General features: G+C 42.9%; 4 protein-coding genes across 14 annotated transcripts; 3 read left to right on the plus strand and 1 right to left on the minus strand.

Annotated features, from left to right (window-relative positions):
* Window positions 1-871: 871 nt before the first annotated feature.
* acap3a (ArfGAP with coiled-coil, ankyrin repeat and PH domains 3a) lies at window positions 872-96,828 on the plus strand. Of its 4 annotated transcripts, XM_041945463.1 has the most exons (25): window positions 872-986; window positions 30,208-30,265; window positions 35,481-35,600; window positions 36,237-36,290; window positions 45,590-45,648; window positions 46,017-46,200; window positions 47,942-47,986; window positions 48,115-48,210; window positions 48,713-48,787; window positions 51,251-51,262; window positions 55,653-55,765; window positions 56,872-56,923; window positions 57,360-57,460; window positions 58,167-58,278; window positions 58,894-59,102; window positions 85,300-85,369; window positions 85,867-85,961; window positions 86,067-86,284; window positions 87,546-87,635; window positions 87,880-87,969; window positions 88,154-88,380; window positions 89,764-89,873; window positions 90,241-90,351; window positions 90,454-90,515; window positions 95,865-96,828. In XM_041945463.1, exons 1-25 carry the CDS (start codon window positions 940-942, stop codon window positions 95,969-95,971), a joined length of 2,517 nt encoding a protein of 838 aa, XP_041801397.1. In that variant the 5' UTR covers window positions 872-939; the 3' UTR covers window positions 95,972-96,828. The 4 variants fall into 4 exon arrangements, with proteins under 4 accessions (XP_041801397.1, XP_041801395.1, XP_041801396.1 ...); XM_041945461.1 differs by having other exon boundaries at window positions 90,241-90,515; XM_041945462.1 differs by having other exon boundaries at window positions 87,549-87,635; window positions 90,241-90,515.
* A 560-nt stretch (window positions 96,829-97,388) lies between these two features.
* On the plus strand, window positions 97,389-110,020 carry hipk1a (homeodomain interacting protein kinase 1a). 4 transcript variants are annotated; one of them, XM_041946225.1, is made up of 17 exons: window positions 97,389-97,837; window positions 98,088-98,888; window positions 99,657-100,030; window positions 100,144-100,267; window positions 102,032-102,151; window positions 102,235-102,321; window positions 102,476-102,657; window positions 102,769-102,919; window positions 103,494-103,698; window positions 103,917-104,035; window positions 104,377-104,514; window positions 106,227-106,378; window positions 106,540-106,692; window positions 107,405-107,575; window positions 107,664-107,902; window positions 107,991-108,121; window positions 108,309-110,020. In XM_041946225.1, exons 2-17 carry the CDS (start codon window positions 98,157-98,159, stop codon window positions 108,720-108,722), a joined length of 3,492 nt encoding a protein of 1,163 aa, XP_041802159.1. In that variant the 5' UTR covers window positions 97,389-97,837; window positions 98,088-98,156; the 3' UTR covers window positions 108,723-110,020. The 4 variants fall into 4 exon arrangements, with proteins under 4 accessions (XP_041802159.1, XP_041802158.1, XP_041802161.1 ...); XM_041946224.1 differs by having other exon boundaries at window positions 97,389-97,699; XM_041946227.1 differs by having other exon boundaries at window positions 97,389-97,699; window positions 107,664-107,857.
* A 718-nt stretch (window positions 110,021-110,738) lies between these two features.
* sdf4 (stromal cell derived factor 4) lies at window positions 110,739-117,821 on the minus strand. 4 transcript variants are annotated; one of them, XM_041946611.1, is made up of 7 exons: window positions 117,650-117,821; window positions 116,348-116,660; window positions 114,352-114,488; window positions 114,105-114,218; window positions 113,855-114,013; window positions 112,368-112,543; window positions 110,739-112,191 (listed from the first exon to the last, which is right to left on the minus strand). In XM_041946611.1, the coding sequence occupies exons 2-7, from the start codon at window positions 116,656-116,658 to the stop codon at window positions 112,015-112,017; spliced, it is 1,074 nt and encodes a 357-aa protein (XP_041802545.1). In that variant the 5' UTR covers window positions 116,659-116,660; window positions 117,650-117,821; the 3' UTR covers window positions 110,739-112,014. The 4 variants fall into 4 exon arrangements, with proteins under 4 accessions (XP_041802545.1, XP_041802544.1, XP_041802543.1 ...); XM_041946610.1 differs by having other exon boundaries at window positions 116,348-116,664; XM_041946609.1 differs by having other exon boundaries at window positions 117,524-117,662.
* Window positions 117,822-119,237: 1,416 nt separating this feature from the next.
* c1qtnf12 (C1q and TNF related 12) lies at window positions 119,238-136,835 on the plus strand. Of its 2 annotated transcripts, none has more exons than XM_041946082.1 (8): window positions 119,238-120,292; window positions 129,669-129,773; window positions 129,928-130,039; window positions 130,228-130,412; window positions 131,753-131,861; window positions 132,858-132,951; window positions 134,847-134,925; window positions 135,008-136,835. In XM_041946082.1, the coding sequence occupies exons 1-8, from the start codon at window positions 120,113-120,115 to the stop codon at window positions 135,104-135,106; spliced, it is 963 nt and encodes a 320-aa protein (XP_041802016.1). In that variant the 5' UTR covers window positions 119,238-120,112; the 3' UTR covers window positions 135,107-136,835. The 2 variants fall into 2 exon arrangements, with proteins under 2 accessions (XP_041802016.1, XP_041802017.1); XM_041946083.1 differs by having other exon boundaries at window positions 119,238-120,274.
* Window positions 136,836-144,179: the final 7,344 nt, after the last annotated feature.

The raw sequence follows: 144,179 nt of genomic DNA on the forward strand, positions 1-144,179 counted from the left end.
TTTAATTTGATTTATTTTGTCCCGTCTTGCGTTTTCTTCCATCATTTATTTTAGTATTGTGCACAGATTTTAAATACATATTTAAACTAGTCACATTGTACTGTACTGTCCGAAACCTAAAGAAAAAGATTAATATTTTTTTTACATTCAAAGCATATTTTTGTATTGTGTAATTTTTCGAAACTAACATCTGAATTATTCATCGCATCAAAAACTCAGCTGAACTACTGGTCTCTCGGGCAGTACACACATCCTTATTACAAAGCTGATAGAAAAGTAAAATCACTGCGTTGGACAGCTTGAAACAATTGTGTTTCAGTGACACAATATGTGTAATATTCCATAATATGTAAAATACTACAATATCATAGGCCAATCTATATAATGAGAACTTTTACTTTTGGTAATTTTAGTACATCTTGACATTTTAATGATTTTTGGACTTATTTGTAAGTACATTTTTAATGCATGGCTTTGACTTGTAGCAGCTTATTTATACATTGTGGCTACTTTTATGTAAGTAAAAGATTTTAGTACTTCTCCCTTCTCTCGCTGTTTATGTAAATGTAGTGGAGTTATGGTAAAGGTTTTATTTGTAAATACTTCAAAGTAACTACAAACAATAGGTGTCGAATAACTGTAGTGGAGTAAAACGTACTTTTCGCCGTTGAGCGTCTCCCACTAAAAGAAGCTGAATATGCCACACGTCGGTACGTTAGACGTGGCATCTTAAAAGTCCGAGCCTGGCAGGAAGCACCTGAAGGCAGCAGAGGGTTCAGTACTGAGTGAGGCGGATTCGGAGCCTCAGAGCGGGACTGAGGACCGCTGCAGGAGCCGCGCACGGAGGCAGGCTTTCGGTATCGGATATTAGCATTTCTGCTTTACTCGGGACATGAAATCCGTATTTTAAAGGCGTTGAAAACTTTATTCCAGCCCAAGATGACGGTGGATTTTGAAGAATGTATTAAGGATTCACCCCGGTTTAGGTAAGAACACGAAACTCCGAACTGCGCTGAACTGTTGAACGCCTCAATTCTCATACAGCATTTCTGCTGTTTTCGGGTTAATTCTCATTATTTACCGCAGGATTTGAATGAATGCATGCCCATGTGTCTTCTCTGTTACGATGCTTGTTGGACTAAATTGCGACACGTTGTACTAACGTCGCGGTAGGATTAATACCTGGATCCGATCAGTGCGGTCTGGATCACAGAAACAGTCAGATTTATGGTTATTTTTACAGCTTCCACGTCAGTCATGTGTTGCGGTTGGCACGATGATGAGCATTGAGCTGTCACATGGGAGCTGCTGAGATGAAAGTCTCATCTGCTGGTCCTCACGTTGTCAGAGTCTTTCACTGCTTCCCTCCGCGTGTTGCCACAGTTTGGATTGTATCTGCATCCATCTGACATTTCAGGTGATGTTCAGGAGATCATTATAATAAGATGCCAAAGCCTTGATCCAGAGGAGGTGAAGCCACCGGATGGAGGTGATTATAAGAGAATTCCTCACAGCATAAATGCCCAAAGGATGCGGATTCTTTCATTATTCATTCATCAGTTAATCGTCTGCTGTAAAAAATATAATGTCAGAAAAAGTGAATAAATCCCCCCCACAGTTCCCTACAGATGAGGGTGATGTCTTCAAATGTGTATTTGTCTGACCAACAATGAAATCATCTGTAGATTAATTGATTATGAATGAAATAATTTGTTATGTTAGTTGCAGCCCTAAAAACAAAACGATGCTACGATTCAACAGAAAATCAATAGATGATCATAAGGGCAGCAACTAAAGATTACTTTCATCATTGATAAAAAATGCCTGTTATTTTCTTGATTAATCATTTTGGTCTAGGAAATGTGAGAAAATGGTGAAAAATGGCCGTCACCATTTCCTCAGATCAAAGGTGACCTGTTCAAATGTAGCCAGGACACCAGAATGCTCTCTTTTCTTTAACATTAGATGCAGAAAAGCAAAAGCTGGAACCAATGAATTTCTGAGATTTTTGCTTTAAAGAAAAGAGAAACGATGAAAACAGTTGCTGATTAGTTTTCTGTTGGTGGACTAAAAGTCAGCAGATTGAGGCATAGATAGATATACTTTATTTATCCCAAGCTGGGAAATTGCAGAATTGCATCAGCTCTTGTTACAGCAGTGTCACTGATCATTGGATCAGAGGAAACTGAAGGTTTCCCCACACAGCCGGAGCCAAAGCCCCTGACCACCGTCCACCAAAGGTTACATAAATAAGGCAGGAATTTTCTACTAAACCTGGTCCTCTGCCCCCAAAGAGTCAAGAGCCTCCCAGGCAGGGAGGGGAGAGTCAGAGGGGGGATCTTTCACACTTACAGCACCGGTGGAAGATCCTTTACTGAGGTAAAAGCACAGTGTGAGAATTTAACAAGCAAAAGTCCTGCATAAGCTGAACATTTGAATGGGAAAAAAAAGTGAAAAAATGATAAAATCGCTTTAAATCAAATGTTTTTATAAATTGTTTGTATAAATAGTGAAACAGTATTATTTTCTCTTCTACAATCATAAATGAAACAATAATAGTTGAAGATTTGTCCATTTTTATAGACGCCTGTGTCTTTTTTCTAGCACTTTGGGTTCCTGGTAGCTTTATGCTTTGTTGAATCGACGGACTGATATGTCAGACTTAAAGCTGAGTTTGTCCCACATGTGCTGCGAGAACAGTTTAAAATGTGCAAAGACAAAAACAGATGCACAAAAAGTCTGCAAGAATTAGGCAACATGAACCCGGAGTGCAGAGGGAGTCTGGGACTGATTCTGTTATCATGTATGACATTATGAGATGTGATGATACCGATGCATCAGTGTGTGAGCAGCATTTGTAGCTAGTTTTAATTATGTTATATACAATCAGTAAATTTAGTCCCAATCTAGGCATCAGGCAAAGGATCACAAGATAACTCTGAGGGGTCATGTGATGCTACATTTGTCTTCATATTTTGGACTTTTCTTTAATCTTTGCTTTGATGGAAATACTAACCACTCATATAGTATGTCTGAAAGGTAACAAGTAGTTTAGTAGTTTTATTAAAGGGGTCACAAGCTTTTTTAGCTTTAATCTTAAACACTTAATTGTTTTCTACAAGATCATCATATGTCTTTATGTACAATCTTGATCTGAAAAGTAACTGCAGCTGTCAAACAGATGTAGACGAGTAAAAAACACAAATACGTTCCCCAAAACAGCGACTAAAGCCAAGAGTTCGAGTAAATATGCTTTGTCGCTTTCCAACACTGCACTTGCGTTTGCTCTCACAGATGAAATCTCTGCTCCCAAATCAAAGACTTCCAGACTTGGCAACAGCACCTTAATGACTGCCATCTGGGCTGGAGAGCGGCACATCTCAGGAAGCGCTGAGTGAAGGGTATTCGCGCTAGCCGCCTCCTTCCTCGTTTCATATGCTAAGCAGCGAGACGGGCTGCATGCTAAAGAGCCACCTACCCCTTTATTCCCAGCTCTGAGGCGCCTTTTTTTTTCCATGAATGGCTGGAGAAAGTTATCTCTTATCTGGCCGGAGCTGCGAGATGTGGAATGAAAATATGCCTCCTCTTCGTACACTGCACAGATGCGGCCCGAGAGGATCAAACACCCACTCCTACATCCTCCACAGCTCAGTCACTGCGAGCCTCCCTTCAGTTTTCACATCTGCTGCCTGGGATGTTTAAAGGAGACGCCGAAAGAGACAAAGTAAACGCATGTCCTCGCAGCCACTGAAGCCTGTAACAGCGCCTTCAGAGAGCGTTCAGACGGCTCCTTTGTGGAGCTAAAAGCAGCGCAGTGTAGTGTTACGTAACAATCCTGGAGGTGGATGACTGGAAGGAAGCAACAGGCCCAGAGTAGAGGCAAATCCAGGCTTTTCACTGTGAGGACTGGCACGATTGGCTCCGCTTCCTGCACATGCTGTAACATCATGCAGGAAGTCACTTCTGCACAGGTCTCTCTCCCACGTCCCGGCTTCCCTGCTTCAGCTTGAAGCAACGTAGCAGGATCTTCTTCTCTCCTTTAAAATCTGCTGTTTAAGCACTTCTCAGCAGCGTGATGAATCAGGGCCCGGAGATCTCCTGAACAAACTGTGTTCTGTGTTGTGTCTCTATGGATACTCGGACAGATGCGAGGTTGCGACCGGTGACGCTCTCCACATCTGGTTTTGAGGAAGCGGCCTGTAACGATTACGCGGCCACAGCGGCTCGCGTGTTTGTGTTTGCGCCGGCAAAACACAACGTTTGAGCTGTTTTCTCCCCACTGACATGTTAATTTGAGGTCACACTCACATACGGTCGGAGGACGATAACGAGGGGGCTCACTCACGTGGAAACTGGCTGTAGTTCATTTCAAGTGTACATTTTTAAAAAGGCTGAGCTGAGATACACGTCTCCGGTTTTACTGGATTATTCGGATTTGTTGGTGGATCATTATTAGCTTACCTGCCATCAAAACATGCCTTTAAAGGTTTGTTGTTCTATTTCCAACAACACTGATACAACAAGGTGTATTACCTGCAGCGTAGTACTAACTGTGAGCAGGTCTTAGTGAGTCAGGAGTTGTCTGGACCTCTGATTTCTCTCAGAGACTCAAAAGACTTTTTGGAGTCTTGTACATTTATACTATATATTAAAGAGTTTCTCCCAACTCTGCCACTAGCTGCCTTTAGCCTCAGGTCTTCAGGGTGTTTTCTGATTACAGCCCCTGACCCACTATGACTGCCTCTTAATGCTGAGCTGCAGAGGGTATTTCATTCACGCCCTCTTTGCTTTCTGGTGGGATTTTTAGCGCCCTTGTCGGTCTGTTCGTGTGTCCTAACAGTCCTACAGCAGAATATGACTATTGTCCAGGGAGCTTCTTGCTTCCGCTGAGAGACAGACTCTTTTCTCTGTGTCTGAATGGCCTGGGGCAGAGAGCCACGATGATCCTTCCTCCCTTCCCATGTGAACAGCCGGGGGCGGAGAGCTGAGGCGAGGCCGCCTTCACGGTGACGGGTTTGTCATGGAGTCACATAGCAGGGCGGAGAGTCCCGGCAGGCGGGGAATCCAAGGCCAATGACCTGTGGCGCTCGCCGCTCCAGTGTCCCTGTGAGAGAAGGACTGGACGGATGGATTTGTGACACGAAGTCAGATGACTGGCTGACGGGGGTGTATGTCGAATTCCAGGAGACGCCTGCTATGAAGGAATGCAGAGCATCTGGTGTAATGTCTCGCTTTGTGAGAGATGAATTAACTGCAGCTGCTCAGTAGAAGCTTAAGGAAATAATAACACATTAAGTTAGTGAGTTGATCAGTCCATTAATGATGTATTTAGAGCAAGAATGCACACAGACTGAATACTAGAATATGATACATGTATGCAGTCACATATAAACTCAAACTGATATTCAGTCCATGGTGCTATGATCCACTTTCACCTTATTACAGCAGAGAAAAACTCTTCACAGGTAGAAAAACAAATGTTTAACAACTCATTTTGTTGGTTTTGAATTAAAATTACTTTAATTGATTAGCCAATCAGCAGAAATTTTATCAACACCTTGTCTTGGTAATTGACTGAAGCAAAAACATGTCAAACATTACCTGTTTCCAGCTTCTGAATTGTGAGGATTTTCTGCTTTTCTCTGTTTATTATCAGTGTAAACTAAATATCTTTGGGTTTTGGACTGTTGGTCATGATGTCACCTTTGCAACTGTGATGAAGTGCGATTGTATTTTTTTATGTCTTAGTGCAATTGTTTGTCAAAACGATGCATTGATTAGCCAATCATTAATCAGCTTTGAAATGGATCAGTAGCTGCAGCCTTAAAAACAATAAGACTGTTTCATTCTGCTGAAAGTTCATAGATGATAAGACAAAAGGCTGCAACTAAAGATTATTTTCATTATTAATACAAAGGTGATTTACTTAATAGTTTAGGTAAATAAAAGATAGTGAAAAATGGGCATCACAATGTCCTAAACCCAATGTTGACCTCCTCACTGTCTTGTTTTGTCCAACCAACCTGCCATAAATCTTAAAATATCCAGTTTATCATCACATAAGACAAATAAATACAGCAGATCTTTACAACTGAGAAGCTGGAATCAATTACAAATAAGCTCCAAAAGCTCTAAAAATGGCCTCGGAATCAATCATTTAAGCAACATAATTGTGAGAAACATCAACACTGCATGTTTTTCATCATAGTCTGATTCCACCCGAAGTCAGTCGGTGATAGTCCTGAATTATCGCTCGCTCCTTATTGTGCAAGTGAACTGGAAAGTACCGGACTCATTTTGCCTGTGGATTCATTTTTTCGTATTTCAAAATGCACTCTCGCCATCTGTTTCCTTCTCTGTGGGGAAGGAATTTATAGTGGGATTACATTAGCTGACTTCATATTTAATACACTTTGACTGAGAGGACCTTGTTGCCAAGGAGGACCTCGTGTTGGAGTCCGCTCCTGCTCATAAACAACTACAAAGACCTACTATAAGTTCATAATGGTACCCGTACCATCTGAAGCGAGCCCTTAATGCTCGGAGTCATGTTGAATTCCGGTTCTTCTCCCCGGTTTGCAATTGTGACAGACCCGTTCTGGGAGGTTGGAGGATGTTTCGTGAAGATCTGCATCTCCAGCTGCACAGAGCTGGAAGGGATTTCTACCAACCGCGTGGTCTTGTTGCTTCTGCTCCATTTCAGACTGACCTCCTTCCATCCTGAATCTGTGTCAGTGGCCCTTCTGTTCAGCCAAAAGTGCTCCTCCCAAGACTGTGACTTTGGCCAGCTAAGGGTGGGGGGACTCCCCATTATTGTGACTGAAAAAAAAAACACTTTGCTGATAGCGAGCTGGTCTCCATCGCATCCATCTCCTTGTGCAGCAGCCGCCGCTGCTGAGATCTTAATCATTTATAGACATGTTTTGTTGCATATTTGTCTGAGCCACAAACAATGTTACCCATAAAGCCTGTGTCCTGTTTGCCATCGATTTAATGACCTCTGCTTGTGATTTGCGCATTAGACGCATTAAACTCATGCTCTACTGCCACCTCCCCCGCCCTTGTGAGTTTATTCTGCTATTTTAATTTTCATCCGCGTGCTTGATTTAATGATGAGAAAGCTCAGTGGCGCAGGCCTGTGGGCATTTCCACCATCCCGTTAAGGGCATCAGCGAGCTCTGCGCTCAACAACTCCAGGTAATGAAAGTGACGGAGATTAAAGCAGCAGTGTGTAGTTTGATGGCTGCTGCGTCTTAATCAGGGATTGGCCCACATTCGCCTGCTCAAATCCCTGGACGGCAAGGTGTCACACCTGGAGGCTTAACGTCCAATTGGTGTCATCCTGGTGCGAAGGACTGCAAACAGATCTAATGATACGTGGGGCAATATGATTTCTTAATCACGGCGTTGTTGCCCTCCTACGGAGACGGCTCAGCGCCATTAGCTGAAAAGGCTTTCATCTTTGCCAGTTGGAGCCTCGGAGCTCGCCGGGCTCCAAAGCATGTAGGGCAGCTGCTGGAGGGTCGCTGCACATAGAAGATCATTACAGAGCGTTCGAAGGAATATAGACTCAGCTGCAAGTTTATTAGCTACACCTGGTTCATATGAATGCAGGATAACACAACAGCGCTGCAATGAATCCTCCCTTCATGAAAGCTCAGTTTTTGTTGGAAATGGTGTCGATTGCTGCATTCGTTTTAGCTAGGTGTCCTTAATAATGTGCAATAGTGCACCGTGCAAGGCCTTCAGGTGGATTTAGATCACAGTATCTCCTGCTCAGCGTATGATAAGGTGTGCAGGTGATTATTATCCCCTCCAGATTTTCACATGCTAGCTGCCTTCACTCAGATGGCTCAGGGTCATTTTCATAATCAGTGCTGGGTGTAGAGCCACACTACTGGGATTTTTCACATCTATTAAATGTGGCACATTGCATTGTGGGATTGGGATATGGACTCTCTCAATTGTTGGAATTCATGAGGGAACTATATATTGCATAAATATCACACTCAGATTTGGGAAACTCAAATAAAATGAGGGTAAATAGAGTCTGCTTTATAGTAAATGAGGAGTGATGTTGCAGCCTTTACTGTATTTGGGAAACCAATCAATTAAGGGTATCCAACAAATTAAGCATCACCACATCTTTCTACCTGTTGATTGTACCTGTTGATTCTACCTGTCGGGAAGTAAATTTCCAAAGTGAAGTATTTTTGGATGTATACATGGCAGAGCAGGTTCGTGTCACCCATGAGGCCACTGATCATTCTAGTTATTTCATACAGCGATGCAGAAATATATGATCGATATCCAGGAAGCTAATTGATGATTTGTGTAAAAGGAGATTAATCCCTGGTGAAATGCTTTGGGATGCAGAGATGATGTCATCCCTGAGCCTTTTGTGTTGAGGGACGGGGGTTCGCCACATGAGCCCTGGCTGCCCCTCTCATTTCATTTTAATGAATAGCAAGACGTTTCACACACTGCTCACACAAAGAGCATTGAAAAGCAGGGTGCTGCATGCCGAACACTGTGCTAATCTGCTTCTGTCGGACATCCCGAGGGATGACAAAGACCTCGACCAGTCAGCGGACAACCGGCGAGAGTGTGAACGGTTTACTAAGTGCGATGAAATCTAATAGCCGGAGCTCATGGCCGCTGCTGTGCTCAGTTCCTCTTGTCTCTCTTTCAAATCAGCCATCCGGTGTTGCCACAGGTTGCGCATGCTGGGCCGCAGACATTGAATCAGCGCTATGGCAACATCCTGAGCCCTAAATGATGGATGAGTTATAGTAAATTGGCATTAGTATTCCTATCACAACCCATGCCGAGTGAGACCAGCAATGACTAATGCGAGGCAGGGGATTTCAAAAACAAGAGCTGGGCCAGCGAGCGCAGCATCTCACACACCAAGCAGATTTTTAACGCTGATAATCCAAGCCTTTGGTTTTACTTCACAGTGTGCAGGGTGGACGAAATCGCTCACAACTCGGCATTTGTTTTCCCAAGCAGATTGGATTATGGTAATGGAGACCGAACATCTGATCTCAATTCTGTATGGCTGTTGATATCAGATGTCTCATACTGGTTGGAAGAGAAATCTACTTTCCCCTTTATATGTGAGAGAAGGGCTCCAATTTGCCCGGAGATGGGCCTGATCATGTGTTTTGTCAAAGAAACATCTGTAAACATTTTGTGTACCGTAGCATAGCTATCGACAGGTTGCTGGATCATATGCACACCTTCAACCCTTCCTGACCCTGCAGGGACGGAATTAAAGCCTCAGCTGCAACGTGACTCTGGGGAGGGCTGCCGCCGTTTATGCTTTGTGAAATGAACTATAATTCTGAGTTAATATAAATAGTCTGACTAATGTTCCTGGTGGATTACCCGTACTGTCAGATGTTCTGCAGGAAAGGCTCACATAATACACCAGGACAGCAGTGCAGCTCCCTTCCTCCACACTCTAATCAGCAATTATTTATTGCTTTTGCGTCACGTTTATGCTCATTCGCTTTCTGTTGGAGAGTTAGATAGTAAGACTGATCTGTCCGTTGAGTATGAAGCTACAGCTGGTTATCTTAGCTTAGCACAAAGAGTGGAAATGGAAGGAAGTTTCTAGCCTGGCTAAATCCAAAGCTACGAGCCAAACAAGATGTAGCATGTTACTGAGCTTTCGAGCTGCTGCTAGGTGAGTACCTTTGGACAGAGCCAAGCTAGCTTTTTCCAGTGTTTATGCTAAGCTAAGCTAAGTGTCTGTGTGTTCAGACAGAACACAAAGTGAATTTTAGTGGCAGCTGGAATAAACAATTACAAAGCCAATGGAAAGACTCCAGTGCTGGAGATCAATGGCATCCCATCATGATCAGAAAATGTGTCTGGGGCAAACACTGGATTTTTGTTTGTATAACTATCGCTTAACAAATGACAAACTAAATTGAGCGATGACTACAGCGGAGCACGTCTTCCCAGGCTCACTACTCAGTTCGAGACCTACGAAAAATACGACGTGCTAAGATCCAGATCAACGGGGCAGCTAATGCTACATTGCGAACAACAAATCCGTGTTGAAATCGGCAGGACGAGAGCTAGTTAGCTGTTAGCTGTTAGCTGCTAGCACCAGATGGGCAGCACAGTGAGTTTTCGGTTGATGGAGCTAACAGCTAATGGAGCTAGCAGTGCTGAGAGTTTTCGTACAGAGGAACGTAAAGCAGAACGGTTACTGTAAATAACTGTACTGAAGTGATTCAGCTGGAAGTAAAAGTACTTTGGATGCTAATACTTTTAACTCTAGATGATACGTAAGATAAGTTGAGGTGGTTAAAACTGGTTTTGGGATGTTTCCAGTCCTGGACCTGGTTAGATACGAAGAGTCCTACGTACGAGCTCAAAGTGTTCAACTTGAGTGGGAATTTTCCACTCGTCCTGCGACTCTGTGAGTCGGCTTCATAAACATACAGGCAGGAAAACTGAGAGAGACCGGTGGGAAGAACAGAAACAGTTTCTGGTTTTGTTTTTCAGAGGCAGAACTGAATGTGAACACATGGTCTGCTGCGAGCTAGCTCACAGCTGATGCCTGTGCATTTGGTAAAGTGCCTGTTTTGGGGTGACTCGACAAGCACAAACGGTCCAGTAGTCAAATTTGAACTTTATATTTAACAGATTTGAGTGGTATCGATGTTCTCATCTAACTCTCTGCCAGAAAGCGAATAAGCGGATTTTCCAAAAACGTTGAACTGTTGCTTCGACTGCTTTGAGAGTCTGGATTGTTTAAAATGTGTCCTTGCTCAACAGTGCGTGACCTAGAAACATGACACAGAGGTTCAAGCTTTAGGTTTTGAAAATCAGATTAATCTGTATCAGGTTTCCTCATTAGGAGTGCAGCGTGTTTAGCCTGGACCGACCTCTTCGTACATTCAATGCGCTAATTGGAAAATACCCAATTTCCTCAGCGCAGAACGGCTGCATCCCTCCTATCTCGTGGCCCATCTCTCAGCTGTGTTTTTAGACTGTGCCGGAGGAGATTTTCTGTTTTTTAAAAGCCTGCCCTCCAGTCAAAGACAGCATGTGAGGAACTTCCTCTCAGCGGGACGGTGACTGGGCTTGGCTCTTTGGTCGTGACTCTGCGTCATTTGTCAGCAGACACGATGACCTGCATTCGGTCTCGACGCCGTTCTTGAAAAATAAAATAAGCTTGGCACACGGTTGGATCTGTGTGTGACAGGACGAAAAGAACAGAGAGTTATGACTAACAGATTTCAGTGTTTTATGTCGTGTGCCTGAAGCGACTCCCCCTGATGACCAGGCAGCTTGGAAAGTCGTGATCTCGGGGGAGGAAAGTGGCTGGGTCGGTTCCAGGTGTGTCAACATCAGCCCGTGCTGCATGTACAGGAAGTGGAATAAAGTTATTGATAGAAGTGGGGAGTTCAACCATGCAGCGGTGCGGACTATACGTCCGGTACGAAGCCGTTAAATCGCTGGACTCCTCAGGCACTTCGTCCCAGCTCAGTTTTGAAATGCTGAATCACACGTGTACAAGCATCTGTTTTTGATTTGCTCCATCCCTCTCGCTGCCTGCCTCATACTCTCCCTTTCCCTTCCCCTTTTCCGTCCTCCCTGCCTTCCTCTGTGTGCGGGGGCAGGCTTCTGGTCGTGGCTGGGCCAGAACCGGGTCTAGGGACAGGCCAGGAAATGCGTCAGTGCGTTCAGATATTGCAAACAGGTTAAGAGTAAAGGGCAGAGCCCCGGGGAGACGATGGGCGTGAGGAGGTTGCTGACTCCCCCGTTACGACACCCAGCCCTGAGTCACAACATAAATCTCTTAAACACCCTTAAACAACTTCCAGTGTTAATAAAGCACAAATGACTTCCCGCCCCTGCACACAAGAAGATTATTTACAAAGAGACTTCTTTATACCACAACTTTAAAAAATGTTCTATAAGAGACAACGTATGTTTAGAGGTTTTTAGGTTGTGGATGGACAAATATTTTTAGTGCTGAAATTACCTTTCAATTCAATTTAAAGTCAACTGCTTTAATAACAAATTCATCATTTGGGTTCATTTTTCAAGCGATGTTCCAAAGTATTTGATGGGTCCAGGTTCCTGGATGTGAGAATTTGCTGCTCAATCATAGTAAATTCAATATTTTTGGGTTTTGGACTGTTGATCAGGCAAAACAGGACATTACATGGTGTATGATTGGGAGGGGCATTTTCTGCTGCTGTCTACAGACCAAACTTTGAATCAATTACATGAAAAAACACCATCATTTTAATCGACAAGGCAAATAATCACTAGTTGCAGCCCTGTTGTTGGGTGTTGTGATGCTCCATTCATCAGCTTTGGATCTGGGGAACTGTGATGGACGTTTTTCACTTTTTTCTCACTCAACACCAATTAGTCCACATTTTTGACTATTTTCTACTTCTCTTTCTTTAATATAATTTTTAACTGCATATCTTTGTGTTTCGGACTGTTGGTCGGACCAGACAAATGAAACTAACGTTTAGCTGCAGCCTCTGCTTGTCTGCATTTACTAAACAGGCAGATCAGACTGAATTTCACATTCCTCTTCACTCATTGTTTTCTCACTGTTGTTGATGTTTGTTGTGTTTCTCCCTGGAGAACATGGTTTGGTGAAGAGACCAATGAGCCGCGACTCGACTTCATTTTTTCTCTCAAAGCTGTATAATTCTGCTGTTTTCTCTCCTCGCTCTGATTCTGGCAGAACTGCGGCAGCTGCGATTCTCCGGAGAGTCGTTCTCAGTGCTGCGTTTCAGCATTGTTAGCTGAGGACGGGCAGCTAGCCCATGCTTCACTCCGCTGCGCTCTGTCACATCCAGAGTCGGTGTTTTTTCTGCTTTTGTCCTGTTGGATGTCTCTCGCACGGTTTTGTGGGTTTCACTCAGGAAAGCTGGCAGAGAACTATTGTTTTCATGACTTCTCTCCACATTTAACGCTCCCATCTCAGGTTGAGCAACAAAAACTTTGGGTCCCTGTTTTCCCAGCATCCTCCGTGGCTTTGTCTCCTCATTGTGCTTCCGTGCTGATAGTGTCAGGGTCCGGGTAGTTCTCTGCTGGTTGACACCGGATCAACATCCAGGTCCATGGACTGATGGGAAGGGGTCGTAGGTTATGGAGCGGAGCCAGGGAGTGACATCAGCGGCATGTTGCTGACCTCAGACCAGAGGAAACACCTGGGGGAAACCCAGAAGGAAGTGACAGGATCTGTCACCTCTCCTGTTGATGTATGAACAAGCACCAGCTCCACATGCTAATAGAAACCATGACTCTGCTGTGTCACTTTTTGGATCAAATGTAAAACAGAGCAGACTTGCAGTTGAAGTTCTCATGTTTCGAACAAACGCTGCTCAGAACGAAAGGGAAATCGGGCTAATTCACGTGGAAGCTGTCTGTCGCTCGAGCCGCTGTTCCCGCGAGCACCATCTCTCCAGCTTTCAGACAGGAAAGAGCTGAATGCTTCACACGTCTGGTATGCCTTTCTAGTGCAAGCCAAGCTGCATGTTTAGCCCACAAAAATGCCGGGAAGACTCCCAGCTCAGCCTCACCACCGCCGGACACATCACGCTTGTGTGGGGATTTTCACTGAGGGAGCTCAGCTATTTCACTAAAATGTCAGGGTGTTACACTACAGGACTGGCACTCTATTCTGCGCCGCTTTTCGCCCCAGCAGCCTGGTGAGCTGCCCAGAAAAAGGCTGCGAGAAGCGCCGCCGTCTGTAAGCTTTATTGTCTTCCTCCCTTCAATGGAACATTGTCCAGGCCAGTTCTCACAGCCTCCTCTGGATCCTCTGTGTGTGTGTTCCTTCTTACGTCTCCCTCGTCCCGAATATCTTCTTTGACATTTTTGTGTGTTGCCGTCATCTCGGACCACCCTGAGTTAATATAAACCTGCCGAGACCTCTCATGTCCTGACCTTCCTCTGGCCCGTCAGCCCTTCTCCCGTTTACCCCCACTGATCAACAGCGCCCCTACCTCCACCCACTCTACAATGCTGTTGTGACGTCGGACACATCCTCTTGCATCCTTTGTAAAATAAACACCCGATTTGAGACTGTCCACTCACGCCTGTTTGCCTCGTGGTGGTGCACAGGAAGCCCCCGCAGACTCATTCAGTTCTTAACAGAGGAGTGGTGTAAAAGCTACTGAAAGGGTTAATCTGTGTCACATTTCCTCTACATGACCGTCTTTGTTGGCTCAGCGTCTGAAGTGCCATTTCCCCGTGGGCTGTGGTGGCCTAATTGTGCACCCCCCCCCCCCCCCCCACCATAGCTGATGGGGGGATGGATGGAGGTGGCACTGCATTATGTATGGCGACGACACCCAGCTGGTTTGTCAGAAAGCCTAATTGCATCCGATATTAAAGACCTTCTCCATGTCATGTGCCAAATGTGACAATACAGGAAACTGAAAGAAGAAATGATCTGTCCTCCATCCAAAGACCTACACGAGGGCTTTAGGGTCATTAAATCAGCATTGTTTATATTAGCCTCGCTAGCAGCAAGGCTGCTTAGCCTCGCTAGCAGCAAGGCTAAGCAAACTTGGTCCGCCGAATTGGTCCAGATAAAGTATGTCAATGACTATTGGATGCAAAATTTGTACAGACTTTCATGGTCTCCAGCAGAGCTGCAAAAATAAGTTGATTAATCAATTAGTCGACCAAAAAAGAAAATTGATGGCAACTATTCTGCTAATCGATTAATCGCTTCAGTCATTCATTTAAGCAAAAATGTCAAACATTTGCTGGTTCCAGCTTCTTAAATGTAATAATTTGCTGCTTTTCTTTGTTATTTATGACAGTAAATAAAGAGTCTTTGGGTTTTGGACTGTTGGTTGGACGAAAGAGAAACTTTAGACGTCACTTTGTCACAGGTTCCCCAGAGGATGAATTTGAATAACTTGACTTTTCATGCAGCTCCATCATCAGGTCAAAGTTTCAATTAGTCCAAGATTTACAGTTTATGACCACAAACCTGCAGAACTAACAACATTCCCATCAGACTCACAGCTGTTCACTGTTTTGTGCTTTTCTGCAAATGTTAGCATCTTAACATGCTAAGCTGTTGAACATAATAAACATTACACCTTGTAGCAGTAAGGTGTCCTGTTAGAATTATATGCTCACTTTAACAATGCTAACATGCTGATGTTTAGCATATTAGCCTTGTTATTGTGAGTATGTTACCATGGTAATGCTAGCTTTTAGCTCAAAGCACTGCTGTGTCTAACATGTCATATAGGATTGATGATTCCCATTCTGACGACATGTAGGCGGGTGTTTGATTACAAAGTTGGTCTATTAGTGTTAGAATACTTTGCAGTGACCACGTTATGCCACATCCTCCAGATTTAGGTAGCACAGTATTTTCAAATTTAATATGAAATCAGCATCTTTTCTCCTTAGATAAGTATTTTTTTCATTTTTATCACTTCTTAAAGCTTTTTTCCAGTCACTATAATGCTTAATTTGCTTAATTCGCTCAACTTTTCGCAGCATTATTCTGAAAAACAAACTCAATTATGCCTGAAAATAACGTGACTTCTGGCTGTGTGACATGGAGAATTTAAGTGATATTTGAAACAAGAAGTTATTTCCATTATTGATTAATTACCTGATGTGTTTCAAATATGTTGAATTTACAAAAATATGAAACCTAAAGCAGCAACCGACTCCTCACATCGACAGAGCTTTAACCTGCAAGAATTTGCACTTGATAAATGCCTTAGATCTTCATTTACTGTCAGAAATAATATCAGTTAATCCTCGTTGTTTATTGAGTAATTGAATCGTCCACTAATTGGTTCAGTACTTTAAATGTTAAGCAGCTTCCAGGTTCTCAGTCTGAGCAACCCACCGTAGCTCGAGAAGAGCAGAAAGATACTGTGGTATGTTTAAAAAAACAATAATTTGAATGTGATGTTTGGTCAGGTCTAGTTACAGACTGTTGCATCACACCAGCAGCGGTTTTTCCTCACTGATGTTTTAGCCATTAAAGACGCGAGAGTGAAAGCAGGATTGTTGTTTCTTCCTGTTGCTCGTATCAAAGTGGGAGTTGTTGTTTATGGGATTTCCAGAATGACTTCACCGCTGACCCACAACAACCCAAGGTCACGCAGGACCTGCTGGCCACATTCCCATTCATTGTCCCTTTTTTCAGCTGCATTCCAGCTCAGCTTCCAAGAACTGCGCTGTCAGCAGGAAGTTCAACACATGGCTGCTTCCAAGTTCACTGTAAATACTGTATGCTGAAATCGATGGGTGTGTTTATGAAAACCCAATCTGCCTCATCCTCTCTGAGTTTATTGTTGCATTATACACAGTAGATTTAGCTCTTTGTCTGGACTGAGTGTCATCCGTCACTGCTAACTGATCTCTATAATCTCCTGTGCTGTGGTTGTAGTGTTCAGTACAGACTGGGGATGTATTAGCAGCTAATAGAGTCCCAACCACAAAGCTCCAGAGGCTTTTGGAGGCATAAATGGTGTGTGGAAAACTGCTAAACGAACAAACCACATTAAATCTATCCTTCAAGACAGAATTTAATTCACAGTTTTAGGAAATAGCATCTACTGTCTACTGTCTGATGCCAGATTCTTCTGACTTGTTAACAGAGTTCATAACGGTTACAGAGTCCATGGTGAAAGTTAGAAAATGTGTACATACTGCCTATGGAATAGCTGAGCGTGCTCCCAATAAAGTTTCAACTCTTTGTAGAGATTTGTTTTTAAAATAGCGCTGGCCATCATTGATTAATGTGATGATTATTTATGTCAGGCATGTCAAACTCATTCCATAAAGGGCCGTGTGGCTGCAGGTTTTCATTCCAACCAAGGAGGAGCACACCTGGCTGGAATCAATTAATCAGCTGATCTCAGTCTTCAGGCCTGGTGTGCTCCTCCTTGGTTGAAATGAAAACCTGCAGCCACACGGCCCTTTATGGAATGAGTTTGACATGCCTGATTTATGTGTCAGGATATATGATTTACAATGATGTAAGACAGAAGCTGAAACCAGAGAAAAATGGTCATTTTTCATAACAGTGATCAGAACTGTTCTTTTGTAATGTATTGTGGATATACAAATAATCATTTCAGCATTGTTTTTGAAAATCAATCTGGGATGGGTGGCACTGGTTCAACTTAATATGACGAAATAAAACATTTTATATATTCACACATTAAAAAACATTATGTAATCAAACAGATGTTCACTGCATTGAACTGCTTCGTAATGTTAACGTTGTAAATGGTCATGCAATACTGCAGGTTTTAGCATTGAATTATGTATTGTGCATTAGTTAGGGACTATTTTTAGTTGGGGATTAATGCACATTTGGTGTATGAGTAAGTATTTACAGCAGCAGGATGGTGAATGCTGGATACACAGACAAGTGGCAGTAAGAAATATATAGAATTATCACCTTTTCTTGAAAATGTTGCATTAAATTAAACTTTCATATAAAGCTGCATAAAATGTTTTACATCCCTTTTAATCATGCAGTTCGGTTTGCATTGCAGAATAGCCGAAGAGGCTGTGAAAAGATGTTTCCTGCAAAGGTGACGGGAACATCAATAATCTGTTGTGTGATGATGTCTGATGTTTTTTTTCCCTCGATAAAAGATGTGAAGTTGCTTTTAGACACTTTGTGTTTGTCTTCAGTACTGAAATCCATCCAGCTGTCTGACTGCAGAATGAAAGGCGATATTGTGCAGAAGACGTCTGTTCCACAGCTGACCCGCAGTTAAAGCTTTGAAATATTAGTGGAAAGGCTGACACAGGAAAGAAAACCCTCGCACACCCACCTCTGATGCAGCAGAAGAGAAACCTTCTGCCATGACATTACGGGCATTCGGCTTTAGGATTGTGGCGTTTCAGGCTCGTGCTTTCTCTTTCATATTTTTGACGCAAGCAGAAATAGTTCTGCTTCAAAACTCAGCTAATAACTCTGGCTTTACTTATGTGCCCTTAAATCAATCTGTCTGCTAGAAGCTAAAATTAGATAATCCAGATGTTCTGCCATTTGTCTGATGCACAAATCCCCGAGCCAGACGAGTTATAAATGGAAACAGTGTCATTTTCGTTATTTTAGACGTTAAAGAAAATCTCAGCGGATGACTTCAATGAGAGGAAAGCAGCGGTGCTTGTCACACTTGCATATTTTGCACTTGAAATGGCCTTTTATCATCGACTGATATCTTTAAACTCATGATAGGATGTTTGCTTTGTTCCAAATCATGTGGATCTCTTGGCCTTGCAGTAGATGGCTGCGTCTTCTTGCCGTCTTGGTGGATCTGCTGATCTGAGTTTGAACAGGCTGCATTTCAAAAAGAGCGTGAAAGGCCACTTCAGCTGCTGTTGCTGGTCAGCAGCAGCTTGTCTCTCATCTCTGTGGCTGTGCAGCAAGCAGGGGGGAGATAGTTTTTATCTTTTGGCAGGCTAACCCGCTTCGTGTCTGCGTGTACCTCTGTGCTGCCTGAGCCTGGAGTGTGATCAGACGGGCTTGTTCCCCGGGGGGCAGGGTCACTCTCACGGGGTCGCCGCGGGGTCAGGAGTCAGGATTTGGCAGCCAGTATCTACTGTATGTGTGCATGAGCGAGTGAGGTGTGAAAGAGCTGCTGGTACATTAACTTTTGGCGAGGAATGGGATGCACTGGTTTGTGAGCGATTACATCATCTGAATAGCTTTTTAGCCACGTTAGCGGCTGTTGGTTGGTCAGCAGACTGAAATATCTCAACAACTATTAAATGGATGAACATGAGCCTCAGCTGTACTTTGTGTTCGCTTGTTAGCAAATGTTAGCACCCTAGCATGCTAAACTAAGATGGTGCACATGATGAACATTACCCCTGCTTAACAGCTATATGTTAGTATTATCATTGTTAGCATGTTAGCATGCTAATATTACCATATAGCTCAAAACAGAGAAACAAAAAAACAACACTGATTTTGTAACTTTCAAAAAGAGCCTTGCCTTCTGTGTCCCCCTGTTTCCAGTCTTTATGCTAAGCTAAGCTAGCCTCCTGGCAGTGGTTGTCTCATATGTAGCGGACAGATATGAGAGTGTCATCGCTCTACTCGTGTAAACTTCAGCACGAAAGCGAATACAGGTATTTCCCAAAATGCTATCCAACGACTAGCTTCACAGAGCTGCTTGCAGGACTGTAGTGTTAGCCTTGTTCTGTTTTCTGTCATTAAGAGTTAAATAGTTCAGCATTTTGGGAAATAGACTTTGAGAAAACTTTCTGTCTGTATGATAAATATGTAATTCCAGCCAGCAGCTGGTTAGCTTAGCTTAAAATAAAGACTGCAAATTGAAGCTAGCCTGACTGTTCAAAGTAATAAACTCGCCTACTAGCATCTCGAAGGCTAACTAATTATTACTAGTTACTAGTTATGTCTTTTTTGTTTATTTTAAGGAATAAACTAGCTTTAGATGTGCTGATTGGTGGATTTTGTTATCTTCAGACAGAACCTGGCTAGCCCGTATACAGTCTTTAAGCTAAGCTAAGCTAACCAGCTGCTAGTTGTTTCTTTACATTGAATGGAGAGATATGAAAGTGGTATCAATCCACTCATTTTACTCTTGGCAAGAAAGCTCATGAGTGTGTTTTCCAAAATGTCAACTCTTGTGTTGAAATAAAAGCCTGAATCAGGCTTTTTCCTTCCGTCTGCGAGCAGCCCTGGCAGGAGTTTTGCAGGACTAAGCTTGGCTGCAGAAGTCTTGTTTGATTTGAATGTTTCTGCTGAAGAATGTCTCTCTGTTCTCTTCGTGTGCACATTTAGAAGATGGGATTCGTCTGCTCAGATTAAGCGGGAATGTTATCCCCAGCTCAGGGACTGCCTGCCTGGCTGAAAATATGCACACATGTTGTTCAAGGTCCAGCAAGACACTGACTGCCTGATACAGGAGGAGGGTTTGCAACAGCAGAGAGAATATTTGATGAAAGCTTTGAAAGCTCTTCTTTCTGTGTGACAAACATTTTGAAAAGTCAGATGTGTTGCAGTCTTTTCTTAAAGGGGCATTCAACCAATTATACACATGAAGATCAGTTTCCTCATTACGAGCTGTATAATGTCTTCTGAGGCTTTTCCGAGAGATTTCTACAGTCTGAGAAAATTACCCCAATGACATCGTAGTGATGTCATCAGGGCTATCTCGACCTTAACAGAAAGCCGGTATCACAAACTGAGGGTATGGAGATGTGGACGATGGGAGAATGGGAGTCTAATGAAAAATCCTGTTGAGCTGCATTATGGGAAATGCAGAATCAATAATTTTTGGATCATGCTACAGCTGCATCACTTTGACCATTTAAATCTGTTTGTTGTTGCTCCCTCAACTTTTCAGAAGTCAAGAGCTAAATTGCATGAGTACCCCTTTTAAAGTTGTGTAATTTATTGGTGGGAAAATTTGACTTTAATTTCAAACAACTGATTTACAGTCAATATACAGCTCCTATCCTCTGCCACACATGTGACACAGCGTCGGCTCATGCAGGACCTCACAGCCCCTTTATATAAATAATACAAGTGTTGTTTTAACCAGGGTTTATATTTGTTTGCCAATATATTAGACTAATATTGGACCTTTATTATATATAAGATGTTGTCAAGGCATGCAGTTGCTCTTCTGATATGATTGAGGGTCTTCTTTGACCACAGCAGTCAGTAAAACCAGCAGTAAAATTTATTGTCTTTTTTTTTTTTTTTTGTTGACTTTTTCTTTTCGCTTGGTTTTGCTGGACAGTTAAAGTGTCCAGTTTAGACCTAAGTGTCATTTCAAAGTAGAAAGCTACAGGGGAGACACTGAGCATTTGTAATTTCTGGCATAGGAACAGTTATATGTATATAAAGATATTTAACACTGGCATTAATCACTCAGTCCTTTTGGTGTTGGCCTTCAACATCACTCATTAGTTAAGCCTTTAGTTTAAACACTTGAAATATGTATTTCAAGAACTGCTTCTGTTTGTGGCTTCGCTGCATAAAACAAACACCAAATGTGTTTTTGACTTTGTTTTTTTTGTGTGTTTTTGGGATGATTTCAAGCCCTCGGGCTGCTCCTTCCCTCGGGATTTATGTGCTGCGGTCTGCGGCGCGCACTGAAGCACCACACGGCCAACCCATGAGCATGCAGGAGGGAGAGCTGGCAGGGGTGTGGCAGCGGCCTGCGGAGGGGGAGGAGGTGTTAGAGAGCAGACAGGCAAAAGTTCACCCACAGCGGGCGGACTGGTCATCTAAGGTGGAGCGCTCAACCCGCCGCCAGACTAGATATCTCCTCCAGTTAGAAAAAACATGGGGAGTGTTGATGTTGGAGAGGCTGCGTGCAGTCAGGAGAGACGAATATCTCTTCTCAGACGGACTCAAGTTCCCCCTTTTCCTGCAGTAAGACTCCTCTACCTCCTCTCCCCCCGGCCTTTCGGTCTCCTTTTCTATTTTTCCCCTCCTTTTCTTTCCAGTCCAGACAACTCTCCGGATGAGAGATGTTCTCATGGCGCCATGTTGAGGACTGACACTTTGCTGACTTCACTGTCATTATGTAAAATGTGGTCCAAACACTTTACAGACTGGGGAGTTGTTGGTCACGTGGGCTGCCTATAGGCATTATGGGTGCACTTGGTTCACCTGTGACGACCGTCCTCTCCCTCTGAGATGACGGCGACAGAATGATAGACGACCACCCTGCATCAGTTTTATCCGAACCCAGTGATGAGTCCTGTATCGCAAAGCTCTGCCTCTCTCTGGGGCTAATTATCTGAGATTATTATTTTTCTCATTAAAGGAAACAGTTTGTTCTGTAATAATGTGATTATCAGCTGCAGTAATGGAATAAAATACGTTGAAATGCAGATATTATCATCATTCATTGTGTACTTCAATGGAAAAACTGTCCCTCTGTCAGCCTGGAACACCTAAGTTACTCTGTTCTACTATGTCTTTACTGCTCTGTGGCACTCACTTGGCACTTTGTTTTGTCCCAGTCAGGATCTTGTAGGAATAATGACTCCCTTTTTTTTCAGTGATCTGATCATCAGTAGTCGGGCTGCTCACAAGTTTTGATTTGACACCATCAAGTTGACACAAGCTAGCACAAGTTAGCAATGCTGACACCAGAAATCCTGAATTAATCCCAAACATATGTGATTGTCTAACCTCGCTTTAATACCATCCAGTGCAAACATCGACTCTGAGTCTGCAGCTTTATTATTCAGTTTCCTGTTACATGGTAACAAAGACCAAAGACTGAACCAGTGAAATGCACGAGTGACTAAAATGCTTGAAAATTGTCGGCTGCAAAAATGAAGCGTGCTCTGCATCTATTTTGGGACACCTCATCTAATCCGATTTGCATTTCAGTGGCTCCTCGTCGCATGCAACAACAAAACTGTGCAGAATTATTTTCATTGAGTTAATTTAAACTGCATCATTCTATTTTATGCCTTTGTGGTTGACAGCAGATCCAGTATGTCTGAGCCTCATATGAGTGTAGTTACGTTGGGTGTTTTTATAACTTTTCATGCTGTTCTGCTCGTGGTCTTCCTGATCCTCCGTCTTTGTCTCTGATTTACGAGACCTTTCGTTGTTGTGAGCGAGGGTACACGTATGCCCTTCTGCTAAAATAGACCCAGTGTGTTGTTTGAGGGCTTTTCTACGTGGACGAGCGCGGTCAGGTGGCAGTTAGGCCAGTCACTGTGGATTTAGTCACTGCCTCAGTAAGGGCCCTCAGGGCAGCGTGGGGTTTGGCTTTCATCCTGACAGATTTAGATGGCACAGCATCGGGCACACGCTCTAGTGTTCAGAGAATCAGTGAAGTAAAGCAGATTTTAGTTTTGTCTGGTTTAATGGTGAAAGGATTCTGCTTTTTTATCCCTCCAAATTTGATTTGTGGGTTCTGTTTTTGCTGTTTTATTCATGACTGCCTCATGTACCACACGATTAATGCTTTTGATGACAAAAGCAGCGGGTCTGTTCTCTTACGCATGTGAAGTAGAGCCTCAACTAATGATTATCTTCATTTTTCATTAATTTGACTGTTGGTCAGACAAAACAAGACATTTTAAGGCTTCACCACTGGCTTCAGTCACTTGTGATGGGTGTTTTTCATTGCTTGATGACCTTCTGTAGACCAAATGATTAATCAGTTAAACTAGATAATCTAGATAATAATCTATTGTAAAATAGTACTGGAAAATACCTATTATTAGTTAGGTTCAATCATTTTTTGCAGTTCTGGACATTATTATTATTACCAATGACAAAAGTAGCAGGTCTGTTCATTTCTGTTTTGTTTTTTTTATAGGATGAATGCAAGGAATGATTATTGTCTTCAGTCAATTCCTTTTTTTTTGCATTTACTTGTCAACATGTGTAAAAAAAAATGGTGTAAAAGCTCATCACAAATTCCCGACATCTTCAAATTTATTTTCTTTATTCAACCAGCTTCATAATTGAGAAGCTAGAACGTTAAATAAATGACTTGAAATGATTAATCACTCATCAATGTTGCAGTGGATTAATTTTCTGCAGATGATTTATTGATTCAACACTCGTGTGAAACCGTGTGAGGGCGTAGCTTCGACGGTCTCGTCCTCTCCTGAACTCAACGGCAGACAGCGTCTTTACAGACTCGGCGGAGGTCAGACACACGAGGCCCCTGTGAGGAAATAGTTTGGTGGGAGTGTTGGTGGTCTCTTGTATTGAGTCCACTGAATGAGTGGGTGGGCTGGGAGGGTCGTCTGTCTGCCAGGGTGGATGAATGTTGCCGTAGAAACGGGGCTCGGTGAATGGCTGCCACTCAGCTGTTTGGCTATACACAAGTATTTGGCACAGTAGGCAATCAGAAAGGGGGGATGGTGAGCACGAACCTCCACATGTAGATGAGCAAGCAGGCCTTGATATGAATACTGGCATAACTGATGCGAGCACCTGTCCTGAGACATACATGTTAACTCTGTGATGGATACCACACATCCAGTACATGCATCTAAATGTACGCTTTCAGCGACGGCTTAATGCTCGGGCCTCCAGCACGTTGTAATCGAAGCATAAATGAGTTGCCGCAGCAGACATGTCACTTCTGAGAAGCCATTAGTGCAGAAGTGCGCTGTTGAAGAGAGTTTGAGGTTAATGCAGCGACAGCAGTGCACTCGATATAGTCTGGTGCAGAAATGTGAAGAGTGTTTACAGTGCGGCTGAGCTCTCTCAGAACAGAAAGCAGGCCTGTTTAAGTATGAGGAACACATCTAAGCTTTCAAGTGGAAATGAAATCCTGGGCTTATGGAACAATAGTCAGGGCTTTGAACACATGTTGGCGAGGGTATTACTGGAGACATTTGAACTCCTTCTGCACCTTGAATGCATTAGGATTGGGTTTCAACGGATTATGGGGCATTGTATTTCTTAAATTATTAGGATGATGATGTAAATATGACGGCAACTGGATGAGTGCAAGTTTTTCTGGAGGTCACAAGATCTAGGTTAAGGATGGCAAAATGGGCTGTTTACATTCTGAATGTGTACCAGTTGTCGACTATCTGCTAAGCCCCACCCACCTTAGTTACTGTTGCTATGCATGCCAAGCTTTATGTAGTTTACAGTGATAATGTTGGCACATTTACCACTTGAAATTCTTAGTTTTTGAACTATAATTAGCTATAATTAGCTAACAAATTTAGCTAAACATAGCATCATGATACTTGAAAATGCTGGTGACATTTTCCAGTTTCCAGCTAACTCGTTTTAAAACAGGAATCCTGTATAATCTTAAATATGCACTTGATGCCTACATGAATGATGTCAGTGCTAAAAGACTGAAGCTAAAGCTAACAGGTGTCAGACCAAAAAGTCAGCTAATGGTCCACACAGAAGCAATAAAGAGAAGCAGCATTCCTGTATTGTAGCGTAGAGCTAGTGTGTCCTCTAAGCATGATAAGGAAAAATGTGAGCTCAGACTGTTGAGCTAGTTTGCTTGCTAAACTTTCCCAAATCCAATATAGAGCAAGACATAGCTGCTAACATTAGCTTAAACTCACATGTGGCTTCCAGGCTTCCACAAGGTAGGGAAATACTACTGCGCACAGTGGATGTGCTAGTTGTTAGCAGGAATTTTGTTGAACACATAAGGTCACCCCACAAGCTAATGTGGTGAGTTAATGATACACTTTTTCCTTGAAAATAATGTTGCAATAGGTAAGCTAGTTAGCCGGATATGCTAAAGATTGCACAGTTTTTAATCTTACGCTTTTGCCGTTCAGGGAAGAGTTGGCACACAGGTAAGAAATATTTGAGTGATCAGCTGCTGCTCTGAAAATCAACTGGGTAGGATTGTTTTTGAGTGCTTGGCATTGCATTGTTAGTGATGCCTCCTTGACCCTTCATTATTTCATGTAGAGGTCTGGAGGAGGAGGAGGAGGTGGGGAGGAGAGGTGGCCAGGGCGGGGGTCTGTAGGAGCCATGCAGCTAAGAATAGCCCGAGCTTCTGCTCAACGTAGCTGAAGGGAATAAGCTCAGGGATCCCACCCTCCTCTGATCAGCCATTCATCCCTGCAATCCAGTCTCAATTAGGACACCAAAGCAATCAATATTATAACAAAATGCTGCCATTTCTCTAGACAGGAAGTGGCTTTGTCACAATGGGGCCCTCAGACAGACAGGGCCGCCCCGTCTCCAACCCCTTGGTTCCCCCTCCTCCGCACCACCTCCTGTGCCCTCTCTAGCCCCCACACACTCTGCTCAAACCTTCTGTGGCAGGTTTTGAATTAAGATCTACAGGCGAGATGAAAGAGATTAAAGATGCTGAAGAGCGTAGGAAAGAGCAAACAGCAGATTGGTATCAAACAGTGTGCTGATTGCTGAGGATCACTTGAAGCTAGCATGTAGTCTGCTCTACAGCTGTTCTCATTTGTATGCTGGCAGAGAGACGAGAGCACGCTGACACTGCTGCATCACTCATTGGCTAATTCGCTCTCTTCAGCGGGCCTGCATCTGTAGGTTCAGTCAGTCCGCCCCAGCTGGCGGTTTGTTTGGGGGGTTCACGGCTGTATTTTAGGGGTCACTACCTGGACCCAGTGTTGGCTCTCTCCCCAACATCCCACCTGCTCGTTCTCCATCCAGGCCACCAGGCTGCTCTGCCACAATTCACCCTCCTAAAACACAACCCTTTGGGGCATCTGTGGCCAGCTGCATCCGGTTCACACGCAGCAGATTACTCAACTACTGTACTGTACAAATATGAAGTACTTATATTGTACTTGACTATTTCCATTTCATGCTACTTTATATTTGTACTCCACCACATATTGGAGACTCATTTCGCCAGTACGTTTATTTGACAGCTTTAGTTACTGGTTATTTTACAGGTTAAGACTTACACGAACTTACACATTACACATGCATCTTACACATTCATGCATCAGTAATTATGTTTACACAGGGGCCATAGTATGTACTTTTACTGAAGTAACACTTTCCCTGCAGGACTCACACTGAAAGTGGTATTGCTACTTTTACTTAAGTAAAGTATCCGAGTACCACTGTTTACTGGAATAGTGGAAATGTTTTCTCTTAGATAATGCTTGTTGAAGTTATAGTTCACGCACCACAAAAAAATGCCAACATGGACAAAATGTTGTTTTACCTTACAGCATTCTGAAAGGCTTTAACACAGCGTCGTGTGAAACTATTTAAGACGTGTGGCGGCTCCTGAATTAAATAGAAACAGAAGTGTTCTGCCACTCTGGACCAATAAACAGCACCTCAGCCGTTCCCCTGGACGCCCCGTCAGCATGTCACCAGCCAGAAACCACCGGAGCTGCAGCTTACTCAGCACAGTCTCAGCGTTTATTATGTTTTTTCACATAAATGATCCCAGACTAATCCTGCACACTAACAGGTGCATGCAACTTCAATCTGCCTTTACAAGTTATAAACGAAGAGTCAATCAGTGACTGGCTGTGCATTTAATAGTCTCCTGACGAGGTCATAATGGTGCGATGATGGTCATCTCTTGTCACAGTAACCATGTTGTGAGTCAAGTTATTGTCTACTTCACTCCCCGTGGTGTGAACAAGGGTCAACTCACAAGCACATCGGGGACCTCTGCGGCCCACTTAGGAGATGGTTGCCGTGGCTACAGGCCCCGGGCGCCATGTGCATCCATTATGGGAGGCATGTGCAGTGAGACATGGCAGTGGGGGTTACAGCCTGGAGGTAGTTTAGTGGGAGCAGCTGTCCCATGAGATAGAGTCCGCACATCTGGAACTGCTAGCTGGGCTGTCACTGTGTTGAGCCTTGCTGGTTCAGTTGCATTTGGAGGAGCGCTGTGCAGGACAAGAATGGCCGAAACCCAGTGACATCCCCACTGTTGAACTTTTTTTTGCCCTTATTTAAGCCTTAATGTAATTTAGATGAGTGAGTTACATAAAACTTCATCTCTCGCACAGTTGTCATGAACGGGGAAATTGCCTACAGAGACCAAAATCTTTTGTTGTAGCAGGCTGTGAACATGTTTACATCTATATACTGCCTCACTTTTGGAGCCATTCAATGAACTGCCGTTTTTGGTACTTCCCTGTTGGCTTTATTTTAGTCCTTACTAACTACAAACTACAACTATATCTACAAGCCTCCGCCTTTTCTGATCCCAGCTGCTCTGCTAAAAATTTTCTTGCAGTGGCTTGAAACCACAGGATTTTGATCTTTCACCAAAACCTCTGAATACACCAACTGAAAGAATTTTTCAACAAAAAGTGAAGACAGTTAAATGTTAGCTGTGATTAATTACCCATTTAAAGTGTGTCAGATGATACGCTTTTGAACATGGCTGGCAGTAAGGCAGCAAACTGTGATTGATTTATAGTTAAAACTTGCAAAGCCACCAGCATGTTCCATTAAAAAAAGATTTTATTTCTAAATATACACAATTGAACACTGAGCATAATTTAATTGCAAGTTCTACAGTAGATGCTGTCATGGAGGAAACTTTATCAGGTCAAAAGTGCTGCAGATAACGCTCCGGTTGATCTTTAGAAAATATTTTGCAATCCTTTGGAAGCTTTTTGCTTATTTAACTGGGCCATTTATGAACTGTATTTGGCATTTAAAAATAAAATATCAAAACACTGTTTCCAGATCAGTCTGAATGCTGCTGAAAGGCGTGAGGAGAAATGAGCCTCCTGAAAAGCGAGAGCCTGCTAAGCTCTGCATTATCACATAAACAGGGCAGTTTCAAAAATGACATCAGCAATGAAAACAGCTTTGCTCACAGCAAGATTAACCCCGGGTGTGGTTGGCTGAAGGCTCTGCAGTCCGAGATCAGTTGAGGTTACAATAACACACGTCCACATGTGGAATAATATGGTATTGATTATTTTGGTAATGTATGTTTCCATTCTGAATGTGTCGGAGCTTTTGACAGATATTTCCTCTCTGGAGTATTTTCTCCTTCTAAAAAAGAGATGGCGAGAGTAAAAAGCAGTGGGGGTGGAGAGGAGGATGAGTGCACGTGCCGTCCTTCGCCCCCTGAGCTCGCTGCAGCCCGGCCAGGCAGGCTAATCCACCCAAGGCCGGAGAGAAGATGAGCCAGAGATGCAAGTTTTATATCCTGCCAGCCATGGCCGATATGTGCCACGGACACTCTCATCATGGAGCAGCTGTGTGTGTGGCGCTGCGATTCGCTGATATCAAATGGAAAAGTAGTCTACAGACGGGAGCTGCCAGCACACATCTTCTGAAGTGCTTCTGTCAGCGAAAACTATGACGAAAAATGTTTGCTGATGACCTATTTTTAAGATGAATAGACTAAAGCTAAATAAAGTAGCCACTGAAAAAGGAGGACTGGATCATCAAAGTCAGCAGCATTCATCCTCTGGGGACCATGTAGAAAATTTCATGGCGATTTGTCCAACAGACATTTCGGTCGGGACCGGAGTGGTGAACCCTTCATCCCTCGAGCCACAACTCAGGGAGGGATGCAGAGCCGTGACTATATGAAGAGGCTGGCTTTAAATCATATTTATACTCTTTTTATTACAAGGAGGAGGACCTTAAAATCAGTTCTGAATGTTACAGGAAGCCAGTGCAGAGCAGCTAAACACGGACTAATGTCCTCTCTTCTCTTGGTTGTTAATAGTCGAGCTGCAGAGCTTTGAATGAGCTGAAGTCTCTCAGTGTTTTTTTTTTTGGGGGGGAGGCTACTAATTTAGCTCTGTGTTTAAGCTTCTACTTGAAGCTTAGATCTGAGTGTACCCCAAGACTTGTAACCTCAGATTTTATCCAGGGAGTTAGTTTCCCCAGATTATTAAACAGCATATCTTTGTTTGTTTGAGGGCTGAGTAGCAGGATGTCAGTTTTGTCCTCGTTTAACTTTAAGGAATTATTGTGCAACCATTGACTTATCGCCAAAAGGCAGTGATTAATGGAGTCTATAGCTGCAGCAGCATTTGGTTCAGCACAGATGTACAATTGTGTGTCATCTGTGTAACTATGGAAACACACATTGCGCTTTCTAATGATGTCACCAAGCGGCAGCATGTATAGTTAGAACAGTAATGGACCAAGGCAGCTCCCTGCAACCCCAGAACAGATGTCATGTTTCTCCGACACACAATCTCCAAGACTTCAAGACGTCAGACTTTCTCCCTTTCATGTATGTTTGACACCAGTTTAACAGTCAGAAAGACCAACCAACTGTTCAAGACCGTTGAAATATAGATCCCTTCTCCTTATTGCATCAGTGTGGCGAGGCAGCTGTGAGCCTCTGGGTGTAAATCACACCTCTCTCATTGGTGCGGTTGGGTGTGGCGTTGGTGGTGGTGGTGTTGACAGTGGGAAGGTGGATTGGGGTTTGGGACGAACCAGACAGACATGTTCGCCTCACTGCGCAGAGGTCTTGTCTGTCGCTTTGTTTTGACAGAGCAGAACTGCTCCCGGGACGGCGTCTCGCTCACTTAAAGCACACCCAAAGTCTCGCCTGTTGCCGCTCGAACATGTCTGCGTTTGGCTCGGCGAAACTCCATCTGTCACTCACAGATTTATGGGGAGTCATCGAGCTTTCGGAGAGAGCGTGGGAAATCACTCGCAGATTGCGTGACGGCTGTTTTCCAACCAGATAAATGATCTTAATGGAATTTCTCTCAGTCGTTACCACACGTGCACTCACAGCTTCTCTCACTTTTGTTTTTCAGGGCAAATATCGATGAGGTGGAGACAGAGGTTGTGGAGATCGAGGCAAAACTAGATAAGGTAAGACATTTGATATTGTCTTTATCTGTCAGAACGGGTTTGGCTGTCTTCAGGGGCAATATATTAATAGTACACTGCTCTCTGTGGGATGAAACTTTCAGGAATGCTGCTCTTCTCACTACACCCTCATCATTGATATCAAAGCTCATGTTTGTATAACCTCTCCAAGGCCACATGGTGCAAACGGAGGGCAGCTTATAATCAAACTGTCAAGTCAGCTGCGTTTTCTTATGCCTTTTATTTAGTAGGTTTTCCCCTTTTGTTCCTCCTGTGAAGAACTTTGTAACTTCTGTTTTGAAAAGTGCTATGAAAATAAACTAAAAGCCCGTATCAGGTAAGGTAATGTAACATCTTTATATCTTTTTGGCAAAGCAAAACAGCTTTGCCATTAATATTCAGCCGTGCCGACTCACACTGCTGGTACATGATTGCCTTCTTTGCTCCACACAGCCGTGGTTGAGATCAGGCCAAGTGGCATCTGCTTTTCTGTCTGCTGAATTTCAATCAAATGGAAAGCATGTCCCTCAGCTGCAACTCTGTGCCAGTCTACTTTAAAGTGCACCTGAAGGCAACACGCCGGCTGTGACATCACAAATGAAAGCCTAAAGAGCAGAGCAGAGTTATGTTTTAGCCGTTATGGTTTTGCATGAAGATGTGACCCCTTTCATGAGGGAGAACTAGAGTTGTGCTTTTAAACATTTTAACACACACGACAACCTGTTCAGTGATTTGGGTGTTAATTTTGTACACGCTGTCTGTTTATTACAGCCATTCGTGATGTAGAATGGACCCAACTTCTGACGAAACTATGCTTTGAGCAACGCTTCGAAACCAGTCGATGGAAACGCACCTAATTTGCATCTTTTTTTTTTCTTTTTTTTCTTTTGCTTGACCATTAGATGGAAACACAGCAACTGTGATGAACACATTCACACATTTCTGGGGATTTTAAAAATTTCATGCACGCAAGTGTGCAAATGTTAACGTCGAGGATCATGCGGAAATGTGACTGGCAGCTAAAGTGTATTAGTGCCATGTCTTCTGGTGTATAAGACGTTACATGTAAGATGTATGATGAGTATAAAAAATATGATGCATACTTAGAAATTAAATTCATAATAGTGTATGGAGTCCTTAAAATTAGCAATACCTTGACTACATTAAAATGGTGCTTGCATAAATGCAGTAATAACTATCATATTCCAATTAAAAAAATGGCATTTTGCATGAGGAATACTTTTATTTTTGATACTTTTAAGTAGATTTTTATGCTAATACTTGTTCATTTTTCCTTTACTTTTAATGAAGTACCGGTATTTTCATGCTGTCCTATTACTGCTTTTACTGGATCTCTCTTGATTTCACCACTGCGCCATATCTTGTTGCAGCAGACATTAGCCACTGCTTGCCCATTATACTCGGCTGCTCACTTCCAGCATTATGATGCTCTGCAGTGCCTAATCCCACCGTGCTAACATCGCTAGCCTCAGCTGATGGCACTCTGCATAATGGACAGCGTAACGTCTCTCAGTCCTGTTGAACAGTTCAGCTGAGAATCACTGAAACGTGATGTGGCAACAGTGCCAAGATTGGGACTCACTGAAAACATTAAACTGCATCACATAGGCTTTCAAAGCATCCAGTTGCCTTGTAATGAGGCAGCCAGATGCTTTCCCTGCAGTACTCACCGGTCCATCTGCTCCTCTTGACATTGAAATGTGGTATGTGTCCATGGGAGCCAGGATTAGTCAGTTCTGCTTTTACTGCCATGAGTGTGGGAAACCTCCACTACAGTTCATATGTGTGGCTGTAAATTGTATTTATATTTACAGTATTTAATATTCCATCGTCTAGCCATTATCTTCCAGTACTTTCATGATAGTGCCCTTTTTATATCCATGAGACAACTAAAGACAGACACTTCCTTACTCATCAGCATCTGAATTTGGTAACATCTGTAGTTCTGGGATCAATTAATACTTTCTCTGTTCTATGCATGAGTGATTCTAATCTAATGCAGTTGCAGAGTGTAATATTAGATCATGAAAAGGGAGAAATCAAAAAAAGAAGCCATTCAGTCATTCACGTTTCAGTTGATTTTCAGATCTTGATTGATCAATGCTCTATCATCTAAAAATAATTTCCTCCAGTGCACTCAAGGGCAGCTGCAGCCCGAATATCCATTTTTAGTATTATTTCTTTATTTGCCTTTTTTTCTTCCAGTGTTAACCTTGATCATTTTTAGCCACACTTCATGACGTGGCTCTTTCTGACTGTCCTTCTGTCCTCTTTGGTCCAGAAATATCTCAACTGCTATTGGATGTATCACCAACATATTTGTTTTTTCGTGAAATGTCGTGACAGTCAGTCAGACAGGACGAACTGCAGTAACTTGAGCGATCCCTTGACTTTTTATCTAGCGCCATCATCAGGTGAAATTTCGTCCAGTGTTTAACTTTGGTGCTAATTAGCAAATGTTAACATGCTAACTTGCAAAATTAAAATGGTGAACATGGTGAAATTTTTTTTTGAACATGCTAACTATTACACCTGCTATCATTAGCCCTTCCATTAGCATTAGCATTGTCATCATGAGCATGTTAACATGATTAAGTTAGCATTTAGCTCAAAGCATCATGCTAGCATGTTTGTAAACTCTCTTTTCACAATTTACTTTCTAACTGGCTGTTGTTCAATGGACACACACAAATGTACAGTACATTACAGTAAGTGTTTTGGAGCAAGAAGAGACAGTCAAGCCTATTTTTCTTTGTTTTCCCACCTTTTTATCAATATTAACAAACTGGAGGGGATTTATATTTCAGTGCCTAGCAGTGATCCTAACTCCACAGAGCTCCTTCTGGGGGTTAAGGTGATAGTTTTGACATTTTGCGAAACACTTTGGGAAACAATTCTCTTTCTCACTGAAATTTAGAGGAGAGGATTGACACCACTCTCATGTCTCGACGTGAAATATGAAGCTAGAGCTAGGAGATGGTTAGCATAGCCTAGCATAAAGAGCAGAAGCAGCGGGAAACTAGCTAGCATGCTCCTCATAATACCACAAATAGTATTTTTTTGCATTTTGGTTTGTGTATGAATTGAACAAACAAGATATAACATGTTAACTATTTTTTCTTACATTTTGGACAGTCAAGCTACCTGTTTCCACTTATTTACTGTCTTTATGCTACGCTAAACAAATGTGTTTTGACTGTCGTTTCATATTTACTTTTCAAACATGAGATCAGTAGCAATCTTCTCATTTAACTCAAGAAAACAAATGCATTTCCCCAAATGTCTATTCCTTTAAACTTAATGAAGAAAGTGCTCAGTCTTATGTCTGGTTAGCAGCTGGGAGGAAGTGGGACTGGGAGAAGAAATGGTGCTGGAAAACTGAAAACCTGGCGTTGGAACACAGACTGAAAAACAAGAAGAAATTAATTTGGCTCACATGAAAGTAGAAACCAAACAATGTGAGCTTCATGGCAGATGTCATAAATTTTGCTGACAGCCGCAGAGAAAATGTGTATTGTAGTGCATTCGCAGTATGTGGTCGAGATACAAGTCATACACTAAAACAAACGCACTGAATCATCAGTGTCTGTTAGCAATTCTGCCGTCCTGGATAGCATTAAGCATCTGTAGCTTTTTCATGTGCGTCGGGTGGCATGCTGATGACATATGGACCCCTCCTGAGAATGCACCCACTACTGTCTGTTACCGCAGGTCCTAACAGCACAACAAACATGCGACTGTATGACAGACATCCTGGTCGGTGTGTGGTGATGTGCTGAAACCGGGGCGAAAATAGTTTTGATCTGGAAGCAAAACTTCGGGTGTTGTGGCTCAGCATATGATGTTGAGTCATAAAAGTTGCCGTCCTCAAGTGCTTATTGTGCCTCAGTGATGATCACATGGAGCCACTGGTTGAGCAGGTTTCGCCAGGCCTCGTCACGTAGTCATGATTTCAAATTCCCACATGCAACCCTAACCCCCTAACTGAAGTCTGTAAAGATCTATAAATGTAAAGATTTTCAGACTATAGGTACTGTGTGTGTGTGTGTGTGTGTGTGTGTGTGTGTGTGTGTGTGTATACTGTATATATTCACATTTCATATATCTTATTCACTGTTCAAATCAAATCAAATCAAACTTTATTTATATAGCACTTTTCATCCATTTAAAATGCAACACAAAGTGCTTCACAAGATAAAAGAATACAACAACAGAGAGAATAAAAGCATAATATGACAGACAATATCCCACTTCCAGATATACACACAAACACTCACAAAACACACACACACACACACACACATACACACACACACACACACACACACACAGTGCTGAGACATGGCAGGGCACTGAGGAACCATGTGAGGAAACACCTATGGGAGCCATCGACACTGGGAAGCGCCACAGCCTGCGGCCACCAGGAGCGCCGCCACAGAGACCACCCAGACGCCGATGGACAGGGGCAGACTCCGCAGTTAATGCAGAGCCACCAAAGTCCCTCGGGCACAGGCGGCCTCCATGACATGTTCAAATATATTTTCTGTAAATGTTGTCTCTATACAAGTTCTACTCAAGCATGTAAAAAGTGTTGATACTTTTTTCAATACCATGTGTTTAAAACGATCTCTTACAAGTATATATCTGTAGTGTAGAAAGTACCTGAAGCTATAAAGAACAGGTCTACAAAGGGGAAGAAAATGGTCCTTAGCCTGTTGCTGTTAATGTGTTGGTATGTGTTCAGACTTTATCTGTGCCAGCACTGTGTGCAGGTTGTGAATAAAAAAGAAAAAATAATCAAATTTTGTTTGCCTTGAACTTTTTTCCTTTTTCTGTTGTATTGAAAAAAGTACCAAGTGTTGTTGTTTTTTTGTTTTTTTTTTAATACTAGTATTGTATTGAAGCATATAATTCTGGTTGTAAATGCTATTACAAAGATGCTGTTGATGCAGTTCAAATCTAAGCCTAATACTGACTCTAATTAATCTCAGAATTAGCCAAAAAATACAAACACAACAAAACATAACAATAAACGCATGCATAGTTTGGTTGTAATTGTAAAACTCTTCAAGGTATAAAAACTCCCAAATTCCCAGGAGCCAAACAGAGGACATGTCCTCAGTGTCCTCTGGTATCTGTGGCCCTGCTCACGCAAGCCCTCATTTGTCCCCTCTAAACACGTCTCTCTCCTCCACAGCTGGTGAAGCTATGCAGTGGGATGATTGAGGCGGGGAAGGCGTATGTCAGCGCCAACAAGCTCTTCGTCAACGGCATCCGGGATCTGTCTCAGCAGTGCAAGAAGGACGAGATGATCTCGGTGAGGTTCTGATGAGTCGGGAATTGTGTCCATTATAGCCTTTTTTTGTGGTAGTGTAAATCGGACTGTTACAATAATTTTCTTCTGGGATGGGGACTTTCCACCTCTTTGGGTCTTAGCCTTACAGCTCTGTATGTGTGTGTTTTTGTGTGTGAGTAAACCTTATTACTAACAGATTAGTAAGTGAGGATCAGATCGGGTCTGGAAACTTACTTCTGGCTCAGGTTGCAGCAGCGTTTTGCTGCTGACTTTTACTACTATTAAAAGCCTTCTTGGCTTCAACCGTATGACTAATTGTGAGTTTCTTATTAAAGTCTTGTTCATATTTGTAGTTTCCATTGTAAAAAAAGAACTGAATCAGCCCTGCAATTATAGTTCCTTTTCCCGTACATGGTTCAAGGGAAAAAATCCTGCAGAGCACAGAAGTACACCTCAGTGACATTAACCAGCTTTGACTTAATTTTAGCATTGCGGATCTTTTCATTTTCTTCCATTTAGAATTCAGATAAATTCTGGTTTTAGTTTGACAGCTTTTATTAGCTTCTTTTACCCTCATATGCAAATACAGCAGCAGTTCTGAGAATATTTCTTTGTCTAGTTAAAGAATGATGTTATAATATGCTCTTGTCTTTGCAGGAGTGCCTGGAAAAATGCGGTGAAAGCCTCCAGGAAATCATCAACTACCACATGGTAAGTTGGCCTCCCCTCCAGATCATCCCCATATGCTCCATATACAGTAGATTGAGACAGAGCAGCCCAATGATATCATCCCATCTTGAAAAGCTAACATTAACTGGCATTTAAGGGTCCTATATTCCCTGTAGAACAACACCGAGGTCCAAGCTGGACTGTGTTTGAACTGATTCCACGTGGATTGCTTCTTTCACACATCATTAAATCTGTCTGTCCACGGCTGTATAACTGTCAGTGCTGTACCTGTCAGTCAAAATCACATCTGAAACCACAGAGGACAAAAAGACACTGACGCCGTCTTTCTAAAGCCCCTGTCAGAAATGCAGCCCTTTATCTTAATCTGATGCCAGTTTCATGTGTCGGGTTTATGTCTTAATAAGCACACTGGGTTTTTGGTTGCGTATTACCATGCATATTTGTAGCATATTAGCTCATTATTTGTCATTATAAGGCCATCAAGTACGAGTTTTCACTCAATAATCTCCTAATTACTTTATTTATTTTTTTATTGGTTGTACGTTAGAAAGTTATTGTACATGAATTACGATCTTAATAAAATAACCCTAACCCTTAATAACTCTAACCCTCAAAATAGGGAATTAATTAGTGCTTTATGATGACTAATAAAGTGTGATCTTTTTTTAATCTCCGTCAGCACAGCAGAAGTCTGAATTGAATGCTGGCAGATAAGCTTAAAGACTGCAGCAGCACAAGGTTGAACATGCAAAGAGAGAGAAAATCTTCTAAAGCATTTTAACATCATTGTAGTACATTTACTTGCATCTCTTATGCACAAAGAAAATAAAAGAAAGAGTCAAGAAGAGGTTCTTCTCAGATCAGGTCAGTCTGCTGTCTGAAAACTCTTTTCCTGTCGTGATGCAACCAATCAAAAGAGGCAAAAAACACAGAAATAATCTGCCCAGCACTATTTTCAGTGTTGTGAATGTGCATATGCAGCAAAATGTTTGACATGCAGGAGTAATAAAACAAGTCCCAGCTTATCATCCTGTCATTCAATGCTTGTGAACTACCAGACATTATGAAACAGGTAGCAGAATCTGATAACCTTAAATTATTCACCTGATGAAAATATATCAGTCGTTTAACTGTTAGAAAAGAAGCCGTGAGGCTTCAAAGGCAAAATAAGTTTTAAAATCCATCAGTGACGCAGCCTGTGAGAGAAAACAAAAGAGTCCTCTTCCTCCTAATTGCAGCATTTTTAACTCACTGCCGTGAGTTATAAACCCTTCATGAATGGGCGTCTTATTAGAGCGTGGGACAGCGAAGGCCGCGTCGAATTTTCTGTTTTCAGACCAGTTATCTACAGGTATTTTAGCCAAGGCGCCCTGATAACATTCCTGAGAACAACAGCTTTGAATAACAGTCACATTAATGCAATATTTTCTTATTCCCAGCTTTTTTACTTTATTTTTATTCCTCTACATCTCTCCCCCGATGTTAAACAGAGCTTCTGCTTTACTGCTGTGTCGTTTCCCCTCCCTGCCTTCAGGACTCCCGACCCCCTGCCCCCCCATCCTGCCCCTCCTAGGCCCTTTGAAGTCCATTAGCTGGAACCCGTTGCGTGCTGGACGATGCTGTAAAGTGCAGAGTGTGTGTGTGTGTGTGTGTGTGTGGATCACATTCCTTTCTAAGATGTCTCATCGCAAATCAGTTGCTCCCTCCACCCCATTCACTCTGAGTCTATTGGAAGAGAGAGAGGTCAGCATTACAAATGGAGGGTTAATGGACCGGGTCGCTCAGCCAGGCATGGATTAGCTTTAGCTGTTGGACAGTAGTAACCCTGTGTAACCTTGACATGTCACATATGGCCAGGCGTGTGTGCAGTATGTATGTGCGTGACTGTCAATAGCATGTAGACATACAATAGTGTCAATATGTGTGTTTGTGTGGGGGGGGGTCAACTTGAGTGGATGTACTGGGGCAGCATGTGGTGATTAGTACAGGCTGAAATACTTTTCCATGCTCCGGTGCCGGAGACAGTGCAGATCGACAAACAAAGAGGAATGTACATAAAAAGGACAATGAGAGTGTTTGTCTTAATCTTTGTTAGCATGCTAAGCAACAATTAACCTTTGACATTTAGCAGGTTATTGGGCTCTTGCCTAATTGTTACACTTAATTTGTTGAGTTTTGAGTGAAAACGCTGGTTAGCATAATTCTCTCGGTTTTTAATCATATAGTCCTTTCAGCAGCTGTTTTTTTAATATATCAGCAATAAAACATGTGACCACATATTTGTGAAAAGACCTCATAGTCATCTCAGCTGTGTGGAGCTTTACATTGTTTTGTTTTTTTAGTGCTCAACGTTACTGTTCAGGTTCACGCTCACCAGTCTTTGCAGCAGGCAGCTGCTTTCTTTAAGCCCAGTGTGCACTACCTGCACAGCGTCCAGCAGGAGACAGCTATCGTAGTGGCTAGCTGGTGAATACACTTTAGCATTCAGCAGCTAAAGAGGCAGATATTTCCCCCGGGAGTTGGTGGAAACTAAAACAGAACTAAGAAGAGAGTGAATATTTTAAACAAATGAATGCTAATGTTGCTCTGTATCTGCTGGATGTGTAAACATTTAGCTGTTTGCTAATACATTCGCCATATCAACTGGCGAATGTAAAGGTGCATCAGTGTTTACAGTGTATGTCTGCTGCCCCCAAGTGGCCAAAAAAATCGGTTAGCGCAGGTTTCAAATGTAAAATTTAAGTAGCATGAACACTCACAAATGGTGCATTTTGCTTTAATAATCATGCAAACAGCTGCTTTGTGCTGCTTGATTTGTTCATTATTTAAATTCTGACAGAAGTGTTGATTCAATGATAGAGGCTGCAGATTGTGATGTTTTATTCGATGGCGAGGCTTTGCTGTTGTTTTACCATCTCCTTGTAAATGCATCCATGTGAGAGCTTTGGCAGTTTTGGGATTTCGTGCTTCTTTCTGTTTGCAACACTTTCCAGGCCCAGTCAGATGCAGTATATCAGTCTGTCAGTGTTTCTGTCAGACTGACAGATTGGATGGTTCAGTGTGTCACACTTTAGAGGCCATAAGAGAACGTGGTTTGGCCTGAGACCAGCTGGCCTCTTCCACTGTAAGCTCAGCTGGGGCTTCAGCCTCCTGTTCCCGCTCTCCCTCCCTGCAGTCCATTAGAGCCAACAGTCTGACTGGACATTACTATGATTGGCTCCCAAAGGTTTTCTTTGTGACTTGGATTGGGGGGGGTCTATGAGTAGTGCAAGGCATAAGCGATGACAGGGAATCCTCTGAGATGAGAGATTTCACAGAAATGATCATATTTGCAACGACACAGCGAGGAGAGCCTCGTGATCCAACCACTTGTGATATTAAAACATTTTCCGTTGACATATTTCACATGTTCACGTTTTAATCAGGAAAGACACCACATGCATTTAAGTGTGTGGCGCTCCTGCAGCTGAGGGACTCCAGCAGTGCTCCCATGAATAAGAAATTATGGTGGTTATATCCGCGACTTGTGATGGACGTCCCTCTGTGCGCACGCTTTGCCGTGCAGCTGCCGCCGTGCTCGCCCTCCGCGGCAGACTCGAGAATATGAAATGGCACGGCACAAATGGGACCTCTGAGTGCCAACTGGCCTTGTTGCGGCCGTGCTCAGTCAGCTTTAAGGCGCATGAAATAAACACAAACGGCGCATATGTTCGAGCATATAGATGAACGTGAGCTCAGACGAGCGAACAGGTCCAAGGAGAGTCTGGAGGAGTCTTGGCCCTTGCTTCCCTCCATTTCCTGATAGCTCGGCTCTCTTGCCAGTCCAGTACCACACAACAGAACAAACGGGCTCTGTTTGTATGAATGTCAAACGCAAGCCAAGCGTAGCTCCTTTTAGTTTAGCTCAGAGCCTTCTCCCTTCCCAAAGATTTCACAATAGATTATTCTTGCAGATGGGCAGAAGCGTCAACAGAATCAGGCCAACATTTTTAACAGTCTCTGTTTAATTCAAGCATGAAACTCCATATGAATACTCAATAAATAATTGACTTATGTTTGACTCTCGGAGCATCCATTAGAAATGAGGGGAGACTGACACAGAGACGCAAAGAGAGACTAACATCTGAGCTGCCAAGTCTAAAAGCGGTGCAAGCAGTTTTCACATAAAGGAGAATACACAGGAGCTGATGGGATTTGCAGAAGGTAGATAGAATATGTATATTAAGTTAAGATTACTATTTTCTAGTTACATACATACAGTATGATTTTCTTTAGTTGACTCATTTGAATATGATAAGTATGTTCATGCTGTACATACTGAATTAGCCAATCCCCATGTGGGATGCCAGCGCTAGCGTCTCTCAGTTATATTTGGAAACTGGAAAACAAAGCGAGACGCAGCAGGAAGGCGTTTCTGTCTCCAACTGCGACCCTTATCGTTCCCTACAGACTGTAAGTGCATCCTTTGTTCAGCAAGTACAAACATATGAAAATGTATCATGAAAGGGAGCGCAGTGGCCTGCCAGACACTGATACTTAGCTAAACACTCTTATTTGTGCCCCAAAACTTTGCAGTTATGGTGTTCCTCATTGATTAATTGTACTACAGCGGCACCAGTCTTCTTAATAATAAGATGGCATTGAAGCCCTTGAAGGTGTTTAGGACAGATTCACGCAACAGATGAATAATGAAAGCAGCATATGTGATGTGTTGCAAGTTATTCTAATGTTTTTGGTCTAGTCCTTTACCCATTACATATACACTTGATGCCACTTTATTAGGTAATATAATAGCCCTGAGTGACGTCCTATGTATTCAAGATTGTGAAGGATCATTAATTGAAATCTCTGCTGCAGCTACCAGGTTCAAAAGCCTTTGTGCATGGCTTTATACCCAAAGCTGCACAGTGGCAACAGCAGAAGTGATTACTCACTGATTACTTGTGAGGTTTCCGATCATTGGAACTGTTACGAAGCAGAATGTGAAGCAGATCAAGTGCGATCAGTCAGCCTCCCTGGATGAAGTCCAACAACAGTTTCTCTGTCTGAATTGACAGACGTGCTTCAGTTGTTTGCTCACTCTTGTGCGTGGATCACCAATTTGGCTTCAGATAATTGCTCGAGTGATTTCATTAGATCAGTCTGTGTCCCAACATGCCGGTGGAATGAGAGGGAAAGTAGCAAACTGATTAATAGTCCATTGTAATGGTGTTTGTAGCCGTCTCATTCCTGAGCTCTTATACCAGGCCGTGGAAGAAGGATATTCTTTACTTGCCTACTAACAACATGTTTGACAGTGTTGTCTTTGTTCGACCTCATTTCAGCTTGGCTCTGTGTGTTGACCTGCCTGTCAAACATGACAGCAAAATGTTTTGATTGTCATTAATTGCTGAGAAGATTTCAAATCCAAACAAAAAAAAAAAGCATCTGATTCATAACTTTAACACAACTGGAAGTCTGTCGTCACAGCAGGAGCCCCAGGAGTCCACAATGAGCACAGCTCTTAGCTTTCTATGCATCTAGCATGCTAATGTTTAGCATTGTATGCTAACTTTAAAGACACAATGACATAGGGAATGCATTTCCATGTTCTAATCCTGTTTCCTTAATCTTGTCTTTTGTTCTTCTAAAATACAAAATCCCACACTTTCCGTCTTTGCAAAACATGACCGCATTTATCCAATCAAATGTCATTTCAGGTGAGGAACTAATCATATGAACACATATAACATCAGATGAAACTTGACTGTTAGGTCGTGGGTCGTCGTAGCTAGAAAACGAATAGGAGGGTTGTGTTTAATTCATGTATTTCTCCCTCCCTCCTCCTCCTCCTCTTCATCTAATAATGTTGGTACACACATTTCATTTGGAAATACTTCACATTACTGAAGCTAAAGACTTGCTAACTTCTGTTTCACTGTGCTTATAACATGCTATCATGCTGTGCTATGTTAGCATCAAAGGCACTTGTGCAGTTTTCATGTAAACAAAGTTGTGTTGCTCATCTACAACACACTGTTAACACTTTTAATCCTAACAAACATGTCGAATGACTTTTCCTTCCTTACCAAACGCGTGGAAAGCATTTTAATTCGTTTTTACGTTGGTTTGTTGACTTATTCTTACCTGACTTTGCTGGTGCATTTCTTAGTTTCAAGGCACATTGCTGCTATCAGCGAGAGCTCAATATATGTTTGCATATATATATGTTTCATTACACTGAGCTTGTGCGTTTGTGTGTCCTCTTAGCGTGCAGGACAAAACTGTGACCCATTAAAAAAATCTGTTGCTCTACAGCAACCACGACAGGTGGTCAAAAAACTCTACAGGCTTCCTATAAGGTCAAAGGACAGCTTAAGGGCATCATTTTTTGAAGTATCGAGTCAGCTGCAGCGTGTGATTCATGGAGATTTTGACCTGTTGATGGTGTTACTGTAGATGGCTGGTTAAGGGATCTCATAAATCGCTAGGAATACACCTCTGGGGACCATGAATGTCCTAATTTGATGACAATGCATCCAATATTTCACACATGATTGTACTGACAGACTAACTGACCAGCATCAGCATCCATATAACCTCACGTCAATTATATACTGTATACCTTTATGCACCGTATTGCTAATCCTGCCCTCATCTCTGTCAGTCCAGCTAGTTCACCCCTCACATAGGCAACCTGCGGTATCTTGTCCAATGAAAGCAGGGTGTCAACTTGCCACAAAGCAGCTCAGGAATGCTACAGGCTGCACTACCCCCAGAGCCAGGAAGTCTCCCAGCAGTTTTCCTGCCACCACTCACTCACGCACACAAACATGGACGTGCGCTTGTTGACTTGACTACTTTTAAAGGTTGTGGTTTACTTTCAGCCACCGTCCACCTCAGTCTTGTCTGCACAGTGCCCGACCTCTTCTGACACCGGTGTGTTTACGGTCGCTGCACACCGCTGCCCTGCTGATTCTGTTTTGAGTCCTCGCATGTTTGTGGGAGCCCTCAATGGCACAAGACTCACTCACGTTTTTCTAAAGGCTTGTTAAACTGCGGTCAGGAAAACAGACTGACCACACATGCTCATTTGAGCCCTTGTGATTTGCAGTCAAAGAGAGTGTCCTTTGAACATGACGCTTTGCAAAAAGCCATGAAAAAGCACTTTATGTGCTTGCCCAGAAAGGTTGGCTCACCTGTTAGCCTGTTGGCGAGTTGGATGAAACAGTGTCTGGTGCAGTGCTGGAGGAATTCCTCTGTTCATTGATTACATAAAATGAAGGGGATGGTGTCTGATGTGCAGGAGCAAGAAGCAACAAACAGGATGGGAAGGCTGCTTCGATGCTTTCACTCTCACACTTATTTGCACCCAGTGAGTTTATAGAGCAGTAAAATGAAGCCTTAACCCACCATCAAAACAAACACATCTCTCTCAGAGGTTGTGGCAGGAATACAATGAAACTGACCACTTCCAGCTCAGCCTGTTTTTTTATTTTTAAGTCGGGTCATCAAAGTCATCTGAGCTTATTTTTATGCTGGTTGGTGCCTCTCTCTCTGTATACCGCCTATACATGGGAAAATATAGAGATGTGTCTTACTCATCATCAGCGGCTGTAAAACACCCACAAGCCCAGTTTTATATGTAACTCAGATCTTCTAATCCACACACACAATTGTATATCCAATTATTCAGACTGGATGAGGATGAAAACCCCATAACCAATCTAGCTGCTCAGTTGTGGTGATAGCACATGGGCTCTGGCAATCTGTCTGAGTGGGCTTGCACCCTGCATTGGATGCAGACTCTGCAGCGACTCCGCAGTGTCACATTGTACCAAAAGCCTCCTCTCCTCCCTCTCACTCGCTTCCTCCCTCCCTCTCTGCCCGAGTGACCTATTTAGCAGCAGCAGCAGCAGCAGCATGGCAGGAACAATCATAGAGGATGTGCTCAGAGGGTGAGAGAGACGTGGAGGGATCTTGAACGTAAAACACCTAACCAAAGGCAGCGTGTTATTGTGTTAGAGCGGGTGTAGTTTGAGTCGGAGTGACATTCCTCCACCATTCATTCCAACAGGCATTAAGGGCTGATTTGCATCCTTTGCAGGCATCGTGTGAAAAAAGCTGTGTTTTGTCGCCCTCTGTTGGTTAGAAATACAATGTAGGTTCTTATGCAGGAGCGAACTGTTGTTTTCCCTCCAAAAATCTTGTTGCTTGAAAGGGGAAATAACAAAATGCACAAGGTTGTCTAGGCTGCATGCATTCTTTTTCATATTTTATGTGTTTATTGGTAATAAGAAAATACTCAAAAGGTGCTTCGTGTTTCTTTATCACACACTAACTAAAAATAAAAATTGCCCCTGCACTTACACAAAACTGAGTTAATTTTACTGAGAACCAATTGGCTGTTTTGACTCTGGTATCATCAGCACATCAAAAGCGTATCAAAGTACAAGTACTCATTCTGCAGAAAAATGGCAGCTGGTGTAACTGTTCTATACAATTAAGTATCTTAGCCCAAATGTTCCCAGCAGAGGGTGGCCCCCGCTGAAGGATCCCATGATAAATCTGAGGGGTCGTGAGATGATTAATGGAGCAGGAGAGAAGGAAAAACAAAAGTTCTGTGATGCTGAAATGAGATTTTTTAAAATGAAATATTGGATAATTTGACCCCTTTGAGCCTCATGCAGTTATTTAAAAGAGAACATCTGAGAAATGTGAAACAACAACATGAAAAGCAGCCCTGAGTCGATGCTGCTTTCTTTTAAAAGGCACAAATCAAAACGGCTGAGAGCCACTGCTTCAATCTTTAATGTTTTCTAATGTAAACTCAAATTGAGTTCATTCAATTTGAGTCATCAGTAACTACAGCTGTCAGAGTTTTTATGATCTACTCTGTGTAAATGGAAAAATAAAAAAAATTTATTTGATTTTATATGATCATTTTCATTATTGGTTAATCTTTTTAGCAATTTTATTTTCTTGATTAATGTATTAATTATTTTCTCTGTGAAGTATCAGAGATGTCTTTGAAGGGATTCAAAGATAAGCAGCATATCCTCATATTTGTTAGTCGGAACTATCAAAACTACCTATGAATCTAATTATCAAAACAGATGACAAGAAATTTTCTATTGATACTAACTTGATTGATTGAGCAATCGTTTCAGCTTTGGATTTGATCAAGTTCTGGTTCTAAAAGTTTCTCCTCATATTTAGTAGCATAATAATTCCAGTAGTATTCAGTAGTGTGGCCATTCTCGTCTCCAGGTGTTCAAAGTTTCCATATATATTCAAGATATATTCAAGAAACACTAATGTCTTCTTTTCATCTGTTTCAGATCCTGTTTGATCAAGCTCAGCGGTCTGTAAAGCAGCAGTTGCACAACTTTGTGAAAGAGTGAGTAGACGTACGATTCGTTGTGCTTCAGTCGGGTGTCTCTGCAGAACCAAAGATGGATAAAATATTCAACACAGGTGGAAAAAGTCTGTAGCCTTTAAAGAGCAGACGTACCTTTGTTACCCCTGAAAACCTTTTTGTTGTTTTTAAAAATTAAACAGTGCAACTTTCTGCAGCACAAATATCTTCTCACAGACATATCATGAACAGTGCAGCCGAAGTAGGTTACCTGTAACCTCACGCTGACTGAGGTCCCTCTAAATATCCAGAGTTTGTAATTCTGCCTCCGAACTGCACTTTGTTCGTGATCTAGTGCGAAGCCGCTTTACTGACATCTCACTTAAATTTCTCTCGTCCGTGTCTGTCAGGGACGTTCGTAAATTCAAGGAGACAAAGAAGCACTTTGATAGGGTGCGTGAGGATATGGAAATCGCGCAGGTGAAGAACGCTCAGGCGCCGAGGAACAAGCCTCACGAGGTCGAAGAAGCCACCGGCACCCTCAGCATCACCCGCAAGTGCTTCCGACACCTCGCTTTGGACTACGTACTGCAGGTTAGACAAACAATTCTCCATTAGCCCTTGCTTGAGAATATTATCTTCTTAAAGGTAAAATTTTATATATTCAAAGATATTGTGTTTTCGCTCATGTGCATGTGAATTAAGCTAAAGCCATATAGTAGCTGTGTAATGTAAAACCAACCTTCTATATCCGTAATGCATATCTGTTTGTGTTGCAAAAATATCTGTATTTGAATCTGTACCAGGTGTGGACGCTGGGAATTGTGTAGACTGTTTCAGAATATTTTAACTATATACCTTAATGAATCAAATAATAAAACATGATTTGTTTTTGACGCCCACCCAAAAAAACACATGTAACTCTTGATGGTCCGGATGGAAATTAATAATAGAGTGATTTCTCTATAAAAACAGGAGGTTGTGTTGATAATAAGAGGAGGCCCAGATGAATGCAAAGTTAGGCTGGAATGTCTATGATTACATGCGCTTTTCAGACGGCCCCTAACTTCAACTCCTTAGTTTTCTGCCTTTTGTCAAGTCACCAAAGCTTTAATACGGCATCATGAGATGAAAATAACAACCGTTCAACATGCGCCGAGCTTTATCTGGCTGTAAGAACTGGTGAAATTGAGAATAAACCTCGCTTGTTGTCTGAATATTGAACGTGAAATGATTTACACCTCCAGTCTGAAGGCTTTTGGCTCATATTTTTGCAAATATACATCATGGAAAGCCAGGCTGCTTTGGCTATTAGCTGTTCCTCTTTGCACTGTACAGACAACAATCACCTGAGTTTGACGCTTAAGTCTGAATCTGACTATGATCTGAAGTTAGTAAGAGTCATTTTATTTGCCAGCAGAGCTTGTTCATACTGTTGTCTGACCTCTTCAAAAAACAGATTTTTATGCCTGAAGTGCCTGTTTTTGTATGTTTTCTACCTGGATTTATTTATTATTTATTGTATGTATGATATGTATTGGAGATCTTGATTGTACAGATTCTAAACACTGATTGCAGCAGTACGCGTGTGTGTTTAAACTGAACTGAAAAGAAATGGTGTGAGTAAAAATCTGGACGTTCAGATACATTCATTCCCACCAGAGTCTAATCTCGGCTGAACAATCGAGGAATGACCGTGACGCAGCCCTTTAGCCTGCGGCGATGTCTGCGTCGATCCTTCTTCCCGCATGACACATTCCCCTCTCTGTTCATATGCAGCAGGGGTTTACATTGCCCACAAGTTGCAACCTCCCGCGGGAACAAAGAGGCTGATTGAGTGTGATCGCTGCGATGGCCGTGCCCTCTTTTCCAGTCTTCGCTTTGTCTGCTGGCAGCCTTCCCTCACTGCTGTCAGACGTCCTACCCTTTTGAGTCTTAATTGAAAGTGTCTCAAGGCGGAAAAGGTCAAAGCTGAAGGGAGATGCACTATATGTCTAAGTGACCTCTTAAATGTAGCACAAAATGTCATTTAGGTTTGCATCGCTTACGATATACAATGCTTTAATCCAGGAAATGCTGTAGGGACTGCTGTATGTTTGTTTGTGGCAGAGCGTCAGTTTTTCCTGCGTCTACTCTTCAAGCATAATGAGAGATTTTGTGTTTTTTCCTGTCAGAATTAACTCAAGGTTGATGGTGTCACTGTTAGAAAAAGGACAATATTGGCCACTAGAGGGAGCTATCTCAGTAGCCCGTAGGTGTCAGATGTCATGTATTGCTGCGGATATCATCAAAACCACAATCAATACTTCACACCACTGTTTATTTTTTTCTGCAGATTAACGTCCTGCAGGCGAAGAAGAAATTCGAGATCCTCGATGCTGTAAGCGAATGCAGACACACAAACAAATGCATCATCCTCTTTATAATGTGTTCCACCAACAAAGACAGCCATCTGCATGTCTGTAGCACTTCATAATGTTCAAAAACGACTGCTTCTGTCCCTCCTAGATGCTGTCGTTCATGCACGCCCAGTACTCTCTGTTCCAGCAGGGCTACAACCTGCTGGATGAGATCGACCCGTACATGAAGAAACTGGCTGCTGAGGTGAGTAAAGCGTCTCCATCGCCTGCTTGGTGCGGCTGTTGCTCCGCCAGCTGAGCTGTGTCACTTCCCCAGGCGTCCTGTCTCGACTGGAATTGGTTTCATCCTCATTTGAACTATTGACAAGAGGCAGCTGCGTAATGCATCGCCTAATTTTCTGCTTCTTGACTGATGCGCTGTGATGCATGTTTTTGATTTGATCTTGAGTGTATCTAAATAAAAAGCTTCCTGTCTGCACACAATAAAAAAGCTCCATTAAAGGTCAAACCAGTACTTTACCTACAACCGCTATTGTGGACTAATTTGTTTGGGTGACTGCTGCAGGAGGACCGAATCGATGCTTCATTACAAAACGCTGACCTGACATGCCATTGGAGGCTTAGCCTGCGTGGAAAGTGTCACAGTCAGCTTCTCTGAATCGCTCCGACACTCCACCGTACACTGTTTCACAGGATGTTCCTTTACTCTGAAACACTGAACTTTCTCATTTTTGTCCGTGTTTCAGCTGGATCAGCTGGTGATTGATTCAGCCATGGAGAAGAGGGAAATGGAGCATAAACATGCAACCATTCAGCAGAGGGTGAGTTCCTTGATTTTTTTGGATCGATCAAGGAGAAAAATGCCAAAAATGCACAAGTATCCACAAAAGAAGGCCTCAAAGGTATTTAAAAGTCGTAAATTTTAAATTACAGATTTGTTGGAGGCAGTTTTGTCGGTTATAAAATGTTTTTCTATCTGATGGTTTGCTGTCAGATGGTTTGCTAAAAGTTGACAGTGGATTGTGCTGCAGCTGGAGTTTCAGTCAGCACCATCAGATGTGTGGCAAACACTCACTGCCACTGGACACAGGAGCCAGAAGTTCATTGTCTCATAACGGGGCAAGTGTGGATTTTAGACGAATGAACTGAAATAATAATTTTTAAAAGGTTAATCGATCCATACGTCCATCTTCTGATTGCTGACTGAGTAATTATTGTTACATGCTGCTGGGAAATGAATTATCAACACAGCTTCTGCTTTTGAGGAGCCTCTTCTGCTTTTCTGTCAGTGTTGAGGCATTTTTGACCATGAGATGATGCTGTTTATCTTGGCTACACACACCCGACAGCACTCTTTAAAACTCTGGATTCAACAGCGCCAACTTTTTCGTTTCCCTGCTCGGAAGGATTCACACAGTTTGGTTTGAAGTTGCACTCATAGATTTTGACCGTTAGGTTGGCAGGTTGACCCTAACAGGGTGTGAATGTGCTCACATCTCACCTCCAGGATCCAGTCTGCCACTTGGCCCAGTGCATCTGTTGTGGCTGGGGAGGGATTAGAGCTGGGCAGCTGGGAAGTGTTTGATTAATCCCCCTAACAAAGTCCAGGCATTGATTTACGCATTAAATCAGGTGGAATTAAATGTTTTAAGAGCTATTAATCCCACTGTTGTCTGCTGTAGATGGTCAGCACATTAAATACAATATGTGCTGATGTATAAGCAGGAGCTCTTGGTGCTCTTAGTCCAGCAAAGTGCTGACCTGATGCATGTTGAGCCTCACTGGTGTCGTGGTCCTGAGGATGTCGGACTCAGTTTGTCGGTCGGTCCACCACTTCAGTCCAGATGGAATTATCTGGATAGATATAGGATGAATTGATGTGAAATTTTGTACAAACATTCATGGTCCCCAGAGGATGAATCGCACTGATGCTGCTGATCCCCTGACTTTTTGTCTTGCGGCACCCTGGAGTTCAAATTTTGTATTCTTTTTGTGAAATGTACAAAATATTGAATGGATTGCCATGAAATTTGGTTCAGACATTCATGACATCCCTCTTAATAAGATGTAATAACATGAATAATAATATGAATTTTACTTTAGCGCCATTGTTAGCATATTAGCATGCTGGCATTAGCATTTATCTTGAAGCACCACTGTATCAAAGTACAGCCTCACAGAGCTACTAGCATGCCTGCAGACTTGTTTAATTTCAGTAATGCTTATTTCTTTACTGATTTATTCATCCATAATTTCATATTTTGTTGGCATTTTGCTCCCATTTTTACACATTTTAAATCAATTCTATAATTACACTATATAGAAGTATATAATATTGTTAATGATAATATAGGTATAAAAAATGCATATCATACAATACTCTGACTTGTTAACGTAATGATGTTATACTGTTGCACACGGCAACAACAAGCATGGCTGACAGTGAAAGTAACATTGCTACCTGCTTCATGGTGGAGGAGTTAGTTACTAAAAGGGGAGCGACTACAGTAGTATGAAGTGGTTTGGATACAAACATCAGACAAACCACGTTAATATAGACTGTAACAACAAATGGGGGCCATACATCAAGCTTGTTTCACCACCTCAAGCAGAAGCGTCCTATTCAGAATAACCAAAAATCCTGCGAGGAGAGCTGGGTTCAGTGCAGAATAGCCTCGCCAAGTTTTTGGCAAGAGTATCGTTATTGCAGAGGTACCCTGAATTATCCTGATATTATTTTAGGTCCACCCCTGCTCTGTGCTCAAATAATGGAATCCATAAATGTAGGGTGCACTCCCTGTCCGCCGGCTTGTCATTTAATAATTCAGAGAGCCGTCTCTTCAGCCGGCCGGTGTCTGGCTCCTCTGTACCCCAGGATCAGTGACCATCTGTCAGGCCGCTCCGGTCAGCGCTCTCCCTCCAGGCGCTGTGGTCTGTGCTGAGGATAGAGCCGCGGGGAAGGGCTGGGTCACATGTGGGGCCAGTTATTGATCTGTTTTTGCCAGAGCTGTTAGACACTAAGCTTCATGCACCATGCATCACCAAGGGACATGTATTGTAGTTGTAAATTAAGTCAGGTCACGACTTGAAGCCACATTTTTCATGGTCTGAAATATAGTGGTGTTACAGTAGGTGGGTGATGCTTTTGTGCGCTGAGGATAATCAGAGGTGCATTGAACCTGAGAGATTATTGCATTATCCCCACATAAACTAGTCTGCTGGTTTTAACGCTGTGTTTTCTTCTCTCCTGCTGCTGCCTTCCCAATGCCTCCACCTCCTCTCAGACCCTCCTGCAGGTGAGTACTCCCACATTTGTTTTCCCAGCTGAATTCTTACTTGAAACTCGTCTTTGGTCTTGTGTGCAGGGACGGTGCCGCATGGCCCACAGTGTCAGTACAGAACATTAACAAGCCCCTTTGAAGTTTTCTTGGGGCTGTAGCCAGACTCTCAAACCTTGAGGGCAAGCTGACGTGCATTCTGAATCATTTATACAAAACAATTAGAAACACTGAACGTAGCTTGAATGCGTCGCCTATTGCAGTGTCCTGAAACTGATATCAGTGTAGCTGTTGACCGCTGGAGATGCTTAAAAACAAGTCAGCTTGTCTGTTTTTGCTTTTTCATGCTGTTTTCTCCTTCTGTTTGCGTTACACTCAACAAAACTGTCTGTAAACTGTCTGAATCTTAAACATTGAATGTCTGATTTGAGATAGCAGATGTGTTCACTCACGAAACTGTAAAACGCCATTGTGTTTTGTGTTTGCCGTCTTCGCTCTCCGCTGCTTTTAGAACAGCATGGCCTACTTTGTCGAAGAGATTTTCTTCCCTTGTTGCTTCTCTTCCTCGTCACATCGAGCATGTGCAATAAGCCTTGTGTAAACTTACACAGGACAAAGGGGGCAGCAGCCTTTACTCAGTACAAGCAAAAAAAAAAAAAAAAAAGCCAGGAGAGCAGAAAGGGAGTTAAAGTGCTCCAACTGTGGACTGTCACTATTGCTGGCTGGGCGCACAGTGCAGAGAAAGCGTCTAAATGCCAGAGCCATTCATTTTTAACTGCAGATTTAATGGAGAAGTCCTGTCCAAGGCGGTGGGCTCAGCCTGCTATTCTATATTTCTACGTTTACATCACCAGCGTGGCGCTACACGCTGCCCCAGTGCATCACTGGATTTATTTTTACTCTACATAGATGTTATATTATTAGACATTTTTGTTTGTGCTGTGCTGTTTGTGACAACAACACTGTAGATCAGCACAGAGTCAGGAAAACACATGTAAAATGGTAAATTAAGTACACATGAAAAATACTTTTAATAAATATTAGGGCTGCAAATAACAGTTATTTTCTTTATGGATTAATCTGCAGATTATTTCCATGAATAATCCTTTTGTGATGGTGAAAAATTCTCCGTATAGTTTTAGTTTATAGCTGTATTCAGATTACTAGTTTTATTCAGCCAAAAGTCCAAAATGCAAAGATATTCAGTTTCCTTTCGAAGACAATCAAGAGCATAAAATCTTCACATTTGAGAAGCTGGAACCAGCTAAATATTTAGCGTTTTTGCTTGAAAGTGACCACAGCGTTTAATTTGTTGTCAGAATTATTTAATTATTCTAAAAAAAATTGTATCATAGTTCAATTATTGCTCAATTATTCAGCCGTTTTGTCCAAAACTTCCCATGAAGTTCCCACATGGAAGCAGAAGCTGCCCCAGAAGTTGTTTGTCCTTTTAATTTTAATATTCTCATCCTTCAGGAGTGACACAGTGGACTATTTATTTCTCTTTTGATGGACGTCTTATGACAGGATGGCATTTGAAAAGCCCCAGAGACGTCAGGCTTTTGTGACTTCACAGCGAAGTTGAGCCGGTCTGTTGGGGATTAGCTGAAGCAGATGTCAGGCAGGTATGAAGGCGGAAAGCCTGTTTGTAACAGATGAAAGCTTGTAGACTGTAGTAATAATGAGACACAGAAGGATCCTGCAGATAAACAAACAACAGACTGAGCAATCAGTGCTACCAACTGGACTCACCATTTGGCGTCAGCGCTCTGCAGCACCTCCTGCAGGCCGACCTTTATACAGCAGCAGCAGGTGGACGAAGCATCAGGGCGTGTTGTGTGCATCGTGTGTGGGTTTTTTTCTGCTGCTGCACAACAGTTTGCTTATTTGCGCCAAACATTTGGAAGTCTCTGTTTCCCCGCTTGTTGAATAATTCACTGATGTTCAGTTTCTGTCTGTGTGACGTTGCATCATTAAAAATAGATGGTCTTTGTTGTAGGCTTGAGAGATTGCAGAGTACCACCCAGTGCACATCTCGTTCAGTGTTGCCTCCTATGTGTGTGATGTTGTGTCCTGACAGCTGAAGGTAAGCTGCGTCGGCTTCTTGCGGATTCAATATTTGCATAGCAGTTGTGAGCAGAGCTGCTGTCAGTGTCGAGGGTAAATCGAGCCCTGGGTAGTGTTTGTTTGGTGGTCTGGGCAGCCTGCCAGAAAGACCCCCTCTGGGTCAACAGGAGACTGAAAATTCCCACCTTCTTCAGCTGGGGAGGTGTGTTTAGGGAGGTGTAAAACAGAAGCAGACCCAGACACTGAAGTGTCAAAGCCGCCTGCTTCTCTTTGGGTCAAGAGCAGCTACAGTACTGCGTAGTGTAGTCCACTGCTCTCCCACAGCACCCTGCCATGGATACGCTGGCAGCTGTATGGTAATTAGCGTAATCCTGAGGCTCGCAGGGCGGCGGGCAGGTGGCTGCAGCGGAGGACGCACATGTCAGTGTTGGAATTACGCACCGAACTGCAGCCACACAATGCGTGAGCCTCCACTGTGAGAGGTGCAGCCCTCAGAGAGTGAAGGCGCTTCAACTCTCACAGATTTCAGGAGGATTTATTCACTTTTTTTGAGTTTTTCTTTTTTTTTTTAGCTTTTCGATGTTGTTGGAACACACTAAGCGTTTGAGGATGAAGATCTTTTGCCATTGGGACCACAGTTTGGTGGGTTGACTTGCATTACGCTGGCTCTTTGTTACTTTAGAATCTAATAATGATTATCTCGGATGTTGCCATGACTTCAGTGAGATGTGTAGGTAGGTTGTATGAAGCGAGACTTGGATGCACTGCTGTGACAGTACTCTGTAGAGTCACTCTCATGATTTTTCTCTCTGATCCTTCACTGTTACTTTCACTCAGCACAGCGGCTCTCATTAAAATCTGAAAATGTTTAACACCAGGACACACTGGTGAATAGGTGCACAGGAAAATCATGGAAAAAAGGTTGAATTCTGCACGATTTTAAAATATATTTGAAATATACTTGATATTTTATGTGGTATTAGACTATTTGCTTCCTAACAGTAATAGATTCTGCTGTTCTTTTCTTTGTACATGGATGTCTGATTTGTTTTTCTTCAATGTTGTGCAGATATTGACAGTTTGTTTATGACATTTGAACTGTTTATATCCTCCTTAGCCCCTTTTTTGAACCATTTTCTGGTTGTAAACATTCACTTGTTTTGCATAGTTTATTTATTCTTTTATAGTTTAAAAAGCAGCTTATTTTAGTCTCTTTTCATTTGTATTCTGTGGTTTCGAACATGCACTGTTTGTCCCATTTTGAGGCTGTTTTTGTGATTGATTATTGACGTTACAAACTGGGCTTTCAGTCCACTGAGTCTAAGTTTTGTCTCATGCTGTAAATTGGATGCCTGATGAAGGTCCATGACTGAAACGTTGTTCCTCTCATGTGTGCTGGAACGTCATGTGTGTACAAGCTGAAATGGTGATACGTGGAGAGCAGTGCATCGTTCTATTATTTAATGTAGTTAATGGCGTGCTGGGAGCTGCTGTACATTCACACACCCTGTTATGAAACAGGAGAGTGAATGAAGATCAGTTTTTATTTGGGTCACTCCAGCAGACACGTTCATTTATTCTTGGGTACTTTTTTTTTTAACGTCTGATACATCTCTCTGCATTTGAAGCTTGCAATTTAATTTGAATCTGGTGGGAAGGCTTTCGGGTGTTTTCTAAGCATGCAATGTTGAAATTAAATTTTGGATAACCTAATATTCTGTCCCCACTGCATATTACATTACTTCTAACGTGTAGCTTATTGGTATTCTCAGGACGTGCTGAGTCATTCTTGCCTTCCCTCACATCAAAACACTGATGATGCTTGTGCTTCCTGAAACTCTTCAGTTTAGCACTGACTCTGCCCAGCGCCCTAAATATCTGTGCAGTGCTTTCTGTTGACTAGCATTACAGTGCTAGGTGTCCTGTTGTCAGCCATGAAAAGGTTAGAGGCTAATTTCACATGAATCATTCTCTCTTTATGTAATAATCTGCGTCACACTCACATCTGCTGAGTTATGAAATGCCCTAGTGTGCCATGCAGGAACATGGCATGCAACTCCGATGCATACATGGACTAACATGTGACCTTCTCTACATGATCGCACAATGTACGATGAGTTCATCGGTTAAAGGACTGTATGTGCAGTACAGTGCACATCAAACGCTGCTGGTATTCCAGGAACAGCACACATGCAGCCGCTACAGAAAAGGCACAAGTGTTTAGTTTCCTGTTGGACAATTAAGAGGTTTGAACAACATCCTGCCAACAATCAGCTGCTCTGTTAACCTTTTGTGTGACAGCCAGGTTTAATATTCTGGCTCTCTTTCTCTTCTCCATCAGGACTTTTCTTATGACGACTCAAAGGTGGAGTTCAATGTGGATGCTCCTAACGGCGTGGTGATGGAGGGCTACTTGTTCAAGAGGGCCAGCAATGCCTTTAAGACCTGGAACAGGTAACTAAGGCAAAAATCTCTATATGTTGTATTGAACTGTATCCATATCTATATCTATATATACATGTTCATCTATATCTATATATACATGTTCATCTATATCTATATATACACGTTCACATATATATATATATATAAACAAGCATATATATATTGCATTAGTATACAGAGTGAATTGATGGTAAAACATTGTATATGCCTTTAGTCTTACCAAGAGGGCTAAATGTGACATATATAAGTACCTAAGTTAACGTGTGAAAAGTAAGTAATAATAATTGTTTTAAATGCTTGTTTTAAATTTGTTTTGTTTGGGTTTCTGCCTCGTGTTCACGTTTTCGTATGTTGGATTAAATCTGTGTGCTGATGCTGTCCTAAAATCAACAGGGAGTTAACCAGTTGCTGTAGTTCGGCCCCACTGATTGCACTTTGCGCTTCTTTCTGAGTCATAACTCAGTGAAATCTGACATCAGAGATATAAAATGAATATTCTTAGATCCAGGGTGCTTTACACATCCAGAGCATATCATCATCTCTGATTCATCGCGACCATCGTGTTCATAAATCCACTTAGAAATCCAAGAAGAAAAGACGCTACTCATATGTACAGAACTTGCCTAAGAATCGTCACGTTTTTGAGTTTTCTTTGACATCAAGCTAATCCAGTGATACTTATCTGTACATCCATGAGTACAGTGCAAACAAAACCTGCTAATAGCTAATCCGGCATACTTTTAATGGTGCCAGTTTGCCACAACGTAAACCAGTTTAGTCTAAAAACACAGGGCGCAAGTTGTAGCCCACAAACAGTGATCTAGTGCAATGCATCAGTTTCTCATTCGCTGGCAGATTTGTCAGCCTGTTTTGTCCCTCTGTGGCAGGTTCGGGAGGTTAGTGGGCCTGTGATGTGAAGCGATGTAATAAACTCATCTCACATGGTCGTGATGTTGCTTTTCCAGGAGCGAAACCCATTTAACTCGATGCTTTTACCCGTCCTTGATCACAGCTATCCACAGTGGCTCACCTTTTGCACGCTGACCCTTAAACATCGGAGGATATCCATCTGTAATAATAAATTTATTTATCTCCTCTCCTCTCTCTCTCTGTAGACGGTGGTTCTCCATACAGAACAGTCAGCTGGTCTATCAGAAGAAGCTCAAGGCAAGTCCATATATCTTCCAGCTATCAGCTTTCCCCCGGGTAAAGTGAGCTCTGAGAGGTTAAGTGCACTTTAATGGGCTATCGTTGAATGGTTTTTAACGTTATGGTGATCTTGAAATCCACCGCCACTCACCGACTGCATGTTTGTGAGTCAAGAGATCTCTGCCGACCTGATCCGAGCACTCAATCTGGAGCCGACAGTGAGGTTATTTTCAATTCTCCGCTCGACATCAGAGTGTGTAAATATGTAATGGTCAGGGAGCCTCCAGCTAGCAGGAAAAAAACGTCTTATCGAGGAGGAACAGCTGCTTTATGTGCTGGGAGCTTTTGTGTTGTGTGTTGATAAGCAGAGAAATGAGAAGGGGTGTGTGTGCATGTGTGTGTGCGTGTGTGCCTGCGTGCCTGCGTGCCTGCGTGCCTGCGTGCGTGTTAACAGGACTCTCTGACGGTGGTGGTGGAAGACCTGAGGCTGTGCTCCGTTAAGCCGTGTGAGGACATCGAGAGGAGGTTCTGCTTTGAGGTCGTCTCCCCCTCCAAGTAAGACTTAGCTATTGGATAGATTGCCAAGTAATTTGGTTCAGATATTTATGTTCCCCAGAGGGTGAATTGTGATATCTTTGTTGATCCCTTCACTTTTCATCTAGCGCCATCATCAGGTCAAAATTGTGATTTATCCAATATTTAATTTTATCACCAAATATGTGAGAAACTAATGACATTAAGGTTTTAAAAACAAAAAAGCAGATCTCACGCACCTCACAGATCGCATTTCAGTGCAGAAACACATTTTCTGATCACATTAGCTGTAAAATTAGCATGAAATATTTTATCTGAATCCTTTGTCACCAAAGCATTACTTGAGATACTCAAGTATGAGGCTTCAAGTAACTGATTTCTGGCATCACTTAGCCGACTGACTCACTCATCATCATTGGCCTCAGTTATACTTTGTATTTTGCGCTAATTAGCGAATGTTAGCATACCGACACATTAAACTAAGAAGGTGAACATGGTAAACATTATGCCTGCTTATGTCAGCGTGTTAGCATGCTAGCTTTAGCTCAAAGCAACACTGACCAGGTGCAGCCTCTCAGAGCTGTGAGCATGCCTGTAGACACCTACGAACATGCAGAAGAAAATGTTCCTTTTTACATACAGTGTTAGTTTAGCATGTCACACTAGATAATGCAGATCTGCACAGAAGGTACATCATGATTGCTGATGGACTTTAAATGTCTTGCAGGAGCTGTATGCTGCAGGCTGAGTCTGAGAAGCTAAGACAAGCATGGATCCAAGCAGTTCAAGCTAGCATTGCCTCAGCCTACAGAGAGAGCCCAGACACCTACTATATTGAGGTAAGTCACAGAGCCAGAAAGCATGTACGAACATGTTTGGTAGCATATTTAAAAGATTTCATTATTTTGGTTTATTATTATTTGTAGTTGCAGTGGTGGAAAGCTGTGAAATACATTTATTCATGCCGATCATACTGATACAAGGAGTTCACTATATTTATCTTATTTTGCAGACTGAAATCTCACACCTTAAATATGAGATCAGTCTATAAAATCCTCTGCATTGTTATAGATCCAAACACCTGGAATAAAGAGCTGTTCATCTTAGCTCCAACAAGACAACATTACAGGAACACTTTGATATTTTGGGGAATACACGTACTGCTTGGGTTAGATGAGAAGCTTCTCATGTCTCATGTGTACGGTAAATATACAACCATCAGACTGTTAGCTTAGCTTATCTTAGCTTAGCATAAAGACAGGAAACCAGGGGTTGGCCTGCTAGCCTGGCTCTGTACCATCTCCCTACCAGCATATCTAAAGCTCACAAATTGACATGTTATAACTTTAAATCTGCACAAAAACCTTATGATTGAACCTTCTGCTGCAAGAAAAGGGACATAAGGAGTGTTGTTGTGGCATTTTGTGATCCTAATCAGTGTTTTTTACCTTTAGCATCTGGACAGAACAGCCTCTCCGTCCACCAGCAGTATCGATTCGGCCAGCGAGCCGCGGGAACGCAGCGTCCGAGGAGAGACCATCCTGCAGCGGATCCAGTGTCTGCCGGGGAACGAGCAGTGCTGCGACTGCGGCCAGGCCGACCCTCGCTGGGCCTCCATCAACCTGGGCATCCTGCTGTGCATCGAGTGCTCCGGCATCCACAGGTACAGTGTATTATTTGTAATTTGATTCCTATTTTGAGTCTTAATCTCTTAAAACAAGTGAAGAAAATCTGCCATTATGGTGAGATAATATCAAGTAAACTGGCTTTATGACTTTATGAGTTTCTACAAGTTTCAGTATGGTGACATTTTTCTTGACTGAAGAGCAACAATCACTTTGTCACTCATTTTCACCGTGAGTATCTCACATTGAAATGCTGCTTATGTGAACTGCAAAAACTCAGCTCTTAAAAACAGGGTAAAAAAAACAATAAAATGGGTGAAACGTTACTTAGAATAAGCAAAAGTATTATTATTATTATTATTAGGGACACGGGGCACGCTCCGAGGCACTGGCTCCTGCAGCTCTGCTGCAGGAGCCAGTGACTCGGGGCATAGCCCCGAGTCACTTATTACTATCCCGCGCGTTTCTTCTTATTAGGGACACGGGGCAACGTCCCGAGTCACTGGCTCCTACAGCTATGAAATAGCTGCAGGAGCCAGTGACTCGGGGCGTAGCCCCGAGTCACTTATTACTATCCCGCGCGTTTCTTCTTCTTCTTCTTCTTATTAGGGACACGGGGCAACGTCCCGAGTCACTTATTACTATCCCGCGCGTTTCTTCTTCTTCTTATTATTAGGGACACGGGGCAACGTCCCGAGTCACTGGCTCCTACAGCTATGAAATAGCTGCAGGAGCCAGTGACTCGGGGCTACGCCCCGAGTCACTTATTACTATCCCGCGCGTTTCTTCTTCTTATTATTATTAGGGACACGGGGCAACGTCCCGAGTCACTGGCTCCTACAGCTATGTCATAGCTGCAGGAGCCAGTGACTCGGGGCGTAGCCCCGAGTCACTTATTACTATCCCGCGCGTTTCTTCTTCTTCTTCTTCTTCTTCTTATTAGGGACACGGGGCAACGTCCCGAGTCACTGGCTCCTACAGCTATGAAATAGCTGCAGGAGCCAGTGACTCGGGGCGTAGCCCCGAGTCACTTATTACTATCCCGCGCGTTTCTTCTTCTTCTTCTTCTTCTTCTTATTAGGGACACGGGGCAACGTCCCGAGTCACTTATTACTATCCCGCGCGTTTCTTCTTCTTCTTCTTCTTATTAGGGACACGGGGCACGCTCCGAGGCACTGGCTCCTGCAGCTCTGCTGCAGGAGCCAGTGACTCGGGGCGTAGCCCCGAGTCACTTATTACTATCCCGCGCGTTTCTTCTTCTTCTTCTTCTTCTTCTTATTATTATTTTTCATCTTCCTCCAAGTTTTCGTCCTCAAACTCGTCCCACAGCTTTGAGAAAACCCTCGCAAATTATATATCAAAACGTGCGTATTGTTCGGGATCGGTGTGCTAAATTTTCTCAAATTTATCGCAGTTTTTCGCGTCGTAAGACGCGAAAAACTGCGATAAATTTCCCATAAGAAATGAATGGGACGGGCGAAAAAAACAAGATTGAAATTGGAGTTTTTCAAACATCTGTAGCTCAGGCATACATTCACCGAGAGACTTCATTTCAACTTTAAAATGTAGACCCAAGTCTGGTCTATTGGTGTGTTCATCCACATTTTGATTGGTCCTATAGTTTTTGATCAGTCACTGTTCAATGACAGTGATCGTTTGGCGGGAAATTTTGAGATTATAATGGGTGTGTATTGCGCGGAATGTTCGTGCTAGAGTGCGTGCTAGAGTGGCACAGAGTCTAAAAACGATCTGAAAATCTTCTCTTTTTCTCGTCGCTACGGCCACAAATTACACTCTACACGCATAATTTTGGGATCAGTTTGTAGACAAACTTGTCCTCTTTCGTGTGATGTCCTCGAAAAAGCCGAGAGACTTACTGAATTTAAATAGTGAGACGTTTTGTGCAGCCAGCGCCCTCCTGTTCTCCCATTAAGTCCCATGTTAAAATTCAGAGCTGTTTTGTGAGCAAAGCAGAAATGCCTCCTGTCTTTAGATCGCCATAAAACGAAAAGTTGTTGTGTCAGGAATAAAACGAGATGATGGTCGGACTCAGGAAGTTCTCGGGAGTCCGATGATCTATAGTACACTCTGATACGAGGTACGGTTCTCTCACCAGAGGATTTAGTTCAGGAGGTTCGCCGAACCCAAATCTCACTGCATACAATACAAACTCCTGTTCTCTGAGTGGCAGAGTCTTTTTAAGTCGACCATTTTGTCATTTTTCTAAAGAATATCTGGACATAAAACACACGTACATCTGGCCCAGACTTGTCCGCATCTCACAGTGTAATCGGTTTTTTGATAGCAGCTACGGTTTTGACACAATCGCAAGTTGTTCGGAAGAAACCGACAGCGAAAAAGCCGCTTTTCAAGGGAAGAGTTTAACAGGTGCAACTGTCATTTACACACACACCGGTCAATAACCCACGCACACACATCTGCAGGACAACCAGCCTGAGAGTGATTATCTTAACGAGCTCAGTCAAAACAAGGGCATTGTTTGAAAACAATCTCCGTCCAACAAACAGTTAAACTCAGCTTCAGAAAGCAGTTTCGCAAAAAGGTTGAGACAGTAGTCACACAAACACACACACAAAAAGGGCTAACCAACAGCTAAAAAGTGATTAAAAACAGCACGTCAAAACTGAACAGGAACAGGTAAACAGTGGGAGAGGTGCAGAGGTAATTATCAGCAGGTGGGGCAGAAGTTACACAGGCACACACGCACGCACACACACACACACACACACATTCAGACACACATATACCAGACACATCTCCATGTAGGAGCAGATTGGGCTGCTTGTGTAGTTCAAGCAGACACACACACACAAACAGACGAAGACACACACATACGCAGTCACACACAATGACAGATACATAAACACACACACACAGACAAATGCATAATGAAAACCCCATCCCCCCGCCCCCTTGTTAACGCTGTTAGCTCTATTAGCTCTGTTAGCACAGTTAGCTCTGTTAGCGTTAGCGCCGTTAGCTCTATTCGCACCGTTAGCTGTTAGCTCCGTTAGTGTTAGCTCTGTTAGCTCCGTTAGCATTAGCTCCATTCATGTTTATTGATTCAGTTCATTAATTCATGTTAACAGAGACATGAAGCAGAGGAGAGAAGCAGACACAGACAGCTGAGGTGATCAACAGAGACAGACAAGGAGAAAGCCACAGAAACACAGCTGAGAGCAATTCATTAATCAGGGACTGACTACCTCTGATATCTGCCGTTTTCTCACATTGCAGCCTTTTTCAATTGTCCGCTGCTTCGCCATAGTTTCTCCTAGAGACTTCATTCAAACTTTAAAACGTAGATAATTTTGTCGGCTCAAAATGACCCTCGGCACATTTTGATATCTCTTACGGTTTTCGAGCTATGACCATCGAAGGCCGACGTAAGACGCAAACAACTGCGATAAATTTCCCATAAGAAATGAATGGGGAAATTTCCTCAAATTTCAGCCTTTTTCAATTGTCCGCTGCTCGGCCATACTTTGTCCTAGAGACTTCATTCAAACTTTAAAACGTAGATAATTTTGTCGGCTCGAACGCACCCCGTGTCCCTTTCAAAATTTCCCAGGGGGAATTTTCTAGTTATTAGGGACACGGGGCACGCTCCGAGGCACTGGCTCCTGCAGCTCTGCTGCAGGAGCCAGTGACTCGGGGCGTAGCCCCGAGTCACTTATTACTATCCCGCGCGTTTCTTCTTATTATTAGGGACACGGGGCAACGTCCCGAGTCACTGGCTCCTACAGCTATTTCATAGCTGCAGGAGCCAGTGACTCGGGGCGTAGCCCCGAGTCACTTATTACTATCCCGCGCGTTTCTTCTTATTAGGGACACGGGGCAACGTCCCGAGTCACTGGCTCCTACAGCTATGAAATAGCTGCAGGAGCCAGTGACTCGGGGCGTAGCCCCGAGTCACTTATTACTATCCCGCGCGTTTCTTCTTCTTCTTCTTCTTATTATTTTTCATCTTCCTCCAAGTTTTCGTCCTCAAACTCGCCCCGCAGCTTTGAGAAAACCCTCGCAAATTATATATCAAAACGTGCGTATTGTTCGGGATCGGTGTGCTATTACTTTTCTCAAATTTATCGCAGTTTTTCGCGTCGTAAGACGCGAAAAACTGCGATAAATTTCCCATAAGAAATGAATGGGACGGGCGAAAAAAAACAAGATTGAAATTGGAGTTTTTCAAACATCTGTAGCTCAGGCATACATTCACCGAGAGACTTCATTTCAACTTTAAAATGTAGACCCAAGTCTGGTCTATTGGTGTGTTCATCCACATTTTGATTGGTCCTATAGTTTTTGATCAGTCACTGTTCAATGACAGTGATCGTTTGGCGGGAAATTTTGAGATTATAATGGGTGTGTATTGCGCGGAATGTTCGTGCTAGAGTGCGTGCTAGAGTGGCACAGAGTCTAAAAACGATCTGAAAATCTTCTCTTTTTCTCGTCGCTACGGCCACAAATTACACTCTACACGCATAATTTTGGGCTCATTTTGTAGACAAACTTGTCCTCTTTCGTGTGATGTCCTCGAAAAAGCCGAGAGACTTACTGAATTTAAATAGTGAGACGTTTTGTGCAGCCAGCGCCCTCCTGTTCTCCCATTAAGTCCCATGTTAAAATTCAGAGCTGTTTTGTGAGCAAAGCAGAAATGCCTCCTGTCTTTAGATCACCATAAAACGAAAAGTTGTTGTGTCAGGAATAAAACGAGGAGATGGACGGACTCAGGAAGTTCTCGGGAGTCCGATGATCTATAGTACACTCTGATACGAGGTACGGTTCTCTCACCAGAGGATTTAGTTCGGGAGGTTCGCCGAACCCAAATCTCACTGCATACAATACAAACTCCTGTTCTCTGAGTCGCAGAGTCTTTTTAAGTCGACCATTTTGTCATTTTTCTAAAGAATATCTGGACATAAAACACACGTACATCTGGCCCAGACTTGTCCGCATCTCACAGTGTAATCGGTTTTTTGATAGCAGCTACGGTTTTGACACAATCGCAAGTTGTTCGGAAGAAACCGACAGCGAAAAAGCCGCTTTTCAAGGGAAGAGTTTAACAGGTGCAACTGTCATTTACACACACACCGGTCAATAACCCACGCACACACATCTGCAGGACAACAAGCCTGAGAATGATTATCTTAACGAGCTCAGTCAAAACAAGGGCATTGTTTGAAAACAATCTCCATCCAACAAACAGTTAAACTCAGCTTCACCAAGCGCTTTGCCAAAAAGGTTGAGACAGTAGTCACACAAACACACACACAAGCAGGGCTAACCAACAGCTAAAAAGTGATTAAAAACAAGCACGTCAAAACTGAACAGGAACAGGTAAAAAGTGGGAGAGGTGCAGAGGTAATTATCAGCAGGTGGGGCAGAAGTTACACACGCACACAAACAAACACACACACACACACACATTCAGACACACATATACCAGACACATCTCCATGTAGGAGCTGGTTGGGCTGCTTGTGTAGTTCAAGCAGACACACACACACAAACAGACGAAGACACACACATACGCAGTCACACACAACGACAGATACATAAACACACACACACAGACAAATGCATAATGAAAACCCCATCCCCCCGCCCCCTTGTTAACGCCGTTAGCTCTGTTAGCTCTGTTAGCACAGTTAGCTCTGTTAGCGCTAGCGCCGTTAGCTATATTCGCACCTTTAGCTGTTAGCTCAGTTAGTGTTAGCTCTGTTAGCTCCGTTAGCATTAGCTCCGTTCATGTTTATTGATTCAGTTCATTAATTCATGTTAACAGAGACATGAAGCAGAGGAGAGAAGCAGACACAGACAGCTGAGGTGATCAACAGAGACAGACAAGGAGAAAGCCACAGAAACACAGCTGAGAGCAATTCATTAATCAGGGACTGACTACCTCTGATATCTGCCGTTTTCTCACATTGCAGCCTTTTTCAATTGTCCGCTGCTTCGCCATAGTTTCTCCTAGAGACTTCATTCAAACTTTAAAACGTAGATAATTTTGTCGGCTCAAAATGACCCTCGGCACATTTTGATATCTCTTACGGTTTTCGAGCTATGACCATCGAAGGCCGACGTAAGACGCAAACAACTGCGATAAATTTCCCATAAGAAATGAATGGGGAAATTTCCTCAAATTTCAGCCTTTTTCAATTGTCCGCTGCTCGGCCATACTTTGTCCTAGAGACTTCATTCAAACTTTAAAACATAGATAATTTTGTCGGCTCGAACGCACCCCGTGTCCCTTTCAAAATTTCCCAGGGGGAATTTTCTAGTTATTATTTTTCATCATCCTCCAAATTTTCGTCCCTAAACTCACCCCGCAGCTTTGAGAAAACCCTTGCAAATTATATATCAAAACGTGCGGTTTGATCGGGATCGGTGTGCTATTACTTTTCTCAAATTTATCGCAGTTTTTCGCGTCGTAAGACGCGAAAAACTGCGATAAATTTCCCATAAGAAATGAATGGGACGGGCGAAAAAAACAAGATTGAAATTGGAGTTTTTCAAGCATCTGTAGCTCAGGCATACATTCACCGAGAGACTTCATTTCAACTTTAAAATGTAGACCCAAGTCTGGTCTATTGGTGTGTTCATCCACATTTTGATTGGTCCTATAGTTTTTGATCAGTCACTGTTCAATGACAGTGATCGTTTGGCGGGAAATTTTGAGATTATAATGGGTGTGTATTGCGCGGAATGTTCGTGCTAGAGTGCGTGCTAGAGTGGCACAGAGTCTAAAAACGATCTGAAAATCTTCTCTTTTTCTCGTCGCTACGGCCACAAATTACACTCTACACGCATAATTTTGGGCTCATTTTGTAGACAAACTTGTCCTCTTTCGTGTGATGTCCTCGAAAAAGCCGAGAGACTTACTGAATTTAAATAGTGAGACGTTTTGTGCAGCCAGCGCCCTCCTGTTCTCCCATTAAGTCCCATGTTAAAATTCAGAGCTGTTTTGTGAGCAAAGCAGAAATGCCTCCTGTCTTTAGATCGCCATAAAACGAAAAGTTGTTGTGTCAGGAATAAAACGAGGAGATGGCCGGACTCAGGAAGTTCTCGGGAGTCCGATGATCTATAGTACACTCTGATACGAGGTACGGTTCTCTCACCAGAGGATTTAGTTCAGGAGGTTCGCCGAACCCAAATCTCACTGCATACAATACAAACTCCTGTTCTCTGAGTCGCAGAGTCTTTTTAAGTCGACCATTTTGTCATTTTTCTAAAGAATATCTGGACATAAAACACACGTACATCTGGCCCAGACTTGTCCGCATCTCACAGTGTAGTCGGTTTTTTGATAGCAGCTACGGTTTTGACACAATCGCAAGTTGTTCGGAAGAAACCGACAGCGAAAAAGCCGCTTTTCAAGGGAGGAGTTTAACAGGTGCAACTGTCATTTACACACACACCGGTCAATAACCCACGCACACACATCTGCAGGACAACCAGCCTGAGAATGATTATCTTAACGAGCTCAGTCAAAACAAGGGCATTGTTTGAAAACAATCTCTGTCCAACAAGCAGTTAAACTCAGCTTCAGAAAGCTCTTTGCCAAAGAGGTTGAGACAGTAGTCACACAAATGCACACACAAAAAGGGCTAACCAACAGCTAAAAAGTGATTAAAAACAGCACGTCAAAACTGAACAGGAACAGGTAAACAGTGGGAGAGGTGCAGAGGTAATTATCAGCAGGTGGGGCAGAAGTTACACAGGCACACACGCACACACACACATTCAGACACATATATACTATACACATCTCCATGTTGGAGCTGGTTGGGCTGCTTGTGTAGTTCAAGCAGACACACACACACAAACAGACGAAGACACACACATACGCAGTCACACACAATGACAGATACATAAACACACACACACAGACAAATGCATAATGAAAACCCCATCCCCCCGCCCCCTTGTTAACGCCGTTAGCTCTGTTAGCTCTGTTAGCACAGTTAGCTCTGTTAGCGTTAGCGCCGTTAGCTCTATTCGCACCGTTAGCTGTTAGCTCCGTTAGTGTTAGCTCTGTTAGCATTAACTCCATTCATGCTTATTGATTCAGTTCATTAATTCATGTTAACAGAGACATGAAGCAGAGGAGAGAAGCAGACACAGACAGCTGAGGTGATCAACAGAGACAGACAAGGAGAAAGCCACAGAAACAGACGAAGACACACACATACGCAGTCACACACAACGACAGATACATAAACACACACACACAGACAAATGCATAATGAAAACCCCATCCCCCCGCCCCCTTGTTAACGCCGCTAGCTCTATTAGCTCTGTTAGCACAGTTAGCTCTGGTTGCGTTCGCGCCGTTAGCTCTATTCGCACCGTTAGCTGTTCGCTCCATTAGTGTTAGCTCTGTTAGCTCCGTTAGCATTAGCTCCATTCATGTTTATTGATTCAGTTCATTAATTCATGTTAACAGAGACATGAAGCAGAGGAGAGAAGCAGACACAGACAGCTGAGGTGATCAACAGAGACAGACAAGGAGAAAGCCACAGAAACACAGCTGAGAGCAATTCATTAATCAGGGACTGACTGCCTCTGATATCTGCCGTTTTCTCACATTGCAGCCTTTTTCAATTGTCCGCTGCTTCGCCATAGTTTCTCCTAGAGACTTCATTCAAACTTTAAAACGTAGATAATTTTGTCGGCTCAAAATGACCTCGGCACATTTTGATATCTCTTACGGTTTTCGAGCTATGACCATCGAAGGCCGACGTAAGACGCGAACAACTGCGATAAATTTCCCATAAGAAATGAATGGGGAAATTTCCTCAAATTTCAGCCTTTTTCAATTGTCCGCTGCTCGGCCATACTTTGTCCTAGAGACTTCATTCAAACTTTAAAACGTAGATAATTTTGTCGGCTCGAACGCACCCCGTGTCCCTTTCAAAATTTCCCAGGGGGAATTTTCTAGTTATTATTATTATTTTTCATCTTCCTCCAAGTTTTCGTCCTCAAACTCGCCCCGCAGCTTTGAGAAAACCCTCGCAAATTATATATCAAAACGTGCGTATTGTTCGGGATCGGTGTGCTATTACTTTTCTCAAATTTATCGCAGTTTTTCGCGTCGTAAGACGCGAAAAACTGCGATAAATTTCCCATAAGAAATGAATGGGACGGGCGAAAAAAACAAGATTGAAATTGGAGTTTTTCAAACATCTGTAGCTCAGGAATACATTCACCGAGAGACTTCATTTCAACTTTAAAATGTAGACCCAAGTCTGGTCTATTGGTGTGTTCATCCACATTTTGATTGGTCCTATAGTTTTTGATCAGTCACTGTTCAATGACAGTGATCGTTTGGCGGGAAATTTTGAGATTATAATGGGTGTGTATTGCGCGGAATGTTCGTGCTAGAGTGCGTGCTAGAGTGGCACAGAGTCTAAAAACGATCTGAAAATCTTCTCTTTTTCTCGTCGCTACGGCCACAAATTACACTCTACACGCATAATTTTGGGCTCATTTTGTAGACAAACTTGTCCTCTTTCGTGTGATGTCCTCGAAAAAGCCGAGAGACTTACTGAATTTAAATAGTGAGACGTTTTGTGCAGCCAGCGCCCTCCTGTTCTCCCATTAAGTCCCATGTTAAAATTCAGAGCTGTTTTGTGAGCAAAGCAGAAATGCCTCCTGTCTTTAGATCGCCATAAACGAAAAGTTGTTGTGTCAGGAATAAAACGAGGAGATGGCCGGACTCAGGAAGTTCTCGGGAGTCCGATGATCTATAGTACACTCTGATACGAGGTACGGTTCTCTCACCAGAGGATTTAGTTCAGGAGGTTCGCCGAACCCAAATCTCACTGCATACAATACAAACTCCTGTTCTCTGAGTCGCAGAGTCTTTTTAAGTCGACCATTTTGTCATTTTTCTAAAGAATATCTGGACATAAAACACACGTACATCTGGCCCAGACTTGTCCGCATCTCACAGTGTAATCGGTTTTTTGATAGCAGCTACGGTTTTGACACAATCGCAAGTTGTTCGGAAGAAACCGACAGCGAAAAAGCCGCTTTTCAAGGGAGGAGTTTAACAGGTGCAACTGTCATTTACACACACACCGGTCAATAACCCACGCACACACATCTGCAGGACAACCAGCCTGAGAATGATTATCTTAACGAGCTCAGTCAAAACAAGGGCATTGTTTGAAAACAATCTCTGTCCAACAAGCAGTTAAACTCAGCTTCAGAAAGCTCTTTGCCAAAGAGGTTGAGACAGTAGTCACACAAATGCACACACAAAAAGGGCTAACCAACAGCTAAAAAGTGATTAAAAACAGCACGTCAAAACTGAACAGGAACAGGTAAACAGTGGGAGAGGTGCAGAGGTAATTATCAGCAGGTGGGGCAGAAGTTACACAGGCACACACGCACACACACACATTCAGACACATATATACTATACACATCTCCATGTTGGAGCTGGTTGGGCTGCTTGTGTAGTTCAAGCAGACACACACACACAAACAGACGAAGACACACACATACGCAGTCACACACAATGACAGATACATAAACACACACACACAGACAAATGCATAATGAAAACCCCATCCCCCCGCCCCCTTGTTAACGCCGTTAGCTCTGTTAGCTCTGTTAGCACAGTTAGCTCTGTTAGCGTTAGCGCCGTTAGCTCTATTCGCACCGTTTGCTGTTAGCTCCGTTAGTGTTAGCTCTGTTAGCATTAACTCCATTCATGCTTATTGATTCAGTTCATTAATTCATGTTAACAGAGACATGAAGCAGAGGAGAGAAGCAGACACAGACAGCTGAGGTGATCAACAGAGACAGACAAGGAGAAAGCCACAGAAACAGACGAAGACACACACATACGCAGTCACACACAACGACAGATACATAAACACACACACACAGACAAATGCATAATGAAAACCCCATCCCCCCGCCCCCTTGTTAACGCCGCTAGCTCTATTAGCTCTGTTAGCACAGTTAGCTCTGGTTGCGTTCGCGCCGTTAGCTCTATTCGCACCGTTAGCTGTTCGCTCCATTAGTGTTAGCTCTGTTAGCTCCGTTAGCATTAGCTCCATTCATGTTTATTGATTCAGTTCATTAATTCATGTTAACAGAGACATGAAGCAGAGGAGAGAAGCAGACACAGACAGCTGAGGTGATCAACAGAGACAGACAAGGAGAAAGCCACAGAAACACAGCTGAGAGCAATTCATTAATCAGGGACTGACTGCCTCTGATATCTGCCGTTTTCTCACATTGCAGCCTTTTTCAATTGTCCGCTGCTTCGCCATAGTTTCTCCTAGAGACTTCATTCAAACTTTAAAACGTAGATAATTTTGTCGGCTCAAAATGACCTCGGCACATTTTGATATCTCTTACGGTTTTCGAGCTATGACCATCGAAGGCCGACGTAAGACGCGAACAACTGCGATAAATTTCCCATAAGAAATGAATGGGGAAATTTCCTCAAATTTCAGCCTTTTTCAATTGTCCGCTGCTCGGCCATACTTTGTCCTAGAGACTTCATTCAAACTTTAAAACGTAGATAATTTTGTCGGCTCGAACACACCCCGTGTCCCTTTCAAAATTTCCCAGGGGGAATTTTCTAGTTATTATTTTTCATCATCCTCCAAATTTTTGTCCCTAAACTCGCCCCGCAGCTTTGAGAAAACCCTTGCAAATTATATATCAAAACGTGCGGTTTGTTCGGGATCGGTGTGCTATTACTTTTCTCAAATTTATCGCAGTTTTTCGCGTCGTAAGACGCGAAAAACTGCGATAAATTTCCCATAAGAAATGAATGGGGACGTCCTCAAATTTCAGCCTTTTTCAATTGTCCGCTGCTCTGCCATACTTTCTCCTAGAGACGTCATTCAAACTTTAAAACGTAGATAATTTTGTCGGCTCCAAATGACCCTTGGCACATTTTGATAAATCTTACGGTTTTCGAGCTATGACCATCGAAGGCCGACGTAAGACGCGAACAACTGCGATAAATTTCCCATAAGAAATGAATGGGGAAATTTCCTCAAATTTCAGCCTTTTTCAATTGTCCGCAGCTCGGCCATACTTTGTCCTAGAGACTTCATTCAAAGTTTAAAACGTAGATAAATTTGTCAGCTCAAAATTAATACCGGCACATTTTTTGATATCTCTTACGGTTTTCGAGGTACGACCATCTGAAGACCATCAAGTTTCTCACAAAAATGCTCAGAATTTCTCCCCCTAGAGTGGATAAATTCAAAAGTTAGAGTGAGACAGCCGGTGAGAAATCGCCTGAAATGTGTTTCTAAAATTGCCGTAAAATCCAAACGGTGAATAGGAGACACATAATTTTGGGATCTTTTGTAGACAAACTTGTCCTCTTTCGTGTGATGTCCTCGAAAAAGCCGAGAGACTTACTGAATTTAAATAGTGAGACGTTTTGTGCAGCCAGCGCCCTCCTGTTCTCCCATTAAGTCCCATGTTAAAATTCAGAGCTGTTTTGTGAGCAAAGCAGAAATGCCTCCTGTCTTTAGATCGCCATAAAACGAAAAGTTGTTGTGTCAGGAATAAAACGAGATGATGGTCGGACTCAGGAAGTTCTCGGGAGTCCGATGATCTATAGTACACTCTGATACGAGGTACGGTTCTCTCACCAGAGGATTTAGTTCAGGAGGTTCGCCGAACCCAAATCTCACTGCATACAATACAAACTCCTGTTCTCTGAGTGGCAGAGTCTTTTTAAGTCGACCATTTTGTCATTTTTCTAAAGAATATCTGGACATAAAACACACGTACATCTGGCCCAGACTTGTCCGCATCTCACAGTGTAATCGGTTTTTTGATAGCAGCTACGGTTTTGACACAATCGCAAGTTGTTCGGAAGAAACCGACAGCGAAAAAGCCGCTTTTCAAGGGAAGAGTTTAACAGGTGCAACTGTCATTTACACACACACCGGTCAATAACCCACGCACACACATCTGCAGGACAACCAGCCTGAGAATGATTATCTTAACGAGCTCAGTCAAAACAAGGGCATTGTTTGAAAACAATCTCTGTCCAACAAGCAGTTAAACTCAGCTTCAGAAAGCTCTTTGCCAAAGAGGTTGAGACAGTAGTCACACAAATGCAGAAGTTACACAGGCACACACACACACACACACACACACACACACATTCAGACACATATATACTATACACATCTCCATGTTGGAGCTGGTTTGGCTGCTTGTGTAGTTCAAGCAGACACACACACACAAACAGACGAAGACACACACATACGCAGTCACACACAACGACAGATACATAAACACACACACACAGACAAATGCATAATGAAAACCCCATCCCCCCGCCCCTTGTTAACGCCGTTAGCTCTGTTAGCTCTGTTAGCACAGTTAGCTCTGTTAGCGTTAGCGCCGTTAGCTCTATTCGCGCCGTTAGTGTTAGCTCCGTTAGTGTTAGCTCCGTTAGTGTTAGCTCTGTTAGCTCTGTTAGCATTAACTCCATTCATGCTTATTGATTCAGTTCATTAATTCATGTTAACAGAGACATGAAGCAGAGGACAGAAGCAGACACAGACAGCTGAGGTGATCAACAGAGACAGACAAGGAGAAAGCCACAGAAACAGACGAAGACACACACATACGCAGTCACACACAACGACAGATACATAAACACACACACACAGACAAATGCATAATGAAAACCCCATCCCCCCGCCCCCTTGTTAACGCCGCTAGCTCTATTAGCTCTGTTAGCACAGTTAGCTCTGGTTGCGTTAGCGCCGATAGCTCTATTCGCACTGTTAGCTGTTCACTCCATTAGTGTTAGCTCTGTTAGCTCCGTTAGCATTAGCTCCATTCATGTTTATTGATTCAGTTCATTAATTCATGTTAACAGAGACATGAAGCAGAGGAGAGAAGCAGACACAGACAGCTGAGGTGATCAACAGAGACAGACAAGGAGAAAGCCACAGAAACACAGCTGAGAGCAATTCATTAATCAGGGACTGACTACCTCTGATATCTGCCGTTTTCTCACATTGCAGCCTTTTTCAATTGTCCGCTGCTTCGCCATAGTTTCTCCTAGAGACTTCATTCAAACTTTAAAACGTAGATAATTTTGTCGGCTCGAACGCACCCCGTGTCCCTTTCAAAATTTCCCAGGGGGAATTTTCTAGTTATTAGGGACACGGGGCGTAGCCCCGAGTCACTTATTACTATCCCGCGCGTTTCTTCTTCTTCTTCTTCTTATTATTTTTCATCTTCCTCCAAGTTTTCGTCCTCAAACTCGCCCCGCAGCTTTGAGAAAACCCTCGCAAATTATATATCAAAACGTGCGTATTGTTCGGGATCGGTGTGCTATTACTTTTCTCAAATTTATCGCAGTTTTTCGCGTCGTAAGACGCGAAAAACTGCGATAAATTTCCCATAAGAAATGAATGGGACGGGCGAAAAAAACAAGATTGAAATTGGAGTTTTTCAAACATCTGTAGCTCAGGCATACATTCACCGAGAGACTTCATTTCAACTTTAAAATGTAGACCCAAGTCTGGTCTATTGGTGTGTTCATCCACATTTTGATTGGTCCTATAGTTTTTGATCAGTCACTGTTCAATGACAGTGATCGTTTGGCGGGAAATTTTGAGATTATAATGGGTGTGTATTGCGCGGAATGTTCGTGCTAGAGTGCGTGCTAGAGTGGCACAGAGTCTAAAAACGATCTGAAAATCTTCTCTTTTTCTCGTCGCTACGGCCACAAATTACACTCTACACGCATAATTTTGGGCTCATTTTGTAGACAAACTTGTCCTCTTTCGTGTGATGTCCTCGAAAAAGCCGAGAGACTTACTGAATTTAAATAGTGAGACGTTTTGTGCAGCCAGCGCCCTCCTGTTCTCCCATTAAGTCCCATGTTAAAATTCAGAGCTGTTTTGTGAGCAAAGCAGAAATGCCTCCTGTCTTTAGATCGCCATAAAACGAAAAGTTGTTGTGTCAGGAATAAAACGAGGAGATGGCCGGACTCAGGAAGTTCTCGGGAGTCCGATGATCTATAGTACACTCTGATACGAGGTACGGTTCTCTCACCAGAGGATTTAGTTCAGGAGGTTCGCCGAACCCAAATCTCACTGCATACAATACAAACTCCTGTTCTCTGAGTCGCAGAGTCTTTTTAAGTCGACCATTTTGTCATTTTTCTAAAGAATATCTGGACATAAAACACACGTACATCTGGCCCAGACTTGTCCGCATCTCACAGTGTAATCGGTTTTTTGATAGCAGCTACGGTTTTGACACAATCGCAAGTTGTTCGGAAGAAACCGACAGCGAAAAAGCCGCTTTTCAAGGGAGGAGTTTAACAGGTGCAACTGTCATTTACACACACACCGGTCAATAACCCACGCACACACATCTGCAGGACAACAAGCCTGAGAATGATTATCTTAACGAGCTCAGTCAAAACAAGGGCATTGTTTGAAAACAATCTCCATCCAACAAACAGTTAAACTCAGCTTCACCAAGCGCTTTGCCAAAAAGGTTGAGACAGTAGTCACACAAACACACACACAAGCAGGGCTAACCAACAGCTAAAAAGTGATTAAAAACAAGCACGTCAAAACTGAACAGGAACAGGTAAAAAGTGGGAGAGGTAGAGAGGTAATTATCAGCAGGTGGGGCAGAAGTTACACACGCACACAAACAAACACACACACACACACACATTCAGACACACATATACCAGACACATCTCCATGTAGGAGCTGGTTGGGCTGCTTGTGTAGTTCAAGCAGACACACACACACAAACAGACGAAGACACACACATACGCAGTCACACACAACGACAGATACATAAACACACACACACAGACAAATGCATAATGAAAACCCCATCCCCCCGCCCCCTTGTTAACGCCGTTAGCTCTGTTAGCTCTGTTAGCACAGTTAGCTCTGTTAGCGCTAGCGCCGTTAGCTATATTCGCACCTTTAGCTGTTAGCTCAGTTAGTGTTAGCTCTGTTAGCTCCGTTAGCATTAGCTCCATTCATGTTTATTGATTCAGTTCATTAATTCATGTTAACAGAGACATGAAGCAGAGGAGAGAAGCAGACACAGACAGCTGAGGTGATCAACAGAGACAGACAAGGAGAAAGCCACAGAAACACAGCTGAGAGCAATTCATTAATCAGGGACTGACTACCTCTGATATCTGCCGTTTTCTCAATTTGCAGCCTTTTTCAATTGTCCGCTGCTTCGCCATAGTTTCTCCTAGAGACTTCATTCAAACTTTAAAACGTAGATAATTTTGTCGGCTCAAAATGACCCTCGGCACATTTTGATATCTCTTACGGTTTTCGAGCTATGACCATCGAAGGCCGACGTAAGACGCAAACAACTGCGATAAATTTCCCATAAGAAATGAATGGGGAAATTTCCTCAAATTTCAGCCTTTTTCAATTGTCCGCTGCTCGGCCATACTTTGTCCTAGAGACTTCATTCAAACTTTAAAACGTAGATAATTTTGTCGGCTCGAACACACCCCGTGTCCCTTTCAAAATTTCCCAGAGGGAATTTTCTAGTTATTATTTTTCATCTTCCTCCAAGTTTTCGTCCTCAAACTCGCCCCGCAGCTTTGAGAAAACCCTCGCAAATTATATATCAAAACGTGCGTATTGTTCGGGATCGGTGTGCTATTACTTTTCTCAAATTTATCGCAGTTTTTCGCGTCGTAAGACGCGAAAAACTGCGATAAATTTCCCATAAGAAATGAATGGGACGGGCGAAAAAAACAAGATTGAAATTGGAGTTTTTCAAACATCTGTAGCTCAGGCATACATTCACCGAGAGACTTCATTTCAACTTTAAAATGTAGACCCAAGTCTGGTCTATTGGTGTGTTCATCCACATTTTGATTGGTCCTATAGTTTTTGATCAGTCACTGTTCAATGACAGTGATCGTTTGGCGGGAAATTTTGAGATTATAATGGGTGTGTATTGCGCGGAATGTTCGTGCTAGAGTGCGTGCTAGAGTGGCACAGAGTCTAAAAACGATCTGAAAATCTTCTCTTTTTCTCGTCGCTACGGCCACAAATTACACTCTACACGCATAATTTTGGGATCAGTTTGTAGACAAACTTGTCCTCTTTCGTGTGATGTCCTCGAAAAAGCCGAGAGACTTACTGAATTTAAATAGTGAGACGTTTTGTGCAGCCAGCGCCCTCCTGTTCTCCCATTAAGTCCCATGTTAAAATTCAGAGCTGTTTTGTGAGCAAAGCAGAAATGCCTCCTGTCTTTAGATCGCCATAAAACGAAAAGTTGTTGTGTCAGGAATAAAACGAGATGATGGTCGGACTCAGGAAGTTCTCGGGAGTCCGATGATCTATAGTACACTCTGATACGAGGTACGGTTCTCTCACCAGAGGATTTAGTTCAGGAGGTTCGCCGAACCCAAATCTCACTGCATACAATACAAACTCCTGTTCTCTGAGTGGCAGAGTCTTTTTAAGTCGACCATTTTGTCATTTTTCTAAAGAATATCTGGACATAAAACACACGTACATCTGGCCCAGACTTGTCCGCATCTCACAGTGTAATCGGTTTTTTGATAGCAGCTACGGTTTTGACACAATCGCAAGTTGTTCGGAAGAAACCGACAGCGAAAAAGCCGCTTTTCAAGGGAGGAGTTTAACAGGTGCAACTGTCATTTACACACACACCGGTCAATAACCCACGCACACACATCTGCAGGACAACAAGCCTGAGAATGATTATCTTAACGAGCTCAGTCAAAACAAGGGCATTGTTTGAAAACAATCTCCATCCAACAAACAGTTAAACTCAGCTTCAGAAAGCAGTTTCGCAAAAAGGTTGAGACAGTAGTCACACAAACACACACACAAGCAGGGCTAACCAACAGCTAAAAAGTGATTAAAAACAAGCACGTCAAAACTGAACAGGAACAGGTAAAAAGTGGGAGAGGTAGAGAGGTAATTATCAGCAGGTGGGGCAGAAGTTACACACGCACACAAACAAACACACACACACACACACATTCAGACACACATATACCAGACACATCTCCATGTAGGAGCTGGTTGGGCTGCTTGTGTAGTTCAAGCAGACACACACACACAAACAGACGAAGACACACACATACGCAGTCACACACAACGACAGATACATAAACACACACACACAGACAAATGCATAATGAAAACCCCATCCCCCCGCCCCCTTGTTAACGCCGTTAGCTCTGTTAGCTCTGTTAGCACAGTTAGCTCTGTTAGCGCTAGCGCCGTTAGCTATATTCGCACCGTTAGCTGTTAGCTCAGTTAGTGTTAGCTCTGTTAGCTCTGTTAGCATTTGCTCCATTCATGTTTATTGATTCAGTTCATTAATTCATGTTAACAGAGACATGAAGCAGAGGAGAGATGCAGACACAGACAGCTGAGGTGATCAACAGAGACAGACAAGGAGAAAGCCACAGAAACACAGCTGAGAGCAATTCATTAATCAGGGACTGACTGCCTCTGATATCTGCCGTTTTCTCACATTGCAGCCTTTTTCAATTGTCCGCTGCTTCGCCATAGTTTCTCCTAGAGACTTCATTCAAACTTTAAAACGTAGATAATTTTGTCGGCTCCAAATGACCCTCGGCACATTTTGATATCTCTTACGGTTTTCGAGCTATGACCATCGAAGGCCGACGTAAGACGCAAACAACTGCGATAAATTTCCCATAAGAAATGAATGGGGAAATTTCCTCAAATTTCAGCCTTTTTCAATTGTCCGCTGCTCGGCCATACTTTGTCCTAGAGACTTCATTCAAACTTTAAAACGTAGATAATTTTGTCGGCTCGAACACACCCCGTGTCCCTTTCAAAATTTCCCAGAGGGAATTTTCTAGTTAGGGACACGGGGCAACGTCCCGAGTCACTGGCTCCTACAGCTATGAAATAGCTGCAGGAGCCAGTGACTCGGGGCGTAGCCCCGAGTCACTTATTACTATCCCGCGCGTTTCTTCTTCTTCTTCTTATTATTATTTTTCATCTTCCTCCAAGTTTTCGTCCTCAAACTCGCCCCGCAGCTTTGAGAAAACCCTCGCAAATTATATATCAAAACGTGCGTATTGTTCGGGATCGGTGTGCTATTACTTTTCTCAAATTTATCGCAGTTTTTCGCGTCGTAAGACGCGAAAAACTGCGATAAATTTCCCATAAGAAATGAATGGGACGGGCGAAAAAAACAAGATTGAAATTGGAGTTTTTCAAACATCTGTAGCTCAGGCATACATTCACCGAGAGACTTCATTTCAACTTTAAAATGTAGACCCAAGTCTGGTCTATTGGTGTGTTCATCCACATTTTGATTGGTCCTATAGTTTTTGATCAGTCACTGTTCAATGACAGTGATCGTTTGGCGGGAAATTTTGAGATTATAATGGGTGTGTATTGCGCGGAATGTTCGTGCTAGAGTGCGTGCTAGAGTGGCACAGAGTCTAAAAACGATCTGAAAATCTTCTCTTTTTCTCGTCGCTACGGCCACAAATTACACTCTACACGCATAATTTTGGGCTCATTTTGTAGACAAACTTGTCCTCTTTCGTGTGATGTCCTCGAAAAAGCTGAGAGACTTACTGAATTTAAATAGTGAGACGTTTTGTGCAGCCAGCGCCCTCCTGTTCTCCCATTAAGTCCCATGTTAAAATTCAGAGCTGTTTTGTGAGCAAAGCAGAAATGCCTCCTGTCTTTACATCGCCATAAAACGAAAAGTTGTTGTGTCAGGAATAAAACGAGGAGATGGCCGGACTCAGGAAGTTCTCGGGAGTCCGATGATCTATAGTACACTCTGATACGAGGTACGGTTCTCTCACCAGAGGATTTAGTTCAGGAGGTTCGCCGAACCCAAATCTCACTGCATACAATACAAACTCCTGTTCTCTGAGTCGCAGAGTCTTTTTAAGTCGACCATTTTGTCATTTTTCTAAAGAATATCTGGACATAAAACACACGTACATCTGGCCCAGACTTGTCCGCATCTCACAGTGTAATCGGTTTTTTGATAGCAGCTACGGTTTTGACACAATCGCAAGTTGTTCGGAAGAAACCGACAGCGAAAAAGCCGCTTTTCAAGGGAGGAGTTTAACAGGTGCAACTGTCATTTACACACACACCGGTCAATAACCCACGCACACACATCTGCAGGACAACAAGCCTGAGAATGATTATCTTAACGAGCTCAGTCAAAACAAGGGCATTGTTTGAAAACAATCTCCATCCAACAAACAGTTAAACTCAGCTTCACCAAGCGCTTTGCCAAAAAGGTTGAGACAGTAGTCACACAAACACACACACAAGCAGGGCTAACCAACAGCTAAAAAGTGATTAAAAACAGCACGTCAAAACTGAACAGGAACAGGTAAAAAGTGGGAGAGGTAGAGAGGTAATTATCAGCAGGTGGGGCAGAAGTTACACAGGCACACACGCACACACACACACACACACACATTCAGACACATATATACTATACACATCTCCATGTAGGAGCTGGTTGGGCTGCTTGTGTAGTTCAAGCAGACACACACACACAAACAGACGAAGACACACATACGCAGTCACACACAATGACAGATACATAAACACACATACACAGACAAATGCATAATGAAAACCCCATCCCCCCGCCCCCTTGTTAACACCGTTAGCTCTATTAGCTCTGTTAGCACAGTTAGCTCTGTTAGCGTTAGCGCCGTTAGCTCTATTCGCGCCGTTAGCTGTTAGCTCCGTTAGTGTTAGCTCCGTTAGTGTTAGCTCTGTTAGCTCTGTTAGCATTAACTCCATTCATGCTTATTGATTCAGTTCATTAATTCATGTTAACAGAGACATGAAGCAGAGGAGAGAAGCAGACACAGACAGCTGAGGTGATCAACAGAGACAGACAAGGAGAAAGCCACAGAAACAGACGAAGACACACACATACGCAGTCACACACAACGACAGATGCATAAACACACACACACAGACAAATGCATAATGAAAACCCCATCCCCCCGCCCCCTTGTTAACGCCGCTAGCTCTATTAGCTCTGTTAGCACAGTTAGCTCTGGTTGCGTTAGCGCCGTTAGCTCTATTCGCACCGCTAGCTGTTCGCTCCATTCGTGTTAGCTCTGTTAGCTCCGTTAGCATTAGCTCCATTCATGTTTATTGATTCAGTTCATTAATTCATGTTAACAGAGACATGAAGCAGAGGAGAGAAGCAGACACAGACAGCTGAGGTGATCAACAGAGACAGACAAGGAGAAAGCCACAGAAACACAGCTGAGAGCAATTCATTAATCAGGGACTGACTACCTCTGATATCTGCCGTTTTCTCACATTGCAGCCTTTTTCAATTGTCCGCTGCTTCGCCATAGTTTCTCCTAGAGACTTCATTCAAACTTTAAAACGTAGATAATTTTGTCGGCTCCAAATGACCCTCGGCACATTTTGATATCTCTTACGGTTTTCGAGCTATGACCATCGAAGGCCGACGTAAGACGCGAACAACTGCGATAAATTTCCCATAAGAAATGAATGGGGAAATTTCCTCAAATTTCAGCCTTTTTCAATTGTCCGCTGCTCGGCCATACTTTGTCCTAGAGACTTCATTCAAACTTTAAAACGTAGATAATTTTGTCGGCTCGAACGCACCCCGTGTCCCTTTCAAAATTTCCCAGGGGGAATTTTCTAGTTATTATTTTTCATCATCCTCCAAATTTTCGTCCCTAAACTCGCCCCGCAGCTTTGAGAAAACCCTCGCAAATTATATATCAAAACGTGCGTATTGTTCGGGATCGGTGTGCTATTACTTTTCTCAAATTTATCGCAGTTTTTCGCGTCGTAAGACGCGAAAAACTGCGATAAATTTCCCATAAGAAATGAATGGGACCGGCGAAAAAAACAAGATTGAAATTGGAGTTTTTCAAACATCTGTAGCTCAGGCATACATTCACCGAGAGACTTCATTTCAACTTTAAAATGTAGACCCAAGTCTGGTCTATTGGTGTGTTCATCCACATTTTGATTGGTCCTATAGTTTTTGATCAGTCACTGTTCAATGACAGTGATCGTTTGGCGGGAAATTTTGAGATTATAATGGGTGTGTATTGCGCGGAATGTTCGCGCTAGAGTGCGTGCTAGAGTGGCACAGAGTCTAAAAACGATCTGAAAATCTTCTCTTTTTCTCGTCGCTACGGCCACAAATTACACTCTACACGCATAATTTTGGGATCAGTTTGTAGACAAACTTGTCCTCTTTCGTGTGATGTCCTCGAAAAAGCCGAGAGACTTACTGAATTTAAATAGTGAGACGTTTTGTGCAGCCAGCGCCCTCCTGTTCTCCCATTAAGTCCCATGTTAAAATTCAGAGCTGTTTTGTGAGCAAAGCAGAAATGCCTCCTGTCTTTAGATCGCCATAAAACGAAAAGTTGTTGTGTCAGGAATAAAACGAGGAGATGGTCGGACTCAGGAAGTTCTCGGGAGTCCGATGATCTATAGTACACTCTGATACGAGGTACGGTTCTCTCACCAGAGGATTTAGTTAAGGAGGTTCGCCGAACCCAAATCTCACTGCATACAATACAAACTCCTGTTCTCTGAGTCGCAGAGTCTTTTTAAGTCGACCATTTTGTCATTTTTCTAAAGAATATCTGGACATAAAACACACGTACATCTGGCCCAGACTTGTCCGCATCTCACAGTGTAATCGGTTTTTTGATAGCAGCTACGGTTTTGACACAATCGCAAGTTGTTCGGAAGAAACCGACAGCGAAAAAGCCGCTTTTCAAGGGAAGAGTTTAACAGGTGCAACTGTCATTTACACACACACCGGTCAATAACCCACGCACACACATCTGCAGGACAACAAGCCTGAGAATGATTATCTTAACGAGCTCAGTCAAAACAAGGGCATTGTTTGAAAACAATCTCTGTCCAACAAGCAGTTAAACTCAGCTTCAGAAAGCTCTTTGCCAAAGAGGTTGAGACAGGAGTCACACAAATGCACACACCAAAAGGGCAAACCAAAAGCTAAAAAGTGATTAAAAACAGCACGTCAAAACTGAACAGGAACAGGTAAACAGTGGGAGAGGTGCAGAGGTAATTATCAGCAGGTGGGGCAGAAGTTACACACGCACACAAACACACACACACACACACACACACACACACACATTCAGACACACATATACCAGACACATCTCCATGTAGGAGCTGGTTGGGCTGCTTGTGTAGTTCAAGCAGACACACACACACAAACAGACGAAGACACACACATACGCAGTCACACACAATGACAGATACATAAACACACACACACAGACAAATGCATAATGAAAACCCCATCCCCCCGCCCCCTTGTTATCGCTGTTAGCTCTGTTAGCTCTGTTAGCACAGTTAGCTCTGTTAGCGTTAGCGCCGTTAGCTCTATTCGCACCGTTAGCTGTTCGCTCCGTTAGTGTTAGCTCTGTTAGCTCCGTTAGCATTAGCTCCATTCATGTTTATTGATTCAGTTCATTAATTCATGTTAACAGAGACATGAAGCAGAGGAGAGAAGCAGACACAGACAGCTGAGGTGATCAACAGAGACAGACAAGGAGAAAGCCACAGAAACACAGCTGAGAGCAATTCATTAATCAGGGACTGACTACCTCTGATATCTGCAGTTTTCTCACATTGCAGCCTTTTTCAATTGTCCGCTGCTTCGCCATAGTTTCTCCTAGAGACTTCATTCAAACTTTAAAACGTAGATAATTTTGTCGGCTCAAAATGACCCTCGGCACATTTTGATATCTCTTACGGTTTTCGAGCTATGACCATCGAAGGCCGACGTAAGACGCAAACAACTGCGATAAATTTCCCATAAGAAATGAATGGGGAAATTTCCTCAAATTGCAGCCTTTTTCAATTGTCCGCTGCTTCGCCATAGTTTCTCCTAGAGACTTCATTCAAACTTTAAAACGTAGATAATTTTGTCGGCTCGAACGCACCCCGTGTCCCTTTCAAAATTTCCCAGGGGGAATTTTCTAGTTATTATTAAGATTTCTTTCCAAAATTTTTAAAAACGAGTGAAAACATCTAGTCTAGAACACCCAGAGTTATATTAAAAGTAGTGCGGCCATAATAAAAACAAGACATTTGACTGGATTCAAAGAAATTCTGACTTCCACAAAGCAGTTTTTTACTTGTCAGTGTCGATCAAACAGCTTCATAATTCTGGATATTCTAGTTTCAAGTGTTAAGTTACTCAGAACCAGTAATAATATCTCAGCAAGAAGTTCTAATATTTTATTAAGATAATTAAGGACAACAACTGAAACAAGTGAAATGCTCTAACATAAAAACTGCCTGGTCAAAAGATATTTCTGCTCAGACAACAAACGAGCATATATAACCTTGATTTAAGACATTTTATCTTACAAATATTTGGTATTTGCAGTGTGTTAATGCATGTTAGTACTTTTACTTTTGCTCATAATTGTCTTTATTTTCACTTAAAGAGATTCACTGATTTTGCATTTAAAAATCTGTTTTCGACAGGTCTGTAAATAAAACTTAAAAAAAAAAGCTTTTTAGCTGTCCAAAATCAGATAAACTGCTCTTACATTATGTCACTTGACTTGAGGGTGTGGAGTTAGAAATGATGCTTACCAGACATCTGTCCCCCGCTGTAGCTATCTCTCATGCCAGTGATCAAGTTGCATTGTGGGTAATGTTGGCCCAAGGATTTGAAACAGAAGAAGAATGTGTGGAATAAAAAAGATGATATCTCCAGTCCTGCTGCACAGATTTCGATCTTTATTAACTGTCCATCGCAAGTCCGATGTTACAGGAGAGTAATGTTAAATTGGTTGAGTGCTCTTTTGCGAAAACTAATTGTCACATTGTGGTTTTGATAAGTTTACTTAAAGATCTCATATAAAATACTCTGCCTTCCTCTGCCTCACTGAAAAATCTATGAATGTACAAATGTTTCATCTCAAAAGTTTAACAACAGAACACAAGATGTCTCTAATTCAAAGAGACTCAGTGTACGCGAACTGGAGGCTTCAAGTTTCCACATCTCTGGACCGTGATTGGCTCCAGTTGGTCCTGCTGGTGTGAACACGTGTTAAACTGAGATTTAAGGCGGCGCAGACAAATGTTGCCCCTCGAGGATCGAACTCTGCACGTACAGCATGTACGTGAGGCTTAAACATTAAAGTAACAATCAGAAAAACACATTTTTCAGTGGAGGGGGCCCTTAAGTAGAAGATGTGATTACCTCCTCCTCCTCTGCCATGTGCTGTGTGGGCACTGGCGCTGGAGGCAGGAAGTGGTGCCAGCTGTCTGTCACCTTGGCCTCGCGGTGGTTTTAAAGGCACCGAGCACGGTCTGCCACACACGCTGCGACGGGATTAAAGAGCGGCGCGGCGCTTATTGGATTTGACTGAGAAGTTTCATTGAGAGAGGGAAGTGAGACAATAAAGATGGCTGCAGAGCTGAGACACAAGCCACTGAATAGTTCAGTTCAGTGTCGGATCCTGGCGAGTGTGATGTAATGCTGTCGAATGAGGGTATCATGCCGCAGTTAAACACATCCTCTCATCATCCAGATCAATGCACCGCGCTCATGTTCCGTTACATCACCCTGTGTTACATCACATTGGGGTTAGTTTTGAAGCCCCCGCTGGGAAAAACATTCCCTCAGGAGCCGTGTGTGTTATTTTTGAGCTGTAATTATCACTGCCGCTTATGTAACCACAAGCCCCCGTCCCTGTGTGTGTTCCCACCTGTTGAATATTCATGTCCCCTTTTCGGGGCTCGTCCTCTCACGGCGCGATCAGATGTGGCTTCTTGTCGACATGAAGGGCGACGGAGGGGAGAAACACAGTATCGCTGTTGCCTGGATACCAGACAGCTTCATCAGTGGAACTTAGTGATTTGCATGACATTAGGAGAGGCTTCTCTCATCGGCCTCAGGATAACGCTCTTGTAATTTTAGATCACTTGCAGCTTTTCAGACCAGGCTACCATGCGACACCATAGTGTTATTAATTTGGAAAACTTTAGAAGAATTCAAGCTACTGAGGTTTTTTTTTTATCTCGCTGGCAACCATCTGTCGCCTCGCAGTCATAACAAAGTCATATTCTTTCCCTTTCACCTCTAAATTGTCTAAAGAACATAAACAGCATATCCTTTAACTTGTTTTCGTTGCAGGAGTCTCGGAGTTCACTGCTCGAAGGTTCGCTCACTAACACTGGACTCATGGGAACCAGAGTTATTGAAGGTACAGTTTGAATCAGCTGTGTCCTCAGGACTGAGGATGAGAATGAGGCAGTTTGTTCCCTTAAATGAATAGTTTTGATATTGCGATATGCAATTTGAAGGTGCAGCCAGGAGACAGTTAGCTTAGTTTAGCATACAGACTGGAAGCAGGGTGAAGTGTCTGTCCTGGCTCTGTAAAAAGATGAAATAAACCAGATATAACATGTAAGTTAGTGAGCTTTAGAAGTTCTAATGGGTATTTTTTTTTTTTTTACCAAAAGACAGAGCAAAGCTATCTGTTTCCCCCTGTTTTTGGTCTTTATGCTAAGCTAAGCTAACTGTCATCTGGCTTTACCTTTACATTTAACATACAGACGTGAGAGTGGCCTCAATCCTTTCATCTAACCCTCAGACAAAAAAAGCGAAGAAGCTTTTTTCCCATAAATGTTGAACTCATCCTTTAGAACCAGTCTTAGTGTGGAGATTATTCATGTTATTTCTCTCGTCTTTGCTTTGCAGTTAATGTGTGAGCTTGGAAACAGTGTCATCAACCACATCTATGAAGGCTCATACCAAGAACAAGGTCTAAAGAAACCATTGCCGTCCAGTTCAAGGTAGGAATAGAACTAAACTGCATACAAATACAAGTATGATTTCATGCATTATTTAAATCTGTTGCTGTAGAACAAGCCTTTCATGTGTTGTGCGGTCGCCTGCAGGCAGGAGAAGGAGGCTTGGATTAAGGCGAAGTACGTGGAGAAGAAGTTCCTGAAGAAGCTGTGCGCCACAGAGATTCTCATCAACGGAGAGAGGAAGTCGGAGCGGCGGTGGAGCGTGAAGAAGTGTCGGAGACACAACAGCGCCACCACGGTACCTAAAACACGGAGAAGATACCGGCAAGATCCTGGAAGCACCTCCCCTTCCACCCTCTCCGCAGGTACTGCAGTCGATGTCAGAATGGAGCTTTTTGAAGAATGTGGCTCCTGTGTTTGTTGTGTGCTTTGTTTGTGTAATATATTACCATACATTCAAGTCTCAGTCCTGAGCATATAGTAAAAAAAATTAAGTTGTATTATCAGTTGTATTGGTGTATATCAGACTGTGAGGGAGAGACTAGAAGCAGAGATTATGCAGGAGGTGAAAGGGCCGTTTTACCCTCTGGCTGTTTACCAGAACAGTCAGCTGTTGGAGCACACAGCTCATGGAGGCAATTAAGGTACTTAAAACTCTTAGCACCCGAATTAGTGGAGCCGAGGTGGAGCAGGTGAAGGGTTTTAGGTTCCTGGGAATCAGCATCACAGAGAACCTGTCACAGACATCTCCATCCTGGGAAAGAAAGGTCAGAAATGACTGTATTTCTTAAAGAAATTTAAGAAAGCAAAGTTCTCATGCCAAGTTCATGGTAATTTTTACAGACGAGTGATTGAAATCGTCCTGATGGAAACATTATGAATTGGCGTGGTTTGATTAAAACTGTACAGAACATGATCTCCTGAGCGTCAGTGATATCGGTGAGTTGAGGTGAGGTGCCTGTGCAGAGCCCAAATGATACTAAAAGACAAACCCGCCACAGCCTGTTCACCCTGCTGTCGTCTGGCAAGCGGTACAGAAGTATCCGCTGTCGCACCACCAGACAATGAGCAGCGTCTTTCCTCAGGCTGTTAGACTCCTCAGTTCAAAGATTCAAACATTTTCTTGTGTAGCATAAAAGCAATACAAACTCAAGGATACCATCATCTCCAATGGCCATCGTGCATAAATGTCCATAAATCCACTTAGAAATCAGAGAACAAAAGACACTGCTCATAATCCAGAACTTGCCTTAGAATTATCACATTTTTGAGTTTTATTCAGTATCAGATTAATCCAGTGATAGTTGTCTATACGTTCATGAGTGCATTACAAACACAACCTGCTGGTAGCTAATTCGGCGTACTTTTAATGCTTACTGTGAACAAATACAGGGTAAAAATGGGGCTCAAGTTGTAGCCCAGAGTGTAAATTACTGAATCTATAGAAACATTAGGATGAGTGGTGTTGTGTAGGGGTTGATGTGTGTAGTTGTCTCTAGTTTGAAAACCTGTGGTATACTGGATGCGTAGCACTGTGACTGAAATGTAATGTTAATACATGAGAGGCACAAACTGGGGCTAGGACTAAACACTGGTTAAACGAATGCCTTTTTGTTTGTCTCACAGCAGCTGCTAAGTTCAGACGAGACTCCCTGTTTTGTCCTGATGAGCTGGACTCTCTCTTCTCCTACTTTGACACAGGATCTGGGCCTCGAAGTAAGCGACTCACTATTTTGAATATTTGTTCCAAAAAAACTGGCAATTTACTCACTTTTCGGGGTCACACATGACACTCAAGACTTTAACTGTAAAAGGTTCCTACCCAGACTGTGGATCAGATGCTTGAGGCTCTGTTTTGTTTGCTCTCGCATAATTTTGTGTCTGTGAAACAATCCCGATGAGCCAGAAAGAGACAGCGGTAACTAATGTGTCCATGTTCTGGCGTCTCCCGGTCCGGCAGGCCTAAGCAGTGACAGCGGGTTGGGAGGCAGCACAGATGGCAGCACAGACATCCTGGTGTTTGGCTCTGTGGTGGACAGCGTCACAGAGGGTGAGTCCAGTGGAGGAACGGGTAACAGATAGTACCTTGGATATTAATTTAAAGAATATGCTGCGACATAAATGATATGAACTGATATTTATTTGCTTCCTTCCTCAAATGCAAGTACAGACCAGTTGCAGCTTTTATGCATCCTATGTTCCTGCTACATGAGTCCTCTTTACGCTGTCCTCAGAGTGTGAGGTGTCGGAGGACTCGAGTGGTGAAGCTGAGCTGGAGGCTGAGCCGGAGACGTCAGACCCGGAGGACATGAGGGACCTTCATCCCGGCGCGCTGCTCTACAAAGCCTCGAAAGCCCGAAACCTGCCTGTCATGGCTGAAGCGCTAGCCCACGGGGCGGATGTCAATTTGGTCAACGACGAGGACGAAGGAAAGACGCCCCTCATACAGGCAGTGATTGGGGTGAGTCAGACGACGGAGCGAATCATATCAGCATCTCAGGTGATGTTTCAGTAATAAAACAAAAAGACTTAAAGGTCTTCTCGGGTCCTAAAGACATGAAGGTCAGTTTTTAGCACCTCTCAGCATCGGAAACAGCTGTTTAATGTCTTCGGTGGGTCTGGGGGAGCTTTTTGTGCAAGTTTGTAAAAATAACCCTGATGATGCCATAGTGATGTCATCAAGGTCATCTCATTTTGGGCTTGGAGACTTAAACTTTTTAAGGGTAAGCCTGTGTTACGAACGCTGCAGCATGTGTGTTTACCCATCAGAGAAGATGTCATGTAAAATACTGTTGAGTTGCATTATGGGAAATGTAGGATCCAGAGTTTTTTATTTATTATGTTTTTTTTATTTTATTTAATCTGTCTCATGCAAGTGCAAGTCCAATAGTAAATGGCCGGAGTACTTCTTCAAATCAAATACCTCATGCACATTTTGTGGTCAGTGTGATAGACAGATGTTTTGACTTCTGCACTGATCATCTTACACAGGTGCAGTAAAGCAAAGCATTTTTACCTTTATGTCTCATAAATAGCAAAGTACACCATCTGATTGGCTTTCAAACACGGGGCAGTCAGTCAGGAATGACAAATCTGTACATTTACAGTTTCCTGGGCTATTGGGCCATTTGTGGGTTTAGGTCCCTCATCTGCAGGGCAGGGAGGAGAAATTCATTCATTACAGATGCTCAATAATAGCTTTAAAAGTGTGAGGCCATAAAACCACTAAGCCACAAAATATAAAAACAGCAGCTGGCAGTTTTGATTAATGATGCTCAGTCAGCGTCAGTGAGCGACGCATGCAGAAAACTGTTGTTTTGCATCTGCTGCAAAACATTGACAAAATATTACAGGCCAGGAAATGTAAGAAAAGCTGTGTGGCATGTGGTTGTTTTAGTTGTAGGTTAAATAGCTTCACATAATCCGCTGTACTGTAATGTAGTGTACATGAAGGAAACCTGAAATTAAAATGAACTAAATGAATAAAGTCAGAATTGAATAACAGCATATGGTCAGGAGCCATACGTCTGATGGTGATGAGACCTGCACCTCAATAAAAACAGAGAAATGGAAAAAGACTCAAAACAGAGACTCTGAACGACTGCGTGTTGACGATGAGCTGACACAAACCAGAAGTCGAGTAAAGTTGAATTAGACAAAAATATCATAAAATTATTGACTGTGCAAAGCTCAGCTCCCTCCAAAACACACCCAAATGACCAGAAACATCTCCGGTGACAAAGAATCAGCAGCTGTGAATGTGTGAATAAAATCCATTTGAAAGTTTGATTTATTTATTTTGTCGCTCAGCGCCAAACAAACTGGTGTCGTTACTTTATTTTAGGGTTCGTTGATCGCCTGCGAGTTCCTGCTGCAGAACGCCGCCGACGTCAACCAAAGAGACGCGAGAGGGAGGGGCCCCCTGCATCACGCCACATATCTGGGACACACGGGGTGAGTCATGAGGCGCAAACAAGCTGTTTACTCCACGACGCATTTGTGTCCCTCGGAGCCTCTGTTTCAGTAAAACATGCTCTGTTTCAGTGTGTCCAACACAAGGAGCGTCATGCAAAAACCAAACTTTATTTGTAGAGCGCGTTTCTCTACAAGGTGCTTGTACGAGTTAAACAAAATGAAGTAGAATACAGATAGAACGAAGTTAAAAAAACACTGAAACAGCAGCAGTAAGTAGTGATACCAAAACAATGAGAGAAAACACCTAAACTGTTTGTGTAAGTGAAACAAAGCTGCAGCCTTGAGAATTTAAACATGATCTGATTGGATTTGCTGTGATTGATTTTTGTCTCTGTGGTGTTTCCAGGCAGGTGTGTTTATTCCTAAAAAGAGGAGCTACACAGAATGACGGGGACGAGGACGGCCACGACCCTTTGAGTATAGCTGTACAGCAAGCCAATGCAGATATCGTCACGCTGTATGTCGATCCGTGCGCACGCTTTCCACAATTATTCTCCGCCTTTGATTATTTTGTTAAATTCTGCTCCTCCTCCCCTCTGTTCTTCCTCCTTTCCGTCAGGCTGCGTCTGGCCAGGATGAATGAGGAGATGCGGGAGTCGGAGGGACCCTTCGGACAACCAGGTCAATACCCAGCCAGCAGCCCCACTGAGCAGCAGTATAAGAAATGCATTCAGGAGTTTATCTGTCTCAATATAGCCGAGTGCTAGAATCAAGTGCGGTCGGGTTAAACTACAGCGTAAAGCCAGCGCAGGGGTGCCAGCAGACGTATGACTGACTGCGGGAAACATGTCGGCGGGCTCGTGCCACTTGTTTTCTCTAAAAGGGACTTTTCACCGCCAGCTTAACTTCCTCTCTCCATCAGATATATCAGAATATATATCGATCTCCTGACTTTACACCACAGCACTCAGCTCCTCGCTCAGGATCACACACACTAACTCAGTGTTAACCTCCTTTGATGATGTCACACGGTTGCCAAAAATTCAGCGTAGATGTTGCGCAGAGTTGACGAATCACTGCCAGGGAAGCCGCTTTTTTTTTAAAGATTATCCAGCAGAACTGTCGTCAAAGCAATCAATAAGCCACAGATAAAGTCATCAGCAGTGTATTCGGGAACGACTTTGACCTTTTATTTGGAGGTTTTGGAGGGTACGGGCTGCTCTGAACCAAAGACCTGCCACGCCACATGTCCCCGCGACGCTACATTTAACTTCATCGTGTGTTTTCCCCACCCACAATGTTACTGTTGGCTCAGTATGAAACTCCTGGTTAAATCATCAGGGCAAAAGATTAAAAGCTGCGTTAAAAAGAAGCCTGTGTACAAAAAACCTTTAGGGTGGAAGGTAACTGTGACTCCCATGGTGCATTTCAGCACAGAACATCCAATCACAGAGCTTAAACTTCTGTTACGTGCACCGCTAACAGCGGGCTGCGTATTTTTACAATTTCTAGGTCACTTTTAGATGAATTCAGCAGCTCTCCATCTTCTGTTTATAAATTCACTACCGATCTGGTTTATGCCTCTAGCTGGAATCGTCTCCATGGCAACGGCGGCCGAGGCTCATGGGTATTGTAGTATTTGGAGCTGTCTGCCATACAAGGACAAACAGCATGTGATTTCTCATTAACTGAGAAATAATTAAAGCTGGTGGTCATAGCATGAACCTACAGGGCTGTGAACATGACGCAGCAGAGTCCTGTGTTTTCAGTAACGTTGAAGGTGTCATTTAAAGAAACACTTCCAGAAGCAGCTGCTCCTCTCACTTCAAAACAAAGCGCTTGTAGCACAGATGAGTGGAGGGATGAGGCAGGACTGTCTGGTGCAGCCAGTTCACCGGTCAGACCTGAGCTGCTTTAATAACCCGAGGATCCGCCGTCCGCGCACGTGAGATGAAAAGCCGGCGGAGCTTTTAACGTGGTGGCAGTCATGAGGGGAAACCGAGGCCGTGGTGACTGTGGCTGAGAGTAAATCATCACAGAAGAAGAGTCGTCGCTCTGTGTTGATCACGTAAAGCTTTCATGTTTAATCAAAAGCGACATTATGCACTTTTTCTGACCGACCGCGGTTCGACTTTTGTTCCTGCTCTTCGTTTATTTTGGTTTTTGTTTTTTTCGGAATACACTCGAACGCGTTTTTTTTTTCGTTTGTGATGAAGCTTCCAGAGCAATAGTGCAATGAATACTTCAGTACGGATACTCTGTATTTTTTTGTATTGAGTTGAAAACAACAATGCAGATGGTATTTTTTTAAGCTGGATATATTTTGTTAGATTTTATTTTGCTGAGCACACACACACGCACACACACACACACACACACACACACACATACATACGAACACACATAGCGCCAGTATTATATTCTCATGATGAGAAAGCCAGTACTCCACAGTTTCAGAATATATAATCACTTGGATTGATTCTGCAGAACAAACTGCAGTGGACGGTGGACGTTTTTGATAAATCACTCATGTATTACTGTATATACAGTATTTGTATGTTAAAATGTTTGTTTATAGTATCGAATGCATCACGACTAGGCCTCTGTTAGATTTGTCCTTTGTTTATAGTGCATGGGTGGATGTTGCCCAGGTCTCCCTGTTGCTTTGGTTTACTTCTGTGCCCGGTGTATGTGAATACTTGACATTTAGTATTGTTGAATAATGTTGATATCCATATTATATACTGCCAAATCATGACAGCCGTGCATGGAAGAAATGGATGCAAACAGACTGAACACCCCTTTTCTCACTGTCTTCCATTGGCTGGATGGTGTTCGTGCAAAAAGCTTGATGACAATGAACACGGCGGCCCGCTCGCTGCCCAAAACTGTATTTAATGATCTCGTTTATGCTCTAAAATAATGTTTGGCCTAATGAGTGCTTTTAGTTTGACCCCCTTGGTAGCTCACAGTGAATGGAAGTGATCCAGAAAGTGCTGGACACTCGTATGAGATGTTTTTTTTTTATGTTTCCTGAGGCTAAATTAGCCGACAGAAAAAAGAAGACGTTGCTTGTGTTTGGCAGATGCTGTAGACTGTTGGGGTTTAGTTCAAGCCAAAGACCACAGACAGTTTTTCAGAGAGCTGGCAAATGTTTTTACTGTTTTCTTTTTTTTACATTATAAGGGACTGTGAAAATTATGCAGAGCTATTAAAAAGTGAAACCCTCACCGCTAATTTCTTAACCCTGATTGTAAGCCTGAAGAGTAGCAGGTGGATGGTCATCAGCACTAAAAAGTGAATTCACTGAAATGAGCTGATTCTGACACAAATTTAATGATTTAAAATTTTCCACAAAATCTTTTCTGACCCTCTTTTCCACCCCAATAACTGTCACACAGTCCCAGAGTCGAGGCCCTTTAGAAGTGAGATGAGTTTTAAAGGGCGCGGCAGCTCTCTCGTTCTTTCCCTTCCTCCTTGTCAGCGATGGATTCAGAGCACTTTGAAAACACGACACCCAGCCTTTTCTTCGTCTGTGCAGTACTCAGTGTGGGAGCTACACAACAACCTCGCTAAGGTTAACAGGAAGCAGACTTTACTCGATGAATGATGTCGTCGCTCACGGTGATTCGCGTCGAGCCGTTGACGGGTTATGTGTTGTACAGTGTGGTCAACAAGTCGACTGTTGTGTATATAAACTAAAAACTATTAACACTTTAACTGCCTGCTTCTAACATGAAATTTTTAACTTTCTTGTATTTTTCCTGTCTCTGACTGTTATCTGTAAAAACTGTCTTTAAATATACAGAACCTGCATATTAACACTGCTACAACCTCTGTCTGGTTTCAACGGCGTCTTTTTTCTCCCCGTGTCTTCTTCAAATGCTACTGAAAATAAATGGAAGATGTGGCTGAAAGCTAACCTCTCCCTTTGCTTCTTTTCTTCTTTTCGGAGTCGTCTTTTTCATGTTTCCATACTCTTTTCTACATCTAACAGCACTAACAAACTCATGGCTTCATGGTGAACTAATTATGGACCAAATATCTCTGATTTTCACAGCATGACATAAATAAATATGCATGGAAAGATATTAATATTTGACTTTCAAATGAATATTTTCCCACTGAGGCTGCAGAATTATTACATTATGTTGCTCTAATATAATAAACTTTACCTTAAATCCCCCATTTAGCATTTATAAAGGTTTATAACACTGTAATGTAGTTGTACACAGATATAAGAACATATTTGCTGCTCATGTGAAGCAGAAGCAGTTTTTGAATGATTGATAACACAGTGTAACATACCTGTAATCATATCTAATGATATATGATCACACACAAACAAACAAACTCTTACTGTGTTATAATTCTAGGCTGACTTACTAGATTTCTTCCGGAGCTTTCAGCTGCATCTCATGGCCGTCATCAACTGACAGTGTCTTCATGACAATGAAGAAACGCATTTGTAAATAAATATTTACTTAGTTAATAATGTCATCGTGATAGGTGCTACATTAATCAATATAATGACATAAGTATCACAATCTGTAAGGATGAATCATACGTGAGTTTAGTTTACAGCTGATTCATCAGTCAGTCGATTGACAGAAAATTAATCCGCAGTTGTGATAATCGAGCGTCGATGTTCGCTGCTTCCAGCTCCTTAAATGTGAAGATTTGATTCTTTTCTTTGTCAGATGTGACAGGAAACTGAATATTTTGGAGCTTTAGATTGTTATAACAGGCATTTTTCACCATTTTCTAAAGTTTAATAGACGGAAAAATGTATCCAGAAAATAATGGTAGTAATAGAAAATAACCCTTTGTTGTAGTAAGTATTTAGTATCGCTTTCAGATAAATGTGGTGGATTAAAAATTACAGTATTTACCTTTTGGAAATGTAAATGAATAGAAGTATAAAGTAGTATAAAACCTAAATACTCAAGCACCTCAGAACTAAAGTTAAATACTTGAGTAAATGTATTTAGTAACTTTTCTCCACTGTATAAAGTTAAAGATGGCTCACAGGAGGGTTATGGTTCATTCATAAATGCTTAAAAATGCCCTCATATCTGTTTACAGCTGCATTACACTGTGTTCTGGTGTGTTATAAACTGTGGTGGAAGCTTGTTTTCTCCAACCAATAGTGCAAAATTCAGAACTATTAAAACTAAATTAAAATTATTAAACAGAAAAGCAGCAGACTGTCACATCTGAGAAGCTGGAAACATGAAATGTTCATGCCTGAAAAATGACTTTAATGGTTACCAAAACAGCTGCTAATTAATTTTCTGTCCACTGATTAATTGATGAATCAATCAGTTAGACAATCATCTTATTTTATGATCGATTTATATCTTTTAAATGCAACAATCTTCATTTGTAAAGTAGCTAAGCTGTCAATAAATGTAGTCGAGTAAAAGCACAATATCAATAACAGAACAGAATGTGGCTTGAGAGGAAAAATCATTCATAAAAACTCAAATATCATATCATTTATTGATATCTGCTTACAGCTACATTATATTGTGTTCTAGTGTGCTGAAAACTGTGTTACCAGGTTTAAATAAAGTGCTCCCAAGAAGCCATATTTAGTAGAAGTCTTAAACTCCCTGATCTCTCGGCCTCCGTCTCTTTCTCACACATGCATAAACAGGGAAGGCCAGGAATGTTCCTTCCCCTTTTTAATTAGCCAAGCCTGGGAGCTCTCATGGGACACAAAAGGGTTCGACCGCCTTTGTCACGCTGGTATGTTCGGCGGTTGCCATGGCCACAAGAAAAGTAAAGGCTCAGAATTTGGAGAGTTGAAAGAGCGAAAAGCTTCATGGTGCCATTCATGAAGCTTTTCCTTACCCGGGCCTCCTCTGCTGTCTGCTTCCCTCACCGCTTCTATTCAAAACTGTCATATAAAAGATGTTTCGCCTGTTCAAAACAAGTCAGGCCTTTCCTCTCTAAAGTGACAACAATCAGCCCCTGTGCTCAAGTGGCATCACTTTCATCAGTGTTTCCCGTTGTTTTCTTCAGCAGGAGACGCCACATACCTCGACATCTTCCGGGAATTTTCCCACATGGCGTCCCACAACCCAGAGAAGCTGAAACGAAGGAGCGTGCACTTCCGGCACTCCTTCAGGTAGTCCGCCAAGCGTCCTCGGAGGAGCGACATCACATACTTGAAAAGTGCAGCAGCCACTTTCCATAAGCAGTCACAGCTGGAGGATGCTTCAGTTCAACAAGGGATCACGAGCTTGAAATTTGAACCACTTGGAGAAGCCTGATAGAGGAAGGATCACATACTCATCATAACAAGTTACCCACCTGTTTTATTCCTCAGAGAAATTTACAAATTCGCCTTAAAAGTGCAGCAAAGTGAAGAAATTGTGGCAATTTTGTGAAGCTGTTCATTATGATTCAGTGTTTAGAATAGCTGCATTATATCTGTGCTGTTCTTAGATCAAGCTTTTATTTTGAAATGAGGATCTGCTGGTCTTTTCCTCTCTGCTTTTGTACAGCGTTACATGAAACTTTTTAATAAAATGCCGAGCACTTGTTTTCTTTTTCTTATTTTTTTTATATGAATTTGTTTTGCTGCATCAGTTTCATCATCCTGATCAAAATGTTTGATTCATTGAAGGACTTTGATCAATATTTTACATAAATACATTGTTCTGTTTGTCATGCATGCATTTACTCCCATTATATTTCATACTTAAACTTGAATTCAGTGTCATATCATCATTAATTATCATCAACATCAACACCTTGAAGTGGCAGTGTTATTTCTCATGATGAGCAGTTTATTTTGTTGTGAAACGTGTCTTCTCTTTTGCGTTGACTATGCTGGTGTAGTCTTCAGAATATTTTTGTTTAAATGTACTTTGCAGTACCACTATGAAATGCAGTGCTTATGTTACTGTGTACATGCTGTAGAAGCAAAAGTGCTAATATATCTGAGTGAGCAGGGATACTGAAAATAAACATTGTCTGTGTTTCTGCGCACGCAGAAAGAGAAATCTGTTGAGTTGGCCTGACCTGTTGACTGACCTGCAGCACATCATCACAGCATGAAGTTAAACAACAGCGCCCTCTGGTGTGGCAATGTGGGACGAGTCAGGCAAAACCTCCCCCTGACATCCTGTTTGAGATTATAACCACTGATGCCAAGTATCTAAAGATATTTACAATATTAATGAAACCCCTGTTAAAAGAGGTCCTCACTGTTTAAATAAAGGCTTTGATTGTTATAATTATTACCATGACAGTAATTGAACCTCTAATAAATGCATTTTTTTTTTTGCTCTGACCTGCCAAGAGACTACAGATGTGAATTAGCTTGAAGCTATAATCTCATACAGTGCATCAAATGGTAACATTTGTGCTTAAATTGCACACTGTCAGTTTAATCGGTGGCTCACTATTTAAGTCGTCATGAGTGAGACACCGTGATACATAGACGATCTTTGACTCCCTCACTGCAGCCGACGCTGCGCGCCGTTAACGTCGTCACGTCTCGCCGTGACGTCGTCAGGATCGGAAGTAACGTTACGGCGAGCAGACAGTCAGCGATGATGGAGCTCTGTCTGGGCGACAGCGCTCATTATGACGCCGTCTGACACTTCCAGTGACATTATGCACATTTTGCTCGCTTGACGCGCGATGTGACTGCGGATTCGAGTCAAATATGACTCGGATGCTTGTAGCTAGCTAGCTGTTAGCTTAGCCCTCATCCGTCCTGCTACAGTGAGAGCTCCAGCAGGCAGCTAGCAGCTCAGCTGATCAGCTGCGGCACTACACAGAGCCCGGCGAGAAGATGATGAGGCCTTAAATGTCAGATCGGCGACGGTGTGTTCAGTCATCAAACACAGGTACTGTCATTCATGGACAGGTGAAGCTGAGGGACTGTCAGGCACCTTTATCGCAGTGGCGTGCACAGACACTTGAAGGGGCAGGGGCCAAAAACCACAGCCCTGACCCCGATGTGTGATCTAGGTGGGGCATAGCAGGTAGGCAGGGCACACACATTGTATTAGTAAACTGGCACAATTTCGTGGTGTTCTTTGGCTTAAGGGATAGATCTAGTGATGTACATTTTATTATCATTAGTTTAGAGCTGAAACCTTTAAACCTGGAAATTCAAATTGGCATTTTTGCTTCAAAAACGATGATTTATTATCAAAACAGTCGCTGATTTATTTTCTATTCAGCTAATTATTGCAGGTTTTGATCCATTTCAAACTCTTAATTCTGTGTCAGGGTCTTGTCTCCGGAGGTTTTGGACGTCCTGTTGATGGTTGCTGCTCGTCTTCGGCCTCGTCCACAGACATGGCGTCGCAGCTCCAGGTGTTCTCCTCTCCCTCTGTGTCCTCCAGTGCCTACTCTCGCTCAAAGAGGCTCAAAGTGGAGAACCCTGCCTGGGATGTGTCCAACCAGCTGGGAGATAATGGTTACTACCAGCAGAGCCCCACCCAGGGAGCTGCACCCTCCACTTCTGGCTCCAGCTTCAACCCAGTGTACAACGCCAACCAGGTGCACCCGCCGACAGCGGGCTCCCGGGAGCAGACGGTGGTGCGGGCGGCAGACAGCACAGGCAGCCTTCGCGGCCCTCCCTCCTCCTCTTCCTCCTCCTCCTCCTCCAGCCGTCGCGTCAAGGATGCCGAGTCCTCCTCCCAGCCGTGCGACCTCTACCACAAGCAGTACAGCTTGAAGCGGAAGAGCGAGGAGGTGGACAGCAGCGACAGCGTCCAGATTCTTGAGGAGCTCTCGGCCCCCGTGGTCTCGAACCGCACCGGTGGTGGAGGGGGGACCACCACCGCGCAGTCGATAGCACATTCCACTTCGACCACGAAGAGCAGCAACTCCCACAGCGAGGGCGACTACCAACTGGTCCAGCACGAGATTCTGTGCTCCATGTCCAACAGCTACGAGGTGCTGGAGTTCCTGGGACGCGGCACCTTCGGCCAGGTGGCAAAATGCTGGAAGCGGGGCACAAACGAGATAGTGGCGATTAAAATCTTGAAGAATCATCCTTCATATGCTCGGCAAGGTCAAATTGAAGTGAGTGTGTTATACTGAAAAAGATAAAAACTCCATGACGGACAGACAGAAAGCTCATTCTTCAACCCCCCCTCAGAGTAATCCAGTAATACTGGTCTGAACATCCGTCAGTACCGTGCACACAGGAACTGCTAATAACTAATTCAACATGACTTTTAATAGTGCATATTTGCCCATATGTAAACAAGTTAAGGCTAAAATAATGTTGCTCAAGGTGTAGCCCACAGCTAACTCACTGACTGATTCACATGTGGGATGGATTGAAGACGTGTGAACGATTCCAGAGATTTTTTTTTTTTTTTTTTGTGAGGTTTAAAATACTGTGCACTGACAGTATGACACCTCACTGATTTTGAGTTTAATAACATTGAACAGCGGTCTTCTGTAGATTCAAGGCATCTGTCTGCCTGAATCTTTCATATTAATAACTGCTGTGTCAGACATATTTTACAGCTTTCAGAAAAATTTCCCAGTTTTAATGCGAGTTGGAAGTTGACATAAATGCTATTTGCGGGATAACTTATTCATGATAACTCTGATATGACTTGGATGCAGCATTATACTTTCTGATTGCAGTCCCAAAGCATTATGGGAACTGCAGTTTCAAAACAGATGGTTATCCCAAAAAAAATGATTATCCCAAATAGAAGTTATAAAAAATGATAGGATAAACGAATCCATTGACATGTTGTCATACCCCTGCTTTTTCATCATTATCCACTACTGAACGCAGTTACATCTTCATCTTCCTCTCCCTCCTCCCTGCAGGTCAGCATCCTGAGCAGGCTGAGCACAGAGAACGCCGACGAGTTCAACTTTGTCCGCTCGTACGAGTGTTTCCAGCACAAGAACCACACGTGCCTTGTGTTTGAGATGCTGGAGCAGAACCTTTACGACTTCCTGAAGCACAGCAAGTTCAGCCCCCTGCTGCTCAAGTGCATCCGGCCGATTCTGCAGCAGGTCGCCACGGCGCTGATGAAGCTGAAAAGCCTGGGGCTGATCCACGCCGACCTGAAGCCTGAAAACATCATGCTAGTGGACCCTTTGAGGCAGCCATACAGAGTGAAAGTCATTGATTTCGGCTCCGCCAGCCACGTGTCCAAAGCGGTTTGCTCCACCTACCTGCAGTCTCGGTACTACAGGTGAGTATGTTAGCCTGGACTGCGCAGGAAGGGCTTTGAATGATCACTTAACTGTGTTCGTAGCATGCAAGTTACCTGCTGTGACCTTGTCATTCGTCATCATGTGCTTGCAGAGCTCCAGAGATCATTCTGGGCCTTCCTTTCTGTGAAGCGATCGACATGTGGTCTTTGGGATGTGTCATTGCTGAGCTGTTCCTGGGATGGCCCCTTTATCCCGGAGCCTCGGAGTATGATCAGGTCAGCTGCAGCGCTCCAAACTCTAAAAGTGACATTTATTTTCCTTCTTCATAAGAAACACTAATAAATCATTGTACAACTTTCTTTTTAAAGGAATACTTTAAGACGTTTTGGAGAATGAGCTTATTTGCTTTCCTCCCAGGACATCGGTCTCATAACTGTCCATTCCTTTTGACCTTTTGAAGCTTCAGCTAGCAGCCTGTTAGCTTAGCTTAGCATAAAGACTGGAAACAAGGGGAAAGAGCTAGCCTGGCTCTGTCCTAAGGTAACAAAATACAGCCACCAGCACATCTAAAGCTCATTAATTAGCATGTTGTATCATGTGTGTTTAATCTGTACGAACAGAGTGTAAAAGCATCAGTGTGGTTTCACAGTGAGGGACTGCTGTTTCCTTGTTTGTGTGTGTGTGTTTGCGTGCGTGCGCGCGTGCGTGCGTGCGTGTGTGACTTGTTAATATTGACATATCATCCAACATATAGAATGAGTACCGTACATACCCAGTGGTAAGTGGGTAAGACAAAAGCATACTTTACACAGTTACACCCATACTGTTCATACATGAAGCGATATTATTATAAGGTCTGTTTACAAAGATGCAGATGTTTCTTTTTCCAGCAGTTTCTTAATGCTTTGAGAGCTTTTGTAAAATTCCTTATCCTTCCTTTAATTATATAATAAGCATATAATTGATAAGCATCAGATATTTGTTGACTGTTTGCAGTCACTTCCTGGAGTCTCTGCTGGTTGCCTGGCAACCTCATGGTCATTTTTGCAGTTCTGTGTAAGTACACAAACAGCATTTACTGTGTATAATTCTGAGGTGCTGGTTTGCATTTTTTTTTTATGCCTCAGTGCTGTGACAGCTGTGGCGTTGTCAGGAACGCCTTGAAGGACGTTCTTCGAATTTGACACAAACTTCCACTTGGTTTTACTTCCACTACTTTTGGTGGTCAAAGGTCACCGTGAACTCACAAGACACATTTTTGGCCTTAACTCAAGAAGATTTCATAAGATAATTATGACAAAAGTTCCCACAAATAGGATAAAATGATGAAGTGATGACATTTTATATAGGCCATTTTATGGCCATTATTCAGCGCCGAAACTCAGGAACAGAAGATTGAGACCATGTTTCACGTGTGGTCAGATGCTGAATTGGTGACTCTAATCTCCGGTCCACCTTGAAACTGTGCTGATTATTTAGATCTTCTGTGCTGTCGGTTGAACATCTCCAAGAAGCGTCCAGGTTTTACAGCTTGTAGCTTCTTTGCAGCAACATCCATATTTGAATCGCTGTAGTCAAACAGAAGCTGATATTGATCTTCAGGTGATGGTCGTTGCACCTCTGTGCTCCTCTGGAAAAATAGTCTCCAAGTGAAGACAGCATGATTCTCACGGGATGTAAATGCTACTTGATTGGTTGGTGGAGGCAAACAACCGAGACAGTAATTGTAGTTTACCTTTGGATAGACCCGAGCTAGCTGTTTCCCCCTGTTTCCAATCTTTATGCTAAGCTAGCTGGCTGCTGGCTGTGGCTTCATGTTGTGACACACTGTAAGTGACAGTTAAATTACAATAATGACCAATCATTATGTCAGTTTTACTTGTTTTTCCAGACCCCTTTCACAGGGTGAACATGCAGCCCTCAGGTGGAGTCAGCTGTATATAAACTGCTATTGAATGCAAATGTAGGTCACCGGGTTTACATTAATCTCATGCTGGTACATGACGTTTTTTTTCTTCTTCTTCCATTGTCGCTCTCAGATTCGTTACATTTCCCAGACCCAGGGCCTTCCAGCAGAGTACCTCCTGAGTGCAGGAACCAAAACCAGCCGCTTTTTCAACAGAGGCCCCGACTCCAGCTACCCCCTCTGGAGACTAAAAGTGAGTGACTGTGCAGAGAACGAACAGGAGGAACATATGTACAGTACGTACACTGAGGTCTCGCCGCTGTGATTTTTCTGCAGACTCCCGCAGAGCACGAGGCAGAGATGGGCATCAAGTCAAAGGAGGCAAGAAAATACATCTTCAACTGTCTGGATGATATGATGCAGGTGAGGACAGACGCTTCATTCCAGATGAGCTGCAGAAACTGTTTTTTGAAATTCCCTCCCGTCCCGCTGCGTCCACCAGAATTTTGGTGTGATGCCATTGGCACGCTTGGACATCTCATGTGTTGACTAACACAGACTTCCTGTCCCTCTGCAGGTGAACATGACAAACTTGGAGGGGACGGACATCTTGGCGGAGAAGGCCGACAGGCGGGAGTTCATAGACCTGCTGAAGAAGATGCTGACGCTGGACGCAGACAAACGGATCACGCCCATGAAGACTCTGAACCACCCCTTTGTTACCATGACTCACCTGCTGCACTTCCCTCACAGCTCACAGTAAGATGTTTCATAGATGATCAGCAGAACTATTGATTTTTTTGTTTTTATTTAGCTCTGATAAATATTACTCTTCCTGATACTGATTTTTTAAACTTTGATTTTTTTTAGCGTGAAGTCCTGCTTCCAAAATATGGATATATGCAAACGCAGATGCAGCGCCTTTGAGAATGGAAAAAATATGTTTGCCAGCAACAATACCCCAAGTGCAGCCGCCAACCTCACCGTCACCTTCAGTAGCCAACTAAACCAGCACAATCAGGTGAGAATATTACCTGTCGTCTGCCTCAGGGTCACTTTGTTCTTCACATTACACTTTTCTTGTCTATCCATGTTTCAGTTATTGCAGGGTGTATCAGTCATGGCTCTGGGGCCTCATTTATCAACTGCATGGACTGATTCATTCGTTTCTTCTTGTGCCAGAGAATAAGAGTTCCCAAAGACGTGCATTTCCATTTTTATCTGGAACACGATGTTATCTCTTCGTTCTGAAATCAGACTATGAATGCATCTGTTTCATCTTGTTTCTCTGGTACTGCACACACGAAAACAGAAGATCTGTCGGTGACATTCAGTTGACTCAGTTTGCTTTTATAACCAACTGTCATACTTGACCGTATATGGCATTCAGTGGGCGTTTCTGTATGTAAATGAGCTCCTGGCTGCAGGTACAGGTGAATGTAAAGCAGATGAGATTTTTCATTGTTCGTTGTGTGAAGTTATGTGTTTGTTTGTAGCTCCTGCAGATACATGCTTTGTTGGATGAGGCCTCAGGTCTGTCTTGCTGATCTTTTCAGGCATTGGATACAGTGTTTTCTGCATGTCCTGTCTTACAGATGGCCTCCACAGGCGGCCAGTCCCTGTCCCTCAGCAGTAACGTCCCCTTGCTGAACTACCAGCCTGGCCTCTACCAGCAGGCCACTATAAACATCCCTGGTCTAACCCAGCAGGGCGTGCCCCTGCAGACCAGACCCACCCAGCTCTGCACCCAGACTGAGCCCTTCCAGCAAACACTCATAGTTTGTCCCCCGACCATCCAGGGTGAGAATGCAAGATGTTAGCGTCATGTTGCTTCAATGAAAAGACATTTCAATTCACATTTAGTTTGTAAAATGCAGGAATTCTAATTTGACCAACCAGCAAAAAAGAAAGAGATCTTCATAAACAATAAATATCTTATAATCTACATTTACTATTTATTTTTACACACGTTTAATTGATTTGACATAATATAACCTGCCTCCATCTTTTCCTTCTAGGTCTTCAAACATCCAATAAGCCCTCTGGTTATCCAGTGAGGATGGACAACTCAGTACCGTTAGTTCCTCAGAACCAGTCGTCCCAGTCTCTTCACATCCAGCCTGGCATGCTGGCACAGGTAGGACCCACCGCACCAGAGCTTTACTTAACCTGACTCCAGTATTGAATCCACTCATTGAACGATCAGCATTAGTATTGGTGGAATGTAACTGAGTACATTTACTTAAGTACAGTTCTGAGGTACATGTGAGGTTAAGAGATTTGGGATTCTCTGTCTCAGTGAATCCAGGATTTTCATCATATGGGAGCCGGATCCAAAATGGATCTTGTTCTGGTGTTGCCACAACCTGAAAACTCTTAATCCGAAGCAAAGACTCCCTTTTCTTTAGGATTGAGTAGAATATGAACGTTTGGATGACTTAACACCTCCACTCATTTCATCCTCACACCTCCTCCCAGGCCTCCCTGGACCCGCTGCTGGTAAGCAGCCTGTACGCCTCAGTGGCGGGGATGCCGCGTTTAGACTCGGTCCGGCTGCCAGTGGGCTGCAGGGGCGAAAGCCTCGGCGGCTTGCTGGATCAGAGCGCCTCCATGCTGGTAAAACGCCATCATCACAACTGGCAACCCTGGCTGAAATCTCCTCTTTCTTCCTCCCTTCCTTCCTGCTAGCACACGTCTGTCAGCTGGCGTGCAGCACAGCGTGAGACGCACGTGCAGCTCATCAGTCTGGTTTGCGCTTTTGCTGCTTCAGGTGCCAGATGCATTAAACGCTGTGTAGATTCACAACTAAAGCTGTGCCACAAAGGCAGAAATATGCACGCATTTTCATTAGATAGGTATGTGAATAAAAGGTTTACCTTTAATTGATGCTGTGAGTCACAATCAGTGAATTTGAATCTTTACGTCCCTCACCTTCCTTTAATCTCATGACCTGCAGCTGTCTCAGCTAAAACTGTGTGTATAACTGATCTGATGTGTGCATGAGGTGTGCACATTCTTCTTTTATGAATTTAGATTAAAACAGGTTTTAATGCCGGCTCTCAAAGAGCTCATGAGAATATCTGAAGCTCGTTCTCAGACCGGGGTGAACAGTATTTGCATTATTAATATCCATTAACAGATTATTTCACAGTTCAGTTTCGCTGATGCTAAAATTGTTTTTGGTTAAATTGGAATTTCTCATTGTGTTTCCTCATCTGAGACTCTGATAAATCAGTTCTGTTTTCACCAGGTTTCAGTCTTTATGCTTAGTTAAGCTAATCAGCTGCTGGCTGTAGTCTTGTTAATAGCTGACAGACATTGGTGTCCAAATTCTTTTCCACCTCTCTGCCAGGAAACAAATAAGCCTCTTTCCCCAAATGTCAAATTATTCATTCAGAAGCTTCCGCTCAAGATGCTGCCTGACACACAGTTATCACACAAGCTTGTAGAAATTCACAGAAAGTGAAATCATCTGTTCAGAAATAGCTCATAGTTGTCACGTTTCAACCGCCGTGTGTAGAACGTTTGCGCCTCCTAGTGGTAGATTTAAAAAACAGCACTGGGCCTGATGCTGCAAAACAAATGTCACAGTTGTCACTGCACCTTCATCCCTTCCTTCCCTCATCTCAGACTAACACACTCCTTAGACTTTCAGGTGGGCCGTCGTTGTTTCTGGACCCTCTCTGTTTCTCACAGTGCAGGACTCTGTGACGTGCATGCATGGCGTCAGAACCTGAGGGAAATTTTGCCTCTCTTTCTTTAGCTTGGTTTGGTGTTTACTGCTTCTTTAGTCACCTTTCATTCTGAGCAGTCACACATGCAGCTCTCTCTGCACAGGATTAAGTCTGGAAACGAGATGCAGATGGCGGCCACGAGGCGTCATCTTTAGTTTTGTTCAGCTGTGTGTGTCTGCCAGATGTCTTAGTGTAACACAGATGTGAATGTTGGTGTTTGTCTATAAGCTGCGTGTGTTCATCATGCTTCTTATTTGAAAGTGATTCACTTTGTTCTCTTAAAGGTGAGGTGAGTCGTTCTGGAGAAAGATATTTCCATCTCTCCTCCTACACGATGCAATTACACGTCACCATGGCAGAACACATGTTAGCATGGCAGGAACGGTGTCGTTTGGTTCGGCCCGAGACCCTTTGTTTGTTTCCTGTTTACAGCCAGGACTGTTTACAGAATACACAAAAAAACAGCTCGTGAGGAGATATTCCTCCAGATATTCCTCCTCCAGACTAGCCCCACCTTTAAAGGGTCACTGCTGAAGTTTAAGGTTTTTGAAATTAGACAGAGTGCAGTTTTTAAACCTCTGTGTGTGTGTGCAGCAGGGCTGGCCAGCAGGCACACAGCAGATCCTCATCCCTTCCACATGGCAACAGATGCCAGGCATGGCCATCCATAACCCTGGGCAGGCCGTAGTGCCGGACTCACCCATGGGAGCCCCCATCTCCGACAGTCAGCAAGCGTCCGGCTGGAGGTGAGTTCAGCTTAACTCTGTGTCTTCATGCTGCTTCATGCTTCACAAGCAGAGCTTCAGGTCATTCTAATACGAAAATACAATCAACAGGTAAGTCAATGTGGCCGGTCGAGTGAGGCGGTTTAAAATAAGTTAAAGTTAAATTTGTCCTTCCTTTTCAGGGGTCGTCATGGCAGCCAGTACGATGGCGTCAGCCAGCAGGAAGCTGGCGTCGGCCGTCACGCTGCCTCCCAAAGCCACAACTCAGGGGCCGCTCACTCGAGAGCCCAACAGGGCAAGAGGTCGAAGGGTCGACACGCAGAGAGCAGAGCCAGGTATCCTGGCACACATTCACTGTACATACATGTTGCTGGGGGGGGGGGGGCTGCTGAGTGATTTGATAAAAACTAGGAGATGTTTGTAGCCCTTTATAAGAAAGTTTATCTTCATGACCTGTTTCAGCCTTCAGCAGGTTAGAGAAGAGACTGACTCATTTATGAAAAATGATCTGAGATTTATACTTTAAGGAGACTGAGCATAAAAAGCATGTTCTAAGAATCTGAAGATTTGTCAGGGTAGAGCGGGTCATCCTCCAATCAGCAGCCACTATCATCATGTGTCGTTAAGTGCTTTGAGGGGTCAGTAGACTGGAATATAAATGCTCGTTTACCATTTGTAACTTACGTAGCTGTGAAAAAAGCAGAATTAATTCATGTGGTTTGTCCAAAAATAATGACTGTAAGTCTGCTAATTCCTATCACATTGTTCATAAAGCCCATAATGCCCAAACGGCCCTTATATCCTACGTAACCAGCTGGAAAATCACTGACGTCAAGTCTAGACTTTGCTTCTAAATAAGATCATTTCCAGGTTGGAGTAAGGTTTTCTGAATAACTGCTTACATGTTGTTTTCTGTTTATTATTTGGATCAAGCACAAGCTGTAAAGGACATTGAATACATCATAAATAGGTGGCAGACTCACTCAGCTCGCTATGGATGAAGTATTTTGTAATGAGGCAGTGATGCGGCGTCTTTGTCCCCCCCAGGCCCGTGTCTTCGGTGCATTCGTCCACCACTGTGGTCCACAACACTTCCGCTTTTGCTGGTGACCAGTCTCAGCCCATCGTCATCTCCGACACACCCAGTCCCGCTGTCAGCATCATCACCATCCACAGCGACTCGGAGGACGAGGATGACAGGAAGTTCCCTGCTGCCTGGTGAGCTCATTTCCTGTCTGTGGAGTTTCGACCGAGTAGGCGAGAGGTTCGGTTTTGCTGAAAACTCATCTGTTCTCCTCTCCTGCAGCTCTGGAACAAGCCAGAGGACCAACGTGATCAGCTGCGTGACGGTGCACGACTCTCACGACTCTGACTCCTCCACCAGCAGCCCCCTGAGCCCCAAGACCACGTCCCAGCCCACCAAGTCTCTGGCCATCATCATGCCCTCTGTGAAGAGCCAGCCAGGGGAGAGCACAAGCCACAAAGCCCCAGCAGCTCCAGGTCCAGAGGGCACTTTTATCCAAACACAAATGTCTTTATTCTCAGGTTAAACTGAAATGACACGGATCCATTTTATTCTTCTTCATCTGTACTCCTCTTGGTGCTCAGTGCTCTGTCTGGTTTTCACCGGTAGATCAAGCTCCAAGCAGCTCTGGAAAGTCCAAGAAGGGGTCAACTCAGCAGTCCGGTCGGCCTGGAGAGTCCAGCGCTGATCGCCATCAGCGGGCTGCATCCAGCAGGTCCCAGCCTCTCAACCTGAGTCAGGTAACAGCTTTCCAACATAGCTGATGTCTTCTCCCGGTGAACACAGAGGGAGTCTGGTTCTGTCCCAGGAGCGACGTTTAGGTCAGGAATTTGCGGTTGCCACGGCGCCCAGCTGCCCGTTAAGACTGCGAGCGCGTTCAGGTTATTTTAAAAGAGCACTGAACGCCAACGCTCTCTGTTGTTTCAGGTCCAGCAGTCTGTGATGTCATCATCCCATGACCAAACAGGAAGCAGCGGTTCCCTGAGGCGCCAGCCCACATACCCCCCTCCCGTCTCCTCCCACTCATCCTACAACACCCTCTTCAGCTCGACCCCGAACCTGTACGCCTACCCGGCGTCTGCCGCCCTGGCCTCCGTGTCCCAAGCCATGGACCAGATGCAGGGCGGCCCGTCCCGCCACGGCAGGGCGAGCGGAGCTTATTCTTCCCTGGCGTTGCTACAGAAGAACGGCAGCTTGGCTCTGGCAGGGTCTGCTGCGGGACAGTACGGCAACCACCAACAGCAGCAGCAGCAGCAGACGCAGCAGCAGCTGGGAGGGCAGCCTTTCCACCACTCCAGTGCCACTTACCAGCGAAAACTCAACCAGTACCCCTACCTGTAAAGACTGAAGCATGAAGACCAAAAGGAGACCGAGACGAGGAGCACAAGCTCATCACGGGTGACTGTGATTAGACTTCAACTCGACTGAACTTTTCTTTCCTGTCCTTAATCCTCTGATTCTTTTGAATGAACCAGTCACAGAATGTATTTATATTTTAACCGCGGTCAGTTTTTAAGTCTGTTGTGTTGCGTACAGCATGTTAACAGCGACAAACGGTGCAGTCTGCATCTGTCGGCTCTCTACTCGTATGAACGTTTGAGGTTAAAGTGCTAAACTCAGCTTCAGTTTAACAACATCAGATGGAACGAGGAGGAATCGTCGCCCTTTTCATACAAATCTCCCGATTTAAGGGGCCGGACATAAAGCAGAAAATTCTACTTCCAGGCTGCAGTTTTGAGTTGATTTTTAACAAGTTAAGCCCCAAAATTTTATTTATTTAAGAAACGTGTGTTGAGGAGAAACGGGAACTTGCTGCTCTCTATTATTATTATTATTACTGTCAGAATCATCAAGTCATTGTTTAAAAGTTGCATTTACATACAGTCGCCTTACTTATTTAGGCCAATGTCTTTTACTTCAAACTTTAATGTGTCAGCACGTCGCGATAAGTTGAATGAATACGTTTCATTTATGAATGTACTGTGTGCGTGTTTTATCTGTATTATGAAAAAAAGGAAGCTGTGTACTGTACTGTATAATGATGTGTCACTGTTCTTCAGATGTTTTCCATTCTGTTTCAGCACTGGCCATTGACTCAATTATTCAGCACGTTGAATGATGCAGTACGTTTCAGCGTAGAGTAGCGCGTGGTATTCAGAGGGGGCGGTCACCTTTTTTTTTACAGTTCATCTTAAGGTTGCATGTGTCTGACATGGCGTAGCATTCAGGACACGTTCGTAAACTGCGGCCTCGCTGACTTTCAGCGTCACTCGCAGGAGGATTATTAATGTTCGATTTGTACGGCAAACACGTTAATGATATTGGGAAAATGTAAAAGCTCTTGTCTTGTGAAGTGATGTTTGTGAAGTACAGCGTGCACATAAAACCTGATTGGGTTTCACACTATCATGTCAAAGCTAAACTTCACGGTAATACGTTTGAATTGTGAATAATCCAACCTGACGAAGATGATTTATAAAAATATGAATCGATGTTCAGTGTGTAACTGCTTCTAAACAAATCATTGGTTTGGTGAAATGATGGTTGTTCTTACAATCCTGCTGTGTTGTGAAGTGCTACATTACATAGAACACAATGAACCTTAACCCGTATATACGCAATAAAATCTTCAACAGAAATTTGGGACTCATTAAGAATCTTTTTCAATTTAACCAGTGACAGTTTCATATACGTCCAAACTTAATCCAGAATCCAGGACTCACAGCTGCATCCAACCACTATTTGTATATTGATTAAAATGAATGATTTGGCAATTATTTAATTTGATCAATTAATCATTTGCTTTAAAAATGTCTATAATACATTTTAATTACATAAAACAAAAAACTGACATTTTGAGAAGAAGCAACTGGACAATATTTCACTTTTTTGAAAAATGACTTTGATTTGGCCATTCATTTTTTGATGACTAATCAATTAACTCTTAATCAATCAACTGTTCAATTCTGCAGTTTTGTTTATGCATACTTTGTGTTTGGTGGCAAATTAGCACCTGTTAGCATGCTAATAAACTATGGTGGTGGACATAGAACACACCTGTTAAACATCAGCATGTTGGCATGACATTGTGAGCATGTTAGCATTAGCATTAAGCTAAAAGCACCAAAGTGTAGCCTTACAGGGTTGCAGACTCCCAGTTTAAGCAAAAATACTTAATTAACATTTGCTGGTTTTCTAGGTCTCTGATAAAAAATGTAATCATGTTTTGGAACATCTGTATGAACAAAACAAGCACCTTGTGGTCATTTTTCACAATTAAACATTTTTAATCATTGGTGAAAGCATTCATAACCTGCAGTCCTAAAAATGACTAAAACACTACAGAAATTCAGGAGCTACTTAATTGATAAGAAATATTTATTGTTTACCAGTATATTTGCAATACATTTTATAAAGCTGTGTCACATTCTGTTGTCATTAATCTTATTTTACAATCCAAACAGGACAGAGACGCCTGCACCAGAATCCAAATACACAACAGGATATTGAAAAGCTCAACAAAACGGAGGAGTAATTCCATTATTTGTCCATGCAAGTTAAAACAAGGTACAGGTGGAAATGTGCAGATGAACCGAGAGCATTCAAAATTTAACAGGTAAACATGAAAGGTGAGCTACCTGTCGTTTGTGAACTGAGGACGCCGAGACGAGCCGACGACGGCGAGAAGTGGAAAACAAGTCCAAACCTGCTCAATGTTCAGCGACGTTTCTGATCTGAATGTAGGCGGTCAAATAAAATCATCTGTGTCCACGTCTCAACAAGAGGACGAAAAAGCCAAGACCAACAGAAAGCCTTCACCACAGGAGACGCCTGAGACACACAGGTGATACTAATGACATCATCAGTGACACCTGTGCTTTCCCTACGGCAACATGTCTGCAGTGAGAAAGACCTGCTGTTCTCATATATTAATCTCTCTGCCTACATTTTCTATCACTGGCAATAAATTATGAATGAACGACTGTGCTAAAGAGGATCGCTGGACTTTACTGAAGCTGTTTTTAAATGTTATGTTTTTCTCGCACAATCAAATACCCTGTTTTTAAGTAGGACGGAAACTAGAGGAATTGTTCACCACCAATGACAAAAATCACCTTTTGCATCATATTCTTCAGAATATGATAGCTCTGTAAGGTTGTTCCTTTCAGCAGCATTATATTTATCTTCTCAGCTGTTCTCTCTGACACCGACAATGAATATTTACATCCGTGTTTACTCGCCAGCTGCAAACAACGTCTAGCTGCGCCATCTCTCTCGCCGCCGCGAAGGGAAAATCTAGTCAGGGTTAAAATTCCTCATATACACACATTTCACGATATAACACACATCGATTTGAGTTGCTGCGGTGCCTCAAATTTGTGGAAAAGCCCGACATTTGAAGGTCAAAAAGTCCAATGGCACACAAAAGGCAGACCATGTTAACTCTGATGGCTGGCAGGCAGTCCGGGGCTGAAGGAGGGATGTTTTCATTTTAGTCAGCAGTGAAAGAGGCCAGTGAGGCTTTTAAACACAGAATTGCACACTAGATCATCCTATCATTAGGTTGGGGCCACCCCCTCCAGCTTGTCCCTGAAGCAGATGTAGGATGAGAGGGGGGAGGACGCGTTGGTCTTCAGAACTCCTCGTGGACATTTCTGGCGTAATCCATCAGCTTGCTGCCCGTGAAGTATTCGCTGTACTTGAGAATCTCGTCCAGCTCCAAGCTATGATTCTGGTTTTCATCCGCGACGGCGATCATCTGCCTGGCCTCGTTCAAAGCGTTGTGCTCATTCATCGGGTCCATGTACTCCTGAACGGCACACAACGACACACCAGGACAAGAACGTTCAGGTTTTTTGAGTCCTTCAAATATTTTAGCCGACTGGATGCACAGGACTTCAGAAAAAATGACTCAAATCATCAAAAACAAATATGAAGTATAAAAAAAAAGTATCAAAAAGGGAACAATCAAAGCAGACTTCTCACCTCCAGTTCCTCCATGGTTACGATGCCATTACGGTCTGAATCAATGACATCCTCAAACTCCTTCTTCCTCTCTCGAACCCAGTCGTCATCGATGTCCTGAGCCTGCTGGTTCTCCACGGTGCCCACGGGTAAAGAGATGAACTCTGACAGTGTCAGTTTCTGATCACCATCCTGGTCTACAAGCACAGCACAGTGGACATCTGAGTTTCACCCTCTATGTGTTAAATACATGTTCAGAACAGGCCTCATCACAGAGCAGCTATGCACACGGACACCGACGTCGACATAAGGGTCAAATATACGGATCCACTGTAAAATGCAATCATATAAAAGAACAGATCAAGTAGAGCTTGTCACCGTTTTTCAATGAAAACGTACCAATTAGGGATGGGTCATGATTTTCTACTTCACACATAGCTATTATAATCAGATCACTAATTACTCGCTACATTAGAATGAAAAACCAGTACGCTCCTGACTGAGGTAAGGCAGGTAAAGCTAGCTGCTAGCACATTGCTAGCCAACAACAAAGCACAGTCCTGTGCTGCTTCCAGCCTCTAAAAGCATGAACACTCGCTGCTTCTCTTCATTTTCTCTGATTGTAAACTTGATAATTTTGGGCCGTCGTTCAGAAAAAAAAAGCAAATCAAAGACGTCACCTTGAGCTCTGGAAACTTGTGATCAGAGAACAATTGATCAATTAATTAATAGCGTTCTTCAGATTTATTTGTAATTAAAATAACTGTTAGTCACAGGACTAAAACATACTGCCTAAATTTGACTTCCTGTCATGTTCTACTGTGTCGTCTGAGGCAAAGTGCCAACAGGTAGGTAGGAAGTTATATTGATAATAAACTTTATTATATAGCACCTTTCATGCAAGCAGGAGCATGTTTACATAACCAAGTGACCTGAGTAATAACAGCTGATACAAATGAACTTATTCACATGCACTGACACCAAACCACGTCACCCAATGAGGTTAAGAACAGAACTCTGTCTGCATGTAAACACAGCAGCACATCTTAAATATCTTAAACGGTGCACAACAAAGCTGCTAAAATCTAAATCCTTGCATGAACAAGTATGTGTTTTGATTTTCCAGCCTGCAACTTCACTCTCGACGCCCTCGTCAGCAGCAGGCAGCTGTTTTCAACAGAAAAGCTTTAAAAACCCACAGTTCACGCTACCAGCTGAGCAATTTACTCGACAGACGAGGTCAGCGCAGAGCAGGTGCACACAGAGGAGAATTCAGCTGCTGAACAGTCCGATACTTCCCTCGGGAGGTTTTATGGAGATCTAATGAGAGCTAACAGGTGAGTCAATATTGGAATTACATTCATAGCAGAATGTGACTCTCAATGCTAATGATGCTGCGTGTGTAACTAAGCTGCTGTTTGCTACAGGTGATAAAACATCAGTGTAGAGTTGAGACAGATTCAGGACAATGAAGGCCAGGGTTCAGATACGAGGTGAGTAAAATGTACCTAAGTCGCGAACAATCTCCTTGACCATGTACTTGAGCATTCCTCTGCTGTGCTCCGGGTGGAGGAAAGACAGGAACTCCTGCTCGTTCAGCAGCTGGTCAGCCGGGGTGTTGTCAGCCTGAAACCAGCGGTCCTTCAGGCTTTCCAAAACCTCCTGAGCTGCAGTGATGAAGATGAGAAGTTCAAATCAGTTATGTTGTTGCCTAAACAGACATCTGCAGCACAGCCTGGGACGTAGTTCTGTACTTACTTTCCTCATCCAGTTTCAGATCTTCATTATTCTTTATTTTCTCAGCAATTTCCTTTTCACTGAAACTTTTGCTGGCCAGAAATTTGACTCTATATTCATCCCATGTCACGTGACCTATGGACAACACAGGAATTGTGGATTTTTGGTTTTGAATAAGCAGAAAATATACATGAGTTTAGGACACGGTGCCACAAACAGAGCGTGCTTTGAACTAGAAGTGGGCGTGACTGTCGCCACGCTCTCTTACCGTCGCCGTCTGGGTCCACGGCGCGGAAGCTGTTCTTGTTCTCCACCATGGCCTCCTGAAAGTGCTCCTCCGTCTTCTCCATAATCCAGCGCTGCATCTCTTTGGCGCTCACACTCCTGTCCTTGTTGAAATCAACTCTGCGGGTGGAGAGTTTGAAAACAGACACGAGTTGCTAATTTAGCTTGAGCTAATGAACAATAATACTGTCGCTGCTCCATTACACTGTGAATTATATGCTATCAGCTGTAATGTCCAGCATGATGCATTATCTGACTGGCTCGTGTCCAATCCAGTGCTTTGGTTTAAACTTGCCAAGCACTAAAACCTTTAACATTGACATTTCTTTACCATTTAAGGCAAAACGGGAGAATAATAGAGAGGATTTGTCGAGTGCTTTTCTTCTCTTCCTCTGTCATTATACTCTGCATTTATCTAAAAGTTGTATTTACTAGCTACTTTGCATGCACATCCATCCAAAACTAAATAAACATTGATTGAATCACTTTGAGTCATTTCTCATGAAAAAACATTTCACAGTTTCAGCTTCTCGAATGTGACGACTTTCTCTTGCCGCTAGAATGAAGTGCTTGTACGCTATGACAGCAATATCTTGACACTTTCTAGCGATTTGCTATTATCTTAACAAAGCGGCTTTGTAAAACAAACACGGACAAAACAGGCGGAAGTATCACTTTTCTACTTTTTACTCAACTTAAGTCAAATGTTCCCTTGACTTCACCTGATTCACTGTTTCCATTCTGGCCTCTATGCTCTGCTGTCTGCAGTGTGTGTGTGTGTGTGTGTGTGAGCTGAGGCACGTCCTTGGTCAAACAAGCAGAGGAATGACCAGAGAAGCTTGTGACCATAAATGACAGCAAAACATCTGGAGAACTCTCAGCAGAGTTTTTTTTCATTCATTTTTCTGTCTCCATTATGGCAGATTCAGTGTGGCTTATCAGCTTCTCTTCCATTTTCTTGGTTACCACGGTGACAGGTCCTGCCCCATCTAATATATGACTGCCCGAGAGGGAGAAACAGTGACAACGCCTTTCTGGACACTTCTGAAATTTTCAGTGAGAAGCGCTCAGAAGGTGGAGCACGCTGAAAAAAGAAACTGGGTGCAGCACTTTTTCTCAAGGCTTTTCTCAATGACTGAAAACAGATGCTGACGCTCAGAAAGAAACCATACACATGGGGCAGTACTTGTTTTTAGGCAGTATTTTTACCTTGTGGTATTTTACTGAAGTAAAGCATACTTCCTAACTATGCAGAATAATATTTGATTTCGCCTATTTTTTCCCCTTTCAGATACAGGTTCTCACTTACATATTGCCTCATGTTTGTTCTTAGATGAAAGTTTTTTTCTGTATCTGGATGCTGCCTTCTAAAAAGAGGAAATATACTTTCATTTTATCACAGCTCATGGGCAGTTACACCTCTTTGTTACCCTAGTGTCCAAATGTTTGCCACTTCCAGCGTTGCTTAATGTAGCACTGGTTTCCATATCCAGACTGTTTGCACTGATGTGTGATTTATCATACAATATTACTTTTCATCCACTCTCATTTTAATCTACTGTGACATATATATATATGTATATTACTGTGCAATAGCTTTCATGCTGTAGTCACTTTATCCACCATGTGCAATTTGTGTAAAATCTGTACATTTCTGGCAGTATATTTTTATGGAAATATTTCCATAGTTCTTGCGGCAATATTTATTTTTTCTTTTTCTTTTTTTGTATAATATGTACTTATATATAGTCAGCTTTTATTTTGTATTTTGTTTTTTGAATTTCTCTATTTCTGTTGCTATTTTCTTTTCCAACTGCCAACTGCTGCTGTAATACCCAAATTTCCCCGCCTGGGGATTAATAAAGTTCTTATCTTATCTTAAAGCCTGCATCTGCAGCTGCACATCATCTACGCTCCAGCATGTAGTCTGCGAATGCTGTAACTCCTGACTGAGTGACACAGTGAAAAACATGTCTTACTTGGTGAAAATTTCAATAAGCTTCTTCCTGTTCCTCCTCGGCTCTGAGTCCTCTTCAAACTCATCCATCTCTTTACCCAGGAACACCTCCTGATGGAAGTCCTTGTTGAGGTGGCCATCCATCTCCATCTTCACCCCATTCAGGTGGTCTGGAGGAAGAATCTCGTTGTCGTCCTTGCTGGGTGGAGACTTATCTTTAGGTGCTGACATGTTGGCTGGCCGTGCATGCACATCCATGGTTTGGAGAAGGATACAGAAAAGCAGGGACACAGCCAGGAGGCTTCTGCACCACAACTTTGTCCGAACAGCCATGACTGCCTGTACATAAAAGCAAAGAAGGAGTTATGTGAGCTGACTCGGAACACAAAGATATCAACCAAAGTTAGCTAAGATAAGATAGTGCTGATGCACGTCATCACGTCCAGAGTTTTATAGTGCTGCACGGATTTAAATGCCGCGTTCAGGTCGAGTGGGGTTATCCGTGATTGCAACACGCCCACTGGAAAAACCGGTTCACGTAAACATAACTTCTGGCGTACTGCTGTGGAGGGCTCAAGAGGAGGGAATATTTGCAGACTCAAAACAGATAGAGCCAACGAAAGCATTTATCTTACAGCAATACACAAGCAGTTAATAGCACAATAAACTACGTAAATCCTTACGTAGTTATTGTGCTTTTACACTAGCTGTCAAACACAATGAATGCAACTTTAAAACTCGGAGTGACATCTGCCAGGGTTGGTTCATTGGCAATTTTAGCATCATAAATAAAACATTGTTAAGTTTTTAAAGACAAGAACGCTTCCGTGGTTCTGTAGTGACACGTGACGTGTATTCTGAGCCCTACATAAGGCGTAATGATAATTTAGCTGTCAAGCCATTACATCGTCATTTACTTGTATTATCTATGTTTAGATTATCTACTTCATTATTATTTAGCTGCACGCTGCTAAGTTCTCATAAGGCAGCAAACAGCTTCTTAACGTAAATCACGGTTAGCTCGTGAATTTAGCCTCGTCACGTCATTAGAATTATTTGATACGGCAGTTGACTTTGCTAGCTAAGTGGCTAACACAGGCAGGCTAATAAGGCATTATAGGCTAGCGCTAGCTGGCAATAAATAAACAGTCTAAATATAAGCGGTAAAGGAGGACAATGCTCGCTGAGGACGACAAACCTGTCAAGCACGAAGACTAAAAACGACACTATGGTGAAGTTCAGACGACTTTGGAAATGATAGACGGCTAGCTGCGGCAGTGCAAGTATCAGCTGGCTAACGTTAGCTAGGACTTCCTAAACAGACCTGCGGTGGTTCCAGTCAGGCGAGCTGTCAGACTCCAGTTCCTGTACACGTGGCTTCCCCGCAACACCCCCGCTCCAGACTGTGGGACGGCTCAGTCCAAAACACCCTTGAAGGAATAAGGGTCGGATGGAAAGCCTGCCAGTTGTAGCGGGTTGCTGGCTAGCCGATAACCTTGCTATGATATATTATATTAAGTTAAAAAATTCACAAGTATAGAATCCAGCCAGCACTTTCAAAGTAAAAGTCGTATTGACTAACTTCGAGAATTTCTACTGTAATGGTTGATTTCCAAACAGGATGTATATCCAAGGTGTAAATAACTGCATTTTCCAGAGAATGCGTGGGAATATTTATAAGTAGCTTAACTTATTTGACAACATTGAATTCCTTATTTGATTGAATAAATATCCATATGTTGAGTCCGATGTAGCACGCGAGCATCAAGTGTTGGAAGAGAAAATTTAGCCAGCAATGCTAGAAGATAAAAAACAGCAAGCGATGGGCAAGTGGTTGAAATAGAGAGTTAAAAGTAAATGATAAACGGTTATAATGGATTGCTAAAGGTGATCAATATAGTTCAAAGAGTTAGATAAAATTGATGGATAAGTGGTTAGGTTAATGATGGATTAATGGTTCACATAGTAATCTTAACAAAATTGATAGTGAAATAGCTAAAAGCGTTGGAAAAGTAATAATTGTTTCCGGTTTTGTTCTGCTTCCCTCTGGCGAGCTTGACTCTGTTGGCTGGTGCTGCGTTTAAAGGCGCGCCTGCGGACCCTGGAACCAGGAAGGCACCAGTATGGTTAGTTATTTGTACTTCACGCTGCTGCCTCTGGGGGGCACTGTGTTAAAACATAATAATGTCAAGCAGGCCTGTAAAGCAGTCTGAAAATGTGAGTTGAGAAGTTAAAAAAAAACCTGGTAGGCACTCATGAGCTAACATGTTATTTGTCTTAATAGGAGTATGAGAGGGCTGAATTCCTTTTAGACAAACAAGCTGACTGTAGAAATACCCAGACCAACAATTTGTTCACATCAGTCATATGTTATTTACTGAAACCTGCAATTTACACAAGTTGAAATATAAGTATTACATCAAATCTTTTTCTAATAGAGCATCCAGAAAAGTGAGACATTTTCCTGAACATCAACATGGATTAAAAAAAAGGCTTCCACTGTGCTATATGGCACAGTCAGGATTCTTTGGCAGGTTTTCAAGCAACAGATTACACAAGATAACGCCTTCAGGTCACAAAAAAGTACATTTCTATGTCTTGTTTGGATCTAAACACAGAACTTTGGACGAGGAGGCTAATATTGAGCCAAAATGACAGACACTCGGACAGAAACACAACTTTCTACACATCGCGCACACAACTTGTGTGCCAAAGAAGCTCTTCAGCTTGAGCATTTCATCTATGAGATAAAACAGAGCTGAATAAGCCAGTGAGGCTGCCAGTAGAGGCAAGGCAGAAGAGAAACTGAGAGAGACAGGGAGAGGGAGTGGGAGAAGCGGGAGGGAGAACAGGGTGATGATAAAACTCTGCTGTGAGCCCTCCTGTAAGCTCAGTCAGAGCAAAGGAGCAGCTGAGACCAGAGGGACAGGGAGAGGAGGCTAAAAAGGGACGCCACAGATCTGACGTGAAGCTAGCACGTGGCCTCGGGCTTGACTCGTTGGGAGAGTTAGCAGGGAGCACACCTGAGCTGTGTCAGACAGGAGCAGAAGAGCGCGCTGCTACCTGTCAGGTTCCTGCTTTAAGGAGAAGAGCAGGCTGCTGGCCGGGCAAAGATCAAACCTGGACCTCATCCATCTCCTCCCGGGCTGCATCCCCGCGGGAGCGTGATGAGCGGACAGACAGATTGATTCGATCTTTTGATGAAAGCCCAACTTTTGTGGAGCTTTTCCAGCCACCTCACAACGCTGCTGGAGACTGGAACCACTGCTCGGTGTGAAAAACAGCAGGAGAGAGCGGGGGGGAAAAGGAGAATATTGCCATCCATCTGTAGCCCCCGCAGCCCACCCTCAGCCTCGGACGCCCCTCCTCTCTGCCTCTTCTTTTGCCCCCTGTACCCCCCCTCCTCTACACCTCACCCCCCAACAGAGCAGAAAGCGTGAAAAATCTCACTAATGGGTTTATTTGCTGTCAGATCTGCGCCGATCTGTCATTCCCTTGGACCATTCTGCTTGACACATTTCATAGTTGAGTAAGTCTTCTGGCTTTCTGGCTAGAGTGAACAGTGCCCCTGCGACGCTGTGCTGCCTGAGAGCTCATCAAGAGGGGGGCAACGGCGGCAGCAGTCAGTCTGACAGTCTCTTGGACAGGGAGTCCCTGAAGCTGCATTCCTCTGGTCTCCTTCTCCCCGTTGGGACTTGGTGTTTGTGAGCCTCGTGGGCTTGTTCTCCGCTCAAGATCCAGGCTGTTTCTGCAGGGACTCCGGTGCTGACTGAAAAACAGTGTGAAGATGTGGTGTGGGGCTGGGCCTCTGGCCGTGGTGGCTGCAGTGTTTTGGACTCAGTGTGTCCTTCTGGATGGGGTGGATGCCAAAAAGGAGAGGAAGAGGCCAAAGGAGACCACCCCACAACACACAGAGACCTACAACGCTACCCTCTCCAACAGCGAAGAGGTCGGTGGAAGCATCAAGGTAGTGACAAACTCTCTAAATGTAAAAATGAAATGTTTAGCCTTGTTATTCACTTTATATACACCTCCTATCATTTATGAGTTATTTCCTTATGGCGATGTTGGATCTAGAAAAGCAGTCGTGTGGATTAAAGTTTGAAGTCAACCTGCAGATATGTAAGATATGTGCACATTTCCTGTCGGCACAGGCAACGTGCAGCGCAAACAAAATGTGGCAAAGGTAAGAGCTAGGACAGGACAGGTGTGCCCCGCTGGGTCAAGCCTCAGACAGTGAGACGGACCAAAATGTGTGAAACGCTAAATGGATGGCTTCCGGAGGTATGCCAGGAATGTGGACATCTGAAGGCTGATCAATGCATCAATTAGCGCGCGCCGCGGGTGTCTGCCACCAATTTTCCAGCCTATGAACAAATAAACACAAAGAAAAGTTTCATGTGTCAGCCAGGAGGAGGTATTTATAGCTGCCTCATCGCTGCGGCAGGAAAGTAAGTTATAAACACAATAACCGACAAATAAAACTGTTTGTATTAGCTGGAGGGAATTGTTACCATGACAACATGTGGAAAAAAAGCAGCCATCTGCAACTGAAGACCAGTGTTGTTTTCATTAGAAACGTACTCTTCTAGCAGAACTGCATCACGCTGGTGCAAGTCCGTTTTCAGGAGCAACAGTTGGCCCTTGACTCTGTTATTTATTGGTTTATTGCTGGTGTTGCATATTTGCGAGGGTTTTCCAACAGGCTATTTGTTTTGCTTTCGGCCCACCCATTATGTTGGCATTCTCACATAACTCTCGCTGCCCTATATACCAGCCTTCGGCTCCTACCGTCAGCCAGTCTCTGGAATCCTAACCGTAACCTTTACCGCCTTTTTCCCCCCTCGAAACCGAGCAGTGAGGTCTCCTTTGTATCTTTAAGAACACATTGTAGGTGGTTGTGGCCTGGCGGTGTTTATTTGACTTGGTTTGCCCTGTAAAAGCAGACGCTATGAAGGATGACCTTGTGTCAACCCTCGAGCCTGCCGAAGCCTGCACCCCACTGGGATTTCACTCCTCTGCCTCGTCCCACAGGGTGCCGGGCGTCTTCACAAACACTGTCTCCCCCGAGGTCCCTCGCAGGCCCGCTGCCATGATGTAACTCCTGGGAAAGTTAGGTGGGCAGATATTTAAAGACCTATGGCGATGTTGTTCCCAGCCCATTGATTCTGTCATTCACAGGCCTAGTCTGACTCCGCTGTGTCTGGGACATCCGATAGGGGCGGTGCGGCCCCGAAAACTGGGGCAGCATGCCGTGTAAGCCCCTCACAAAGCCCCATAGAAAGGGTCCTGAAAGAGAACACCTCGGTGAGGATTAGCCCCCTGTGCCTCCCTCTCTAACATTCTTTTCATCTCATCTCCCACAATCAGAGGGTAATGACATAATCACTCTTAAGACGCAGTGTTATGCCAGATAGTGTCTCTGCCAAACATTGTCACCTCTGATGAGAACCTGAGCTTTAAGCTTGACATCTGTGGAAGTGGTTGCATTCAAGGTCGCATTTGTTGGTGCCACCCTATCCAGGTTTCTGTTGGAAGAAAAAAAAGAAACGGCAGCCACACACCATGAAAAGTGGCTTCTTTTCTTGGGTAGTTTGTAAGTTTATCCTCTTACACATCTGTTAGGTCTCAGAGAAAACAGCTTGTCCGTTGGAGCTGTCTTGGCAAGAAAATTTGTGTTCTCCGACAAGCCAAACATTTACACTCCACATTTACATGTTTTTCCCTTGTGCCCAGTGGAAACAGTGGAAACAGTTCTTATGATGGCATTCGCTCTCTATCTGACCAATCCCGTGTGTGGGCTGCTGGCAGCGTGCGGCCGTACGTTGCATTCCTCGGGAGATTTTCCATTTGAAAGTGATCACAATAGCGAGGTGTGGAGTTGTGCTGCGAGCGGAATTTTTTTTTAATGAGATGATAACTGAAGTACTTTTCAAACAACCGTGATCTCTGTGGATCATCGCGTCGTACAATTTTAGAGCAAAATGGTGCACGTATGCGAGTGTTATTGCTCGCCGCGCTGGAGATGAGAGGAATCTGTCACTGTTGAGGGCAGTGAGGGATCTGTGATGGCTGTAATTGAGGGAGTCAAGTCAAACATCACGCCTGGCGTGTTGAGTAATGGCTGGGTTTAGCCCGAGGCGAGGGTTTTTGTTTCCTCGCTCTCATCCCCAGTGATGATTAATGCGCTGGTGTGTGGGACCTTTTCAATCAGCCTACACATGGCAGACAGGGCCGAGCCCCACAGGAAACAGCGCCACTGTGAGAGCACACACCCGTCATACCCTGCTCATGGTGCGAACTACCTGCAGTCTGTGTTGCATGATAGTGAGCTCTGCTTTCAACGTGTCAGACGGCTGAAGAGGCCTCACTTATTTAACATTACTTAATGAGGTCACCTGAAAGAGAGTGAGAAAGAAGAGCATAATAAACAGTCTTTTGTCATTCCCTCTAAAACGTGGAGGTAAAATAAACCGTGCTGTGTTGTGTTTTCACCACGCAGGCATGGAGGGACTGTTTTTTTTGGATTCTGTTTCATTTCTTATAGCTTCAGATTGATGCCAGATTTATAGAAATCCCTTAATCTTGCCTGATTCTTATCATGTGCTGGTCATGTTCCTGAATTATTGTAACACTTAACAGTGCACTGGTCAGCTATGACTTCAGGTGATTAGTAAACGCAAAGGGATCTTTTGCTTGTTGTTTTTAACAATGGAGGACAGTATTTCAAATGTATCCTGCAAATGCATATAATGTGCATCATAATGGGCAGGTGTAGAAAGAACATCACAATAGTTCTGCATTAGAGAGTGTTGACATTGTGAAATAGTTAGTGTTACAGTATATGTGCAGCAGTCGGTTTAAAGGTCAAGTGTGGAGGATTCAGTGTCTAGCATCAACCAGCTGAATCCCCTTGCCTTAGCCTCCCCTTCAAAGCACGTCTATGGTTTGAAAAATGCCAAAGGGCCAGTCTAGAGCCAGTGTTTGGTTTGTCCATCCTGGGCTACTGTAGAAGCATGGCGGTGCAACATGGCGGACTCTGCAGAGAGCTCATTCTACGATAACAAAAACACAACGACTCTTATTTTCAGGTGATTATACGCTAATGAAAATGTGCTCATTCACTTTCTTGTGGAGAGTTAGATGAGCTACCACTCTTTTATCTTTAAGAAGAAAATATGACACAACAGCCAGGAAATGTTAGCTTAGCTTAGCATGACGACTGGAAACAGGGGGAAACAGTTAGCCAAAGGTAAGAAAAATATGGCGGGTGAAGGATATATCTGTTACATCCGGTTTTCAAGTTTTTATGCTAAGCTAAGCTAAGCTAACCGTCACATTTTACGGAACAGACGTGAGAGTTTTACTGATCTTTGTGACAATGTGGAACCATTCTTTTCCTTTCAAAAATAAATGTAGCTGTTGTTTGGTATCTGTCATATGTTGTTTTTAAAATGTACATGATGTACAACAGTTCTGCAGTTCCAGTTAATACCCTGTACCCCAGTTCGTTAGACCACCTATCACATTTCTCCAACTATTTGTAAGTTACAACCCAATATGCCAGGGGCGAATTAGTTGCATAATAAAAGTAAAAAAAATAAAAACGAACCTTTTGCAGTATGTACTTATGTAACATAATGCAGAGCCACAAATTAGCCATATAAAAGGAGGAGGCTCTAATAACTTCTTACCTGAAACGTTCTGCCTACAGTCAAACCGTGGGGCAAACCTGTTTACCTGAGATGGATCAGGATCACTGGTGCTTTTCAACAGCTCATTTTACCTACCACAGGGAAAATGAGCACTCACTCCAATTTCAAAGCTATAATTCGTACACAAAACAGATGTGACACAGCGCTCAAGGTTTCTTTATTGCCTTTTTATATCAAGGGGAAGCCAAGATCGTCTCTGGTGATTTCTTAAGCATAAACACAAATTTATTCACTTTCTCTCACACATAATAAAGGCATACATGTCTTTGTTGGGACAACAGCGAAGTTAAAATCAGGCCACATTATAAGAAGCATGTTCAGCTGTATCATTATATAATAACTGTGTTCCATTTACACTTCCAAATGGTGTTGCTTCAACATCTGTTGAACTAATAGCAGCATCCTCATAGTGTGATAGAGTAATTATGTTTTGCACATGGCGCTTGCCAATTGAGTAATAACACAGTGAGAAGAGAACAGAGTCAACATTGCATGCCTAACTGTATTTAGCTCTTTGGTGATAAATCCTCGAGGCAATCTGTTTCTGTGAAGTGCAGCGGCGAGGAACACGGGGGTGGATGCATGACGACTGGGATGCACGCAGGTTACCAGGATCCCCTCGTCCCACACGGCCTGGGGATCCCTGCCTCCTGGGGTGGGATCGGCCCAGCGTTTGGCCCGTCCACCCATGCATGGATGACTGCGCGGGGAGCAGTACGGGGATGTAAAAACAAGTGATTATAAAAGGCCCTCCATCATCCTGTCCAACCTTAAACCTGCCTGTGCAACAGTTTTTATCAGCAGCAAAAAGTTTCATGTCATCTAGTGTGTATGAACAGGTAGAAAAACAGATAACACACAAAGAAAAACAAGATAAGTTCAACTGTACACATGGAAGAATTCAGGAGCAGCCTGCGATGGAGTAGAGTTTCAGTATCTGGTTGCGGCCCCAGAGATGTGTTTTAACAGTTGTGTTTGTGTTTTTGGTGGCATGCTGCCCCGGGGAAATATTTTCCCATTTTATTGCTTCAAATAAATTCAACCTAATTTTCCCCAAACTACATGACAAACACACTTAAAGCAGTGCACATAGAAGCATTATTCATGCGGACCCAGATCATTCTTTTCTGGGTAATAAAATCCCATAAGGCTTCTGTGAATGATCAACAATGATTACAACTGATTCACTAATTGATCCAAAAACTCCAAACTCGCTGTGCTGTAGGTTACTAAAACAAACTGCCCTCTTTCATTGTGTGCCATGGGTACTAGGCACAATCCATGGTGGGGAGTAACTAAGTATATTTACAAGTTTAAGGTGTTTGTACTTTACTTGACTATTTACATTTTTTGTTACAGTGTTTTAAAGCTTAAAGTACTTAAAACTTAAAACCTAATATTAGTCCAAAAAGTGCCCAATTTTTTTTTTCTTTTCTCTACACCATTAATCACCTCATGACCCCTCAAATTAATCTTGTTCTTTGATGGGGCCTGACCCCCAGTTTGGAGACGACTGGACTAAACCACCTGACTGTGCATAAAAGAATTGTCTGATATTTTGGGTAGCATTCTTATTTGCTTTGTGGCGGAGAGTTTTTTAATGAGAATAAAGATACTCACATCTGTCCGTTCAGTTTAAAGCTACAGCTAGCAGCCTGTTAGCTTAGCTTAGCACGAGGGTTGGACAAAAGAGGAAACAGCTAGCCTGTTCAACTGTAACAAAAGCAGTCTTTGCCATCTGTTTGACCTTTTTTGCAGTTTTTGTGCTAAGCTAAGCTAACGGCTGCTCCATTTCTACCTTATAGCAAATTACCGCAAAATATTGAACTTTAAATCTAGCTCCCTCTTGCCTGCATACAACAATAAAATGGCCCTTACACAACAGCACAGCAGTGTATACTGTATATTAAAATACAAGTCAGAGCAAGTACTTTTACTTTTTCACTCTATGTACATTGTTGTGTTTTACGTACCAGGACGTGGACACAATGCATCCCATTCTTCAGATCTGAGCCTCAGTAATGTGTCATGCTTCAGAGCCCCGTCAATGAGGATCAACACTGTCTGGAAGATTTAAAGTTTCTTACCTTTAGACAGAATACCTGACACATTCTCTGGGTCTGCGCTGGAAAGGCGTGCGCTCACACCTGCTGACAGATGAGGCCACTTTGAGGTGCTCACACATCAGCGCTGATCAAAGCCGGAGCCCTGGTGTTCTTCATCAACACTCAGACTGATACCTGGATCTGCTCCCTCCCCACTTTGTTCACGGGCTGTACGTGCTGATACAGAGCTACGCCAGGGAATCCATAGTTTACTTTACGCCACAGTCAATAGCAGCGGCTGAGAGATTGAACGCCTCTGACAGGTTTTTCTGTGTCATCAAGCAATATGGTTTTCATGTCCGCATGTGTGGAGCCTTTGATGTTCTGAGGCCAGACAGACACTCACCTGCAAACAATGAATCAAATTCTTTTTTGGCAAGTTGTGTGAGCCATCCCAGCTGTCACTATAAAGTGAATGTTATGCTCTGACACTGCAGATGCTTTAAATAAGAACGCAATCGGTTTAGTGGAAAGAGTCGAGCATTCTGTAAGCTGACGATTAAATTATTTATACAGTGATTCGCTGTTATTTTTTTTAGCGCAGAAACGAAGGTAATAATTATCTTGGTTATAGCCTTTCTTCCTTGAGCACAGAAAATCCTTGAGGGCAAAATTTTAATGGTTTAATTACAATGGCGTGTGTTAAAGAGGATAACAAGTACGGCTGATTTCCTGGCAATGATATGCTGTCTTTTTTTTATTATGAAGGGAATGGCTAAGGTGTGTAATTATAAGTCACAAGAGTGGGGCAGCTTGCATTGTTTCATATCTCTGGAAAAGTAAGACACTGACATAAACACAAGAAGAAATGTGAAGCTTCGACTTTTCTGGAATCAGCGCCCACTGGCTCTCATACTGGGTGGGTGTTTTTTACATATTGTGCTGAGCTGTCGTAAGAGTGTCTGTGGTTCAAGGTTTTACAATCAATTCCAGTGGAAATATACTCAAACTGCAGGCAGGGAATACAACTGCAGCAGCACTGCAACCCCCCACTAATCAACATGTCAATATTTGTTCAAGCTTACAGAACTGGCATGTTACGGAATAGTTTGGAAAATTTTCTGTGTTTGTAGTAAAAATGAAGGTACAGCCAGTGGCCGGTTAGCTTAGCATAGCATATAGACTATGAAACAGCTAGTCAGGCTGTGTACAATTGTCTTTATGTCTTCATGCCATGCTAATATGAGAGTGGTATCAATATATTTCAACTCTTGGTAAGAAAGCAGGGGTAGGAGGTGATGGAGACCAAAACAGAGCTAAAATGGAGTGAATGTTGGATGTATATTCGTCAGGTGGCCAGAAACACGACACAGAATGAATGATAATGATGCTCCATAACTGCTGGATGTGTAAGTCAGAAACTGCTTGCTAGCAAGTGCATAACATGACGCTAGCATGATATGCATGGCGGCAGAAGCGTATTCTGTGCGAGGGGGTGTTGAGGAAAGGGAGGAGGGGGGGGCATGACTGAACTGGCAGGGATGACATTATGAGCCTGTATATAAACACTTAACAACATTGCTCGTTTTTGTTTTTCTATTAACCGGAAGTTGCACATTGCAACGTTCTCATTGCCATCCTAGATGTGAAAAATGAAAACGACATGTATAGTCACCTGCGTCACAGAACTCCAAATACGGCACTGATGAAGTTTGGGGTAAATTTTTGGTTGCTGCAGCACCCCCTGTTGGCCCTGCAGCACCCCTACTCCCATCATGATGACGGTATGTCAATGTTGTGTTCACAGCTCGTTTCCTCTGCACCCAAGTTGCCAAAACATCAGTTATTGCAGGTTTAAGTATTCCCCAATATGTCCGAACTATTCACATGAATCTTACAGAACTGGAACGTTAATGGATATGAAAAACTGACATGGCAATGGAGAAAACAGTTGATTCAACAGCCACCCAGTCTCATGGAAACAGAACTGAGTAGTGTAAAAGTTTTCTTGTCTTGACCAAATCCGTTTTTCTTTTATCCGTCTCCAAACCTCAAACTCACAACAAAAACACGGGCGGATTCAACACGCAGCCGGCGCAGCGCCTGTTAAGTTGTTTATTTTGTCTGCTGTCAGAGGGAAGAGAAAGTCACAGAGATAGAGAGACTGTAGCAAATCCCACATATAAAAAACTATTTTTATTCCCGTTTATTGAAAAGACAAACAAGGGGTTACTTTGTTTCAGTGGAACTAGAGGCAAGACTCTGACAGCGAAGAAAGGGGCATGTTGGTTTTTCAGATAAGTGATCCATGTCTCGCTGCCAAACCTAAACAAATTCCATTTCAGGCAGCTCACCTCGTCTTTATCTCCTCTTCTATCTCCACTGAAGGCACATGACGTTCGGGGAAGGGTTAGGGTAAGATTCAAGCTTTCTGTAATTGGAATTCATTCGGCCTCACATTTTACCAAAATGAAAACAAGTCAGTTGTGGCGTAGAAATGATCCTTGCAGAGGAACTTCTTGGAGTGTGTTCCTTATCTCCCTGACAGATCCCAGTCTCCTGTGCAGTAATTTATTATAAATGAGTTATGTCAGATAAGAAGATGGAGCATACACATGAGTAGGACACAGACTAACAATCTTAAATCATAACTCCCCCTGTCGTACTTACTGTATATACATTTGTTATCTTGTTTATTACATTTTCCATCTTTGAGTTGCTCAAACAAGCAGCGTTAATGAAAGAAAACACTAGTGTGTCTTTGGGTGAGGGAGAAACTGTTGGCCATTTTGACATGTTGTTATGAACTACAGTAATTGAGGTCTGCAGTCCACAGAATCTACATCACACATACACGGGCAGACTCATTTTTCACCAGAGTGCTCATGGAAATTTTCATGTGCTGAAAAAAAAAAACACTTGACAAAGTTTGTTTACACTCATCCGAGCTTATTGGGCAAATAAGAACTGACGTGGCACCTGAGTGAATTACACGGGATGAAAAAATAAGCATAAGGTGAGCCATTCGGAGCAGAATGGTGACTAGACCTGGATGGCGGCTTGCAAAGCCTTGTCAACTGGGCAGGAGAGCCAGAGAGAAAGAGGTTTCCCTGCGTGACCTTCCTTGGTGTCTGGCACCATTTAATTGTATCTCTGGGCAAGATTTTCCAGTGATGGCCTAAAGGAAGAAATAATGACTCATTGGATTTAGCCTCATTTGCATTATGCCCCATTTTGGGCAAAATGATTTTAAATAAAATACACGATTAATGTGGTAAACAGCATTTTTTTTAAGAGGCTGTGATGATGGAATGAGAGAGCAGTGTGGCGGCTTTAGAGAAAAGTCTGCAGCTTTACTTTCATCCTGTCTTATTTACTTTATTATGCAATATGTAAAGAACTTTGAGCTTCCACTGTGTTATTGAATAAATTAGCTTACAGCTCGCCTTCCCTTCACCACGTCACGACTGATTGAACTGTAATTTTCCTTGATATCCTCGCTTTCATCCTGGTTAATACTCACATGTGCCTCACAATTCATGAGGGAAAATATTCTCTGTCTGTGTGTTTGTTTCTACTGCAGATTTCTGACAACCAGAGAGTGGATCCACTGGGATCATGGATGGACTTTGTCAAAAGACCTGTTGGCAACTTCCCTGGAAAGTGTCGCAAGCGTAAACGACCCCTGGTAAACCCCGTAGATGGACTGTGTGTCTTACAGTTTTTCAATAAAATTGAATTTTAAGGATAATTGGTGTGTTTTCTTGTTTCCCAAACTTGCACCATAATTTTCAGATCAAGTCTGATGCGTGACAATGTTTTGTTCGTCTTTTCTCCGCTAGCCGGGCCCACCTGGTCCTCCAGGCCCTCCTGGCCCACAGGGACCCCCTGGCTCTCCTGGGGCTGAAGTGACCCAGGAAGTTCTTCTCCAGGAGTTCAAAGAGATGATTAAAGGTAGAAACATCCTGATTTTCCACCACAGACACGTTTTAAGCTCCTCTTTAGGGTACAAGGTTGTTCTTTTAGAAATTTTGCAGAGATAATCTACAGTTTGCCCAATTTTAAATCCACATCTTTGTCATTTCAACACATTATTATGGAAGGATAGTTTGCACTGTGAAAACCTGGATGTTTTCTGTCAGAGGCTACAGAGAGGAGAGCAACAGCATTGGACAGACAAACCAGCCCCAGCCAGCTACCTACAGCTCTGCTCACCCTGGAGGGAATGACCTCCTACCGACGAATAGAGGAGGCTTTCCACTGCAAGCTCAAGGGACCTGTGGTGGTCGACAAGAAGACTCTGGTGGAGCTCCAGAACTTTCAGACAGTATGTTTGCTTGAAACCGTGTAAATGTTTATGAACGGGTTCAGCTTCGCTCCCTGTGCATGGCTGAAAAAGACAAGTTTTGGCTAATCCTCCTCTGCATGGTTACACACTGGTTTCTGACCCATTTGCTCCTCTGCCTTAACTATGTTTGAAAGAGCGAGTGTTTGGTAATCATCGCTTAGTTTGCATGTGGTGGAATTATGAGAGGATCATCCCCTCGCTGGTAACTGGCACTGGCAAAGCATGCGCTGCCACTCTGAGTCTCAGACTGGCTCTTTGGTCAAAAATATCTACTTTTTCAATTCTACACATCACTCTCTGGGCGGCATACAAAAGGCACTCTGTCTCTGACTTGGAATAAAGTGTGGAGAGGACAGAAATAGACACTGTTTGAAACAGCATGCTGTAGTGGAAGAACTATGCCGTGTTGGGATGGGCTGACGAGGCTGGAGGAGGGAGGATTAAGCTGCGCTAAACTATTTAACATGCTAACACAGCACTATGTTAGAATGGGCATGTTACAATGGCTTCGGGATGGATATTTTACATGTTTTTGCAGAATCAGGAGTAAATGAAGGAGGACACAAAGAGGCAGAGGATTAAAATGGCGCCAGGATCCAGGACTTTAAGGGCCTTAATGCCTGGTCACACCAGACAGTGAAATGTGTATGCGCGCCTTTGCAAAACATGTGGTTCTATAAGCTTTGCAGTGGGCTAGCTGGTAAACTGCAGTAGAAGAGCTAACCGCTAACATGCTAGCCAGCCCAGCTTACACTAATCAGTCACAATAGCTCCCAGAGGTTGTATTCTCTCTGTACTGTGCTGACATTTTTTAGCTCTCCAAGCTAGCAGACTTGCTAACTGTCAGTTAGCAGGATAGTTATCTTGGTCCCTGACTGGACAGAAAATTCACACACATTATTCAAAAGACATACTTATACTGTAACTAATAATCTCATAAGTTTTTGTAAACCATTCTTGTTTTGTGAAAAACTTTATACTTCGACATATGAGGGTAAAATTAAAGTGTATTGTGCAACACAGCTAATAAGCTATGATAGTGGTCCCTCAGTGGTTTTCTACTGATGAACAGATTTGGGGGACAAATTTCACTAAACTCTGAACTCGATATCAAACATCAGTGAGTTGATTGATTGATTGATTTTCATTTATTTGAATGCTGATGTGATCAGGCCTTTAGGAGCCCTGCTGAAGTGCCCTTGAGCAACCACAGCTCTGTAGCTGTTCTTCTGAGCTCTCAGAAAAGGCCCGTCAGGGGCCGCCAATGCATCATGGCTCTGAAATGTAAACATATTAACTAACATTTTCTGTACTTTCAGCCACCAGCCAAAGGAGCCTTCCTCAGAGGGTCGGGAATGGACCAGTCCACCGGGAGATTCACAGCTCCCATCACTGGGATCTACCAGTTCTCTGCTAATGTCCACATTGGTAAATCTCTGTCTTATATGGGGTATTTCAGTACGTATACGAAGGCCTTAAGCCCAGATGATATGGCACGTCGAGCTTCCATATGGTGATGTATATCTGAGTGAAATTGTACAGGCAGGCGGGACATACCATTGAAAAGTCCTGATGTGTCATAAGGACTATGGGATTTCTTTTGGCATATATTGTTAAATAGGAGCACAATATGAAAAAAATAAATAACGCTTCATTTAATCTCAGTTTTAAGAGACTAAAACAGTCAAGGAGCAGTACTGAATCGATTTCATTTTTTCTTGCAGTATTGATTAAATGCTTGAGACTGTTGTAATTGACGATTTACTAAACTCTGCCTCCCTTAGCTACTGTTGCCACGCCTTCATAGCTTCGTTCTCACGTCACATATGAAGTTTAGGATCATTTATCAGTTGAAATTCTGAGTCAATTTTAAAACAATGGGTCCATGATTTCAGGTAGAGGCAGACAAAAGCAGGCTTCTCATCTCAAGCCGACGATCAGTGACTTTGCTACCAGCTTTGATGCTACCAGATTTAATCAGTTGTAGGTCACTTGCTAATTAAGCTAACTTCAGCTCCATGAGTTAGTAGAAAATGCTGTCTAAAGCCGACTGTTTATTAATGTTTCCAGCGGACATGTTTTAAAATTACAACCCTATAAAAGGTCAAATATGAACTTGATCTCTGTTAATGTTGGCTAAGGTTGCTGGAGTGTGATCGTCCCCAAATAACTTTAGAGCAGATAAACACAGTTTAATCCATTCTTTTCACTTTTGCTCATGTTTTTGGTTTTGGAAAGGCTAAAAAAAAATACACCATCACCCAAACTCATCATAAACACTATCTCTCTTACTAGCATTGGATAATCACACTTCACTGGAGGTGTTTTAGCGAGCAGTCACTTCAAGGGGAACATAGATATGTATTGTGTGCTATGTGTGAGCCAGTATCTTTCCATGATTGTCAACATCCTACCTCCTTGCAGACCACAATGAGGTGAAGAGGAGCAAGAGTCAGCTCAAGGCCAGAGATAACGTCCGGGTGCTGATCTGCATTGAATCACTCTGCCACAGATACACGTAGGTATCCTTTTTGACTGAGTGGGTTTGCATGTGTACTCATGGAACATGAGAAACGTGGTTATTCCCTTCCCTGTACACATGATTACTACTGAAACTATCCAGTACCCTCGACATTTCAACCACTTTGTTCTACACAAACAGAGAAGGTTCAGAAAACCTCCAGGTAGCATATCCAGGGTTCCTTAAAACTGGAAGGCCTTACCCAGGTTTCTGAACCCAGGATGGGACGTTTACAAGCGCGACACATAACCGTGATACTCTGAAAACCTGATCATAACTAGCATACAAGCATGCATATGAACACAGTCATTGTGAGATAATCTGGAGAACTCATATCGTCAACCCAAATCAGATATACCTTTCCCAACACTGCCACCTCAATAGGTTGCGTCCATGTGGTTCTCATTTGTCATGGCTATAACACAGGCTGGTGAGTTCCACTACCTTTAACCAATGAAAGTGAATAAAACTGATCTTAGGAATTAATTCATCTCACTACAGAAGCCACACTTTGCATTCTTGACGTTCTTGTTTTGATAAATTGTTTACTTTCCCCATGTAACAGGGATATTTTATTGGTGTTTAATGCTTCCTTAACATTCACCAGAATTTATGAGCTGTTAAAGGTCTTGTCTGTTACACTTTGTGTGGAACCAGTGTGGCATTTCCTGTATAAAAGCAGAGCAGGTCTTTAAAGGAAATGTCCTCTCACTGAGAGCCCTCGTCCCTGTCGCCTAACTAATCTTTATAGACTCACCTTTGACACTTCAGGCAGACTGTTCTATTCAGCAGCACAGCAGTGAAATGCCCTTGTTTGGGATGTGGGAAACAGATATTGAGGTATCTAATATGATGGTTCTACATGGCGAAAAATTACAAATCCAGTTGGGAAAGGTTCTTTCCAATATTTCAAAATTTCTATTTACATAAAGAATAAAATGAATTGCTCCCTAAAGTCTCTCCCGGACTGTGAAGAGCTCCGCTGCCTCCCTTCTTGCTTGGTACAATGAGGGGAACGAATAAATAATATTATTATGATGGGTTACCTAACCAAGAAAAGTCCTCGGCTCTTGCTTTTTCAAGCCAAAGCCCCAGCCAGTCTCGCCCTCCCACACTTGAAAATGCAGAGAATGTGAAATGAGGCTCATTGTGATGGCAGTCGGAGTGAAGACAAACATGATTGATTTGCCATAAAAATGTAGCATTTTCCACTTAACAGGAGCCAGTGCTCTCGCTGTGTGGTTGAAGCCTGCAGCGATGTTACAGCCATCTCCACGCTCTCTAAAAGCACTGAGCTGCTAAAGAGAAAGTCTCGGAAATATGCTTATTCTCATTTTTCATTCGTTATCATGTCTGTACGCTAAGTGTGAAACTACCAACTGCACCGGCCGACTTAGCTTAATAGACTGGAAAGCAGCTAGCATGGTTATGTCAATTGGAGATGAAATTGCCAACCAGCACCTGTGAAGCTCACTTCAACACAAAAAGTATGTGGATTTTTATATGCCTGAACTACGGAGAGCCGAAGTGAAACCGGATTGTCCGGGTTTTGCTACGTAAATAAGAAAATCTCATTCAAAATCCCACTGACAGTTCTAATAACGCAAATAACTGAAAATGTGTAAATGTTGTTGCCTTTAGACATAGCCAGGCTAACTGTTCCCCCTGTTACCTGTCGCTGTGCTAAGCTAATATAGCAAGCTCCTGATGGCAACTGCATATTCATACACACATGACAACAGCATCAATCTGCTCATTTAACTCTCAGTAAGAAAGCAAATTTCTCAAAACTATCAAACTAACCCTTTAAATTAAGGTATTTTGCACACAATGCAAATTTGACATGGATTTTTGAAAACATAATATTTATTGCTTTTTAAATCTACTTTCAGCTCACTGGAGATGATTGTTGGATTAGAAAGTAACAGCAAGATATTCACCGTCAGCGTGCAGGGCCTGCTGGAGCTACAGGTGAGCAGCACACCAAGAGACACACAAACATCACATATCTGTGCGATGTTTCTGCATCACTGTCGTATATTTTCTTCTGCAGGCCGGCCAGTACACCTCCATATTTGTGGATAACGCAGCGGGCGCGTCCATCACAATACAGAACGGGTCCGATTTTATGGGCATGCTGCTTGGTGTATAGCCTCACACGTGAGCGGGGCACCATCCAAGCCGTCCGCTACTGCCGTTTTGTTTTTGTCAACGGACTGCTTATGAGCACCGCCACACAGTACCCAAACCACAGGGGAGGTTTGAAGGAAGGAAGTGAGGCTGACAGTGACTTGACTGGTTGTCAGATGGTGAGAGGACAGTGTGAAGAACTCAAGGACTGAGTTTGTTTTTCACAGTTCGCTGCCACTTCCCTGAGGAACTTGGATGCCTGTTGCTTCACCAATAAAATAACCTGAAAATAAAGCAGTGAATACGTCTGTTTCAGTATATTTTTCATGGGTGTTGAAGACGTTTGCGGTAAACCAAATATCAGCATTTTTAGTGTTCTCTGGATAGATGACGGAAGAGCTGGGGAGCATGAGAAAGTACAAGTGTATACTGACATGTTTATATTTTTGTCTATATGGTCTATTATGTCCACACTCATGAACTATAGTTGTTTTTTTTGTTTTTTTTTACCATGGATTAAATCTCACATTTATATAGGTTATATGGTACATAGACTGTGAGTACACTGGACAATGGAAACATGCTCAATAGACAGAATACGACCTCACATGCCCCACATATGTAATTCCATGTTTTGTAACTTAACTATTACTGATTTTAGCCATGCTAGCGGCTGGTGGCTCTGTACAGCATTGTAGGTTGTTTGGTCCACCACTTTGGTTCAGACTGAAATATCTCAACGACTATTTGATGGATCGCTATGAAATTTTGCACATTCTGGTCCCGAGAGAATGAACCCTACTGTCTTTGATGATCCACTGACTTTTCATCTGGCCTCACCATGAGGCTGACATTTGTGGTTTTGAGTTAAGTATCGCAGCAACTATTGGATGGATTGCCACAAAATTTGGTTCACACATTCTTGTCCTCCACAGAAAGAATTGCAAGATTATATCTGCTGAACATCAGCACATTAGCACTGTTTTCATGCTGATATTAGCATTTAGCTCAAGGAACTGTTGTGCTTGAAGTACAGCTTCATAGAGCCGCTAGCATAGCTATAGATTCCTGTGGTGTATTCACATTACAACGGAAAAACAAGGGTCTTGATCTCCCAGTGGTGCTGTTCTACTGGCTTTATGTGAGGCCAATTTATTATTGCACAGTCCTGGAAATTCAGAGACATCAGTAATTTGTTTTTCAGCCATCTTTGATTTGAAGCTGTGGTCAACAGTGATTGGCTGGTTCCACAAAGGTCAGCACAGTTCAGCAAAGTTCAACAGATCTGAACTTTCAGCGATGCTCACTGCACCACAGACAACCGCATGGACAAACGGAGGAGACGCATGCATTGACTGTTTTTCCGCAGTAATGTGAACACGCCTTTACTCTTGTTTTAATGTGTCAGACAAATCACGACACACCTTTTAACTGTAAGACAGCTGTAAAAGAACGATGTTTGGGTAGCCTAAAGATTATTTTTACAGTCTTTTTTGTGTTATCATTTATCATCTGTTTCGGTTTTGCTGTATGTTATTCTTTTCTTGACATATAGATGTCTGTAATTTATCATAACTGATACACCAGTAACATTGGAAAGCATTGAAATTTGATATGGTATTTATGTGCTGATTTACACCTTGTGGACTGTCGAAGCCACAGATTATTGCAAGAATAAAATTTATATCTTTTTACATTTTTTTATTACCCATACTATGCTGTAATTTGAAATTAAACTTTTTCAAAATGTTGCCGTTTGGTCTCTGCACGTGATAATGTAAGTTCTAGCTCAGGGGAGGGAAGTAACCCATGTCTAAATTTCGCTGAATCTTTCTTTTTCTGTATCTCCGAATTATTTATGAAAACATCTTCTGGAGTTACTGAAAACTTGACATTTCTCTGTGGCGTCATTTGAATTGTAAAATACTCAAAATACCTCAAATGCCTTTGCAGACACTGGCAGACTGCCAAGTAAATTCATGAGTGACCTACCTGTAATATATCACTGAAACATCTTCTTTCAAATGAGACCCGTGTGCATGTCATTCAGGATCACGTGTCGAGGGAACTAAATATAATAGCTCTTACTTTTCATCCAGGCTGTTTTTCATGTATTTTATACTTATTAGGTTTCCACTTTAATTAAACCTGATTAGCTGTTGTCCATCACAACAGACTGCAGTCCAGTAAATGGCACTTTATTGCTACTCTTCAGAGATTATTAGAAAATCTTTAATATCACTGCAATGTTTCTTGGGTGGTCTCACAAGGCACTAATAAGAGGGTCTTGGACTTTATTGCACAAATGCTTGTCCAGCCAGTAAAATGAGCTTGTTAGCATCATTGCATGAATGCTTTATAATAGGGGCTTCTCATGGAAGCATTGCTGAGATGCCAAGTGTCACATACTGTACCCAAGGACCGACCACAAGAACATTGCACCCATGTGCTATTTCAGCCACCTACTGTAGCACACATTTCAGACAGGAACGGGCTGCTAGCTGAAAAGCATGCCCAAAATTTGGAAAACAAACATCACTTTTTTTTTTTATTTTCAAATACACTGCCAAACATTTGTAGGTACCAGTCAATATGTGTTCTTATTTCCCCGCAGCTTAATTTTCACATAAACCAGCAGTCAAGAGAAATGTTTTGAAAATGACAAATGAAAACAAAGATGTTGAAAACGGCTCAGGCAGAATTTATAGTGTGTATTAGGTGACTGGGATCGCTAAAGCATATTCACTCTCCTTTTTTTCATACGCTGAAGTCTTTCAACATGTTTAACAGGGCAGGGGTGACAGGCGATATACGTTTACATAGTATTTGCCTTTTCATTGCTCAAGAAGCAAGAGAATGGCACACACTTGTGAGTTTTGATTGTCTTATGTTTTTTTGCTTCAAAATGTGTTTAATGACAGCTATGTGAGCGTGCCGTAACGCATTCGCTGCCCTGCAGTGGAACATGGAGCCTGCCAAAGTGGTTGCGAAACCACCCTGCGCCACGACTCTGACAGGAATTTCCCATCGCCCCATTATCAGCATCAGACAAGCTGAGTGATTGCAATTACATCTGCCCAAATGCTAAGAGCAACTGCTTTTTCTCTTTTCCTTCAGAGAAGTGAGGTATTATGAATGGCCCCATTGTGAATCTGTGAGGTTTCTGTCTGCCCTGTAAACCAACATAGTTGGGCTGTGTAGCTTTAATGAGGCCTTAATTATGAGATTCCTCTACCTTAGCGACTGACTCATTGGGTGACGGCTTTAAGCAAATCCCCCTGTGCACAGGCGTCCCTAAGACAAGGTGAGACTAGAACTAAATGTGACCATATAATGACACCACACATTTTTAAGCCCTTATGCTTTGTCTACAAACTCAGAATTCACATTAAGCATGGAAGTCAATGCAAATCACATCTAGTTATGACTAAAAGTGTTGAGGTTTATTCCAAACACATACATTTTTACAAATGGTGACCATAGTTGGAGGCCAAAAATGAAGAGGACGCGACATTTTGGCGCAGAGCCAAACGCCGGCCGGGACCCCATGCATTCTGTCTTTCTTCTCTGTTTGTCAGCACTTCCAAACATGGCTACCTGCAGAGAGGAACAGACAGTCAGACTCTCTCTTAGGGATGCCAGGCTCCTGTATATTATGTTTTTAGCATGCCACAGATTTTTTCACAGCAGCCTAAGTTACTCCAAACAGAGCCGAGCAGTCCAAGTCCTGCTGATACCGAGGCTGCCCTAAACAAACCTGTTGCTGTGATACCGTCCCCTCTGTTCTCCAAGTGGAGAAGAAGATTAAAGATAAATGCAGCGCAGTGGAGCTCATTATTTGCTGGTTTTCCTATTGTTTGTGCCACTTTCTAATAAGGCACCTTTGAAAAAGTGTTATAAGCTGCCTTATTAATGTTGAATTAAACATTGAACAACTTTGGGGTTTTCATGTTTTGGAAAACATGACACTTGCTAGGCCTGTTCACTAGCTCTTTAAAACAGTAATCAATTATTTCATAATAATGGATAATTTTGCTTGTAATGACGAACCTGCAGATTATTATCACCCAACTCTGCAGTTTCACTCAGCTCTAGTGAGCTTTATGGTGTTTTGAGATAATTGTTTTGGTTCTCTGGTTGGCAATTTTATTGTTTTGGTTCACAGTCATGTCATATTGTTGTTTATGGCAAAAGCAGGCAGCTTATTTTTTTTATTATTTTAAACCAAAAACAAATGCAAACCACCTGCACAACACAAGAAGGCAGACAGACGCAGTTATGGAGCATTTAGCAGCTTAAGAGACAGAGAATTCCCTCAGTAGTGGGTAGAGACCAAACACAGAGTTAAAACAGAAGGAATATTGGACGTACACTAATCAATCAAGAAATGACTCCAAATGAACGACAATGTTGCTCCATATCAGCTGGATGTGTAAATAGGCAACTGTTTGCTCTTACATTTAACACATCTTAAAAACTTAAAAAGTGAAAATATATCAATGTCGATGCTCACAGCTTGTTTCTGCTTCCCCCAAGTGGCCAACATTGAGAACTGCAAACTTAGAGGATTCCTGTAACGAACATTTATCAGTTATTTAACATCTAAAACTGGAAGATATGATGATTCATTAGAGAAAAATAAATAAACAACCCCGCATTAATGAGCTATTATATTTATGACTGCACATATGAGGCAAGATTTTCCAGGATTTACCTACTGAAAGACTTCCATCGCCGTGTTTCTATCAATGTTTTTTATGTGCATCTAGAAATATTCAAAAAGCTTGATGAAGTCGGCAAAATTTGAGAAAACTTCCCCAATTCCACAAAAACGTTTTTGCGCTCGCTTGAGGTGGAAGAAGAAGAAGAAGCTGTTTCCACCGGCTCACCAATAGATGGAAACACGACTAGTAATTTGCATGTGATAAAACAGACCGGGTATGGCGTGTCGGTACGTATTTTACCTGCAAATAGGAATAGGCTATTAGCTCAGCTACAGCAAGTTTAGGTGTGTGATTCATCACTCAGCTGCCACCTCATTGATTTGTCACTGGGCTTTAAATTTAAAGAGACAGATTTTAATTGACATTTATTTGTTTCTGGCTTTTGTTTTCCCTGGCCTTTGCTGTTCGGCTCAGCAACTTCATTATTACCTGGAATAAGGCAAACACAAACACAGATCACGTCTTTCCTCAGTGTCTTATCCTGATAGACCTGTGCAAATTGAGTGCCATGACCACTTTTCTGTAGCCCGTGCAAACCGAACATGTCATATCTGATCTCACGTTAATGGTGTCTGGGGGAGAATGGTTTCAAAATCAGACAGCAGCTATGTAAGTATTTTCAGCAATTTAGTTCTCAAATTGCGGCTGTCAAGAGCAGTTGAGGCTTCTCTCAGTCATGCATGGGCTGTAAAAATGTTGTGTCTCATGCATCTGTCATCTCACCTTTCCAGGTTCAGTCAGCAGTTACATGAAAAGTTATATGAGGACACATTAGAAACAACGGCCCAACCTTCCATCATTTGTGGGGACGTACATGCATAGATACATGCATTTCCTTAGCATACTTACAATAACCTTACTCTAAACATAACACAAGTCTTCTCCCTGAAATTTAAGAAATTACATTATGGGGACCTGGATTTTGTCCCCATAAGGAAAGTGAGTCCCACAATCACCCACAATAGTCCCCCACAATATGAGTACTGCACATCCACACACACACACACACACACACACACACACACACACACCTCACAGCACGGACAGGCAGCAGGAAAGAGTCTGGTGTAGTTGGAGTGGAGACGGTGGGTTTTAATGACACAGTATCTCTCAGAACGCTGTTCCCATAATTACGCTCCGTCTGACGTGGATCTGTCATTGGCATTGATTGTTTGTCCTGATGCCCACCTCCTCGGAGAGAAAAGTGTGTGACTGTGGAGGGGAGGGATGGGGGCTGGATGTTTGGATCTCCTCGAGCTGGACAGGTTGAATTCAGGAGCCCATGGGAGGCCCAAACTGGAGCCATTGGTGAGATTGGTATCGTGTTAATGGCTCCACAGGCTCCAAGATACATAGCAGCAAAACCATAAGAGGCACTGGAATGTGGAGCTCCCTTGAATCATTGTCATAATTAGGGACAATTGCACACACAGACCCAAGACCTATTGTGCTCATTTGGAACCTGTTTTGTCTCATGGCACACTACACTGCTTATCTGAGTGTTTGTGCCTGTCAAAGTTTGACATTTCGGGGAATCTGTTTTGCTTGTTGTTGTTTTTTTTTTGTTGCTGTCAGTCAGATAAGAAGATTGCTTCTTCTCTTGTGTGTGCGTTTAATGTGAGGCTACAGCCTGAAGACTGGGAACAGGGGGAAACACCTAGCCAAGCTCTGTCCGGCTTGGATGAACAGACAGCTATCACCTTGACGCTGAAAGAAATGTGATGATTTGTCGGCAGGTTTATGTTTACGTTTGACTCTGGAAATGCAAACTGCAGTTGAGCATTGAGGATTTGGAAGTAGCCTTCATTCACCGCCTCCCTGAGCTGCACGTAAAAGCCGCTGCTGCAGCTCTAACTGCTGACAGAGTTGGTAAATGGGCCAATGGGTTTTTTGTAACACCTGTATGCACCTGTCTCTTTCACCTCAGGTACTATCTTTGCCTCACATCTCTCCCCAAGCACCTCTCTTCAGCACTCTGGCGCCAACATGGGAAGCTGCACCTGACAATTTAAAATAGCTGGCCTAGCTATGTGCAATATATCATGTGTTAATTACTCAGTTTCAGAGATGCTAGAAGGCTTAACAGACCTAAGACAGCCAATTCCCGTTGTTTCCAGTCTTTATGCTAAGCTAGCCATCACTTAACTGGTTAGTTATCTTATTCATTTTTATCCTACAGACAAAAGAGTGATGTCAGTCTTTTTGTCTAACTGTCGGCAAGAAAACAAATAAGCTTTTGACGTAAAACTATTCCCTTAAAACTATTTAAACATACAACTCCTTCAGCCTCCAGTTACAGCAGTATGTTCTCAGGCCTCCTTATGCTACAGCAACACTAAGCTCCGCTGTTATGAAAACATGTCAGACAGCCAGATGATTAGTCCTGAAACAGCACTATTGACACTAATAAGGGCAAATATCCCTCATTATCTTTTCCCCGCAGTGATAGCAGAGGACAGAGTTGGGGGTGTACAGGACGGGGTTCCTGGGAATAAAAACAGCAGACCTGGTCTGGTCGTGGGCTGGTAGCTCATGTCTGAGGGTGTGGTGAGTCTGAGGTTGATGTGTGGATAAGATAAGGCCTTGCAGTGATAAGGATGAGTTCAGAGTTTGAGTATGGGAGGCTGAGGGCCCCAGAGTGATGAATCAGGCGGCACATGATTGGAGTCGCGTCTAGTTGGGGAAAAACTTGGATTTTGACCAAATACTCCGCAGCTAGCGCACTTATGAAATTTATTTGTGCTGTATTTTTAACCTCTGAAAATGGGAAGCCGACAGATGCTTTATTTCTTATTTCCTGATCTGCTTTGCTTTGGTTTCACTCCTTTTCAACTTTCATAAAAGAAAACACCGTCTTCTATTAAATAGCAATAAATAAAATTTCTTTAACACAGAGTAAGGTGTCCCCCAAGGATCAATCATTGGACCACTGTTATCTACTACATTCATAAAAGATCTTCCATCAGTCTGCTCTGGGTGTGGTACTCAACTGTAAAGAGACGACACGGTTATTTATACATGAAAATCTCATGTTAATTAAAGCTGGACAGCGAGTCAAAATATACCCAGACATACTTTATTATCACGAGTTCATTCAATAAATGACCATTGTATTTATATTGATTCTGAACTTTCCTTTGACCTCCACATAGATAAATCAAGATAAAATAAATGAATCCTTTATTAATCCCACAAATGTGCAGTGCTACAGCAGCAAACGGGATAATGTAATAATAAAAGGCACCAGGAAGAAAAAGCTGTTAGCAAGTAAAAGATGCTGTTATAAAAAAGAAAAAACTAAACCAAGAAGGGCACTCTGGTGCTGCTACTCATTTTGGATTATCATGATTATTGTTTAATGCCACGAAGTCACATATTTTACCTGTAAATGTTATTTACACCAATTTATGTGGCTTTGTTTTGAAATACTCGTTTCATACCCATCATTGTGGTATGTATGAGGCTCCTAATTAGCTGTCTTCAGATGCCAGAGGAAGATTGCATGGGCTCAAATTCATTTTAATGACGGTATGTGTCATAATGTAATAATGGTCATGAATTACTTTTAATTGATTTTGATGATGAATTAATGTGATGGCAAAAATCTTGTTATTGTTTTTATTTGTTTTGACAAGTTTTTTTTCCTCCCTGTTTCTGTGCATGATATATGTGCGCCACCAAATAGTTAGTCAAATGTAATGACTTGTCTGGACATTTTTCAGGAGATGATGCATCTCAAGAGGCTTATCCTTGTCTAATATTAGGATTGTGTGCATTGTGATGTTCTGGTGTAAAGGCTCCTGAGCAAGCCTTCTACATACGTAGCTGGTTAAAGAAATGATTAAATATAAACTTGCAGAGGACCAGACTTCACAAACTCAAACACGCATGAAAGCAGCAAAGATTTGTAATAGCTTTCAGTGATCTAATTTCTGTGATTAATGGAAAGCAGCACCAGAACAAAGCGAGATTTTGTGGAGATTTTCATGTCATCCTTTTCTAACCCTTTCCCTCTTTTCTCCATCCCATCAAATGCGAGCCTTCATTCCTCTTGTTGTCAGAGTGTTGGCGAACTGTAAACCTCAAACCTGGCCGCACCCTGCCTCGCTAACATCCTCCGCAGTGCCGTCCATGCGCTCCTGGGCGATGATGGTGCTTCTACCGTTGCTCGAGGGGAAAAGGCTTCGTCCGAACCCCGCGAACCTCTGCCCGCTCCTCCCTCTGCAGCTTGATCCTCTGAAACACCTCAGTCAGTATCGGACCAGCCTTTTCTCACCCCTGCAGGGACAGCCTATGTGGTTTTTCATTACTCAAATCAGGACTGTCAAGCTATTGTGTATATCTTGGCGGAGCCTGATCCAGTAGGCTCAT

This window comes from Chelmon rostratus, chromosome 10 (genome assembly GCF_017976325.1).
Source record: "Chelmon rostratus isolate fCheRos1 chromosome 10, fCheRos1.pri, whole genome shotgun sequence".
Lineage (NCBI taxonomy): Eukaryota > Metazoa > Chordata > Actinopteri > Chaetodontiformes > Chaetodontidae > Chelmon > Chelmon rostratus.

Excerpts from the sequence above, each read along its gene's own strand:
- c1qtnf12 (XM_041946082.1), top strand. The coding sequence starts at position 120,113 with ATGTGGTGTGGGGCTGGGCCTCTGGCCGTGGTGGCTGCAGTGTTTTGG. Across the intron at positions 120,293-129,668 it reads AGGTCGGTGGAAGCATCAAG|ATTTCTGACAACCAGAGAGT; the intron begins GTAGTGACAAAC and ends TTTCTACTGCAG. Across the intron at positions 129,774-129,927 it reads GCAAGCGTAAACGACCCCTG|CCGGGCCCACCTGGTCCTCC; the intron begins GTAAACCCCGTA and ends TTTCTCCGCTAG.
- acap3a (XM_041945461.1), top strand. The coding sequence starts at position 940 with ATGACGGTGGATTTTGAAGAATGTATTAAGGATTCACCCCGGTTTAG. Across the intron at positions 987-30,207 it reads AAGGATTCACCCCGGTTTAG|GGCAAATATCGATGAGGTGG; the intron begins GTAAGAACACGA and ends TTTGTTTTTCAG. Across the intron at positions 87,636-87,879 it reads CACAGGATCTGGGCCTCGAA|GCCTAAGCAGTGACAGCGGG; the intron begins GTAAGCGACTCA and ends CCGGTCCGGCAG.
- hipk1a (XM_041946225.1), top strand. The coding sequence starts at position 98,157 with ATGGCGTCGCAGCTCCAGGTGTTCTCCTCTCCCTCTGTGTCCTCCAGT. Across the intron at positions 102,920-103,493 it reads AACTAAACCAGCACAATCAG|ATGGCCTCCACAGGCGGCCA; the intron begins GTGAGAATATTA and ends CCTGTCTTACAG. Across the intron at positions 104,036-104,376 it reads AGCCTGGCATGCTGGCACAG|GCCTCCCTGGACCCGCTGCT; the intron begins GTAGGACCCACC and ends ACCTCCTCCCAG.
- sdf4 (XM_041946611.1), bottom strand. The coding sequence starts at position 116,658 with ATGGCTGTTCGGACAAAGTTGTGGTGCAGAAGCCTCCTGGCTGTGTCC. Across the intron at positions 114,219-114,351 it reads CGTGGACCCAGACGGCGACG|GTCACGTGACATGGGATGAA; the intron begins GTAAGAGAGCGT and ends TGTTGTCCATAG. Across the intron at positions 112,192-112,367 it reads TAACCATGGAGGAACTGGAG|GAGTACATGGACCCGATGAA; the intron begins GTGAGAAGTCTG and ends TGTGCCGTTCAG.